This window comes from Ictidomys tridecemlineatus, chromosome 1 (genome assembly GCF_052094955.1).
Source record: "Ictidomys tridecemlineatus isolate mIctTri1 chromosome 1, mIctTri1.hap1, whole genome shotgun sequence".
NCBI classification, from domain to species: domain Eukaryota; kingdom Metazoa; phylum Chordata; class Mammalia; order Rodentia; family Sciuridae; genus Ictidomys; species Ictidomys tridecemlineatus.
Genome location: NC_135477.1, coordinates 164,121,748 through 164,265,926, shown reverse-complemented (window position 1 = coordinate 164,265,926; position 144,179 = coordinate 164,121,748). Strand labels below are relative to the sequence as shown.

The following is a 144,179-nucleotide window of genomic DNA, read 5'->3' as shown; positions in this document are numbered from 1 at the left end:
TAGATACATAACTAAAGCAAAGAGCCAGGATTGCAATATTTCTTTGTTTGTTCTTTCTAGTTATATTTTGACATATTTACACAAACAGAGAGTATATCTTATTCTAATTAGGATCCCAGTCTTGTGGGTATACACCATATTGAGATTCACTGTGGTATATTCATATATTGGAATATTTTTATAAAATATCCTGGATTCCAGGAGCTGGGGATGTGGCTCAGTAGTAGAGTGCTTGCCTAATGTGGATGACTCACTAGGTTCTATCCTCAGTGCCACATAAAAATAAATAAACAAAAATAAAGGCATTATGTTCACCTACAACTAAAAAATTTTTTTTTAAAATCCTGGATTCTGATGTAGAAGCTCAGCAAATTAAAATGTCCATGCTGCACACTATCACATGTAATTTATTTCAAATAAATAGATCTTGTGGGAAAAATGTGAACTTCATTACCAAGAAAGCACATTTCTTAAATGGTTGAGGAATACAGCATGACTTTTTTGAAACAAAATGAGAAGTCAAAATCCTAAGAGCTGAAATGTCAAGTCTCCAAGTTAAATACCCATTTCCATTAATAAGATGCCCCTGGCAATGTCACAGTCCTAAATAATAGATTGTGGTCATGCCTAAGTCGAGGTGGAAATGTTTCATCTTGCATCAGTATCCTCTCTCTGCACAACCATAGCTCCTCAACACCGTCTTTGCCAACACTGGCCACACTGGCAGAGGTGGCAGCCACTTCTACAACCCCCAATGGCCTTCCTTTTCCTTCCTCGTAATACCCAGGTCTTTGAAACTCCATCCTTCTCTGAGATTTAGAGAATATAACTAGGCACAGTGAGTGGTGCACTCCTATAATCCCAGCTACTCGGGAGACTGGGGCAGGAACATTAAAAATTCAAGATCACCCTGGGCAACTTGGCAAGACACAGTCCCCAAAAATAAATTAAAAGTCTCACGGGTAAAAGCACTAGCCTAGCAGGTGTGAGGTTCTAGGTTCAATCCCCATGATGACGACAAATAACAACAACAACCAAAAAAAAAAAAAAAAAAAACCCTTAAGATATGTGAGTCTCCACCAATCAGATAAAATTCTTCCGGACTCACTTTTGTTTTCAGCCAAACAGAAGGCTTAGGAAGTCAAAGTTATGCTTTTTACTATACTATTTTATATTCATAACAGTTTTGGAAAACCACCGAGAAAGATTATTTAGCAAACATACCTTGGGAACCTGCTATTGATCTAATAACTCCTATTCCAACCATTCTCAATCTTGGCTACTTTAAATGTATCTTTTTACCCACATACATACATATTTAGATAAATATGGTAGACAGGGAGGGAGCACATAAGAATAGAGGGACTCTATTCCCAGAGATTCAGATAAAATTTAAAATTCCTGGGATGTGCCCTGGAGTGAAATTCCCACAGTTTTCCACACACTGCTCTCTCCCTGGTAAAATCCAGTCTTGTAGAGGAGAGAGGTGGCCAGGAGTAAGCACTACTCAGATGTACCCAGTAGTTTTGATTCTCAGAACTCATTTGAAGATTTCAGGTGGAAATGACAAAGAATTTTAGGGCAGCAGCCACAGAATGAACAGGAAGATGCACTCAAATGAGACTACGAATCTTAGAGCCACAGCACGAGGTATGAGTAAAAGCACAGATATAAGACTCAAGTCCCACACAATAACCAGGAAATAAAATGATTTCCCCAAGGGCAAGAATAAATGGCAGACATAGAATCCAGACCCGGAAGTCCTAATTCCTACCCTGTCTCCATAGTGTCTCTCATTTCCTTTATTATAAATACCCTATGGTATTGCATTCAAACTGAGAGCAACTGTAAGGCAGGCCCAAGATGGCTATTGTTAAGGCTCCCTCATTGAGGCTTATGGCAGGCTGCTTCTAATATGTAGCCAAGGTCATGAATACCCTGGTTCAGCATATGTACTCAAGGTAATAAACATCTGCTGTGAGAATGTGCCCACTTATATAACCTGTTGGCCATGTGCCTTCTTTGTCTGGCCTGAACATAAAAGAGGCCTATGGAAAGACTCAGGGAGCTGAGGTTGTGGGCTGTTGTCATCTCCAGATGAAGCATGTTTACTATCCAACTGCACCTGGCGTCTTCCTTTACCTGCTGGGATACCAAATCCTTTTCCCCAGGTCTGAGCCTCGACCAACAGCCACTTTACATATGGGCCATGGGCTTTCTGCTGAGAAGACAGTGATTCAAAAAGGAGAGACCTGCACTGCTGCCCCTCATTTAATAAAGAGAGTTTATTGTATGAAAGGCCCTTGCCAGGCTGGGCTGTCCTCATTAGAAGGTGAGAATATGCAGCCCCTGCCCATTCTATGCCTCACACAGATAAAGGAGAGAAAGCTGCAAAGTTACCAGGGTAGGCCTCCTTAGAAGAGGGTAAACTTGTGCATATGCTATTTTAAGACCTTTAAACCAAATTGCCATGTGCATGCTATACATTAAAACTTGCTCCAGCAGCTGGGGTTGTGGCTCAGTGGTAGAGTACTTGCCTCACATGTGCAGGGCCCTGGGTTCAATCCTCAGCACCATATAAAAATAAATAAATGAAATAGAGGTATTGTGTCCAACTACAACTAAAAAATAAATATATATATTAAAAAAACTTGCTCCAAATAGCAATTTGTTAAGAACAAAGGTCAGAGAAAAATTTATACCAGTCTTTGAACTCTATCCCATATTTTTCATCTTTGAATTTTTAATTCCAAGTTTAATTTTTTAACTTGGCATTGTTTTTAGTTTGATGTCATCTACTTAGGGGCACAGTTGCTGAGAGCAAACAAGCAAACTGCTTGCTAGTTCCAGAAACATTCTAAAAACACAAAGACCCCAGCCTTGGTCTGTCATCTTCATCAATCGAGCCTCAAGTTAAATTGGGATTTGTTCTATCCAGCACACTTGTAGAAACAGTTTTGTTGCAATTAACATATTATTTTCTATGGTTTCATGTTGTTTTCTCTTTTCCTGGGTGGTTAGGGAGAGCTATTAGGTTACAAGGTGCCCAGATGAAGACTTAAATGTTGCCTGGATTTAGTAGTAATTAATACAGGGTTTCTCTTCCCTTCAACTATGTCACTAATGATAATTCATCCAGTTAAATCTTTCCAGAGTTCAGGGAACAGACATGCCTATAGTGATCTCCTCCTTAAAAGGCTTTATTTTCTATTGGGACAGCACATGAACAAGCTTACTATTTTGATCTTACAGTATATGTGCCTACCCTATGGATCAAACAACAGGAACAACAACAACAACACAGTCCTCCTCTGCTGGATTATGCCCTACAATGAACACCCACTCCCCAAAACAACCATTGCTTCATGATTGATTCTCCATGCAAATGACCCCTTTGCCCCTCATCCAAAGATGGAGGGAAAAGGTATTGTAATGTGCTGTACCAAGTTAGGAAAAGAGAACCCAGAGAACTTAGGAGTAGAGATTCAAGTAGTCTGTTGGCTAATAAGCTTGTGATTCCCATAGAAAGAAAAAAAAAGTATACAGCCTGATTATTACCTGCTTACCTGCTTCTCAAATTTCCATAAACAACCCAACCCTCACCACTTTTCTAATCACCTTCTGCTGAATGTCCCCATGTGGACATCTCCTGGAGTAGCAGTTCACAGTGGTGAAGTTTACAGCAGCAAATTCATCATTGTAGTCATTGACAAGCACTCCTTACCCCCCTCCAAAACACACACACACACACACACACACACACACACACACACACACACGTCTCCCATCTCTACTACAACCAAGGACTGAGAGAAGGGCCTTCCACATTCTCCCTTCCCTTCCTAGGGACAGGAGAGTGAGCCACATAACATCTGTTTCTCTCAGTCACTTGTGCCATTTAGCGCAGTTCTGCTTGGAATACAGCCATGGCTCCTCTCCAGCTTTTCACTCCCTAGGACCATGCACACCTGCAAGGACACGCCCAGTGCTCCCCTCCTCACACCTGCAGAGCCAGCCTCTCCCCTTCCACCAACTTTCTTCGCAGTGCCCCAATAATCTTCCCTCTGGTGTACGGTTGGTTTATTACTTTCCCCAAATCCACCCCTAAGCTGCCCCCCTCCTGTGCTCCTCTTCACACTTGAACTCTCGCCTCCTTCCTTTCCATCAGCCTCAGCTCCTTTGTCTTTGGAGACCTCTGGCTCCACTGCCAGCTGCTCTTTGGTCCTCTCCACCCAGCTCATCTCCAACATTTTGGAAGCTTTGTTCCCTGCCCACCTCAGGTCACGCTGCAGACATGACCAGGCCTTCTGCCACCCAGAAGAGAATCCCATGGGCCTCAGCTGTTCCTTGGTTGAGAGATGACAGTGGTCCCCCACCGAGTCACCGAGTCAGCAAGAACCTGCACACAGTCAGCAAGAACCTGCGCACTAGCCCTGAACTCAGGGGCTTTTCACTCGAATCTCACATCAAGCTCCTTGGCAAAGGTTTCCTCTATCACAGCCAAAACAGATAACATTTCATACATTCTAAAGCTTGTAATTTATAGGAAAATTAAGACAAAAAATCATCTCAATTGAGGATACATCAAAACAGTCACCACTGGACCCATGGCGACTCTCTTTGTTTTCTCTTCCCTGTGAGTTTGCACTGACAGTGGGAAAGCAGCACCTGATCCTACAGCACCCACAACCCCCCCCCCAGTTAACCCCGTTCTCTTCCTGTGTGGACCATCAGCCCTTAGCCTGCTTCAAAGCTACAATGACATACAATCCTCTTGCCAGTGGGACCTGACAGCAAAGTACCATGTGCTGGCTGAATGACCTCGAGATAAAGCTGAGATTTCAGTACTCAGCTCTCATGCTGTCAGGCATCTGCCTCAAGGGAAGGAGGGTTCCATGGAACACAGTCAACTACTAAACCATCCAAGTGTCACCATCTTCTCAACCCCTACACTGACAACAGATGTCCCCAATCAATCAAAATTTCAACATGTAACAGCATGAGGCTCAAAAAAAAAATCTGATTCCAGATAATTCCAAACATATGAATACTTCACTGTCTCAGAGACCTCCAAGAGACAGCCCTTGTTGCTGACTGACGAGCTGTTCAAATTAGAAGCATGCCCACAATGACTCCAATTCCTATAATTATGTTCACTTAAGGAGACTCCCCATTGCAGATTCAGTCTGTGCCCTAAGATCTTCTGCATGTCCTTCACCTGTCTGCCCAAGCAGGTGGGTTATCTTAGCAAGACCTCTGTATCAGAGCCAGGAACAGGACAGGCCACTGCTTACCTCAAACAAAGGAAGGAGACTCTAGCCTCCAGCCCAGAAGACCTTGGTCTCAGAAGTCATCCCCGTCCTGAATGTAAGGGGAGAAGGTGGGCTGCAAATTTCCTGGTGACTTACATCAGGTGTGCGGAGACTGGGACACCTCAAAGAATTCCCTTGCCTCCAGAGTGAGCAACACAGATTGCAGGGTAGTTTTCAAAACCCCAGAGTATAAGCATCGCCTGAGTTAATCACCTGTGGATTTATAAGCTTCTCCAAGAAGATTCTACTCAATGAGGAACACCTGGGTGACTCCAGGGCATGTGATTGGAATTTTCCAGCACTAAGGAGTAGATCTAGAGTGACAAGGAACCCCAGAGGGCAGGCCTTTCCACCTCATGGGAGGCGTCTGTTCCCATCTGGAGAGCATCCTCACCTCCTGGCTGCCTCAGTGACAATAGCAATAAACAGCTGACATCTTCAGAGTCCTTGCTCTGCCAGGTGCCCTGACAGGGGATTGACAGGAAATATTTAGTTTATTTTCACCCATAAATGCAGATATTGTCTCTGTTTTATAAAAAGAGGTCTATGGGGATTTTCATAAGCCCAGGGTCAATCAAGTGTAAGTAAAACCAGACAGCCTCTGACTCAAGTCCTGATAGGAAGTGATTCCCACATTCTAGTAACGCTGTGTTCCTGAAACTAAAAAGTATGAAGCATGTCATAGTCACCCAGTGGCTTGCAAACACTCTCCCTAAAATCTTGCTGACCTGTGCTCTTGGAGATGTCCAGACCCTTGGTGGGACCCTGTGAGGACTTTGCCTTTTTATTTTTTTTTCCTGGTAACAAACTGGAAATATAAATATCAATTTATGCAACAATCATCCCCAGGCAACTAGGATTTAATAGCTGAGAGCTTCCAAATCTCTGTCCCCATTTTCAATTTAGGGTGCATATTTTACTTTGCCATCCCCCAGGAGGTCCCTTTTCTTGTCAGCCTGACGCAGCTTCCTGCACCAACATCTCCAGCCAGGCCTCCTGTGTCCTCCACTGCAGGGCACTCCTATGCCCGTCTGCCTTTTGAGGCTGCCAGACACTAGTGATGATGGTTAAATCATACACAGCCAGCTCTCAGTGAAAAGCCGTTGCTTGTTCTCATTGGTTGGTCTCCGTCTCCTCAGTGGCTTAAGACAGCCTGTCAGGGGAAGATCTGGGACTCAGCCACAAGCTCTGGGGCCCCAGATTCCATTCTCTCAGCTCTGACTGAGAATGCACAGCCTGCTCCAGAACCTTCAGCTGGACTCTCAAGGTAACCAGCTGCTTCTGCCAAGCCTTTACGGGTGGCTGGCTCCCAGACTAATCTACCAATTTGGTTACAAAAAATCTAGCCCTGGGGGTTCTCAGCATGACCACTGTTGAATAAAATCACTTTATTGACTTGCTAGTCTTTTGTCCTAGGCTGGGGGGGTCTGTCTTGCACATTGTAGGATACTAGCACATCTCTGGCTTCTAGCTCCCCAGGTTTCATTACCATCCTCCAAGTTATGACAACCAAAGCAGTCTCCAAACCATGGCACGGGTTGGGTTGGGGGGGAGCAAAAGGTACCCTGACTGAGGACCATAGATCTAGAGTGCTGCTTCAAAAACCTTTAAGTGTAAATAAACACTGGAGGACCTTGTTAAACATATAGAGCCCCATTTGATTCAAATGTATGAATTGTCAAGATCATTGTACTGTCATGTGTAACTAATAAAAAAAAAAAGTAGAGCGACTCACTAGGCTTGGGTGGGGCCTGAAAGTCTGCATTTTCAATAGCTCCCAGGTGATACCCATGTTTATGATTGGAGGACAGCACGTTAGAGGCAAAAGTCTACATTAGAGTGCTTTCCTTAACATGTAGATGCCTCCAGCCATCCCAGAAGATGCTGGTTCTGAGGACCTGGACTGGGGCTTAGGCACCTATATCTTTTTTAATTGATTTTTTTAAAAAAATAAATGTCGGTAGAATGCATTACAATTCATATTACACATATAGAACACAGTTTTTCATATCTCTGGTTGTATACAAAGTATACCAATCCGTGTCTTCATACATGTACTTTGAATAATGATGTCCATCACATTCTACCATCATTGCTAACCCCCTGCCCTCTTTCTTTCTCTCCCACCCCTCTGCTCTATCTAGAGTTCTTCTATTCCTCCCAAGCTCCCCTTCCCTTCTCCATTCTGAGTCAGTCACCTTATATCAGAGAAAACATTCAGCATTTGTTTTTTGGGGATTGGCTAACTTCATTTAGCATTATCTTCTCCAACTCCATCCATTTACCTGCAAATACAATGATTTTATTCTCTTTTATTGCTGAGCAATATTCCATTATGGATATATGCCACATTTTTTTTATCCATTCATCTACTGAAGGGCATCTAGGTTGGTTTCACAGTTTAGCTATTGTCAATTGTGCTGCTATAAACATTGATGTGGCTGTGTCCCTGTAGTATGCTGTTTTTAAGTCCTTTGGGTATAGACTGAGGAGAGAGAGAGCTGGTTGAATGGTGGTTCCATTCCCAATTTTACAAGGAATCTCCATACTGCTTTCCATATTGGCTGAACCAATTTGCAGTCCCACCAGCAATGTATGAGTGTACCTGTTTCCCCACATCCTCACCAACACTTATTATTGTTTGTCCTCACAATAGTTGCCGTTCTGACTGAAGTGAGATGATATCTTAGAATAGTTTTGATTTGTATTTCTCTAATTGCTGGCAATGATGAACATTTTTCATATATTTGATGTTTGATTATATATCCTCTTCTGAGAATTATCTGTTCAGGTCTTTGACCCATTTATTGATTGTATTATAAATTTTTTGGTGTTTAGGTTTTTGAATTCTTTATATACCCTAGAGATTAGTGCCCTATCTGATATGTGAGGGATAAAAATTTCTTTTGCTGAGAAGAAACTTTTTAGTTTGAATCCATCCCATTTATTGATCCTTGATTTTAATTCTTGTGCTATAGAAGTCTTATTAAGGAAGTTGGATCCTAATCCAACATGATGAAGATTAGGGCCTACTTTTACTTCTAATAGGTGCAGTATCTCTGGTTTAATTCCTAGGTCCTTGATCTTCTTTGAGTTGAGTTTTGTGAATGGTGAGAGATAGGGGTTTAATTTTGTTTTGTTGCAAATGGATTTCCAGTTTCCCCAGCATCATTTGTTGAAGAGGCTATCTTTTCTACAATGTATGTTTTTGGCACCTCTGTATAATATAAGATAATTGTAATTTTATAAGTTAGTCTCTGTGTCTTCTATTCTGTACCATTGGTCTACCAGTCTCTTTTGGTTAGGCACCTGTATTTTAACAAGCACAGTTAAGTGTGATAACCCCCCTCATGTTCTAGAAACCATGGTGCCAGTGCTCAGGATTCGGGTATTCATAGCAGATCCAAGAGTCCCATGGAAATGACATCCTAAACACAGTGTGCGGTTGTGACAGGAGACATTGTCCCAGCAGTGGTAAGTGGGCTTGGCTTTCTGTCTCAAGGGGAGGCTCTTGGTTGACACAACTGGAGAGAGGCCCAGCAGGAGATGGTATCCCAGGACTCTGACTGGAGGTAGGAAGAACTGATTCTGGCTTCCTGGGGCAGACATGGGCTGTGCTCAGGGTAAAGGGGACTTCACAGAGGCTCAAGGAGGAGGTAGGGCAGGGGATGCCTTAGCAAGGCCAGTCAGGAAGGCTCCTTGAATTACCCATTTCCAGTTTTTCTTCTCTCCCTGTGCCATCAGCTTAAGACTCGGAGAGAAACAGGGAGACCAATGCACACATACCCCAAAGAATATTAGCCTGATTTGGTATCTGGTATAGATTGGTCATCAATTATTGTGCATCTTTCACTTAATAGCATGGGTTTTCTATCGAAAGAAATAATATAATGATTCACTGTATTAACATCCTTGAGTTAAAGTTGAGTTTATTCACATGCACTATAATAATCCAAGAAATTGGAGCAGGAAAACAGAGAGGTTGGGTCATAGACAGAAAACCTAATTTTCTCTATGGTTAATCTGATTCTCCAGTAGGAATACAACTTAAATCCTCCTGCAAACAGAAGTCCAGAGGAATTACCCTTTAAAGATATCCCTGTATTAGATACTTTATTTACTTTATCTAATTTAACTTTCAACCATCCTTGTGTGGTAGATTTTATTGCCTTCATTTTTCAGACCAGGAGAGCAAAGCCTGAAGAATTTAAGCAATCCTTTCAGATCCCATGTCCAGTGAGACTGAACCTGAGGGTCTGCCTTAATATCTCTCTCCACTACATTCATTCAATTAACAACCTGTCATTGCTGTTCTACTTATGGCTCGGATGTCCACAGGTGCAGCAGCAGGCCAGGCACCACAGCTGAGAGCCTCCTAGTTGATCTTCTGTCTACTGGTTTTGCTGTCCAGCAGTCTGCTCTCCCCAGAGCCACCGGAGTGACATTTCTAAACTGCAAACGTGATCATGTGACACAGGTCCATTCTCCCTGCCCCCTTCATGCTCAAATGCTTTCTACTATCCTTGATATAAACCTGAGCTGCTTATTTGCTTGCTAGGCTAGGATTTGCCCCCTACCTTACATCTTCTGCCAACAGCCCCCTTCCTCCCTTGTTCCCTGTTCTCACATGCTGTCTTCAGACTGCTCTACTTCTTTCCTTTCAGCCACTTTAGGCTCTGTGTCTTTCATGCCATTTTCTGTGCCTGAAATGCTCTCCCTGGTTTGTCTCCTCCCCTGGGTAAGTCTGACTATCACCCCAAGCATCCCTTCCTCAGGGCCACCTGTGGCCATCGCTCTATGTTCCCCTAGAACCCTGAGCTTTCCAGTCACAACACACAACACACTTTGTCATGGTGGCCATGCAAATCACCTCTGGGATCCCTGAAGGAGGAGTGTGAGATTCAGTGAAGGAGCACTGTAGACACCTGCCCACCAGCTGCCCCCCAGCCCAGCACAGAGCCCTACATAGCAGCCCTTCCTGGTGGGTGCAGGATGCCTCTGACTGCTGACCTGGCTGCAGGACTCAGCAGCTTTACCAACACTTCATGAAGACCATGCAGAGACTTTTCTATACATGCTCCTGTCCTCTACTTCTCTCACTCAAGCATTGGGTGTGTAGTGTCTGTTGACCTTCCATGCTCTCCCTGCCACCCCTTACTCTGTTTCCTTCACAATCATGCTGTCCAATAAGTCTCCAGATGCCTGTTTATCAGAGGACCAGGTCTCACACACCACCTTAATTCTCTCTCTTCAATATGAGGCCCAGAAAAGAAGCAGCTGGCTAAGCCTGTCCTGTTTCTCACTGTGACTTCTGTACCTAGCACAGAATACCCACTCAATGTGTCCGCCGAGAACTAAGAAATAAATATTAAAAATGCTCTCTCTCTCTCTCTCTCTCTCCTCTCTCATTCTCTCTTTAAAAAAAAGAAATAGTTAATAAGTAATTTTCATTAAATGAAGGTTATATCTAATGCTACTTTCTATTGACTCCAAAACCGGTTTTCTTTTTAAATCCCCATAGTTCTTTCCAATTGTTGTGGACCTTCACAATACACTGAGCTAGGCATGATAAGATAATCAGATATAGAAAACAATGATCTTTATGCCCCCCAAAGCTACTTTTACAGTGGCATTTAATAGGATCAGCAAAAAGCTTTTGGGATGTGAGAATTAGGAACAAGAAGAAAAAGACAAATATACAGATTTTGTTTTAAATATACCTAAATCACCAAGACTCTTCAGTTTATTGCTGTACTCCTAATGCTTATAATAATGCTTGACACATTTATTAGGCATTGGATAAATTTTTGCAAAACTGAATGAATTAATTGAACTATTCACTTCTATGGATTTTCCCCCTATCTTTCCATAGACTTCAATGCCCTTTAGACAAAAGCTATAGAACTGACACAGTACAGATATAATAGATGAGCCTAAAACTTAACTTGTATTTTTCATTTTGTTGATGACATTTCTTCACATTTTGTTCTGGAAGAGTTACAGCAAAATGTCACAAGAGGAAACACAATGACAAAATGTCTCTAAAGCCCTTGGAGTGTCTCTCGTGACACATTAGAATCTTGTTCTTGAAAGTCTAGGGGATATGCTTCAGACATTTCTAAGTAATAAATTAGAAAGTAAGCTATTACCAGTTTGTCCTCAAGAAATTAATGAATCTTGCTAAGTCAAAACATCCCCATCAAAGCACCATCAGCACACATCATGTCTAAGGCCCGTGTCAAGAATACAGAGCCATGAGAAGAGGAAAATGTGGTTCCTGTCACTGATGCCTGTGGTATGGACTTGGAGGTGAGAATGTGCACACAGATACCTGATACTCACAGAGGAGACCTCACAGATGTGCAAAGTCCCAGTCCTCTTTGAAGATGCAAATGTGTTGTCATCATCTCCATTATGATTTAGATAGGAGGTGTCACCCCAAAGCTCCTGGGTTAATGAAGGAATGTTCAGAGTTGCAATGACAAGATTATGAGAGCTGTCACCTCATCAGTGGAATAATCCATGTGATAAATTATTAATTTGGAAAGAAGACTGAGTGGTAACTTTAGGCAGGTAGAGTGTGGTTGGAGGAAGCAGGTCAGTGGCAGGCATGGCCTTGGGGATTTTCTTGTCCCCATGGCAGAGCTCTCTCTGATTCCTGAATGCAATGAGCTGATAGCTTTCTTCCACCACGCCTCCCCACCATGATGCTGGGTCTCCCCCAGACCCAGAGCAACGGAGTCAGCTGACTACAGACCAAAACCTCTGAAACTGGGGCCTCCAAATAAACTTCTACTCCTCCAAATTGTTGTTGGTAGTCATTTTGGTCACAGCTACACAAAGCTGGCACCACAGGTATGAGTAAGTCCTTTTACATGCCTAACTTTAGAATCAATCCTTTTCTTCTGATTCTCTTTGTTCTTTGTTCACACTCTACCTTGATACAGAGTTAATTAGTCTCATAATTTTTATTTATCCCCACTGCTCATATAAATTCATATTTGAGTATATGTCATGTGCCAGGTACAGGATTAACACCTAATAACTCTGGAGCAGAGAATGATGGAAAATAAAAACTACCTCCAATCTCAATTTTATTTTCTCCTCATTTCTGACAAAAGCACTGTAAGGCAACAAAAACTTTATAGCAAGCACTTTGCAGAAGAGGATGTTGAAACTAGAAGAGGTTAGATTTGTACGCCCCTCGATTTGAATTATAGCTCCGCTATTTACTAGCTGTCTAAATGCTCATTTTATTGACCCTCAGTTTTCTGCAAAATGTTCAATAATCCTAAATCCTACTTAATGTATTTATGAAGAGCAATGCTTATTTATGTTAAGGTCTCATCATAGAGTGCCTGGTATATCATAAATAAGTATTTAATAAACAACAGCAATAAATGCATAAATAAAGGTGTATCACATGTCTAGTTAAGAGATATGCTGAACCCAGATATCAATTCCGAGTCTAAGGTTCTCTTGAATACACACAGCATTGACTAGATTATGTCATAGTTTCTTTATGAAAAAAAGAAATGTTAGGTCATTTTCATAGCTGCAGAAGTCTAGCACAATATTTTTCAATTAATGAGGACTCAACATGGTTAATTTCATAAAATAGTGATTTCATTGAATTACTAATCATCATCAGACACTTCTCGAACATCCCTGGGACCCCTGTATGTAGCACCACTGCAGTGTGCCTCTGTTAGGATTGAGTCTGGTGATTAACAGCAGTAAACATCACCACAGCAGCTGAAATACAAGCTGTGCAAGCATCTCATGTAAGCAAGATCATAGCAAATCCAGAGGTTGTGCTATAATACAACAGATCCACAGGGAATGAGGCTCCTCCTATTTGCTCAACCTGTTATGTTCACAGTCTCCTAATGGACACTGAGCCTTGATCAAAATGAACATCAGCATGTCTGTATTCCAGGCAGGAAGAAAGAGAAAGGGAGATGTATGAAGTAGTCGCAGGCAAGAACTGGGCTACTGGCCACAGCTAGCTGTGAGGGAGGGAGGTGCAGCCTCCACTACTATGAGGAAGACTAAGAACAGGAATTGAGATTGGGAGACATAAGATAAATTCTGTGAGCCAGAATATAGTATCTGCCTCAGGGAGTCTGAGAAATTTGTTCTATATTAAAGTGAATCAAACATTATATTATTTTTATTATTCATTAATCCAGCAAAATTAAAATATGGCTTAAAACCTTCACTTGCTCAAGACTGATTAAAAATCAGTCTCACTTTGGAATACCTCTCTAAAGTCATATATTTAATGAAATCCTGGGTGGGAGAGGGAGTAGATTTACATTGTACTATTAAAAAAAAAAAGTTTAAAAAGTCTTCCATCCTTTGTGGCTGACATTAAATTTCTCATTGACTCATTCAAATTCTGGAAAAAATTAAAGGCATTTTGCTAAGTAAATGATTCCAGAATCAAATGGTGCATATTGGAGAACTACATTCACACATCAGCCTGAAATTTGTACAACCACAGGGATAAAAAATAGATCAATATTTTCCAGGGGAGGGTGGATATAGGAGTAGATGGGTAAAAAAAAAAAAGTTGAAATAGGGAGGAACTGGGTAGAAAGAGAGTTAACCAATATATTGTTTCTGCCTTAGGAAGATCTGCAAATTTGTTCTATTAAAGTTACATTAAATATTAAATGACTGTATTCTTTAGAGGGAATTGTAGAGTGATGGAACTGTTTGATATAGTATCTGAGTGGTGGATATAGGATTTCGTGCACTTGTCAAAATGCAGAGATTTCACATTATAAAGAAGGAACATTAATGTATGTAAATTTTGAAATAATAATAATAAATCAGAAAGTTGGGGGGATTCCACAATGAAATGTAGATGGTTAAAAATGAAACTAATCCTATCATAAATGTAAGACATAACTGTACTAGAAAGAGTAGGGAGAGAAGGGAGATGACCTAAGTAAGATACTTTGAAATTGTTTTTTAGAATAAAAAATGATAAGGAAAGGGGGAAGGGAACTATACACTTATACAATAAACCCAATGTTTTAGTTGGTAAAGCTGTTTACCATGAGGGTACAGGTCAACAATTCTGAAACTATTTCACATGTATACTAGGGTTGGAAAAATAGGTAAATAGTTGATATTGGTAAATATCAAGTTTCCTACCACTGAAGAAGAGAGTTATGGATAAGCAAGAACAGAAGACTACAAGAAACTTGTGCTACTGGATTAGTGACATTAGTATGAATCCATATTTATCTTAATGTGCATATAGAGATGGACAGGTACAGGAACAATAGTAGGTAAGGGTAAATGCCTGGCTTAGTGTACATACCTGTGTTCCCTGGTTCCGTCTCCTGAAAGAGCCTGGAGCCATGGTGTTCCAGCAGCAAGTATCACTCCCAGCACCCAGACCTTGGTTTCAAAATACCATCCTCCAATCACAGGAATCTGGGCTCCTGAGAGAAATGGATGACTCAAGGCGATGGTAGGGGAAATGCAAGTTGAACCTGGAACATTAGGTATCGCCAGGAGATAGGAAGTGCTCAAAACATAAAATGATGGAGCATCTCAACGGGACACAAGATCTGTGACAGTTTCCAATGCTCAAGCCTGGATAAATTCATGAGACAAAATGAATAATAGCACATGGGATCATAGCACAACGTATAAACTAAATACAAATGAGTATATACTCAAATGAATGAATGAATAAAGGGAGAGAAGAGACACATCTTCCATACAAAAGTATTCCAAATACATTCCAAATTCATATAGAACTACCCCTGCCATACACACAGCACAGCTTCATCTCCCCACCTTTTAAGAGTGGACAAAACAGGCCGACACTACATCAGCAGGTGGTCGAGGGCATTGTCAGTGATGCCATATAACTTGATGGTGTATTAGGAAGGGCGCTTCATCCCTGTGGTATTTCCAAAGACTAGATCCCTTGTCTATTCAGGGTAAAGAGCAGAAAAACATCATTGGAAAATCATTTTTTCAAACCTGCCTAGTACTCCTCAAAACTATCAACATCATGAAAAATAAAACAGAGAAACTGTCACAGATCTAGAGACTAAGGAGATGACTTAACTGTGGCATCTGGATTTGCTACAGAATCATAAAACGACATTAATGGGAAAACTGGTGGATGTCAGATAAAATATAGAATATCTTACAGAAGTGGTTAACAAACATATCACAATAGGGTAGGTGAATCTGGTACACGGTAAGTCATTAGTGAACATTTGCCAAATGTACAAATGTGGCATTCATAGCTCCAAGACTGCAGTGTCTTGATTTGACTTTATGAACAGAGCCATATGTTAGAGACATTTGACAAATTTAGTGACTTTCATGTTACCATTAATGTAAAAACCATTTGTGTTTCTGCAAGTAACAGGGTAGCAATGTGCTGAGGTCCCTTCTATTTTTATGCACGACACTGGCTTTGACACCAGCAATGCTGACTTCATCAGGACCCAGGGATATTGATGTTCTTTTGTACAGACAGTTCTCACCCTCCTGCTCATCCCAGCATTATACTTCTATTCTTTTAAATATATATGCATTAGTCACTTTATAAGAGTCATCCCACTAACTGGTACCAAGAGTTCTCTCTACAAACCTCCTAGTGCCAACCAGGAGTTTCCTATCGAAAGCCATATTGCACCTGACAAAAACAACCAGCTCTATGCCTGAGGTTTCTCACTGGTGGGCCTGAAGTATGACTTGGAAAAGAAAAATCGCTGGAGCCTGCTAATCTCTCTGTAGCCAGCAGCTAAGATTTTCAAATTTAACACTAAGTTTAATATAATTTAGTATATTGGCTCAGTGTGCCATTTTACCCCTGGGTTGACATGGGAAAATGAGGAAGGAAGCTAATTGCTCTATTATCACTTCCACATAATGGACCAGTGCCCCAGAGCAGCTCTGTTCTTATTAGATGGTGTCACCAAGGGAAACAACATCTCCTCTTTCCTGAGGTGCAACTTTTGTTCAGGAGCTGTGTTTATGAGACACACTTGTCTAGTTGGCCCTGATGTGGGATGCTTATAGTTCTACCCTCCCATTAGCTTTCCTTCTGCCTCACCCTCAACATCCAGGGCACAGCTCTAGAAAGACCACTGTGCTTTTGAAGGTAATGCATCTCTGGAACTCATTGATAAGGTGGTGAAAAGTGAAGCTCAAACAGATCCCAAGCTTCATTCCTCCCTTTTATAAGCTGCAGGTATCTGGGCCAATTACATAATTTTGCCTAAACCTTTGTTTCCTCGTGTGTAAAGTGGGGATAATGATACATAAGCCACTTCTGAAGGTCGTGGGAGGTGTAAATGAAGTTAAGCCAATGAAGTGCTTAGCCCTGTGTCTAGTACATGGTCAATACTCAAAGGCCACTTATTATAATGAGTATCAACTTTAAATATGTTTAATAAGTCATCCAAAATGATTTCAAAAAAAGGCAAAAGGTAATTACAAAATAATAAGTGCCCTAGTAGCATGCTCTAAGTGAAGAAATCCAAAGAGAAGTAGCAAGGTATCAGGTGAGCTCTTTATTTCCTTTTTCATTTCTATTGTGGAATATTAAGCTGTTGTTGACTTTGCTCTGTGAGGATCTATATAGGGACAAAAACAAGCAAGAAAAATGAGGACCTCTGGCTAAAGGAAATTACCATCATCTAGATAGTGCATCAGAGTTCTCAATTGTTTACTCAAATAATTTACAGAGAAGCAGAATAATATAGGAGCAGAAGATGATGTGTGGGCTTAAAAGAGGTACTTTCATACCCAGCTCTGCCCTTTGCCAGTGGTGAAAAGTGAGGAGAAGTGAGGAGAGGAAAGGACCTCTTCTAATCTGAGGCTCCTTCAGTCGTAACAGGAGCGTGATGTGCCTTCAATTACTCCAGCCTCAAATGCTCTGAAAAGCAAGTTGAAAATATGATTCAAAAATGCCTCAGAAACTAAAGAGCCGCACAGAAACCTGTTCATGAATATTTAATGAAATTGTATTCGTGATCTCCCGAACTGGAAGCCACTATAATGTCCTTTTATAAGTGAATGGATAAAAACCTGGTACATTCATATAATGGAATATTACTCAGTAATAAAAATAAATGAGCTATTCAGGCACACAAAAACAGGGGTGAGTCTCCATGCACATTGCTGAGTGAAGGAATCAGAATGCAGAGCTGTGTACTGTATGACTGTCTTCATAAGGCATTCTGCTAAAGGTAAAAATAGAGAGACAACAAAAAATTCTGTGTTTAAAAAGGGTTCAGGGCTAAATAGAAAATTAAATAGATGACAGGCAAATGATTTGGGGAGGGAAGTGAAATTATTCTGCCTGACACTGCCATTGCAGATGCAGGACACTAGGCAACTGTCAAAACCCAGTGAACGTCACAGCACAGAGTGCACCTTAATGGATACACATTAAAAAGTCATTTAAGAAGTTGGAGGAATCCCAGGATGGAATACAGAGTTTTGCAATCTATGTTACAAAAGAATGTTAAATATCCTCAGTGAAGAATGTAATGGAAAAAGGTACCATTTACATAACCTCAGAAGAGGAGGAGGGAGGGAGGGAGGGAGGGAGGGAGGGAAGAGGGAGGGAGTACAAGTGGGGGAAGAAGGAAGGAAACAGACTCTCATAATGACTGAATTGTGCCAAAGGAACACAGCAGTTAGCCACTGATCAAAGCTCCGACAGCTAAGCAACAAAATAAAACAGTCTTAGATAATGAAGTTTTAAGGATAAAATAAATATACATGAGTTTATATGGCTACAAATAAATGAGCACATAAATCAATGGCAGACGAGAGACAAATTTCCTATGCAAAAACATAAAATAAAATTCTAAATAATTTCTGTAGATCCCTGCTGCAGAGAGGTAGAGCGTGATCCCCAGTCCTCCATGCACGGAGCACATAGTGACTTCCTTCGATCTTCAATAGTGTAGAACAGCAGGTGGGGAGAAGAGAGGGAGTCAACTTTATGGCAAAGAAACCTGACAAACTCTCCCTTGGCTAGGTGAACAAAGGCAGCATTGACAACCATATATCACATTGATAGCACAGAGCCAGAATATGGTGTGATAAACAAGGTAGTTTACATCTGTGATCTTCCTTCAAACTCCCCTCAATCCCAGTCTAATCAGAACACATCAGACAAATTTCAACAGAGCAGCATCCTATAATATGCTTCAATAACATTCCTGAACACCCTCAAGGTCAGAAGAAGAGCAGAGGAAGAGGGTCAGGGGAAGAAGGAGGGAGGTATGGAGAATGAAACAGAGACACCTCTGATATGCACTTCTGAATATATCAAAATGAATCCCACTATTATATGTAACTATAAGGCACTAGAACAATCAGTGGCTGATAAGAGTTGGAGGACAGAGGATTTTTAGGGCAGTGAAAATATCCACGACACTCTAATGATAGGTACATAAAATTATAAATTTACCCAAATCCATAGAACACAGGGCACCAAGAGTTAATCCTTAAGTTAACTGTGGACACATTAATGCAGGTTCATCCATTTAACCAATGTGCCTACCTGGTAGGAGATACTGATAATGGGTGTTCTGCTGGTGTAGAGGGGGCATATGGGATGTCTCTGTACCTACCTCTACTCTGTTGTGAACCACACATTGCTCTAAAAAAAATAAAGCCTTTTAAAAAAGTAATGTAAACTATCTCATAACTTGTTATATTGATTACATGGTAAAAATATAACATTCTGAATATATTGAGTTAAATAAAATATATTTTTTAAAAATCACCAAGGTTATTAAAACACACGGAGAGGAAGTCTGAGAAATACACACAGCAAGAGGAGTCTCAGGAAGTGTGACAACTAAACATGATGTCACATCCTGAAGGGTTCTGCAACAGCAGAAGGATGGCAGTAAACGCTGAGGGAAAAGAATGAAGCATGAACTTCAGTTGATAATGTATCAATAGTGGTTCATTAATGAGAACAAATCTACCACACTAGAATAGGAAGTTAATAATAAGGATAATCATGGTCACCATCTCTTGGGAACTCTGTGCTGGCAAGTAAATAATATTAAATATTAAACTTATCTAAAAATAAAACAAATATAAAGTGCTATAAGGAATAATTTCCCTTGTAATCACCCTGAGAGGAAGGCAGAGGGTTGTTTGTGTCTCTGTTGAGCTGATGGGGAACTTCATAGTAAGAGATGCTAAGGGAAATACAGAACCCAGACCTCAAGTCCAGCCTTCTTCTCCCTTGTGTATTCCACACTCTTTCTCTTCGACAGGACACTACGAGCAATGCATGAGAATTCTGTGTGTGAAGCTCATCACCCCTGAATCCCTATCACCTGGTTCAGAGGTTGGCCCATGAGGGCTACTTCATGTATACTTTATTCCAGATTGAAAGATCACTCCCATGAAAAGTGAGAAAATGCTCAAGAGGAGCTTGCCCCCCGGATGAACCCCACGGGCACATGAGTGGTGTCCTATCTGCCCTATGGTACACGTGAGCCTGATGTGAAGGGTGGAGAGTATATCAATCAGCATGAAGTGACTGATGAGATCTGCATCTGTTGAGCATCTTGTAACAGGTCTTGTGTCAGGAAGAGAGGGAAAGATGACCCATGATTCTTATGCTGGGCCACAGAGGATCACAAAGTCCTGTGTGCAGTGACTAAAGAAAATTAAAGATCTAAGGTCCCAGGGTAGTCACATGTGGAGAGAGATGGGGAAATCATTGCCTGAAACCCAGAGCCAACAGAAACTCTATGTATGCGGTTAAGAACTTGCTAGCAACAGGCAGATGGGCCAAAGCCAAGTTGTTCCCCCAAATTTGATGTCAAGTAGAAGAAGAGAAAAGATATAAGTATTGTGGTAAAGGCAGTGTGGTGCCGTTTAGGTACCTTTGCTTTCTACATTGAAAGGATTTGCAGAGTGGGAAGAGCCTGTTTTCTCACATCACATGACTCACTGCTTAAAATGCTCCAGAAGCTTTGGATTCTACTGAATGTAAAACCCAACTTCTTCTTTTTTTCATTGAGCTTTACAACAGATTTTTTGCAGGGGTTGGGGGCAGATACTGGGAATTGAATTCCCCCTTTTAACATTTTTTTTCTTTTTTTGGTCTTTCCACTTTTTTGAAAGGTGGGCGGTGAGTGCCAGGGCTTGAACTCAGGAGCACTGGACCACTGAGCCACATCCCCAGGCCTATTTTGTATTTTACTTAGAGACAGGGTCTCACTGAGTTGCTTAGCACCTCAGCAAAGAGAAGTAAATTGGGCAGAAGAGAATGTCCACACTAACTCACTCAGTGAATGGGAAGAGACAGTATGTTTGGATCAAGTAGAATCTGAGATTATTCCCCCAGAGGTTCAGCCTGAGTCAATGCAGCATGTCTTTGTAAGGTCAGAAAATGAGTTTGAAAGCAAAATCCATTGTCCGACCCATTTCTGTTTGGGGTATTTTTTTAACTTTCTTGATTCCCATTTGACTCCCACTTTCTGACACCAAACTGATGGTACAATTCTAACTTTCTGAGCATCTACTCTTTTGTGCTAAGAGGTACCTACATTGACCATTAAATGGTATGTGAGCTTCCTAGCAAATTCTAGACATCAGCATTTCCTGATGAGGCTCAGGGAAATCTCATTGATTTCTCTTTGTGAAGGAAATTTACTTGTTTTTAGATGATGGGAATAATTTAGTATTCAGAATTTTTAAAAGCCATGTGGGCAGTAATACAACTCTTCAGTTAACTCCCATTTCTACATATTTTCTGTAGAGAAATGTTCAACTAAAAATGAATTCAGAATTTGGGCATGGTGGCACATACCTGTAATCCCAGTAACTTGGGAGGTTCAGCAGGAGGGTCAGAAGTTTGAGATGAGTCTCAGCAAATTAGCAAGACTTTGCCTCAAAACATAACAGGGATGGGGATGTACTTCAGTGATAAAGCACCCTGGGTTCAATCCCTCATAGTGCCAAATATTTAAGAAATCAATAAATAATTAAATCAATAGTATCATAAAACTGCTTATAATATTCATCTGTAGTCACTATTATAAATGCATATCCTATTTCTTTCAGGTAGTACAGCTAATATGTCACCAACTGATTAACCTAACCACTCTTCACTGAAGAAGTCTGATGAATATTGCACACTCCTTTGTACGATACCATGGTACCTACAGAGGACAGGTTAGCTATGTGCCCTTGTTTTAGTGATAAAACTTCTGTGATAAAAAGACCTCACAAGAAAAATTTTAGAGAAGAAAAGTTTGTTTGGCACTCAGTTTCATAGATCTCATGAATCTATTCATGAGATGGATGATTCCATTGCTCCGTGATGGAGGTAAGGGAGAATATCAAGGCAGAAGTGTGTGATGGAGGAAAGTAACTCAGAACATGACAATCAGGAAGTACAGAAACCATTTCATTCACCAAGGACAAAATACATACCCCAAAGTCATGCCCCCAGTGACCTAGCTATCTCTTCTTGGGAGCTCTCCAAATGCTCCACAGACACCAATGTCAGACAGGATATCTGAACCTCTATTTAAACCTCCACCCTTGGGTATGTGTCCTCCCAAACAGGTGGACTTGTCAGGCTTGGATCAGACTACAAGTGGGGCTTACACTGCCACTCCAGGTTCTCAGCTGCATGCTAACCATGGCTAATGGATCTCAGATATCTCTTAGATTTCTTTTCAACACCATATTCAAAAGACACTGCTATCAACTGAAATTTGCCCTTCTGATGAAAGTAGACCTCAAAGTTGCCATTCAAGACCTGGCTCTGCTTAGGACAAGAACACACATCATCAAGAAAATCATGTCACTTTCTGGTTTCTATATTGATTCACCCTCAACTTACTATCCCTAGTCATAATAAAAAGTAAAGGTACTTAAAGTTCCATTTAATGTGAAATCTGTTCTGCATGGTCATCAAAATGATGTGACTTAAGAGAGCTTATTTGTGTACACACCTCACTGGAATTTCATGGGAGCCAACAAAATTTGATGGAATAAATGGCCGATGAGAGAACACAGAAAGGAAATGAAGTCTCCTCTTCCCCATCTCATCCCTGATTTGCAACCAAATAACAAGTTTTTGAATGTATTTTCTTCTGGATTGAGGGTATTGCAGATTTCCTAAATACTTACTTAATCCTGGAATCAGGTCAGGGAATATCTGATATATTAAAAATATCTTAGTTGTTGGTTGAGGCATGCATTTAGTTATAGGGATTTTACTTGTGTTCTAGAAAACACTGTTTCAGAAATGATGATCTGGGTCAAACTTCTCCCATTTTATTGATGAGAAAGCTGAGGCCCAAAAGGTTAAAGCTTTGGCCACGATGAGATAAATACATAAGCAGAATCCGTTCCCTCTTAACTACTGTTCTTTTTATACTACAGTTTTGGATCTCCTGAAAGTGTCCTAAAAAGTCACATTAAGGTTTATAAAGAGACCTGAAGTTTGGCTCACTGAGAAAAGAATCAATAAAGTTCTTGGGTAAAGTGGTTAGAAAATTGGAATTTCAATCTATGCCAGGCTTTGTAACAAACATGTTTGATTTTGTTTATCAGCATGCACAGTCTAGGTTTCCAGATTGTTCCTCAAAACTGCAATATCTTTATGCATCCTATTTTGACAGGTACACAGTCTAAATCGAAAGTAAATTCCAAAGGAGCTCTAATAAGAAGACTGCAGTCATTTTAGCATAGATGAGTTGGAAAAAAAAAATCACTTCTGAGATAGGCCATAAATCCAGCTATTTTATACCTTCCCCTGTTCTATGCTGATAGTCATTCAAAGAGAAATCTAATTTTTTTTTAGTGGAAAAAAAAAAAAGAGTGCAAAAGTAGACCTCAAAGATAGAGCCTCCATCAGGACAACCCTGTTTATGGGCTGTCAGAACCCACACTGGTCTTTCTTGAGCTTTCATAGTCTGCGGGCCTGACAGTGTACCAGGTCCTCAAGCAGCACAAACTTTGGCAAATCTTGAGGTCACTTCTTCCCTAAGAGGCAAGCAGTGCTGGTCCAGGGCCTGGGGTGCTCAGCCTCGGTACCTGCTTACTTCTGTCACAGGAGGGGTGTCCCACCTCAACCAAGCCAGCATCCTCTTTCCAGAGTCGTGGGAAGAAGTTCACCTGGGTTCTCCTCCCCCACCAGAGCCACAAACAGACTCAAGGGAGGTCAGGCAGCTGGAGGACCACTGAGGGATGACAGCAACCTAGTCAGGAGATGATGAGGCAGAACATGGTGTCTACTCTCCGTGTGAGCAAACTAGACGTGTTAAACATGACAGCACAGGTCCTGCATCTGCCTGAAACCCTAGCCTCAACTTCTTCTGCTTTTCTCCAGCTCAGGGACTTTTTTCTTGTCCAGCAGTGCGTCTCTGTCTTTCTGTCTGAATCCCCATCGGTTGTTCTATAGACTCAAAGGCATCACAGAATTTTCTGAAAAAGCTAGTGAGTCAAGCTTAAAACAAACCACTGAACTTCTAGTCTCATGGCCATCTCACCTCATCCATGAAGTGTCTTAGCTTAGCCACGTTGCTGTCAAGGATCTTGTGCAGATAGGTTGTTAGGGAGATTTTTGAGGAAAGATAGGTAAAGACCAGGAAAACTTGGGGAGAGGAGGGAATTAAAATTCCGAAAGCATGTTAATATAATTAATGCCTTTTAACAGATATAAAACTATTCCAAATTATTTAGTGGTTCTTCAATGCATCAGAGAATCACTTGGAGAAATAATAGCTCTGAAATCCCACTGTCAGAGATTCTGAATGCAGAGGTTCAGAGCAGGGCCCAGGAATGTACATTTCTACCAGGTACCTGCAGTCTCATGCAGGTGATCTGGCTTAGAAAAACCCTGACTGGTGGCACACAAGCCTAGAAATGGCTGTGCCAGCTGATTGTCACTTTGGGGATGATTTTTGAGGTTTTAGAAGTGAATACATTCACCCTCAGAGAGTCTTAGATATTTGCCCAAGATCTTACATGTCACAGAGAGCCAGTCTTAAAACCAAGGGTCTGATGCCAAATCAAATGCCATCATGTCACAAAGTCTGGTTAATTGAACACAAATTAAAACATGAACATGAAGGAAACGCTGCTGTATTAAAGAAACCATGTGTCTGAATGGGTCTGAAATAAGGAGAAAGAAAAAGACAGAAAGGGAACATTTTCCTTTCACCATCGTGTCTGGTGGTCCCTGCCCAGACTTCCCCATGGAGTCCCACACTCTCTGCTGACTGCATTTCCAGGCCCATCACGACCTGCCAGTCTAGAAATACTGCATCTTCCTATTTTACTGATATGAATAGCAGAGCAGGCGAGGATGTCTATTCTGTTTTTTAACTTTGTACCTTCCTCTCCTAGTTCCTTGAGCCATGGGCAAACTGAAGTTGGACACAGAATGCTAATATTTGATCTAATTTTTATCACTAATGTGTGTCTTGGAGAAATTGCTTGACCTCTCTGAGCACTGCTAATTAAAATTGTTATACTCTATTTCCTCTCAGGGTCTTTTTGATGCTGAAATTCTAAGACTGAGATGATCTAGTGAGCACCGTATGTAGGGGAATGGAAGGAAAGGATGCTCTTATCACCTTTTACCTCTTACTGTAATGGCATCTACTATCATCTACTGCAAATCATCTGTTCCATTGCAGCTCAAGGGATCTTTTCAAAATGTCAGTCTAATAAAAACCCTCATTAAAGTCTGTCAAAGTCTTCCCCTTGAACCTACAATTCAAATTCCTGTTACTGAAAAGGCAAGGTTCATGTTTTATTTTTGTTTTTAATCTATCTCTGGGGCCAAACATATCCTAGGAACTTGAATAAATATTGGCTGAAATAATAAATAAGTGAGTGAGAGGATGAAGGACTGAATGCAGAAGACCCTTGTACCTCGGATGTCCATTACAGGAACAGAGAGAAGACTAGGATGCAGGCTGGAAGGGGAGGGCAGATGACAGGGAACAAGGCAAGGGCTCATCCCCTCTGCAAGACAGAGAATCAGCACAGCAGGTGGGAATGCACGGAAAATCCCCCAGTTCCCCTCTCAAGGAAGAACCACCATGCGGAGCAGGAGGGTGGAAAATACAAGATAGGATCACTCTTCTTTCAAGAGAACTTTAAGTCTGAGAGCTTGCAATGTGATGGACAGCAAGAGGGCATGGGACAGTGAAATGACCAACACTGATAAACAATCCTGCTGTGTCCAGGGCCAACCACTTTTGTGGAAGACCAGGAGTATGGCCCTACGTACACTTCCCACATCTCAAGCTCATTTCCCCCATTAGACTACATGACTGCCTCTTTACCCAGAAATCCCTTTTAGTTTGTCATCTGACAAGTCAGAGCAGGTACGAGCCAGATTTAGGGCTCATCAGAGTAAAAGAATGGATAGTAGTGTCTCAAGCTTCTCTGATGAGACCCCCTAGGAAAAGTGGGACTAATCCCTTCAAACTAACCATAAGCCTAAATTAGCCAGATGAAGACTCCTTTTATGGAGTGCCCTAGTGAGTGTGCTCATACCTTACCCAGAGCTAGTGACAGCCACGTGGCTGGAGACACTGGATGCAGATTCAGATGCTGGGGCTCCTCTCCTGGTCTATGCTGTCTAGCTGGGGGACACTGGACTTGCAATTCAGCTCTGAGGGCCTCCTTTACCACATCTGTAAACTAGGGATGATACTAGTGACTATCTCACACACTGGATTAAAGGAGGTAATACATGCAAGTCCTCAGAACAGTTCTTGGTTCATCGTAAGTGTCACAGTGTTTTTGGATGCTGCTGGTGATCCCGATGGTGGTGGTACTACTTCTACTACTCCTACCACTGCTTACCACTTAACCCTGTTGTAAAACAAACCCATATGTAGGAATTGATATTTCTCAGAAAACTAAGAATTAGTTTAACAGATTTGCATAAGGGCACACAACTAGAAGGTGGCTTGGGTCCTATTGAACTCAAGCACAAGGACCACAAATCCCACAACTACAGAAAGCCAAAGATTTTATTATTCCAAATGTAAAGATGAGTGGAAATGGAATTTCAAAGGGAATCGGGAACTGAAAAAAGAATGGATGAGTATTTGAATGAATGAATTGTTCCCAATCCTCTCTGGTGCTACCAGTGACATTACCCATCTATACAGCTGTCAGTAAAATCACCCAGATTCAGAGTTCTAATCTTTAAAATAAAGGCAAGTGCAGTCTGTAAACTAAATCAAGGCAGTGAGCATATTTGTGAGTTACAATTGTGAATCAATTAATATTTAGAGAAATTATTAAATTAATATTTAGAGGAATCATGCAGCAAAACCATTTTTTTGGCAATTGCTACAAGAGAACAAAGTTGAAAAAAAAACATGGAAAACTCCATTACACTATAAGGAAAAAGAAGTTTGTGCAAAACGTCAGTAGACTACAAATCTCTTGAGGTGAGGAACTGCACCTATCTTATTCACAGAACAGTCACCAGTACCCAGACAATGGGCCGTGGAAGTTTTCAAATGGATGTTATGAGCACAGTGCCAGATGTGACCTTTTCAGACAAGTCCTGGCCCTTACAGAGCTGCTACCTTGAGGGAAATGTGAATATTTAACATACCCTGTACACTTGTTGAAGTACCAAGTGCTGCCAAAGAAAACTCATCGTGCTGCAGACCCATACAACAATGGTGTGTTCTGGGTCATTAGGCAGATTTCCTAAGGAAAAGAAATTTCTTTAGGACCTAAAACCTTAAATAGCAAATTAAGAGATGGCAGACAGACTGAGCAGAGGATGCGGCTTGTAATCGCTGCCTCAAAAAATATATAAAGGCAGTGTACAGACAAGAAAGCATACTTGCTCTCTATCAATAGGAGAAAACAAATCAAGGAAAAGTCAAACTTAAGATAAGCAAGAGCTGGAAAATGCAGACCTGACTATCACCTAAAGGATGTATCAATGTCACAGCCAAGAAGGTGTCAGAGCTGACAAGGGGCAAATAGAGTTGATGAGGTTATGGAGAGAAAGCCTTCACCAGACAAGGGCTAATGGCTGCCCTGTCCACATCCTTTTCCCAGCCCCAGGCCCTCTGTGATTCTAACTGGAATCAGGGCTGCTGTGTTTCCCAGCAGCAGCCTCACATGGGTTGTAAAGCAAATAAGAAAAATGAAAGGACTCTCCAGGGCCCACCAGGGAAGGAGGCTGTCTGAGCCCAGCCTCTCCTTGAAATTGGCTGTAGCCCTACATGGCCACGTTCTTCACTCTGTGCTGACTCCCCCTCTCCTGGGGTCAAGACTAGGAGGAACAAACAAATCCACCTTTATATAACGACTCCATCCTAACTCCTCCAGGCCTATCTATGGGTGACAGAAAAGTTAGGAAACTAATTATAGAATGAGAGCTAACTCCATAGATTTACAGTCCCACCAGTTACAAACTGTAATCTTGGCCATGTGTCTGAGCCTCACGTTCCCATAAGTAAAATGAGAATAATTATTGTAAACATACTGCATATACATGTGATGAGTAAACAGATGATGGACCTAGACTTTTTAAAATCTTGGCATATGACAATACTTGGATCTCAGCAAAATTTTTCTTATGAACAAGAAGTTAATACAAGAAGTATAATGATTTGTTTGAAGAATTTATATCATAATAGTGAAATTCAGACAATGTATCACTGAAACAGAGAGGATGGCAAACTGTAGGGGTCAGGAAATGGATGGCTACTGAATCATAAAGCACAGCCTAGCATGGCAATGATTTCTAGCCCAAAATGTTAGTCACCTACTGATAGCCTGATACAAAGGCACACCAGGGTTAAGCAACTTAAGTTGAACAGGGAATTTGGATATCAGAGCCCATGCACCTGGGACACTTCTCTTAATGCCAACCAGTCCTGATGAAAAACAAACCCAGTAGCTTCAAATGATATATTGTCCCTGTATGAAGTCAGACTACCTGGGATCAAATTCTACTTTTTCCTCTTACTAACTGTCTGAGCTACCTTCTGCAGTTTATCTAACCATAAGCCTTGGTCCTCTCACTTGCACAATGGAAGAGATCTAATAGACCTTGCCTGTTGTATGTTCATAAGAATTAAACACCATTTTTATTTCAGTGTCTAGACCATTATAGTACTTAAAGGTCAGTAAACTTTCAGCAAACATTAAAAAACATCTCTAGGTCTTAGCTTTTTAATGAGATAAATTTGGAAGCCAAAGAAATATAGAGAGGTGCTCAAAGTCATCTAGACCATTGGATGTTACTGTTCTAAGCCCTGGTCCCGTGCCTCTCAGTGCCAGGACTATTATTCCTTTTCTGATCTCTCAAGTACCTGATGTTCTTAGGGAGCCTGGGAAACACAGGAGAGGGAGTGGGATGAATGTAGAGAACAAAAGAGATGAAACCAAAGAGAGGGAAAGAGGCTAACAGGGGATCCCGGGGGATTCAGTGGTCTATTTTGAGAAGCTAGGGTGCCATTGAACTTCCAGCCTCAGTGTTGATATCCTCTCTGACAGCTATTCCCCTTCACCTGTGTCCAGTTTCCTTCCTACTCTTATCTGCTGCTGTTCAATCTCCCAAAGAATTCCATTTAAAATAGGGATATTCAGGCCCTTCACCTGGACATAGGGATATTCTGATGCAGGGACACTCTCAGGGATCTGGACCACAGTAAAGTCCATCATTGCAAAAATCCCTGCTGCATGAAGCACTCCACTTGCTCCCCTTCCCTGCCCTTGCCTGATGTCCAGTGCCGAAGGGGCTGTCCTCTGGGACAGCTGGTGTTCCGTTAGGCTTGCTGGGAAAACACTTGCCCATCCATCCCTACATCAAGGGGATAATTAGCATAATGACAGAGGGTCTTTCTGGCTCTGCTCATTAAGAGGGACAGCAATTTTCCACTTTTCTTCATTTCTTAAGCAAGGTATGTTTTTTATGTTAGATTCAAAAGTGAATCTGAGTATGGGTCCCTTTTACACTTATTTTCTTTAAATCATCAGCTAAGTCCATGTTTTCATAGAATGAGTAATACTCTTTCAGTGACATTTTATCCTCTCTAAATCTGCACTGGGTCACAATTTTTAAGATAAGAACAAGCTGACAAGTATAAAAAGGACACATGTTCTGTGTAGGTCTGTCAGTCACTGTGGTCTCTTGCTTTTCGCTGTCTTAGGAGTCACTTCCCCTCTGATGGCTCAGATCTCACAATATCCACTTTTTTTTTTCCAGTTGAGAACCATATGCTTCTCCTCAGTAGGCAAAAATACTGGCTCTGAATTAAGTTGTCATTTTAGCATTGAGACAGATGTCATGAGTCTAGCTTTCCCATTGCATAATCATCACCCAAGTGAGCCTGACTTTTTGCCCTGGGAATGACACCCGCTATAGGCTGGCTTTGCTTCCTGAGCCTTGGTAGAACTGTGACAGCCTCAATTTCTGGTTTTCCTCTGCATCCGGGTGGCACACCTTATGTATTTTGGTTGCAGTTTGTTCTTCTCAGTTTCTGCCTCTTGTGGTCTGTGACAAGGTCATCCACACAAGGGCACTTTCCTTGGTGTTCTAGTTACACACAAGGCTCGAGCTCAAAGCTGCCTTCCAGTGATCCGCAGTCAACCGCCTCTGGCTGCAGGAGTTCCACACACAGATAGGTCACCTTAGTAAGTCAGGATAAGAGCAAGGCTCGCAATCTTGAGCATCTCAACAAGACAAGCACTGTGCAGAGCATTGGGGAGATTGTCTCCCTGACCTTCACAGCAAGTCTCTGAGACAGACACTATTAAGTCCTGAAGCTAAAACTAAGAGAGGTTAAGTAGGACCAGCAAGACACAGAGGTGGGATTTAAGTTTCCACAGTCTGAATTCGGAATTCAGGCTCTTCACCTTTAGGCTACCCTGTTTATTGAAAAGTGGCAACAGAGGAATAAAGAATCCATGAAACCATTTAAGAATAATGGAAGAAGATCTCCAAGAAGGGAGAAGATCAGTCACTACATTGGAATTTCCATTTAAAATGCAAGAGACTCAAGTTAAGTACCAAATGATCTTGAACTTCTGAACTATTCTTAGCTTCACAGCCAAGTCAGGAATTTATCCACTTGGTTATGATTCTTCCCATCCTTGAACTCCTTCTCCAAGACGTCTCTTGCCTAGGAAACACCTCATATTACTCATATGCTTATCCTTCCCCTAAGAAATCTTCTCTCTTCACCCAAGTCAGAGTTAAAGGTCCCTCAATCTATTCCCAACATACCAGTTTTAGAAATGTGGAAAGACTTGGAAACTATTATTTAATATTCGTGCTCAGGTAGTGGCCATGCCTGTGAATAAGTCCCTGAGATACAGAAAGATGGTCTGTGTCTGCATCTAGATCACATGAAGGAGATGGACTCGGAGAAGCAAAGGCATAGGAAAGGGGCCCAGTATTAGTTGGGACCTGGCCACAAACATAGTGAAGCTAAAATGTCGATCTTGAATACACGTGCTTTTTTTTTTTTCCTGGCCATTTAGACCTAAAATTCTTAGAACACAGGGACTCCTTTGTCTGTTTAACCTCCACTACTACATGTATCACCAGACACTGGTCTCAATAATACCATGATGATGGAAAGAGTTAGAGAGTATATAACAGTCACCAATATTTAGCTCATGTTTACTCCAGGACGTGAATCGAGAAGGACGGAGCAGGAATAGGGTAATTCCTCCTCCAGGGTATGTTCTCTCTCTATCTTGCTCAGAAGTTCAGGAAGAAGACCACAAGCTCAGGTGCCAAATTTTGAGGCTTTTAATCATTCTCCTCCTAGCTAAAATAGAAATGGTAGGATGGCAAATAACAAGGAGTCAGAGAGAAGCTTAGCCCTCTCCTCCAGAGGTTAATGACTTCCCCCACCATACCCAATGGTAGTCCCACACCACTGGGACGGTCACGGGTCTTTGTACAAATGACAGGAATACATCGGGAAAGTAAACAGGAAAGAAAAGGAATGAATGAGAAGGTTACCAGGAGCTATCAGAGAATGGAGAACAGGGTTTTGAGCATGGGAGAGAACCACAGGAGTCCCCCAGGCATGGGCTCTTTACAATATTGATGCTGCCAAAGCCACCTGGGGGCATTTGCTCTGCTGCTGCTAAGTGCCAATTCTGCCACCACCACTGTCATCAACCACCTCACCTGACTCGACCTATCTCTGCTTTACTCTATCAAAACTCTCAAGTTCAAGGCAGGAGCATTAACTAGCAATTCCAGGTCACATGCCTGTACCCAGGGCATGGGGAAAGGATCATCTGCTCTGATTAAAGAGCTTCAGGGAGAAGAGGGTCCTGCTTCCCAGAAATCCCCAGTGGGGACCTGCTCCATAACAGAAAGGCTGAGAAGGCAGAAATCATGAATGTCTGCTTAACTACACGGAAATTGACTTGATGGTGTCTCTGGCCAGATTGTGAGCCCCAGGAGAACAGGAGCCACGGCTGCCTTCCTCCCTGATGAACGCCCAGCCCCATCCTCAGGTGGGCTTCCTAACTGGCTCCCAGTGGATGTGTGTTTAATGGACAGGTGCAGAAATGTCTTGGGCAAAAAGTGGCTTATCAGGATAACCAAAGGGCCGGCCTTTCACACAGGGAAACGACATAAACAGAGGCAGAAGGCAGACACCATCTGGCCTTGCAGAAGGGGGAGTGAAGAAAACAGTCTGGAATAAGTAGAAGGTTCAGTAATCAGCAAGATTCACACTAAGATGGGGGGCCAGATCACAGAGAGCTTTCCATGTTGAGAGGCACAGGGAAGGCAAAGGGAGATGGGTGCCACTGTATGTTCTTTATTTCTTAAGGGTTGCATTGAACTGGGCAGAGTGACATATGCTTATAATCTCAGCAGCTCAGGAGACTGAGACAGGAGGATCACAAGTTCAAAGCCAGCCTCAGCAATTAGTGAGACCCTGTCTCTAAATTAAAAATAAAAAGAATCTGGAGATGTAGCCCAGTGGTTAAGTGCCCCTGGGTTCAATTACTGGCAAAAAAATAAATAAATACATTTGATAAATTTGGACTCATGTATATACCTGTGAAGCCACCACTGGGCACAGTACAATTGTGCTAATGAAAACATCCATTCCTCTGAAAACTCCTGGTAAACTTCTTTCCAGCCTTTCTGGCTCCTGGGGTCAATGACCTGCTTTCTGTCACTCGAGTTTGCATTTTCTACAATTATGGATAGATGGAATCATACAAGCATACTGTTTCTGCCTGGGTTCTCTCACTCAACAAAATTCTTTCCAGATGCACCTGTACTGGTATGTGTGTAAGTAATTAATTTCTTTTATTGCTGAGTAGTTTTTATAGATGGGTAAGCCACAATCTGTTTATCTCTCCAGTGTTGTGGAAAGTTGGATTGTTTCCAGTTTGAGGCTGTTAGACAAGAAGACATGAACATTTGTATATAAAGCACCATAGGGCAGCACACTGTTTCTCTTGGGTAAGTGCCTAGGATAGGAACAAGTGGGACACCTGGAAATGGATTGTGCAGCTCTTAAAGAGAGTGACATTCTTTCTCTGAAGTAGTTCTACAATCTCGTATCCCCAACCACAGTGTGTGAGATGACTCTTGTTCCACATCCCTACCAACACTTGCTATGGAGATAGACATTAGAAGCAGCACTCCTGGTGGTGTGCCACTGTGGCTGGCTGGTTTTTCCCTAACCAATACTGGTGCTGAACATCTTTCCAGATGCTTACTTTCCATCGGTAGCATTTTCTTATTAAGCACCTCTTCTAATCTTTTTGTCCATTCTCATTTTTGCTGTTTAATTTAGATGCTTATTTATAAATTTTGCAAGCAAGTCTTTTAATCCAGATTTTAATGCACTCCTACTAATGATTAAGCCCTTACTTTGGGCTGATGCTGAACACCTGTTTCATACACAAGGTCCGCTATTCTCAACAGTCCTGTAAGGAAGGTCCTATCATCATCCCAATGCTATTGATGAGATGCCTGAAGATGACAGAGATTGAGTAAGTTGGGAAGTATACCACAGTTAAAAAGAGGTGAACCCAGAACTATCACTCCAAAATCCTTGCTTTTCAATCACAAGTCCTGGGAAAATCAATGCAAGAAAAAAAATATTTTTTACTGTCAGAAACCAAAACTCTTTTCAAAAATACATTTCCACATATAGCAACTCACCCAAGACGTCTTTGAAGAAGTTTGACCTGAGTCCCCACAACACATCTTGGAACAGAGTGTTCTGTTCCGAGCAGAATAGATGGGGAGGTAATCACAGCTTGTCTGTGCCTAGCATTCTTCCCTGGGCTAAGTGAACCTGCATGACTCAGCCTCCAATCAACTGCAGAGAGAGAGGTGGGACCTCAAGGGGGAGCAAGTGCAAGAAATGAATGAGGTCACCTTAAAATGGAAACAGAATTAACACTTTAGTGCTTCCAGATAAAATCAACATTACCAAGAATGTATAAACAGCCTTTTAAAAGCACTTTCACTTTTCACTCACCATGTCTCAGGAGTCCATCTATTCTACCCACCTTGTTAAACCAACTCTTTAATTGATATTTATTTTATGCCATTTTCTGAGAGCACTTTATTTTTTTTTAATTTTTTGTAGTCTTAGATGGACAGCATGCCTTTATTTTATTTGTTTATTTTTATGTGGTGCTGAGGATCAAACCCAGTGCCTCACACATGCTAGGCAAGTGCTCTGCCACTGAGCTACAGCCTTCTCTGGTAGCCCTTTATGAAGATGAAAAATTAATAGCAACACTTGTAAAATCTTATATTTATGGGTTTCATTCAGTATTTCATTCCTGATAAGACATGTTTACTGGGGCTGGGGATGTGGCTCAAGCGGTAGTGTGCTTGCCTGGCATGCCTGCGGCCCGGGGTTCGATCCTCAGCACCACATACAAACAAAGATGTTGTGTCCGCCAAGAACTAAAAAATAAATATTAAAAATTCTCTCTCTCTATCTCTCTCTCTCCTCTCTCACTCTCTCTTTAAAAAAAAAAAAAAAAAGACATGTTTACTGATCAATAAGAGCATGCACCAGCCTGTACACCTTGCTGGTATGTTCCAGAGAAATGCTATCCCTATAATATCCATCATCTTGTTATTACATTGTTTTTCAGTTTTCAAGACACCTTTATATCAAGTATCTCATTTGAATCTCATTACACTCACATCTAGGCATGATTACTCCCACCTCACACATAAAAATGATCAGAAAGGAAATTATTTTTTCTACTGCTTTCCATAACCGGTTAATGGTAGAATGGGAATTGAAATTAGGTCTTATGACTCAGGTTGTAAAAATGTTCCACTTTTGGCTATATTTCTGGCTCTAAGCAACAAATGATCCTGTTGGAATAATAGGTACACACCAATGGAACAAAAATGGCATACTTATTGGAAGAAATATACACTAAATATGCATGTTTCAGGTTCAGAGATGGAAAGATGAGGGATAGAGGAATAAAATTGAGGTTCAAAAAATGTTGGTTCAAGAGAACTAAATATTCCTGTATAAATGTGTCTATGGTACCCCTCCCCAAGTCCCAGCCCTCACACTACTACTACTCATGGTCCAAGTTTAAAAAACTTTGCTCCTCAGAGAACACCCAGACTTCAGCATCAATTGGAAGTTGGTTTCCTTGGGCAGAATCTCAGCATCCCCACAACCCATCCAAAAGACCTATTGAATCTGAATGGTCACAAGATTCCAAAGGGGTTTGCATATCCATAAGGATTAAGAAGCATGGCTCTAGATCACCTATGACCCAGAGAGATTTGCACCTACTATGATGTGATGTCACAGCTACTATTAAACAGTCCCTATCCCAGTTGTTCAGTAGGTGCTTTTTGTTGTCTAGTAAGAGAACAAAACTAGAGAGAAACCTATTTCTTCCAACTCCATTTAGCTTCTCCATCGGTGGTGTGTCACTGTGAATCCTTGTTCCTTCCTTGGAAACTGCTCCCTTATAGTCCTCTTAAGTGAGAGCTGTTTCTTCTTCCATATCCCATGGAGCCTGGAGGTGAGGCTAGGTGGCCTCCAAGTTCCTCACAGTCACATAGCTTCATCATTTCCTCCTTCCTTCCAATATCCCTACCTCCTGGGAAGCTTGTGCTGTCAGTCAATCTCTGTCACCTACTATCCCACCTTGTGGCAGTTATTAGCCTACCTCATGGGCTTCCTCAATCACTGAAGATGAAGTCTGGTAGTCACTGCCTGACTCTCCAGCTCTCCTCCACGACTCACCTGTCCTCTATCACTGGTCTCCACCTCCTTTACCCTGTACTGTGTCAGCATTCTAGATGTTTCCATACCAATGACATAGTCGACATTTTGATTCTCATTCTTTAACTCACTGACCTCCAGTTGTCTCCTTCCCCTACCCCTCAGTTACCCTCCACCTTGGTCAACCACTACACACTGTGGTTGTTAATGACTCAGACCTTCTGAAACCTTTACAAAACACAGGCTCTTACTTTCATAATTCTATCAACTTTACCATCTCCCCTACACACTCATCAAGACTTCCACCCACAGGTCCCACCACTTTGCATTGTTTGCTACCTGCCTCGGGTCTTCACTCCCTTTCTTCCTCTGAGATCCCATGCTCAATCTCCTTAGCCACTCCTTTTATAAGTTTCCAACTACCTGCTTCTTTCTCTTCCTTTAGTCTATTTGGCAAAACCCCAACTTCACCTAAATCTTTCATTCATTCTTCAGCTCCACTCAGACAGCTGAAGAAGATGTAGGGAAAGAAATCACTACAGGTCTAACTAGCCTCTTAAATATTTGACTATGGAACTCAAGTAGACCTTCAGTAGTGTGGAGAAATTTTACCATATTTCCCTAAGCGTTTCCTCTTTCATTCTGAGATGAATGTCCACACTTTATCTTCGGAGATCACCGATATTTTTTCTCTACTTATTCTCAGATGTTGTCTCACTTTTTATTTCATTAAGAAAATCAAACCAAAGAAAATACAACCATTGTATCTTTCCACTATCTCAAGCTATTTGCCAAAAAGCTCTTTTATTTCAACTCTACAAAGTCAAACCCTCTATATGCACTGGGCCAGGGCACCAACTCAAGATATTGCTCCTGTGATCAACATTTCCTTATCATTATCATCAATTTCTCTCTGGATATTGGATCATTTCCAACAGCATGCAAATATGCTATAAATCATCTTTTTTTTAATCTAACTATTGGCTTCACATCTCTCTCTAGCTATTTCATTTGTCTATTTCCTTTTAGCAAAAAACTCCAGGAAATATAAGCATCTTTTCCCTTCCCCATATGCTGATTACTTTTTTAACCCACTTTAGGCTCCTCATCACTGCATGGAAGCCACCATATCAAGGTTACCAACAAAGCCCACTATGCCCAATCCAGTGTCATTCAGCATAGCAATCTATATGCTCCACTTCCTCATATCTTTTCTGGACCCTCTGCCCAGGGCATTTTTCTTACTCTTGTTCTGCCCCCACTAACAACTGATTGTCAACTAACCTGAATAAAGTATTAGTAACTACCAATTTAGTATACCCCCTATACTACAGAAATGAAAATTTCATGCAATTCTCTTATTAAAAACAACAAAAGCAAACAATAAAAACAGTGAGACTCCAAGGAGTGGATCATGTAATAATAGTTCACCTATTATTCCAGAAAGCTTGTCATGTTTTAGCTGAAAGGGTGTCCACTGAGTCATACAATCTCTCAGGATCTCTATTTCTTCATCCACAAAATGAGGGGGTCACAGTTGGGAATCTGAGATCATTTACTATAGAGCCTACAAGAAACTCTAGGCTCCTAGAGAATGAAATGGATTATTAGTCAGTGGCTGAAGCCAGAAGCACAAGTGTGTAAAGATTAAATAACTAGCCACCTCACTGATATGAAAGAGGAATCATGATTCTCTGATCTGCCAACTGAGAGAGATCATAGCAGCTGCCAGTATGTCAGCATATCAGGGCACTAGTCGGCATGACACTTTCACAGAGAGTGGGTGAAATATACCTCTTGCCTGCTTCTCAGAGCATGAAATTTATTTTAGGGGAAACATGAGCTTGCATTTAATAGATAGACATAAGGCATATAATTGAGTAATTCTGATAAGCAGAGGGAGGATATCCTAGACCACGGGAGAAAAAGCTAGGATGCTCAAGAGTCATCCCAGGAGAGGGGACCCCTGGAGACACCCAGAGTTCCTACGTCAGAATGCTGCCGCACACTCATTTTCTGAATTCTGTGATAATACTGAGAAAGCCCTAGCTACTTTTACATAATATGCTTCGATCAAGAGATTTTAGACCACTTAGAAAAAACTAGATGCCTACAGTTTATCCTCTTATAATGCCAAATATATTCTAATGTATTCATTTTAAAGAACCGAGTCCAAATGTCAACTTTTCAAATAATGACACGGAAGATCAACATATTGAATAGAACTAATACAAACCAGAATCTCTCACTCTATGTCAGAATTTAGATTTTGCTCAAGTTATAGAAGAAACACAAACAAAAAACAATGCTTATTGAATGATGACCACGGGCTAGGGAAGTGCTAAATATTTTAAGTGATTATTTCATTTAAGTCCATCAGTAACTTGGATTTTTTTTATTATAAAGCTTCTATCCTAGATAAAGGAACTCAGAATGGTCAAGTATTATCCCAGGTCACATCAGATTCAAATCCAGACTCCAGATTCCACAGTGTCATCTTTGAACTGCATGCCCATTCACCCGCTGTTCTGTCTTTGGGTACAAGGTAATGGATGATGAGAAAGCTGTGCCTATCAAACACTGCACTCTAAAAATCTGGCTGTACATGCAGACTTTTCTGCCAGGGTGGAGTTGTGTGTAATCTGGGGTGAAATGAGAAATTTGCAGAAGCCGTGCTGGGAAAATCCTGGCAGACCCTAGGAGCAGATGGAGAGCCACAGGAGGATATAATTCTGTTCCCTTCTGTTTTTCATGGCTCCCAGGCCACTCTAGAAAGCACAGGCACACAGCAAGGACACAGAATATTTGCTCAGTGGCAGGGCATTTGGAAGCTTGACTTTTCCTCTGAGATTATATAAGTTCTGCAACATAAACTAATTCATCAGATTCCTATTTTTAGTGAATATACCCAAACATGAATCTAGATGGTCACTGCTATTTCAAAAGTAGAAGTCTTACGAAGCTGTCTATATTAATGGATAGAAGGTAAACAAACAACTCAACTTGGGCAATATTCTATTATAAAAATAGAAGAAACAGATCTTCTAGGCATCTAACTTTTCCTAGATCACACTATGAACTGCAAACATATATCTATGTCTAATACTCAAGTCTTTTCCTTCCAATTTATTGTTCCCATCACTACAACTTAAAGTTTAGTAAGCGCTTCATGCCAGATTGGACTTTAACTCAGGCAGACAGAGGAAAATGTGAGAAAAAAAAGAGAGAGAGAAAGAAAGAAGAGCGCTGGGAAATGACAACCACAGAAGGGAAGAATCACGTGTCCTCCTGCTTTGAGGTTCAGAGAAGGAGCAGGGTAGATAGTGTCATAGCATATTTTCATCTAAGATGAACTAAGACTTGAAAACAGAATAACTTCTCCATTCAGTCATTTGTTGTATTAGCAAATGTTACGTGCTTACCAGGTGCCAGTCATTGTAATTGGATGCTGGAGGGATAGTCATAAATAAAATAGATACAGCCCCTACTTCCGTAAATTTCAAAAGCGTAGACAGACCAAATAAGATAAATCAACCAAATACAATAAAAAAAAACATTCATTCAAAAGTGCAAATTCAGACAGCTGTGAAAGCAAAACACCAAAGCTGGACAGATGATGCTATAGCCCACCTGCTTTAGGGGAGGTGTCAGGCAAAGTCTCTGAACAAGAGACATTTGAGCAGAGAACTGAAATAGGGAAAGTAGGCAGTTTTCAAGGGACCCAGGGGACAGAGCATCAGAGGCTGTATATTCAAAGACTCAGAGGCAGCAAAAGAAGCCAGAGTAGAGGCACTGAAGGAAGTGCTATGCTGCAGAAATGCATCCGGTGGAAGGGAGAAAGGAAGAGAATGAGTAGGTGATATGGGCCAGGGCCATATGGTGTGGGACCTTGCAGACATGTGGAAGATATTGGAACTTATTCTACCAGCAAAAAGACACAAATGAGGGATATTAAATTGGGGAATAACATGATTCTTTTTGCATCTTTTGAAGATCACTTTTCCAGGATCAGATAGGGATACATGGAAACCCAGCAAGACTAAACCTCTAACATCCCAATTCTGGCATGATGGTCCTGAACAAATCAGTTTTCTCTTCCATGTTCACCTTTCATCCTCCTTGGGGATGTCAAGTGAATTGTCAAATACAAAAATCCCTTTGAAGAAGCAATCAGAGCTCAATTGCACCCAAGAGTAAGGAGGAAGCACCCTATATCTTTCTTAGTTATCCCCCCACTCATAAGGTACTCAGTAAAGACTGGAAAAGGTGACGCTCTGTACCCAGTTCTCTAGCATTATCCCATGACTTCCATTTAATAAAATCCTCAAAAGATGTGCAATTCCAAACTAGGCGAAAATATCATAAGAGTTCATAACCCACTTGAATCTAATGTATGAAATATGATATGTCAAGAGCTTTGTAATGATGTGAACAACCAATAAAAAAAATACCCATTCTTTAACTTGTACACAACTAGGGACGTTTTGGCCCCCTATCTTTTCTGCTTATGATCTTAGATCTCAAGATGTTTGTTTATGGTTTTGAATCATAGCAATAGCCACTTATATTTTAATATGATTTTGGACTATAAAAGATGTACTCAAACCATGGGACGGGGTTGAAGGATGTAGACTTGCAACCTACCTCTGACCACCAACTGGTGAATAAAGTTTCTGTCTCCTGTTTTAAAATATATATCATAAAACAGAGACTGAGAGAGGCTAAAAGAACTTCTCTGTCAACAGGGAGTCCGTATTCTTTTTTTTGGGGGGGGATCAAGGATGGAACCCAGGGATGCTCAACCACTGAGCCACATCCCCAGCCCTTTTTAGAATTTATTTATTTATTTATTTATTGTTTATTTGTTTATTTATTTATTTGAGATAGGGTCTCACTAAACTCTACAGGGCCTTGCTAAATTGCTAATGTTGACTTTGAACTTGCAATCCTCTTGACTCAGTCTATTGAATTCCTGGGATTACATGCATGTGTCACCACACCCATCTCCATATTCATTTATGTACTCTTGGTGCACTTCAAATCTCAATTATAATTTTAATTTCTTTTCACACAAGAAGACTTGGATCTTCCGCTTGTGACAGGAGTAGAGAAAGTAGACAGTTTTGAAATAGGGAAAGTAAGCAGTTTTGAAAGGACCCAGGGGAAAGAGTATCAGAGGTTGAAGGAGGTGTATATTCATCTCTACCAACAAAACAAATATACAGTTCTCCCCAGATTCACTGTTGCTCCATTTAATTATAACTAGTGCAATGTCACAATAACATTCCAATGTCATCGTATGGACGTGAAGTCACCAAGACTCATTGTAAACAACACTTGAGCTCTAGAAGGAAAGGAGAGAAATATATTAAAGGGTGCCTTGTGCCAGTGGGTTTGAGAGACATGAAGTAGAAGGAAAGGAACAGGTCCTGCTGAGGAGCCAACCCCCAACATTGACGCTGCCCACCTCCTGGGGGCTTCAGGTCCATCAGTAAGTAGCACCTTCCACCAGACTGAGGCTTCATTCGGAAGCTCGGGTCAGTGACTTCAAATGACAGAAACAAGTTAATGTTTTCAATGGAAGAGGACCCCAGACTCATCTACATTTCCATCAATTGCTTTCTTATCGAAGAAGATAAGTCTGGATCTCTGCAAGTCTTTGGTTAAAAGCAGAAGTTTGGAAGATCTTGTTAGACAAAAAGAGAGAAGGAAGAACAGCTTCTCATTCCAGCTCACCTAACCTGCTACTTGGTGAGCTCCTCCCATCTTTAGGCTTTGTTTTCTCATCTCTCAGGGAAGAAGCCAGTGTCTCCTAAGGGTTCTTCTGCTCTAGCAGCTTATGATTCTGTATATACTCCACTTTCAGATGCCATGAGCCATTCTAGGTGGCTCAGAGGACTACAGGAAGCCATGGGTGGCCCTCTCAGTTCTGTGACCCAGGGTGCACATGTGTGATGCTCAGAGGGCAGCCTAGGAGGGCAACAGAATACAGCCAACAAGACTGTCAGCTCTTCAAGGAAGTGGGCCACGGATTTGTTCACCTGGGACCTTCATGAATATGATCACACACACACCAAAAAAGGCCACTTCCAATGAACTGAAATGGCCACGTGGGGACTTGCATCCACACCAGTTTCTGCTAAGGGCTCATCCCCATTAAACCCAGAACCATGTCATTGAAAAGCCTAAGTATGAAGAAAATAGGGAAGGGTCTGTGACTCCTGTCACTGTCTCCTTTCTGCTCCACTGCCCTGAACACAGGACAAGCTCATGCTGCTCCATCTTGAGGTCTGTATTCCAGCTTCACTGTGGCTACATGTTCCCATCAGTGAAGAATGAGATGGTGATGAAGATAGCTACTGTGTAATGAGCTGGCACGGAGGGCAGAGCCTCTGAGCAAGCAAGCTGGGAGCCCTCAGCCCCCAAGGCCCGTGAGCGTGAGGCACCATGTGATGTGTCTCTTTTTTCCCTTCTCAAGCTCGAGTGCTATTTACAATGAGTCCCCGTGACTTCATATCCATAGAGTGAAGCCCTTGGGAGTATCCACAGGTAAAGGGAAAAGAGTAAGTGCTTATACCCTGGCCTGAGCAGAAGTGTTTCCCAAGAGGAGATAAACATGTTTATCAACACAAGATCAACACATGAGCATATGTTCTCATGTCAAAACTTCAAGACAAATGTGAAAGATGTGCTTACTACTGACTGATGACATTCTCGTCAGGTTTGGACCCTGTGGTTTACACTTGATGGCATCTTGATCATCTGTATGCATTTGTCATCCATATTAAAATATGCCAATATTTGCATACTCATTTGGTGGTTGTGGATCTCCAACTATGAAGCTTTATTTCTCTCTGGGGTACAAGATTATCCTTTCTCCACAAAGGGAAAGGATTGAGAAAGTTGAACACACTCTGAGAATAGAGAGCTAACAGTGGCCGGGAGACCCAGCGGTCTTACTTCATCTTCCTATTCCCAGGATGCTGCACACGGTCTTGCACCTGGCAAGCACTGGTCAACGTTCATCAAATAGACTGAAGAACAGACAGAAAGACAAATGGCAGACATGCATATTGGTAGACAGTAATGATGAAGTTCTTCCTACTGCCACTCTTATTGTGCCTTTAAGCCCCAGTTCCAGTAAGTTCATGGTATCAGGTTTCTCTGTGGCTGGCTCCTGTGACTAGGTAAATTGCCCGGTGCTACAGGACCCCTGGGAGTGGGATGCAGCATGGCAGCGAGGCTCACATGATAAGAGTATTGCCAGTGCTCCTCTCAGCTGATTGACTGATTTATTGCTGCCTCTCTGCCTGAACCACAAGAACCACTGCTCCAGGATTTCCCTGGCTGGGCACAACTTGCTTCTTCCAGAAACTAACACCACTGCTGGATGGCACCTCACCCTGCCACCACCCTCTTCCAGCACTTGAATTTTCCAGAGCACCTCCAGAGCCTGTTTCTCTCCAATAAGCAGAGTGCTATCCAGTCCTCTGAAGCTGTACACCTAAAACTGCTATTTAGGAGCCTCTGGTAGTAACAAAGAGCTTCCATTTCCCCAGATCATCTCTTTGCAAGGTATATTCTGTACAAACTGGCTTAAAATGTTAACTGTGGAGATCCCCACCCTGAAGATCCAGGGCTGTAGGAGAGAGTTAAAAAAATGACTACTTGCTAACTTAAAAAAAACATAAAAACTATAAGCTGAGTTTTCAAAAATTCCTAGAAAGCAGGCCTGTGTTCCTGTCCCAGTTCTGCTGGCTCTGTAGCCTCGGGTGATAAAGTCTGTGAGCATCACTTTCACTCCCTGAAAGGCAGGATGGCAGTAATGGAAGAATCTTGAAGAATTATATATAAAGTGCTTAGAAGCCAGGCATCCACACCACAAGCGGCTATCACAAAATTATATTAAAAATTATATGCAAGCCAGAACCTCCAGAATTAAACTCTCAGCTCTCCCACGGGCTTGGCTACTTCTGGTATTCATCTGTGTGAGGACTCACCAAACATTCTTGCACCAGCCCAAACCCCAAGATCATGGCCGTCACTCTGCTTTCCCATGCTCTCTATATCTGATCCACCACTACAGTTATCTGTTATCTTTCCTTAGATATTCCCCCACTGCTTTTCACCTATTCTGCTATCCTATTGCAAGACCCCATCATTGGCTCATAGATCATAAAATTGTCTCCTAACGCTCCCACCCACTACTCCTAACCTCTCAGATGTGTCCATATTTCATGTTTTGCTTCTGGATGTCAATCTGGCTATTTCACTCACATGCTTATAGCTGCACAATGCTCTTAGGTTAAACACCTGAATATGAAGATTGACAAGATCCTACATGGTTGAACCCCACTCTCTAGACCCATTTCATACCCAACTCATTCCACTGGGCCTTCCATTTGGTCTCTAAAATGAGTCTTGCATCTGCTAGACATGAACCTCTTTAAACGTATTTCTTGTCCTAAAATGTTCTTCCCAGACTCTCTTCCCATAACGAGCTCCCACATGATCACTAATACATCTTCTTCACTCCTTCCTAGGGATATCTTCTCTGCCTGTCAGACTAGGCAATGTCTTCTTGTACAGGTTCTCTAAGACTTTCTGCATCTCTCTTCTATCACAGTTACTGCAATTGTGATCACATATCAATTTAGTACCTAAATGCGATTATACAAATGTTTCCACCATATTCTAACCTTATCAGGGAACTAATGTACTAAGCATAGTTTCTGAAAAATATCTCTAATGTTATTAAAAGACTAGACAGAAGGTGGTCTTCACCAACTGTAATAGTAATATGCCAACATGCTGCAGACTAGCAAACCCAGGGAGAGAATGTAATTTGAACTTAAACCCAGACATCTTATGCAGTTGACCATGTTCCCATTTTTCTTCATCCTAATTACCCTCAGGGCTTAGTTTGACAGATCAGAGAGAAACATGGAGATGGGGATATAGCAATGTGAACTTCACAAGAAAGCAGAGAATCTCTGCCATTTTTGCCTATCTGGTCACTTCCTCTCTTCTACTAGTGGGGAACAGTTTCTCTTTTGCCAATCACAGAATTACACTAAGATAATATTCTTCTTTCTTTGGAGAATTGAACTGTTATGAAGAAATCCAAAGGGAGAGAATACAGTCAGAATTCCATCTCAAAGATGCCGCCATTTGGCCAGTAGAGCTCTCTGGAATCATTTCCCACCTAAAACCCGGCTCTTTCTTTATGTCATCCTTTAAATCTGAAACTCACACAGTATGCTATGACTATATAAGTGGTGTTTATTTATCTGCTTACTTCTACAGCAGTATTAGTTCTTTCCCCCATAGAAAATTAACTGATGCAATCTGGAAAATGAAATTACCTGAGGAGAGCTCAGATTTTATTTCACACAAAAATATATCACATTCCTTCCACATTTTCATACAACACTTAACAAAAAAATGGATCACAGATTAGAATAAAGGGAAATTTTCAATAACTTTAAAAGGTAAGAATTAATCAACATTTTCAAATAAATGAAAATTCCTAAAATTTAATCATGCCGATAAAAAATGACAGACTTTGGCCTTTAACTAAAATGTGATTGAAGACCAAAGCCAATACTGCATGTATGCCTTCCTTGCACTTCAAAAGATTTGTTGAATGCCAACGATGTAGCACTGTACTAGCCACTGATCAAACCACTTCATGAGTAGATTGACGTCCTTGAATGGTCAGCATAGGGAAATAGCACTTATTGAATGCTTACTGTATACCAAACACTATGCTAAACTTGTACTCATTTTACCATTTAATCCTCACAACAACCTCAATGAGATAGGAATTGTTAATTTCATTTTATGGATAATAAAACTGATACTCAGAGTAGGTAAAGGTCACAGAGTTTCAAGAAGAAAATTGAAACCCAAATTTGCTTGTCAGCATAGTCTCACTATGCTGTATAGTTCTCACTATACTGTTAACTAGTTTAATGTCATCTCTAAGAAGCAAAAGCTACAAAGGAAACATCAGATCAGCCCCAGAAAGAGTTGGTGGGAAATCTGATTGTCAGGAGTCAGATTCAAATGTCACATGGGCAGCAAACCTGTCTTTCTTCTTCCTCCTTCAGCTCCTCCTATCCTCCTGTCCTCCATGTATATATATCCATCCACTCATCCAAACTTTATTCAGTCCTCTTTATGTTCTTCATGCAGTAGAACTGGGCGGCAGAGCACAGAGCACATCTGACAGGCTCTGCCTTTATAAATCTAATCCTGTCTGTCCTAGGAAGACTGATGATTTAAACAAGAGACTGCAACACACTCCTGGGAGCCACAAGGCATTTTCCTAAACTATCAATGGAACTCATAACAACCTCATGAATGACAGTCTTAAGAATAATCCATCCTGGGTGGGAGTTGTAACTCAGTGGTAGAGCACTTGCCTCACATGCATGAGGTCCTGGGTTCAATTCTCAGTACTGAAAAATATGTGAATATATAAGATAAACCATTCTTTTTATTCATAAGGATAAAGAAGGACACACACACATAACTTGGCCATGCACCTATCAAGCCAAACAGCCCCCTTCAATGAATGGAGCAACTGCAATTTCTATTTAGGTTTCCAATGCTATTCTCCATTTTCTTCTCCAGCCTCAATCATGACCCTAGATTCTTTCCTGCAGCCATCAATGAAAGCATCAGCTCAAGAGCCTGAAGCTAATGAGGACCACACACCACTCTGGAAATTGTTGTATTTCTTTGACTTCAACTCCTGTCACACTGCTCTCAGACTGCTTTGCTAAGCCTGGAAAGACTCCCACTGCAGCCTCACACCTGCTCTGGCCTCCCTTTTGCTATCTCTCTGAGGACAGCCACCAGATCAATTGAAAAAGATTATTTAAACTGAGGAGCAGGAGAAGGGCATGTGTGAGAGGGAGCGGAAAACAAAAATTCTAACAGAGAATAAGCTAGAAAAAAGGAAAACATGGCTAGAGATGAAAGCATAAAGAAATTATCAATTTTTTTCTTTAACCTGGGATAAGTCACTATCCTCTTAGCTCTTCAGTTAGCTCGTATTGTATGAAATAAAAGCTGATTAAGAGCTTTTATTCAGATAGTCCCTGAATTTCTTCCAGAATGGAAAGTCAACAGTTGAAGATTGATTCTGTAGGAAACAATACCAGCTTCTTTTGTAATCTTCCAGGTGCTATTGAGAACCTGATGCGGCAGTAAGTAGAGGAGTTTGAATAATGCTGAAAGCCTCCCCAGCTAATAGGATTTCCTACCCCTCTTCAAATCAAGCCCCATGTCGCCTCCATCAGAGATCACGCCTAGGTCCCGGGATCACAGGAGTTCAGAAAGAACTACAGAAGTCACAGAGTCCAGTGCTCCACACATTCATGAGCAAACGGATCTTCTGAGAGCTGTGTAGAAATACACACTATGATTCAGGAGGCTCGACTGGGCACATGTTATGCTTTTCTAATAGGCTCCCACATGATACCCTGCACAGGTCTGCAGAGGACTCAGGATGGAGATGCCATTGGCCCTTACTGGAGTTGGAACCTTGTCCAGCTGCCCTGATTCTGAACAATCTCCCATCTCCCTTAAATATCTCCCTGCTAGGGAAGTCCCTGCCTCTCACAGAACAGCTTTTATTTGTATTCAGAGAACTCAGAATGTCATTAGAAACCTCTTTCTTATTTCCATTCAATATTCACCTTTTTCTCGAGTTTTTATTTGGGCCAAGAAGAGTCAGAGAAAACCTTTGATTCATCTTCCAGATGACAAGTCTTTTAGAAATGAGCAAATCATTCCCCAAATTACACCCTACCCAAACACTCTCTCCTCCTTGTTAAATCCTCCCAGGGTTTTTAATTCTCCCTTTTATAATTTTTTATCTCCTTATCATCTTGGTAGTCAATACCCAGCTTGTTTCAAATTTTCAAGTACTTACTGAAAAGTTTTCTTACTGAAATTTTAGTCTGTTTCTATGCTGTTTTCAAAAGCCTGGTTTTCTACTTATTGTGAAAAATTACATGGAAAACCACTTCAAAAAAAAACTGGAAAATGATCATTAAATTTTAAATAAATAAAAATATTATATCCCCCCCAAAGAAACATTAGATGTACCCAATGTTAGCAATATTTCAGGGGCATGTGTGCCAGTCACTTTTGTGGAACTGAAAATTTGAACATCCTCTTATGAAGATTGATTGAACTTTTAAAACATCTAATAAAATATATTACAAAAAAGTAGATTGAATTTAACTTTTTTAGTCCTAACTTTCTGACCCAGGAATTTACATGAATCTAGTTACCAGAAATATTTTCTTCCCAATTTTCTCTTTTAACTTGACAACGCAACTATTACTATTATGATGACTTCTATTAAGACCAAGATCGTTAACACTTATTGAGCACTTTCTTTGTGTCACGTTGTTATGTTTATTTATAATGACCTTGATGGAGAAAGTATTAATGTTATAATTCTTACAGAACAGAAAAGTGGCTCAGAGAGAGGTTAAGTACATTCTCAAGGTCACACAACCAGGAAGTAGGGCTTAGAGACACGAAGCAGTTCTGTAGGTGTTTGTACTTCTTCTTCTAGACTGCCACCATCTACATCCTAGTGACTGTCCTCCTTCATTTTAACAAGTGGGATGACATTAAGTGCTCTTATCTGCCTAACTTTACCTATTTCCTTACTGTATCCAAAGAGATCTCTTTGAAGATTATGATTTTCCTGGTTAAGATTGCTCATTGGCTTCTGTAATAACAACCAAAGCAAAACCAAAGTCCTTGGCATGACCTACATGTTCCTGTGTGGCCTTCATCTCATAGACACCCAGGACATTTGCACATGCTCTTTACTTTTCCTGGAAGGTTATTCTTCCAACCTGTATCCCAATATTTAATACTTTTAGTTTTAGCTAAACTCTGAGATCTCAGCTTCAGAATCTATCTTAGAGCACTATGTTATGGTCTTAATGTACCCACCAAAACCCATGCTGAGATTTAAGGCCCATTGTGGGATATTCAGAGTGCAGACACTTAACCTGACTATAATATTTAGAGGTGGGACCTTTGGAATATCATCAAGGTTAACTGAGGCCATAAAGGGGTGACACTAATCTAATGAGACTGTGACTCAATAAGGACAGGAGACCTGAGCTAGGACACTTTGTCTTACTATGTAATATATGACATCACTTCAGGACTCTGCAGAGTCTCCACCAGCCAGAACAACCTCACCAGATGCAGCCTCTCAATCTTAGATCTCCGAAACTGTCAGCCAAATGAACCTTTACTCTTTATAAATTATCCAGTCTATGGTATTTGATTATAGGAACAAAAAAAATGGACTAAAAGTTCACACTATAATAAAGTACCTCTCAGTTGTGACCCTGTTATACTTTTACATTACTATGTGATTAGCTGACTATTCCATCTCTCTCACTGGGCTGCAAAATTCCTCTATTTTTATTCAAAATATCTTCCATAGTACCAGGCATACTGAGTGGTATTTATAGGCAAAGTTATTATGTAAATAACGCTAACATAGCTAATGGCCCCTTCCTTTATACAATGAATCAATTTATAACAGAATAATCTAAGAATGCTTTCATATAAAAGTATTTTAACAAGTCCTATTAACTTGGGGGCATAACATTTTACTTTTTAATTTAAATAAAGAAGTCAGCTACGGACTGGCTCAGGTGAGTGTGATATGTCTATTTAATGTAGGTATCCCTGAAATTCATGGCTCAGCCATTTATATGAAAATAAAATAACTCTGTTGCATGGAAACTGAGTTGTAACTGGGTGCAAAGGCCTTGCCCTCAGACATCAGAGGGGCAGGTCTTGTGCAGGTCCTGGCACTGACGACAGTTATCTATGTGAGCTCATGAAGCATTTCATCTTTCTGAATTTTACCTTTTCTTTTCTGTAAAACAAGAGTAATGAAAAGATTTCCACCTGAGGTTGTTTCAAGGATTTAAACAGATAATTAGCTCAGTGCCAGGCACATGGAACATTCCCTTAGGGAAGGAGGAGCTGCTGGTGTGGATGCTGGTGATTAAGATGAAGGAGGAGGAGGGAGAGGAGGAGGAGGAGGAAGAGGAGGAGGAGGAGGAGGAAGAAGAGGAGGAGGAAGAGGAGGAGGAGAAGAAAGAGGAGGAGGAAGAGGAGGAGAAGGAGAAGGAAGAGGAGGAGGAAGAGGAGGAGAAGGAAGAGGAGGAGGAGGAGGAGGAGGAAGAGGAGGAGGAGGAGGAGGAGAAGGAGGAAGAGGAGGAGGAGGGGAAAGAGAGAAGAAGAAGGAGAAGGAGGAGGAAGAGAAAAGGAGGAGGAGGAGGGAAAGAATTAGAAGAATAGGAGGAGGGGGAGAAGGAGGGGAGGAAAAACAAGAAGAGGAGGAGGAGGAGGAGGAGGAGGAGGAGGAGGAAAGATAATTCCCTCAGAGAGATGAGATGCTTAAATGAATAGAAAGATTTTAAACATTACTGGGTCAGAAACTTAGGGGCTTTTATGTCCTTTGAAATCATATCACAAACCCGGGTGAGGGCTTCACTGAGTCATATTCTGATCTGCAGGGAACACTGCACATTGTGGATGCAGCTCAGGTATCCACTCTTATTAAGACACAGTTACTGAAGTCTCCATCTGCTGGAGTTTAAACACCCTGCATCATTCTGTTTCTAATCAATCCAAGTCATTCAGACTGGAGCTGAGATGCATTGTGATGCTTTGGATTCAAGGAGTCCCCCTTAAGCTCCTGTTCATGCAGGAATATTCAGAGGTGAAACCATTGGATTTGAGAGCTGTAACCTAATCCTAGTCCAAATGGACTGGCTGGGTGGTAACTGTGGGCTGACGGGGCGTGGGTGAAAGAAGTGGGTCACTGGGAGCATTCCCTGGGAAAGGTTCATAAGCCCTACAGCCCCTTCCCCCAACACCATTCTCTTTGGCTTCCTGGAAGCCATGAGCTGAGCAGCGCTCTTCTACCATGCCCTTCTGCCATGATGTTCTGCCTCAACTGGGGCTCAGAGCAATGGAGTCAGTCAATCCTGGACTGAACTTCTGAAGCCATGAGTCAGAATGAACTCTTCCTCCTCTGTGTTGTCCTCTTCAGGTATTTCGGTCACTGTGTTGAAAAGCTGACTATCACACTGATGTTGTTTCCTTCAGAGAATTCATAAAGAAACCAATAGCCACCCCCAACTCTAATCCTGGACGTGCAACATTTCTTGCCACCTAAATTTTCCCTGGCTTTTGTGAATCTAGAGATGTGCCTGTGAAAATTGATCTAAATCAAGGACACTTCTCCTTTCTTTCCTATAAATCTTCTGGAATGCAGACTCACCAGAGTTCACAAACAGAGGAGGACAGGATTGGTCATCAAATATGGAATAATTATCATAATTAAACCAAATGTCATGGACATTATGGAATATAATAAGGGAACTTAGCCATCATCAACAGTTCTGTCAATTTAATGATAAAGAAACTCATTTAACAAACTGGCCAAAATTGAACCGATTTTTTTGTTTTGTTTTGTTTTGTTTTGTTTTGTTTCCAAAGAAGAGATTCAAATGAGCAATAGGTACATGAAAGGTGCTCAGTGTCACTATTCATCAGGGAAATGCAAATCAAAACCACAATGAGATATTACCTCACATCTGTTAGGATACTATTGTCAAAAAGGCAAGAGACAATGAGGGTTTTTGAAGATGTGGTTATAAGGGAAACTGTGTATAACTGTGGTGGAAAAGTAAATCATATAATTTTATGAAAAACAGCATGGAGATTCCTCAAAAAACAGAACTATGATCATGCAATTCCATTTGAATACATTTCCAAAAGAATTGAAATCAGGATCTCAAAGAGTCATCTGCATTCCCATATTCATTACAGAACCATTCATCATAGGCAAATGATAAAATCAGCCAAATGTCTATGCACAGATGACTGAGTAACGAAATTGTGGCATATTCTTACAACAAGATATTATTCAGTCTTAAAAAATCCTGGTTTACCAAAACAAAAACAAAAACAGATGAACCTGGAAAGTATTGTGCTAAGTTAAATAAGCCAGGCATAGAAAGAGATGGATAGAAAATTGTAAGTGGTTTTAAATATAGATATATTTTTGAGATATAATGTACAGATTTGAATATTGATCAATGTCAGTCCATTGGGGCTACTTTAACATTTAATATTCTGGGTGAATTATAATAGCAACAATAGTTTATTTCTCATAGATTTGGAGGCTGGGAAGACCAAGACCAAGGTGGGGCAGATCAAATGTATGGTGAGGGCTCACTTGCTGGTGCAGAGGTAGGTGACATTGTTCTGCTGTGTCACCAAGGGCAAGGGTCTGTTCCAGGCCTCTTTCATAGACACACTAATTTGATCCATGAGTGCTGCGCCCCTCCCCTGACTCAGGCAATGGCAAGGCCCTACTGAGGTGGATGGCACAAGGGGTCCATCCTCTGGAGGAGCACACTATGTTTCTGGGAATGGGCTGGTTTGTTTTCGTATTCCTTAAATAAGTATAGTTGCGATTTCTCATATGACCATTAAGTATGAAGGAAAAAACATGACTTTCCCAATTAATGCAACTACTTCTAAAGAATAAATCTGTTTGCTCTAAATGCAATGATTCAGCTGTGGAATGTAAATTGTTATTGTTTAATGAAAACCCCCCTGTAGGAAAAACAGTCAAGGAAGTTTTTGAGAAATTAAATTAGAATCTAGAGAAGAAGAATTAATGTTAAGAAGACAGATTAGCGCTTAGTACTGGGCAACTTGTTCTTGTTCCTGTGCACAATGGTTTGTGCTCTTACACTTGTTTGATTAAAATTAGTAGCCTCTCTTTTCAAGTTAACCACTTGCCATAACCGTGGCGCCGATTCTAGTCAGTAAGTCAAGAAAGAATAGTCAAGGTACAGACCAATAGTCTGGGACATTTCTAACAATTATTAAAATCTAACTAAGCAGAAACAGCTCAAAGCAAAATGTGAAATGAAAGTAAAAATGCATGCTTATGCATAAGCCAAGATACATTCTTCTTATCTAATTGTAGCTACGTAATATTCTGTTTCTTTGAATAATGATTCCTGTTTTGTAACCACAAAGTACTGTGAGCCTGCCAAAATGAAAAGTATATATGATTAACTTCACAAGTAAAGATTGGGATTCAGCACCTTCACTTTGGTGTCTGTGTTGTTTCTCCATCCCCTTTCGCCAACTCCTCACCATGTCTCCTGAGACCCCCTGTTGGAGCTGGACTCCTACCATGAGGGCTTTGCTCCCATGAGCCAGTCACTCCCTGCAGCCCCTCCTCCTGATACCATATCACATTGGGGGGGGTGAGGATTTCAACATATGAATTTTGAGAAGACAAAATATTCAGATTCATAAGATTCACTTGATGTGAATAAAGGAGAAAGCAAAGTCATAAAAAGACACAGTTTTCTAGCTGGGACAACTAGCACACAGTAATGCTAGTCACTGAACAGGGAACACAGGAGGTCAGCTGTAACAGACTCAATCTCAGACATGCCAAATTTGAGATACCTATGGAACACCATGAGAAGACACTGAGTAATCAGTAGGATATATGCAACAAGAATAGTATTGCCAGCAGGATCGGTAAAGGCCAACCAACCTAAGTCACCATAACCTGGTGCCTCAAATAGGTGGCCAGCATCATGAGACCCATTTCTATTTCGTGTGCTCCAAATGCTTAGTCTTCACCCTGAGACCTGCCATCCATTGTTCTTGGTTCTGTTCTAGGAAATTAATTAGGATAAATAAAGTTTTTTCTTTAGTTAAAAATGAATACTTCCAGTATACTTTTTACTGAAGTATATTGCAACTACCCTCCATATGCCTATGGACTATTGACTGATACCCAAGAAAGTCAAAACTTCCTATAATTCAATATTCAATTCTTTACTACTTGTACTAAGAAAAAAAATAATAACCAGCAAATAATTTTACATGTTAAGAAAAAAATAACAGTTAAAAAAATAGGATGAGATGAAATATTCTGCTTGTTAAAATGTTTCCAGAGCTACTAAAAAAAAAAATAGAGCATACTAATCGTTAATTTAAAGTCACTATTATGAACTTAGTATGACTTGAACATTTTAAATTACTTCTATTCCCATGTTGTCTTTAGAACTATTTAAAAAAAAATTCCCTGATCATTGCCCTGTCAGAACTGGGTATACTCTGACATTTTTGGTCGTGGTAGCATACTTTTCTTAATGTGCTGTGAAAAATTAAAACTTTGAGTTTGTGATATATATGGCATGCAATTATGAATTGTTGGGACAGCATATCAGCATTTGAAAATACTGGCCCTTGGTTATCTCTTCAGAAAAATGTGCCTTCAAATTCAAAGCTGGAAAATCACTGAAATAACTGTTTTGAAAAGAATCAAACATGGGCTGTAGATGTGGCTCTGTCGAGTGCTTGCCTATTATGTGTGAGACCCTGGATTTGATCCCCAGTGCAAAAGAAAAAGAAAAAAAAAAGATTCACAGTACATGATTTTTTAAGAGTCTTGGTATACATGTTAAGAATCATATACAAACTGAAATGTCTCTGTACTGATCCTGAACACAACCAAAAGAAATTTCAATTATGAAAAAAAATGTATATTTTAAACCCTTGAATCAGTGAAAAGTATCTATTTTTACCTACTTGAAAGCAGCTAAAAACATATGTAACCCAAGTTTTCTCTGTATTAGGATAAATGACTCCAACTCCATCTACCATCCCAGGAATCTTCACTAGATTATGCCACCTTTACCACATCCTTCTCTAAGTGCAGAACTCAAAAACGGAGCTACTACTCTTGGTCTGGCCTTACTTGTGCATGATAGGACTGAAGAAAGCCCTCCTTATTCTGGATACACTACTCTCATTGATGTTACCAAGGTCACCTGAGCGTTTCCCACCCTCCAGAGTTGAGAACTGGGAACGCTATGCCTTTGAACTAAGGTTCTATTCCCAGAGTTCTCTGAAAAATATGTTCACAATCTATAAAATAAACATTTTCTTGTATGTGGTAATGATTTTTCTTATCATGCCTCCCACAAATGTGGTTGCTTTATAGCCAAGCTAATTGCTATTACATCTCTCCATTTACGATCCATTTATTGAGTAATTGCTCATTGAATAGAAAGGTACGAGGTGCAAACAGATGGGGAAGAATTCCTCAGAAAGATGAGAGTGAAGAAGGAACACTTCCACAGTCACGTCTCCCAGCAGTGTTATTACTGTTCTGCAGGTTGGTAGTTGTCTGTTACTTCAGGAAAATCTATTCCAATTTACTGAGTCAAAACGAAATGGAAATAGAGAATTGCCATAAAAAAGGTTCTAAAAATACATGGCATTAGTCTAGAGGCCAGATGTTAAGCAACCAGAGAACTGTTATTAAAGGCCGGAAGTGTCCACCTGGGAAGCTGATAACTTGTCCTTTGAATTTATATAGGTCTCTGCAACAAGAGGACCCACATGCAGAACTGGGGAGAAAATGCTGCTCTCTTTTCTGTCGCAGAGAAAAGCTTGTGCCACCCAGAGATCCTGGAGTTTTAAATCACAGAAGTAACTAGGTAGAATGTTACAGTGTCTCCAGTGCATCAGGGAGAAAGTTATTTGGCCTGCAAGAAAAAATTTAAGCTAAATTTTGCTTATGAATGTTGCATCCAGAGGAGTAGAAGGTGTAATCATGAATTCCATTTATCAAGGTGTTTTGGTTTTCTCCTGTCAAGCAGGTAATAAGATGGCTCTTCAAATAACACTGTATAGGATCAGGAATGGCTATATAAATTGATTTAGCCCACGAAATGTGAACAAAATAAAAGTAAGTCATCTCCATGCAGAAAATTTAGGAGTCAAAATCCCTATAGGAATCCTGCCTTAGCACTTGTGAAAATACATGTTGGCACCTATGTTCCAATGTGTGAGCAATAGAGAATAGAAGCTACCAGGCAATCCTTGTTGGACATGTTAAATGAGCAAGAAACACCACTCGGCTTATGTTAACCCACTGTAACTTGTGAATTTTTTTTTTTTTGTATGTGAGACCTAACCTGAAGAAAATAACTGACACACCACCTGAGCATCAGCAAGCCCCATAGCTTTGTGTGCATCAAACTCCTTACTTACAATGGCAGGAATAAAAAAGAGCCTACCTCATGGGTGATATTATTGTAAAGATCACATGTACTAATACATATGAGAATCTTACAGTGGTACCTGAGCAAACAAGCACTCAACCAACATAACTAATATATTCCTTTATTTGATAGATGTAGTAAATGCTACTGAAATTCTCATATCATATCCTCTCGTCCCCTATCTCAGCCATAGTTACAAAGGGCAGTCCTGTGCAAGCTCAGACTCACTAGTGCTGATAAGCTTGCACATCACTTCATGCTGCATTTCTATTTTTCTACCCATAACTTTCTCTAGATGATCAAAAACAGTTCAGGTACTTAGCAGAGTTACTGCTCCCAGGAACAACCTTCAATCAACAGAGGACAGAAATCAATAGGTGAATATCCCAGCTTCAGGTCAAGATGAACAATTCCAAGAGGTTCTCTGCTATATTATCAGGAAATCCCAGTAGCACTGACTCCCTATTGCTGGTCCCTGAGACTTGTCACACACGAGTCCCCCTGCAGCCTCAGTGTTAATTAAAATCTACTGTCAAGTGTTGGAAATGACCTCATACTCCTCTCTCCCTAAGAATTCTTCAGGGAAAACACCACCACCTTCACCCCACATTTCCTACAGAGTGTTGACCACCTTGTCCTCACCAGCTGCACAGAGGGGTTGCAGGTCCAGCCATTGGGGATCCGGGGATGGAGGTCCACGGACTTCCTTAGCAGCTTCTCTGACTGGCATTCTTGTTCAAATGTTAATCAAAACTGGGAGGTCCTTTCATGTTAACCACTCCAAGCACACTCCCAATTTTTAAATCATGAATTAATTGTTTTTACCTTAATAAAGACATTCTCAATATTCATTTATCATCATTAATATCACATTACTGATTTAACATAATATACCATTACACATTACTTATATTGAACATATTACCTCTTCTAGCAAACCTATAAAACAAAACTTTTATTTTACTCATTTAGTTGATGGAGTAACTGAGACTCGAGATATGAAATATGATTCTTATAGTCACACAACTAGGAGGAGGCAGAGCCAGGATTCAAAGCCCAAGGCTACCCAAGAGTCCATGTCTTAGTCTCTTCCCACATCATCTCCAGGCACTTAAACTGTTACTTTATCCCTTATTAAACATCCTTCTACTTATTAGCTCCTCTACGTCATCATGTGAAGATGTCTTTCAATCTTTAATCTGTGGCTCTATGTATTATGAAGTCCCTTCCACAATCCTATGTTTGAAATCTGCTGTTATCTACCCTCATAATTATTTTTTATTTTAATTCCTTATGTCTTGATTGGAATTCTTCATCTCAGGTTTAAACTTTTTTCTGTTTCATCAGAAATATACATTCAAGGGCTAGGGTTGTGGCCCAGAGGCAGATCACTCGCCTACCATGTGTGAGGTACTGGGTTCAATCCTCAGCACCACATAAAAATAAAGATATTGTGTCCACCTACAACTAAAAAATAAACATTTTTAAAAAATATACATTCAAGGTTGTAAATATTAAATCAAACGTATCATTAATATAAGGGCTCCAGTTCTGGTTCTATACTGGCTTTTCTATATTTGTGGTCACTTAGTGCTATTCAACAAATTTTCCTGTCCCTGATTTCTGTGCATGTGATAAGACAGCACCTCCTTCCCCTGTTATGGTTTAGTCACTACATATGACCAGCCCTAGTTCATAGACTGTGAGCAAAAGCAACATATGTTTCTATCCTTTGGCCTTAGGCATGCAATTACCTAGGTAGGGCTTCTAAATCTGCCTTACCCTCTGCACAAGGACCAGCAAAAATCCAGATAGTGACCACTGCAATATCCAGGATTCTGAGGGCATGTAACCAAGAGCTCAGATAAATATCAAAATGTGTTCCAGCTGACACTTGATTGATTTGTAGTGTAAGTAAAAAATAAGTCTTGTTTTAAACCACTGAGATAGGGAGATAATTTATTACAGTAAGCAAACCATCCCATCTCGACCGATTATTCCTGAACAAGTCATCTTTAAGTTTCATCATCCAATTTAGCAAATAAAAGGAAAGGAGAAATAATATTTAGTGAGTGTCTCCTAAGTTCAAGGAGCTTTGACATATGCAATTAAAAAAAAAACAGACAATGTACTGTCCCTTGTTAAAAAAAAAAAAAAAACCAAATAGCCTAAATCCGAAGACCTCTCTCAGCTTCGCTGCTTTCGTAGTAATCTAATCCACTCTCACCAGCCTCTCCTTGTTTAATTCTCCTATTCAAACTCCTCCAAAGAATTCTCCCTGTAGCTTGATTTAAATTCAAAGAAACTTCAGTTTGAATAGATTCAAACTTTTTATGACCTGCCAGTCATGTCAATCTGATCATACTCTCCTGACCACTCGTGAAGTTCCTGAAACATGGCTTCTGTCTGCATCACGACCTTTGCACTTGCTGTTGGTTTTACTGGGAATATACTTCCTTAGCTGTTTTATGGCTGACATTATGATTCAGAGTTCAGCCCAAATGACATATCCTGAAATAAGCCTTCTTTGGCCATCCTTGAAAACTATGAATTTTTTTTTAAATCTCAAATCATATTATTAATTTATTAGTTCACTGGTATGCTTTCAGAATTCCCAACTCAAAAACAAAAACAAAAAAAGCCTCATGAAGGCAGAGACCTGCATTTCTTGTTTACTAATATTTCCTCGAAGTCTAGAACGGTGCCTGGCACAAAATGAATTCTCTGGGAACATTTGTTAAACAAAATAAAATTAATGATGCAGACAAGGAAGTGAGCACTGGGAGTGTAGATCTCCCAGCCATCCTAAATCTCAATGATTGTGTCTGATTCTGAAACCCAGTTGCTTTTTTGAGCAGGCAAAAGTGATAGAAATGTCAGGTAGCTTGCAGGGCTAGAGGACGGGTCAATGTCTTTATAGGCTTGGGATTCTGTGGTGCATGTAATCAAAACCAATGCCACATTGATCAGGCTTTCCCCCAGAGAGCCAGGACTGTCCAATGCAACAAGGTAACTTGAGAAATCTATCGATCTCTCATTTTTGTCTGGTTGTACAAATGACAAGGATCACTGGAGACCCGTATTCTGTTCCCCGGGACTGGGGAACTTGCATTTGTATTTCCCACAGTCTTGCAACCTGCTCTGCTGGGACTGCCTGCCCACTCTTTATTCTTGTTCCAGTGTCTCAGTCTGTGTAAGCTATTTTCTCAGCTTCTTCCAGTTCTCAGAAAGGTCTCCTCCTCCCCCCCTGCTCCCTGCACGCAAAGCCAGCTGTGCTCTCAAGCAGTGCAGTCTGACACAAGCTCATTGGCCCACAGCCTGTGGAGGGGCGGGGCTTCTGTCTCAGGGGCTCTTCAAAAAGGCTCACAGTGAGAGCAGCCCAAACTGGAGGCTGAAGCACTCACTCTCTCCCAGCCTTCTTCCCTGAGCCTGTGCCTCTGAACTGCTTCCTCTTCCCTGTCTGGCTCAGCTGGGGATTGAGCCACATACCAGGGGACTCTGGGATCTGCGATTTAATGTCAGTGATGGAAAAACTTAAAAATGCTTCCTGGATCCACCAGCAGGAATTGGAAGATCCACTCAAGAAGTACTTGAACAGCACCGAGGACTACCTGGCCTACCTGTGCGGACCTCCCCGCAGCCACCTCTTCCTCCCGGTGTCTGTGGTGTATGCTCTGATTTTTGTGGTGGGGGTGGTGGGCAATCTTCTGGTGTGCTTGGTGATTCTCCGGCACCAGACAATGAAGACACCCACCAATTACTACCTGTTCAGCTTGGCTGTGTCTGACCTCCTGGTCCTGCTCCTGGGAATGCCCCTGGAAGTCTACGAGATGTGGCGCAACTACCCCTTCCTATTCGGGCCTGTGGGCTGCTACTTTAAGACTGCCCTCTTTGAGACCGTGTGTTTCGCCTCCATCCTCAGCGTGACCACGGTCAGCGTGGAGCGCTATGTGGCCATCCTCCACCCCTTCCGTGCTAAGCTGGAGAGCACCCGCCGGAGGGCCCTCAGGATCCTGGGCATCGTCTGGGGCTTCTCCCTCATCTTCTCTCTGCCCAACACCAGCATCCATGGCATCAAGTTCCACTATTTCCCCAATGGGACCTCGGTTCCTGGCTCTGCCACCTGTACGGTCATCAAGCCCATGTGGATCTACAATTTCATCATCCAGGTCACCTCCTTCCTCTTCTACGTCCTCCCCATGACGCTCATCAGTGTCCTCTACTACCTGATGGGGCTCAGGGTGAGTAGCCAGGATAACGGGCTTGGGCAGCATTGCTTCATTTTCATTGCCTCAAAGTTCAGAGAAAAACTTAACAATTTGAGAACGTCAGAATCAGAAAGGAGCATAGAGGAAAATAGGATGAGTTCAGATGGAAAATAAAAAGTTAAAAAATATGCCCAAAAAACACAACTATATGTCATTTCCTTTAGCTTATCTTGCATTATTCTTTCCTCTAGACTTTTTTTTCTCATATCTTAGTGTTTCTAAGAATCAGCTCGAAAACTTACTACGGGTCCCAATATGCACACTTTACCCATAGGAAAATCTGCTTTAGGAGGTCTGACAAGGAGCCTCACTTTAAATTAACACATTAGGTCATCTGGGCTTGGTGGACACACTTTGAAGCACCCTTCCACACTTTACTGTCTCTTTCCTGTCCCCACATCTAATGCTTACATGGACATTTTCCTCTGTACTAACTTGATCTCAGTAAGATACAAACTATCCCTATTTTATAGTCCAAGAGAGACATACTTTTTAAAGTCAAATACTTTCTTGTGGCTTCTTTATGCTTGTAATCAAATTAAAATTATATATATGCATATAAATATATATGCATATAAATATATATATGCATATAAATATATACATACATATAAATAAATATTTATATATCATGAGCTGAGTGATACCAGCTTGGTCTCCTCTTGAGTAAGTAGGGATTGACAGGTAGGCAGGTCAATAGTCACTTGAGATAAAGCAGAAGAAAGTTAAGAGATCTCTGGGATTAAGATAAAGCAGCACTTAGTTTGCAACATATCTTAAAACTAGAAGTTACCTTCCTATGCTCATGTTGGTAAAGTGGTGTCCTTTTTTAAATCTTTTATTTTCTCTGGCACTAAATTAGCTGGGAGAAATCATATTTGACAAGGGAAGAAATGAGACTGTAAAATTCCTAGTATATCCTGTGCCAAGTTCATAGAGGTACAAGTCTTGACTGTGACACCTCTACACTCATGTAAGAGGGTAGCTTGTGTAACAGTTCTAAAGCCATTTAAACTCCCAGGTCTTCAGCTGACATAGAAATTGCCTTAAGGCAAGCCACATAGTTCTCCTGGAGTGACTTCTCCATTCATAAAATGGAAAAGCCACATCAGATCATGTCTAAGGCTCTTTCTAGCTTTAAAGGTCTGTGATTCTTTTTAAAAAGAGAAAAATAAAACTGTGAGGGGAACAAAACGTGAATTACAAATTAAAGGAGAAATAAAAAGCATTCACTCACAAAATGTGCTTCAAGAGGGCTTTGACAGTATACATTATGTAATAAGCAGCGTCCTCCCATCTCAGTCCATCTCTGAGAAAGGACACTCAAAACTGAGTGTTCCATGGGGCAACCTTTGGGGTATCTATTTTCCCTAAGATGACTATCAAGATCTAAGGAAGAAGAACAAATTTTAAGTGTCACAGACATCTGAGCACTGAAATATATCTAAACATGCAGGGAGCTGTGCTAGTTTTCCCTTGAGTTTCTGACATTTATTCCTATGTTACCCCAAAAGCAGTTCAAAGCCATGTCTGTGAATGCCTTTCGCATCAATTTTATTAGGAAGAAGAGACGACACACATTACCAAGTATCATAAGTCCCGTGAGAAATCCACACCCAAAACTAATAAATATCATCTCGCCCAACACCAAACAATCACTTATCTTGGCTCCATTTGGGGAAAATATTTAAATTCGAATAGGAAACATTGCCAGTTACATTTTTGTTTTTGTTACATTTTTGTTTCACTGTCATGAATCTACAGCTAGGTTGCATCAGGAGCTGACTGACAGCTCAGAAAGAAGTTAGAAACCACCTAAGTTTGCTTACTCTGAGTAATGCAACTTAATGACATCTTATTCTCAGAAAAGATGAGGCATCATCCAGGGTACTAGAGGATACCAGGAAATCTATAAAAGACATTCCTACAGTAATTTAAACACCTGTAGACTGGAAGCTTGGAAAGTCAGCCATATTCTGTGGCAATGATTTGAGAGATTTTCTACTTTTTGCCTGAAATGTCCCTGCTGCCCACCACTACAACTCCATTGTCTTTCTTAACTCTCAGTTAACCTCTAAGTCATACTTAGTCACACTTCCTTAAAAAAGCTCTCCAAATCCCCTAGTTATATCAGGTCCCTATTGTAGGTGCTCATGGCTTTTAGTAATTTTCCTTCATTACAATTTATAATTCCATACTTGTAGAATTCCTTAATTAACTTATTTCTCCCAGGAGCTCAGTGAGTGCATGAGGACTAAATGACTTCTCTATTACTAGACTTTTAACTTCTGTACCTTTAAAAGGAAAGACTTGGAACCATTTGTCTCAAAGGGCATTTTTTTATCTCTGAGATTTAAAGAGACCCAAGCAATCCTAAAAATAGTTACGTATTGACCCTCTTGGCAAGTTTAAAGGTGTAAACAACTCTGGATGCCCTAGCCTCCCAGAGGCAGCAAGCCCAGAACTGACAACATCACAGGCCCAGGGAGGAAGAGAAAGCACTCAGCAATGGCCCATCATTCCAGGGATTGATCCTCCACAGAGCTCTCTCCAGGGGCACATGTTATAGGTATAGAAGGCAAGTCCCTTCCCACCTAGGAGAGGGTATGCTGATCTCATCCTTGTGTTTCCTACAAGCCACTTTAGTGTTAGCACTAAAAGGATGCAGGTATGGACTGCAGCAGAATCCAACCATGCCAAACAGGGTTGTGCTCATACATACACAGATGACAGATATGCTCATACACAGACACACACTCACCAGTCAATGTTTGGTAAATAGATTTTGTTAAGATTACAGAGATATACACAAAATCTATTCTATCTTGTTATTCTGAAGCCACATCTCCAGAAACTATACATGGGGCCATGTGGTTGGATGCTTTCAATCACTATAAACAAATAATCAGGACAAAATGTCAACCTGAAGGATAATTGAGTCCATGAACCACCCTCCACTTGGATACTCTATAGTTGGAGGGGGTGGGGCAGGAAAGCTCTGGAACATCTTATTACAGTGACCACAACTTTTTTTATTCCTCTTTTTGCTGAGCTTTGAAATAAAACTTTGGAGTAAAGCAGAAATCGTTAATGATTATAAAGAATATCTACTTTGTTAAACATCTACAAGGAAATGAATTATTCAATAATAAAGTAGCATTTAATATTGGTTAGACAAATTGTTTGGATTCTATTCTGTCAACCACATCAATTCTGTTGGAACGATGAACAACATGCATAAAAATTTGTTTTTTCACTTTTCCTCCAATTAGTTAGCTATGTCACTATAGCCTAAGGAAGATGCAAAGTAAGTAGCAATTAATCGGCACGTGATTTTTCTTTCACTGAAAACTACACTTGTATGGGAGGCCTGTTCAGGGGAAAAAAACAAAAACAAAAACTGTTTTGACTATTTTCTTGATGTTTGATTTAAGGAAATTATCCCTGGGGGTGGACGTATTTCCACTGAGACTTGTTAAAGCCAAGCAAGAAGTGACTAATAGATCTCAACATCCTTTCATTATTCTTAATTATGGACTGAAATTAAGTAATGAAAGAAGCATATCTCATAATAAGTAATTTTCAAGGGCAGGAAATAATTAAAACCTTCAGTAGATTTGACTGACCATGTACTGATAAAGTGTATGGGCTGGTGTGCGGCTCCCCTTGCTCATGTTTTCCTCCTCAGTGCATCTGGCTGCTGCTTTGTATCAGGAAAGCATTATTTTTTTTTTTTTTTGAGCAAGTGGTAGCAAGATAGAGAGAAGACCTCAAAAAGGAAGTCAGTAATCCACTTCATTCTAATGTAAATAAGTAACTCCGCTCAAAATAAATTCAGTTTTCATTGCATCCCATGAGTGGACTTGGAACAGCCACCTGAATCACAATAACAGCCATTAGGTGTCACTTTGCTAAGTATCACATGCCAGGCACTGAGATACACACTCTGCCAGCCTTATTTTACTACTGTATTAAAAACATCCCATCCCACCACCTTCCATTTCCTCTTCTATTCCTAAATGGCTGCACCTGCAACTCCCTTGTTTCTTTTCAAATTCTAGGTGACTCCAACGGGTTCAGTCCCTCATTTTATGAAAGCATAGGCACATGCATAGAGCCCCAGCACAGTCACAAGACAGATGGCCACACCTATTAGCCATATAGGCAGATGCTCAGGCCCAAGCGTCCTGAGAGCTACCCAACTTCCAGCAGCTGATACATTTGTTAGGGAGACAGACTATTGATTTGTTGAACCTTAAAGGCAATTTTTAATGATCCACCGTTCCAGGTCTTATCTCATTTTAAATACTTCTTCTAAAATATTCCTTTGAAATGCCTTCTAGCTCAGGAAGCTCATTGCTTCTTAGAGCAGTGTGTTCCTTTGTCGCACATAATCACACCAACTTCTAATTTACCTTGAATTTCAATCTATCTTGTTGGAAGTCAGACTGATGCTGATATAAGAAGGGCTAAAGGGTACCCCCCTTAGTAGAGAGAAAGGAAATAAATACTAGTATTGGACTATATAGAATAATTTGAAATTTTCTTCCACACGTTGGCCCTTATTCAACCAGCCAGGACTGCTTTATTATGGTGAGGGAACACTCTACACAGTCTGGCAAAACACCAGGAAGCAGGAGATCTAAAAAGTCCAGATGTGGCACTGGCTCCTGGCAAAGACAAATCCAGTAAAACACACAACGTCAAAGACCTGGTTTGTTTCTCTTTCTTTTCTCTTCTTTCTATGACATTGATTTTAATCTTAAACTCCATGTGGCGGTCCACTGGTTGCTCCAGGCTCTCTTTTCAATGTGGGGAAAAAAAAGGTAACTGTTATAATCCCAGACCTCACATTCAGAGACGAAGGGCTCCCTCTGGCAGTCCCCATAAAAAGAAATTGAATTCCCTTCCCCAGAAATGCAAGCCAACATCTGAAATCTCATTGACTCCAATTTTCAAGTCATCATGACTGTAGGATAGGAGGTCCGATTGAATAAGTAATTTTAGGACAATACCAGGGTCATTCCCAGCCAAACTAATGACTAGGCACAGGCAAGGAGTAAATTGCCTAAGAGAAAGTTAGGGTATTATTAGTAAGAGAAAAAGGAAATAAATGCCAACCAACAGGCAGATGGATACTGTACTAACCTCCAGATATCTGATGGTCATTTATCATGGATCCTTAAAATTTCATTTGTCTGATTAGACATCCCTACAAACCAAGGTAGATATAAATTAGAAAGAAAAATATTTAACGACTAGATAAATCATAAAGACATTCAATGCTAGGGGAATTTAGAGGAAGAAGAGGACAATGGACTAACGTTACCAGGAATAGACGGGATTTGAACTAATCGAGCAAGTATGCGTCTACAGGCAGTGTTGAAAATTTCAGAGGTTTCAGAGTCTAAATAGATGAATATATTTTAACTCAATTCAGGAAGACATGCATTTTTATCAATAATGTCAGTAAAATAGCATTTTCCAAATTGTGCATGTGAAGATGGGACAAGGGACTTCACTGAAGAGAGTTTGGGGAAGGTGCTTAGTCAAAGAAATATTATTTCCCTTTGGCTGGGACCTGGGACTGGATGGGAGATGTGGGTGTGGAAAGTAGGGAGAGATGGTATCCCATCACCCTTGAGAATCCTAATGCCTGTTAGCATATCAAGGACTCTGAGGAGACCCATAATGGAACCTATAACCTTCATAAAGCAGGAAAAGTGCTTGCCCTTGTTTTCTGCTGCCTGGCTGCCACCTGCAGAGGAACTTCACTCTGATAGATATCTAACAATTATTGAATGAATAAATGGCTGAATAAATGAGTGAATGAAAGAGCCTAGATTATATATATTTTTTAACTTCAGAATCTAACACTTTTCACAAAACACCTATAAATGTACTACATAACTAGGGTTCTTGCATATCAAAAATGCTTGTAGGGGAAATTTGGCCTTAATCATCTATCCAGTTGAGTGAAGAGACCTGGATCCAATTACTGTTAGATTACTTAGAGACAAATCCCAAGCTTACTGTTAAATATTTAACATATTCTTATATTTTTCTAAGTCATGGGAGTATATATAATGTTTTGTAATCCATTTCATTTTTGTCTTTTTGGCTGCGCTTTTATTTATTTATTTATTTATTTAGGGTGGTGGTGGGGTTTTTTGTGTTTTTTGTTTGTTTTCGTTTTTTTGTCTTCAAAATGAGTATTCGAGTTATACATCTCAGATCTTCAAAGGAAGAAAATAAAAATGCTTCCCTTTCTTAACATCTCTTTCCATCTCTCCTTCAGCTGAAGAAAGATGAATCCCTTGAGGCGGATGAAGTGACTGCTAATATCCACAGACCTTCCAGAAAATCAGTGACCAAGATGCTATGTAAGTCCCACTTTGGTTTTGTGCTTTGTTTTCTTTTGTTTGCAAAAGCAAAGGATTTGCATTTGGTTCTTAGGAAGCGCTGCTGGCTTCAGGCTCAAAACTGCCCTGAACTATAACAGCAGGTCAAACTTTCTTGGATCACTCAAGCTTCTGGGACACATCTGGATGTTTTCCTTTTGGTTCTGAACCTTCAGAAGGACATGATAAATCACCTTGACGGCAACACACTCCACGTGATTCGTGGTAAATTGCATCCTCTCTTGAGCCTTTGAGCATCATTTCCCGCCTCTGCAAAATTGGTTGGTGTTTCTACTGTTTGTGTTAATGAGTTTCACTATACACATGATAAAAGCTCTTGATTCTACTTCAAAAGTGTACTAATGAGCTTACACAAAAAATGTTTTATAATCCATTTCAGGGTATCATGAACCCCCTGATGCCCACGCATGAACTCCTTAGGATCTTTTAAATCCAAATTAAGAACATTGGGCCAGGAGCACCTCCAAGTAGTCATCCCACCTATGATATTCTAAAACTTTGTGTCTAACCATGTACTTTTTTTTGTAGCTAAAAATTTTAAAAATCATACTCTCAAAAGAATGTTATAAAAATATATAATTCATTACTAGTCTACAAGAATTACTGAAAAGGGAGAGATTTATCATAGACTTTCCAAATCAAAACTCAAGATTAGAAAGAAGTAATTCCTCAGCCATCTAAGGCACTCAAGGTAACTGGCATGCAAATAACTGAAAAGTCACTGATATTGACCTTTTGATTCTGATAATCCTGTCCTGGGGAATCTTTCTGCTCCTAATATAAGCTCTTGATTTTTTTTCTTTTTTGCTGTTAAGAGTCCTACTGTCTTCATTATCTCTTTGATCATAATCTATTCACTCACTAATGTGTAAAGTTCACTCACATTAAAGTCACAGTGAGGTATTTACCTTGGGAGAGGGTTCATTTTATCAAGTAATAAATTAGTTTCTAGTGGGGAGACAGAAACAAGCAGATTGAGGGCTTCTACTTGGGGGATAAGCTCAGGAGCTTCCATATCCCTGAAACCACAGCAAGGCAGATGACTTACTCTGAGTGGGTTTTTTTTTTTTTTGCCAGCAAGAAATACCTAGGCTATTTACTATGACAACTTTAAAAGTGCTCACAAGTACAGAGCACTGTAAAATGAATGCCATGTGCCATCACTCAGCTCTAGAAATTATCAACTCCTAGCTAACGTTGTCTCATCTCTACTCTGATCTCTCCCCCAGTCCCTGTTAGATTACTTAGAGACAAATCCCAAGCGGCATGTATCAGCAAAGAAAATATATTCCCTAACTTCATAAGAGAAAAAAATATGCATATTTATCTTTGTGAAGTTAAAACACCCCAAAGAGAAACTGTAGTTGTGCCAATCTCTGTCTGGAGGGTTGAAAATAAGAAATTGGGAGGATTCTGTGCTCTAGCAATTTATAATATGGATTCATCCCCCCTCCCAATCAAAAGATGCTCGGAAAGTGATATTACACTTGGGATTGTTCAATCTTCCTCCCTCTCCTCCCCGAACACATCACTGGATTTTAAATGATCAATTTCAGAGAACCTTCTAATTATTTCTAGAGTAACAAGAAGAATCCATATATACTTTTAAGTTCGTTATTACTCCATGGATTTAAAAGAACACCAACTGCTTAAGCACAATAATTTACTTATGTAACCCGTTTATATGACTCCAATCATCTACCTACAGCATACTTTATATTTCACAACAAAATGCTTTTGAAAGTTTGAAATAAATCCAGAACTATTTTCAATATTCTAAAGGGAAACTCACATTATATAAGAAATCTTCTCTGGGTATTTAGAAAGCAGATCCTAGATTGGATACAATTCGTTCTTACCTTTGAACATTCTGCACTGGGGCTCCTTGGGATCTAGATTGCCTGTAACCATGATAGCTTAGCCAGGGTGGAAGGAAAGACGGCCAGAGGAATGGATGACTTGGTGAGCAACCTGCGCCTATCCCTGCCTACACTGCCGTTTGCTCTCCCATTCATCATCTTTTTCCAGTTGTTTTGGTCTTAGTATTTGCCATCTGCTGGACCCCATTCCACATTGATCGCCTCTTCTTCAGCTTCGTGGAGGAGTGGACTGAGTCCTTGGCTGCCGTGTTCAACCTCATCCATGTGGTGTCAGGTAAAGGCTTAGCTGGTCTACAGGCAGTCTTGCTTAGCTGCGGAAACAGAACAAAATATCATGGGGTTGTGCCTTCCTAGAGGGAAGACGCTTGCTTTCAATGTTATGCAGAGATCAATTAGACTTACTGCTGGTCCAAAAGAAATAGCATTCTGTTGTCAGGGCTGCCTTGTGGAATAGCTGGACTCTAAGTGTGACGATTGCAGCAGGAAAATAGGGGTGCTTTCTTTGCTTTCCCCTCCAGGGGCCATGGGATTGATTTTGGTCTTATTTAGTAGATGCTTTGACCCTATCATCTCCTATGGCCTCATGAAAACGCCAAAGGATATTCCTGGGCATCAAGATCTGATTTTAGGCTACTGTAACTCTCCTTGTCAAGGATACCTCAGAATATGAGAGAAATCATGGTGGAAAGTCACTAAGAGCACCTGGCTTGTCACCCCAATTCCACATTTAATAAATGCTAAAGAGGGCTGGAGTCCCAAGCTGCCTTCATGCCAAAGTATCTTGCCTGTCAAATGGCAATAGCATCTGCTCTCGACACCAGGGGCAGCAAATCGGTGAGTATTACAGAGCTTTTAAGCTGTCAATGCTACCTTTCTGTAATCATCACAAATTGTTAAGTGAATATTATCATAAACCATTTTCTTGTCAAAGAAACACTCTCACAGGAAGAAGTACCTCGTCCAAAGGCATTAGCTGGCCGATTGTGCACATAGGGCTAAGCCCCAGTTGTTGAGTTTCAAACTCAGGTTCTTCCCACTAAAACATAGTGCAGAATTGCCACCAAGGACCTTTCTACTCAGGCAGTGCAGCTGATGGCCTTAGGCTTTCCCCAATTCTTCCCCCTCCCCTCTGCAAGTCACTGGCTGATTCCATGGGGTCTTCTGATTATCTAACACATAGCAGGATAGATACATGAGATGAGCTCCAGATGTGCACAGAACTAAAACAATAGCATAACATGTACCCTGAAGAACCTTTGCATTATTTCCTTTGTCACCCTTGTTTTGTATTCAGTAGGCTGTGAACAGCTTATACCCAGGCATTAGTAGTTTCATGTTTCCCCATTTACAAACTAGCCAGGGCAAAACTGCAAAAAATATTTACAGCTCTTTTCTTATCCTTGTGGTAAATATGAGGAGGATGGGAGTGTCTAAGTAAACTGGAAAACACAGCAAGTCAATATGAAACTCGACTAGTTGACTAGTCACCATTTAAATTTCTAAACTGTGGCTTCTCTGATGACATTATCCTGTCAAGGTACCATCTCCTCCTCTGCCACAAAGCAAACCTGATGAAGTCTAAACTGCTTAATGGTACAGAAAAAAAAAAAAAACTGACTAGTATTTTCATCCTAAATATATAGCATTTCCATTAGTAGACTATATTCTGATCAAATTAGTTAGTAGAGAGTATTAACCAAGATTCCTGCACAATATAACCATTCCCAACTCTCTCTTCACATTTTGTCTGTCAAGCCTTCTTCCCTCATAACCTACCCAACCCATCTTCAGTTATCTCCCAGTCATTTTAAGGTCTGGCTACAAGCCCACGTCCCACTAATTTGTTCATGAGCATCACAGTCCTTGGGTTTATGCCATTATATGAATTTCCATAGTTTGACAGTATCTCGTATCTTGCTCTTAACAGATATTGTTTGGAATTGCTGTATTGTTAATTATTGAGTTTAGCGCAGATCTTGCCTCTACAACAAGATCTGTGCTAAACTCAATATTTGCGCTATCCTAAGTCTCAGAAACTCTTTTTTTTTTTAAAGAGAGACAGAGAGAGAGAAGAGAGAGAGAGAATTTTTTAATATTTATTTTTCAGTTTTCGGTGGACACAACATCTTTATTTTATTTTTATGTGGTGCTGAGGATCGAACCCAGTGTCCCGCGTATGCACACTACCGCTTGAGCCACATCCCCAGCCCTCTCAGAAACTCTTAATTCATTACTTTAGAATGTACCTTGAAGTTCCTAGAATGCAGTAAGGATTCAATCACTTTTTCTTTCTTGAATGAACAACTAGCAAACAGCAATGGTCTCTGTCATAATTCTCCCTGCACATCCCGTGCACATGGTGCATGGTACTCTCACTGCCTAAATTATGTTAATGAAGTTAAGAAGGAACATGTTGCCTATGGTAGCTATGGGTGGTTGTGTAGTCTCAGCCCTTCTGTGGATGGAATCTCAACTAGAGCCTCACAATAATGTAAGGAAATGGATTAGGCTAGAATTTTTATTTCCCATTTTACAAAAGTAGGGGGAAATTGACGTATCAGTGTTTGTCTAAATTTATGGATCAAGACAAGGCCAGAATAGGAAATTAGTTCCTGTCATTTCCAGCCTTAGACTCATTTTGGCCTTGGAGAAATAAAAGGGAGCATGGTAATAAGGAAGAGAGTATAAACAAGAAAATGACAGTGTACAAGGCATCTCATGGAGAAAAAAAGTGACAAAACACAATTATTCAATAATGCGGAAGAGCCATCAAGGGAAAAAGAAAGGTAGAGAAAAGATGTGGGAGAATATTTCTTCGAAAAGCTTTTTAACATGATGAGGAATCTCAGCAGGGACTATGCCTTGACTGATTTTTTCTATTCCTCCATCACTTACGGTTTCAAATTATAGATTTAAGCAAAGTTCCAGTGAGGATAAAGAAATCTCCTTCTTCTGATACCTAAACATTTTTCATTAATGCTATGGGAACATTTTTTTTCTTTAATTAAACAAGTAGGGATCAAAGGAAGTTTCCAGATTTATCAGAGATCCTATACCAGCCTACATGTTGCCAAGACTCTTTAATCTTTCTGTGTTTGATTCCTAAGTCACAAGTGATAGATCTGTTCAGAGCATTTTGTATTCTCAATTAAAGCCTTGCATATGTCATTGCTTCCAAAAGAGGCCACACCAGGGATTCCAGGCTTCTGTTAAATATTTATGCTTCACCCTTTCGTGTCTCCTGTTCAGTTTCTCCTTGACACGTTTATTTTAATCCCCCGTAATCCAGGGGTCTTCTTCTATCTGAGCTCAGCAGTCAACCCAATTATCTACAACCTACTGTCTCGCCGCTTCCGGGCAGCATTTCGGAATGTCATCTCTCCTTCCTGCAAAAGGTGGCCCTCCCAGGATCACTCACAGGGACCACCTGCCCAGAGGAACATCTTCCTGACAGAATGCCACCTTGTGGAGCTGACAGAAGACACAAGTCCCCAGCCTCCCTGTCAGTCACCCATCTGCACCTCTCAGCTCTCCACGGCCTTCTGCCCTCAACGGCCACCGTGAAGAGAACTCTCAGAGGAGCCACCTTTGATTTTTTTGAGTTGGATTTCTCCATGCCTCAGCACTGCAGGGAGGGACATTCTGAAATCTATACCTCCTTATGTGAAATTAGGGAGATAAAATGGCTCTTAAAACTCATGTACCTATTTCCAGTTATTTTTTTTTAACAAATGTGAAAACACAGATATAAGTCTAAAATAAAACAGATGCCAAACTTCCTGATTTTTAGTTATCTTTATAGTATCCTAAGTGGCTCATGCCCCTTCTCTAATTCATGAAGACAACATACATGGCAAAGCATGACTATACTTGTAACCAATGGCAACTGGAAGCCCCAGATGGAAGACAAGTCATTTCACAATCTTTGAGTTGAGAAGCCCATAACAATGTTCCTTCACGTTGATCTGTTTATCCCCCTGCCCCATACAGGGCGATTATAACATGCTTCCATAGAGTGCTGAAACCTTTCCATTTAAGAGCTCACGGATGACCTGGGAATGTCCTTGGAGCTATTAGTCGTGGCACCCCAGTCTCCAAGTCATTATCCTTCCACTCCTAATTGAGAATCGGATCAAGATATAAGTTCAACTTTGAGAAGAACAGAATGGGAAGAGGGAGGAAGCAGGTGGAAAAAGACTGAAATTACACTAAACCAAATCCTGGTCATTTTCAAAATTTGATCCAAGCTTGGATTTCTAATGTCTTATTTCATGTATAGTCAGAGGTAGGATATATTATCTTGGAACAAAGACAAGTTAAATGGCAAATACTGGTCTCCAATTCATGAGTCTTACCTACTCAATCCTTTATCATCCACATAATGCTCTGCACATATAATATGGGCAAAATGTACTTCCCAAACTCACCTTCCGCTAAACCACCATGAGTACTCCATTTAAACTGGATCATTTGCTCTTCTTATGCAACTATAGTAGTTTTCCCTACCTGAACATCTTTGCATGTAGAATGACTTCTTTGTCTACTGCCTATTCTTCAGTGTTCATCTCAATATGGTACCTCCTCCACAAGGCTGTGTTTAATTTATTCAAATAGATGTGGCATCTGAGGGTGTTTTTTGGTTTATTCATTTATTTATTTATTTATTTTTGGTCAATTTATCTCTCTTAAGCTTTTTCTACACTTCTGCTTTGTATTACAATGATTTATTGCTTTGCCAGAGTGTAAATTTGTCAAAGGCATGAAGTATCTTGTGTTCATTTTTTTCTGTAACTAGAACCCTAGAAATGTATCTGTTGCAATGGTAGATGTTCAATAAATATGTGGTAAAGTGAATTGGCTTCACATTCCAGTCATTTAGTCTCTGAATTTTCTACAAATTGGATGAATAATCTCTTTTATAAATGGGAGTAGTGGTGTCTGACTTCATCATTTACTAACTTAATAGTGATAGTCAAAATGATTCAGCATTAAAAATTTCTTTTGCTAATTAGAACCCAACCTTAATAAATTAGAATTTCCCCAGTGATGGTTTACATTGGTGAACATAATTATCTGGTCATTTGATGATTAAGCTGAAAAGATTCACTGAAACCAAATTTCAGAAATGGAGGACAAGTGAGTTTCCTTCCTCCCTTTTACAATGGAAACATTCTGAAAGAACCTAGTAGGGTCATTATCCTTAACATCAATGACCAAGACTAAAAGGACTGTGCCATCAGGGCATGGATAGAAAAATAAATAACACTCAAGCTGAAGCTAGTAATTTGGTTGCTGGATTAAAATTGGCGGGGGCGGGGGTATTATTGCTTGTTTTTTTCCTCACCTTTTCCTCTTAAACATTTACATTGGGAAATTGTCATTTGCTCATTAATTCTTTCATTCAACAGTCTTCACTTAGTGACCACCAGGTGATAATGCATCATGATGGGTTCTGAATCTTCTGGCCTTGGAAGTTTACTTCGAATAGACAAGATCATCACTTTGGAAAGCCTTACTCAGTTATTTAAGTCTAGTTGTGAAGTGTGCTAGAAAGTAAATACTGTACTTGGGACTGCATTTAAAAGGGGTCTGACCTAGACAGGGTATTTTAAACTTTAATCAAGCCTAGTTTGACCTATTCAGGGGAAAATCAGTTTCAAAAAGGAAAAAAATGTTATCCACATACATACATACATACATACATATGTGTACATGTAGCTATATAAGAAGCATATACTTCAAAATGAAAATTGACAGGTCATAAAACATAGTTGTACAACATTTTACACAAAATTAGAAGTAAAAAACATTCTTTTTTAAAAAATTGTTTAATGTTATTTTTATATTGGTTTTATTTTTTAAACACATGACAGCAGAATGCATCACAATTCTTATTACACATATAGAACAATTTTTCATACCTCTATTTGCATATAAAATATGTTGACCCCAATTCATGTCTTCATACATGTACTTTGGATAATGATGTCTATCACATTCAACCATCCTTGTTAATCCCCTGCCACCTGCCTTTTCCTCCCATCCCTCTGCCCTATCTAGAGTTTGTCCATTTCTCCCACGCTCCTCCAGTCCCTACCCCACTATGAGTCAGCCTCCTTATATCAGAGAAAACATTCAAGCATTTGTTTTTTGAGATTGGCTAACTTCACTTAGCATTATCTTCTCCAACACCATCCATTTACCTGAAAATGCCATGATTTTATTCTCTTTTATTGCTGAGTAAAATCCCATTGTGTATATATGCCACATTTTTTTATCCATTTATCCACTGAAGGCTTTCTAGGGTGGGTTTTCTTCATGGGTGTGTCCTGGTTAAAGTCTGTGCTATTTCTGCAAGTAGGAATAATTAATTTGGCAAGCAACATTGTGAACATCATTGCTTCAGTTGGCTCAGTTTGTAGATAACTGGAGAGCTCAAAAATCAGCATCTCATTATAGAAGAGTTGGATTACCAGTGTTTTATTAATCATGTTCACTATCTTGTTTCTTCTGTCACTAGTCTAAAATTCAGAGACCACAGTTTAGCTATTGTGAATTGTGCTGCTATAAACATTGATGTGGCTGTGTCCCTGTAGTATGTGGTTTTAAGTCCTTTGGGTGTAGATAGAGGAGAGGGACAGCTGGGTCAAATGGTCCCAGATTTCCAAGGAATCTTTCCATATTGGCTGCACCAATTTGCAGTCCCACCAGCAATGTAAGAGTGTACCTTTTTCCCCACATCCTCACCAACACTTGTTGTTTGTCTTCATAATAGCTGCCATTCTGACTGGAGTGAGATGATATCTTAAAGCAGTTTTGATTTGCATTTCTCTGATTGCTAGAGATGATGAGCATTTTTTCCTATATTTGTTGATTGATTGAATATCCTCTTCTGAGAAGTGTCTGCTCATGTCCTAGGCCCTTTTATTGATTGGGTTATTTGTTTAATGTTATTAATGATTGACTTCATGATCTTTTCATGAACTCCTTCTGATCTCTGAATTTTAGACTAGTGACAGAAGAAACAAGATAGTGAACATGACTAATAAAACACTGGTAATCCAACTCTTCTATAATGAGATGCTGATTTTTGAGCTCTCTAGTTATCTACAAACTTAGCCAACTGAAGCAATGACGTTCACAATGTTGCTTGCCAAATTAATTATTCCTACTTGCAGAAATAGCACAGACTTTAACCATGACCCGCCCCCATGAAAAAATGACAGGAAGCCAAAGAATACATTGATATTTTATTCAAAATTCTTAATGTGTCCTTTTCTCCCCTTGAAGAGAAGGTCTACACCTTTGATGAGTTCTTCAAAGTTGTCAGTAACTCAAATTATTCTAACCACTATTGGAAAGTGGCTTGAAATCTTACATAATCTTTTGATAGATGAGTTTTAATGGCATTGTAGGATAATTAACAAGTACCATGATTCCAATATAAAAATCCAGCATGGTTAAGTATCAGCTGTTCAGTGGAATACTGGTGACTATCTTGGACTGTCTGAAAAAAAAACTTATTATTAAAATATTTAGGAATTTTTTCAAGTCTGTCAAATGAGTAATAGGTTGAAATCAGTCACAGAGGAAATATTTATACCACAGAAATTAACAAGCACTCTTGGGTCTTTTCTTCCCTCAGAGTTGGCTTATCAGCACCTCACTAGCTATTAATATGCTGGCTTGCTGCCAACCTGCTGTTATATGTGTGGTTTGTTTTTAGAATAAATTCTCAGTAGCTATTATAATTGTGGAACACTTTAGGTTGTGGTTTACTTATCAGAAAAAAAAAAGTCAATAGACCAGATTTTTGACCTAGAGATACCAGATAAAGTAGGTTAAAGCAGACTAATGATGTCATGAAAGGCTTATCAGCATTTTATAAAGAACTTAGAGTGAAAGTATTACTTTTAGATGCTAATATTAATTATCAGCTCTGAAAATAGCAATAGATCTGCTTGCTATCATCCCTATAGATCTGTTTTTAAATATCACAAGATTCATCACAGAAGATGTACATTTTCCATATTCTTCTCTCATTGGCTGTTGGCTTATTTTAATAAATCCAATGTGCCATAAGAACATTAAAAGAAGGTTAAGATTACCCTAGCTTATGGAAAACAAGGCAAGCAAACATGGAGTGCCTATTTATCCAATCCATCCCCTTTATCTTCCCTACCTGCTTTAGATCATTAAATGACATCCAGACTCAAATTTAGAAACACATATATGTTATACTTTAGAACTTGCTTATTGGAATATTTTCCCAACAGAAGGGATATCATCATAATTTCATTATTTTCTTTGAAACTATTGAAAATTTTAATGTAGATCCTGACACTATTATCAATTCCTTAATAACGGAACTGGATAAAGGTTTACTTCGTGATGTTACGGCTGAGTCCTCACAGCTTCACCAATAAACAAGGGCTATCATTCTTCTCCTCTTACAGATAAGAGAGTGTGGCTTGTCCTTGCTTTAATTTTGGAAATTAGACGGAACTTCAAAGACACAACAGAAAGTGCTGATATCTCACTGAGGTATCTGTAAGTCTGTAAGGGTAGTTTACAGATGACGACTCACAGGAGACTCGGTGGCTGCCTGGGGCATACCTTCTCAGGCTGAGCACATCACGTGGCCAATCCCATAGGCAGGGGTCTAGAAAAGTATAGTGCAATCACCTCGACACTAGAGCACACACAAGCTGGAATGTATGATATTACTAGAAGTGGGTGAAGAATCAGGACTAAAGACCACCTAGTAAGTGGCAGAGTTAGAAATCCAGAGCTGTCTGACCCCAAGTTTAGGCTCTGCATTATTCTACACAGACTCTACAAGTCTGTTTCATTGACATCACCCGCACAGCCTCACAATTTAATGTCATCCCTAAATATTGTCATTTCCCTACCAAATCATGAATATAGAACATACAGCAATCAGAACAGGTAAGAACATGAACACAGAGCCAGAAGCCTAGGTTCAATACTGGCTGAGACAATAATTAACTCTGTGTGATTTTGTACAAATTACCTAGCTTTTCTGTAGCCCCATTTCCACACCTACAAAATTGAGAAGATGACAATACCTACGATGGTGTTCCTGTGAATTTTAAATTAGTTAATACACTATTTGCAATACTCTTAGGACAGTGGCTGACACTTAGGAAGTACTTAGATAAATGTTTGCAAAAAATGACAAACAGGAATGAATATTGTTTCATGAAGATATATTTTTAGGCCACAATTCACTTTTAGACAATGTTACCCTCTGGGACAGCCTTCAAATGCAAAATTCAAGTGAGCTCAACACTAGGAAATCTGTCAGGCATTTTTTGCATTCATTTCAAACAAATAAACAAGCTGCCTAAGATTTCATCACCAAGAGCTAGGACTTCATTAGTAACGAAGGCACGGATGTATATTAAAGAGTGCTTCTCTGTTACATAAAAGATTAATCAATATTATGGTAGAGTCACCAACAAAACGACAAGCACAGGCTGCTATGTACAGCTAAGCACATTAATTGTTTTTTAAGACCTTCAGCCTTCTGTCATCTGGAAAATATGTGCCTGAAATTTGGCTCTCATTATTAGAAGACAGAGGGTTAAGGACGCAGCTCCCATGATTGTTCTTGCACAGATACCAAATTCAGAAATGAAAACACAGACAAGCCCTAGGGCTGTTCACCGGCACACTACTTTCAATAGAGGGAGATATTTCGGTATGCCATGTCTTTGAACTTCAATGTCAAACCTATGTCGCATATCTCTATTCCCGGAGCAATTACTCTGAGGCAGATTTGGGGCCATGCGTTTTACATTTTTTATCAAGTCAGCTTTGTAATCATTCCCACTTTACAGATGAGAGAACAGAGACTTGAAGTGACTCGAGTTACCACCTGCACAAGTCAGTAAGTGCAGGGGCCAGGACTGAGAGGCAACAAGCCTGATCTGGAACCTGCTTATAACTGGTCTGCAGACCATTTTCCCTCCACCCCATCTCACCCCAGCAAATACCAGAGACATGCCAAGTCGCAGTCACTGAGCTTGATATAAAACCACAGAGAAGAATAAATAAGCCCTTGTTCTTGGTCTGCTTCCTCTACTGATTCTATCAGAATTAAGCTTCACTGGCCAAAAGGGAATTGACCCCCATCCTTCCATCATCTGTCCTTACTCTGGCCCTGATTCATTACGGCCTACAGCTTCTTCGGAACTCACGTATAACTTAGGAAACGTACAGAAGTTTAGAAAGTAAAGAAGCCTTCAAAATTGTCTAGCCTAACGGTCCTTTTGCATATCAGCAATAGTTATTTAGATTTCCAAATTACTGTACTAGAAGCTTTTATTCAGCATCTATTTTAACCTTCCTAATTATCCTAAGAGATGGGCACCTTTGTGACCTCTGCAACACTGGAGAAACTACACTGAAACAGAAAAGTTAAGTGAGTTTCCTAAGGTCACACAGTTCATATTCACTGAAGTTAATATGTACTGAAGATGGGATTTAAGTCAGTTGGTTCTGAGACTATAACTCCAGATTTTTACTACAAATCAACACCTCTTGCTTAATGCACGGAAAGGAAAGGGGGCTGATCCAGTATAAGACAGTGAGTGGCAGGTTGATATCAGGACTGACTTCTCAGACCTCAAGATCATGGCTCTTTTCATGCTTGGCTCCTTTGAGCAAATAAAGAGCACCTATACCCTGTATAATTGGCATAATGAACAGCATAATCCTCCAATGTATAACAGCGATCTTTGAATCCCATCAAAGAAAATTTTATTAACAAGTTTTCTTTCTAATTTGATTGCCTTTAAAATTTGTTTGTAGCCTCAACATAGATATCAATTCTGTACAGCAGAAATATGTAGCTTTAAAAGATGCCTAGGCTGGGCGTGGTGGACCAAGCCTGTAATCCCAGTGGCTCAGGGGGCTGAGGCAGGAGGATCATGAGTTCAATGCCAACCTCAGCAAATTAGCAAGGCCCTAAGCCCAACTCAGCAAGACCCTGTCTCTAAATATAAAAAGAGCTGGGGATGTTGCCCAGTGGTTAAGTACCCCTGGGTTCCATCCCTGGTACCAAAAAAAAAACAAAAAAAATATGCCTAGGTAATGAGGCATGAACCAGAAGCAGACAAAGACTCAGTCTGAGATTTTAAAAAAATCTAAAAATCATACTTTGCCTCAAATTGAAAATTTAAGAATTCAGTCTTAACCTGTTCCCTACAGTTTTCACTCCCTAGAGCCGTCATCTCATAATGGTGTAAAAGAACAAAATTATACTGGACTCTTCAAAACGCCAAGGAATACTGTATTCAACGTGATGGGAATAAGGGAGAAAGACTAAACTCAACTCTGAAAGTGATCTGGACAGGTGACGATGTTCCCCAAAGCTGGCCCTTGTCTCCATGCCAATCCAATAATGAGGTCACAGTTTTGAGTAGGAGTAAAAGGAAGTTTTAGTGCTTTGCTAGCACAGGAGAAACATCGGGGACTCCTGTCCCAGAAGCTGTAATTCTCCACATCAAGAGAAACAAGAGAGCTTTTAAAGAGGCTTAAAGAGGTAATTCAAAGGCAACGTCCCATGTGTTCTCTGTCTGGGGTTGTAATTCACCTGGTAAATGGGGAGAAAGTCATTTCTGAGAACTTCTGGTGCCATCCCCAAATCTAAATTACTTTATTCCCATGGTAGGTGTGTGCTCAAGGACAAGTAACTCAGCCTAGGATGAGGAGGAAAGGCAATCCTGTTTCCCCTGAGACTAGGGAGATTAGGAAAGAGAGATTAGGAAGGGAAGGGGGAGAAGAAGAGAGAGAAACGTATCCTTTTAAAAAAATAATAAGTTGCAGTGGCAAAGTATTAAGGGCTATATTCAAAGAATAAAGTGAACCATTGCCACAAGGATTTATAGCCGACAGGCTGAGGGAGAGGCTGGAAAATTACTAAGGGGAACTTGGTTAAATATATGAGGAGAGAAACTTGATGAGATAAAGGATGGAGGGAAAGATATTTGGGTATCAATCAGTTTATGCTTTGAATATAGCCCTTACTTCTCTGCCAGTGCATCTTATTATTTTTTAATATCTTTATTTTTATGTGGTGCTGAGATCTCTCTCTCTCTCTCTCTCTCTCCTCCTAATCTCAGGGGAAATAGGATTACCTTTCTTCCCAAATTAGGCTGTTATCTGTCCCTGAGTACACACCCACCATAGGAACAAACTCATCCAGACTTTGGGGATGGCACCAGAAGACCTCTGGAAATGACTATCTTCCAAAATAACAAATGAATTACAACTCCAACAGAGAACACATGTAACGTCGCCTCTGCATCCCTCTTTAAAAGCCCCCTGTTTCTGCTGACGGGCAGAATCACAGCCTCTGGGACAGGAGTCCCCCGTGTTTCTCTTTTGCTAGCAAAATAATAAATCTTCTTTTTCCTTTTTCTCAAAACCGTGTCCTCATCATTGGATTGGCATTGGGAACAAGGACTGAGCTTTCAGCAACACTATCTTAGGTTTCTCTACTAAAACTGGATGCATCCAGCCAAAGACCCAAAGAGAGACTTAAATGAAATGAGGGCTCCAAGGAGCCTGACTCAAGTTTGGTGAAGAGGTCCCTCATCTTTGGTGTCTGAAGGAGTTGAGGATGGCCACAGGGGAACCCCCGGCAGGCACGGAAACTTCCCAAGTGTAACGAAGTGCCCGTCCCTGGAATATGATGCCTAGACAAGTTGTAGCTTACCTGAAATTCCCCTATCCCTCCTCTTCTTTCTCCTAGAAGTCTGCCATGACCATTTTTTATCTTAGAAGTCTCTTCAGGATTTATATTAGGCATGGCTCTCCAGAGAAACAGAACAGGAAGGGAGGGAGGGAGGGAGGGAGGAAGGAAGGAAGGAAGGAAGGAAGGAAGGAAGGAAGGAAGGAAGGAAGGAAGGAAGGAAGGAAGGAAATTTATCATAAGGAATTTATCCACACAGTGATGGAAACTGAGAAGTCTCAAGATCTGCAGCCTATAGCCCAAGAGAGCTGGTACTGTAATTCCAATACAAATGTGGCCTGGGAACTAGAGAAGTTGATGGTGGAACTTCCGATCCCAGGGCATAAGACCAGCATGGCAGCTCAAGCAGTCAGAAGGGAGAAGTTCCCTGTCGTCAGGCTTGCTGTTCTAATCTAGACTTCATCTAATTAGATGAGGCCCATCCATATTAACCACAGCAATCTGTTTTATTTACTCTATCTACCTAAGGGGATTCAAATGTTATTGTCATTCAAGAATAGCTTCATAGGCATACCCAGAATGATATCTGAACAAATGTCTGGGTACCCTGTGGCACAGTCAAGTTGACACATAAAATGAACAACCCAGGACTCATGCATTTTCTATAGTCCTGGAATTTTTTCTCTAGAAGTTTCAGGGATTTTTTTTCCCCCTGTGGGATCTGTATGATACATAGTATGACTAGTGCTCCTTCTCCACCCCTCAGCCCTGACACAATCTCTAGAAACATATTTTCACCTTTAGGGTATGAATGTCCACCTAAAAAGTCAGGTCTATTTTAAATTAAAAATATAGATACTCCTCAACTAAAGGTGGATTTACTTCCCAATAAGCCCACTAACACTGTTTTTTTTTTGGGGGGGGGATTGGCTAACTTCTCTTAGCATTATCTTCTCTAACTCTATCATTTACCTGCAAATGCCATGTTTTTTTTCTCTTTTATTGCCGAGTAATATTTCATTGCATATGTATATATATATATGCACATATATGCTACATTTCTTTTTTTAAGAGAAAGAAAAGACAGAGAGAGAGAGAGAATTTTAATATTTATTTTTTAGTTTTCGGCAGACACAACATCTTTGTTTGTATGTAGTGCTGAGGATCGAACCCTGGGCCGCAAGCATGCCAGGCAAGCGCGCTACCACTTGAGCCACATCCCCAGCCCAATGCTACATTTCTTTTAATGCATTCATCTATTGAAGGACATCTAGGTTGGTTCCAGAGTTTAGCTTTTGTGAATTGTGCTGCTATAAACATTGATGTATCTGTGTCCCTGTAGTATGCTGTTTTTAAGTCCTTTGTGTATAGACTGAGGAGTGGGATAGCTGGGTCAAATGGTGGTTCCATTCCCAATTTTCCAAGAATTCTCCATACTGCTTTCCATATTGACTGCACCAATTTTCAGTCTCTCCAGCAGTTTATGAGTGTACCTTTCTCCCCACATCCTCACCAACACTTATTGTTGTTGTCTTCATAATAGCTGCCATTCTGACTGGAGTGAGCTGAAATATTAGTTTTGTTTTGCATTTGCATTAGCAATTTGCAATTGCTAGCAATGCTGAACATTTTTTCATATATTTGTTGATTGATTATATATCATCTTCTGAGAAGTGTCTGTTCAGGTCCTTGGCCCATTTGTTGATTGGGTTATTTGTTTTTCTGCTGCTTAGCTTTTTGAATTCTTTATATACCCTAGAAATTAGTGCTCTATCTGATGTGTGAGGGGTAAAGATTTGCTACCAAGATGTAGGCTCTCTATTCACCTCACAGATTGCTTCTTTTGCTGACAAGAAACATTTTAATTTGAATCCATCACGTTTATTGATTCTTGATTTTAATCCTTACATCAAAGAAGTCTTATTAAGGAATTGGGGCCTAATTCCACATGATGGAGATTAGGGCCTACATTTTCTTCTATTAGATACAGGGTCTCAAGTTTTATTCCTAAGTCCTTGATCCATTTTGAGTTGAGTTTTGTGCATGGTGTGAGATAGGGGTTTAATTTCATTTGTTGCATATGGATTTCCAGTTTTCCCAGCACCATTTGTGGAAAAGGTTATCTTTTTATCCAATGCATGTATTTGATATCTTTGTGTAATATAAGATAATTGTAATTTTGTAGGTTAGTCTCTGTGTCCTCTATTCTGTATCATTGGTCTAACAGTCTGTTTTTCTGCCAATAACATGCTGTTTTTGTTACTATTTCTCTGTAGTATAGTTTAAGTTCTGGTATAGTGATTCACAGGTGGTGATTCACAGGTATAGCCACCTGCTTCATTCTTCCTGCTAAGGATTGCTTTAGCTATTCTGGGTATCTTATTTTTTCAGATAAATTTTATGATTGTTTTTTCTATTTCTATGAGAAATGTCATTGGGATTTTGATTGGAGTTGCATTAAATCTGTATAGTGCTTTTGGTAGTATGGTCATTTTGATAATATTAATTCTGCCTATCCAAGAGCAAGGTAGATATTTACATCTTCTAAGGTCATCTTTGATTTCTTTCTTTAGGATTCTGTAATTTTCATTATATAGATCTTTCACCTCTTTCATTAAGTTGATTCCCAAGTATTTTAATTTTTTTGAGGCTATTGTAAATGGGGTAGTTTTCCTCATTTCCCTTTCTGAGGATTTGTCACTGATACATAGAAATGCATTTTATTTATTGGGGTTTATTTTATATCCTGATACATTGCTAAATTCATTTACTAGTTCTAGAAGTTTTCTGGTGGAACTTTTTGGGTCTTCTTGTTATAGAATTATATTATCAGCAAATAGTGCCAATTTGAGTTCTTCTTTTCCTATGTGTATCCCTTTAATTTCTTTCATCTGTCTAATTGCTCTGGCCAGTTTTTCAAGAACTATGTTAAATAGAAGTGGTAAAAGAGGGCATCCCTGTCTTGTTCCAGTTTCTAGAGGGAATGCCTTCAATTCTTCTCCATTTAGAATGATGTTGGCCTGAGTCTTAGTGTAGATAGCCTTTATGATGTAAGATATGTTCCTGTTATCCCTAATTTTTCTAGTGTTTTGAACATGAAGAAGTGCTGTATTTTGTCAAATGCTTTTTCTGTGACTATTGAGATGATCATATGATTCTTATCTTTAATTACATTTATTGATTTCTCTATGTTGAACCAAACTTCCATTCCTGGGATGAATCTCACTTGATCATGGTGCACTATCTTTTTGTATTCGATTTGCTAGAACTTTATTGAGAATTTTTTCACCTATGTCCATTAGAGATATTGGTCTGAAGTTTTCTTTTTTTATGTGTCTTTGCCTGGTTTTGGAATCAGGGTGATATTGGCCTCATAGAATGAGCTTGGAAGTGCTGCCTCTTTTTCTATTTCCTGAAATAAATTGAAGAGTACTGGTATTAGTTCTTCTTTAAATGTCTTGTAGAACTTGGTTGTATATCCATCCTGTCTTGGGTTTTTCTTGGTTAGTAGACTTCTGATAACATCTTCTATTTTTATCACTTGAAATTGATCTGTTTAAATTGTGTATAGCATCCTGATTCAATTTGGGCAAATCATATGACTCTAGAAATTTGTCGATGCCTTTAATATTTTCTATCTTATTGGAGTACAAGTTTTTAAAATAATTTCTAATTATCTTCTGTATTTCTCTATTGTCTGTTGTGATATTTCCTTTTTCATCACATATGTTAGCAATTTGAGTTTTCTCTCTCCTTGTCTTCGTGGTCTGTCAATTTTATTTATTTATTCAAAGAACCAACTTTTTGTCCTGTCAGTTTTTTCAGTTGTTTCTTTTGTTTTAATTTCATTGATTTCAACTCTGATTTTAATTATTTCCTATTTTCTACTGCTTTTGGTGTAGATTTATTCTTCTTTTCCTAGGGCTTTGAGATGTAATTTTAAGTCATTTGTTTGTTGACTTTTCCTTCTATTAAGGAATGAACTCCATGCAATGAACTTTCCTCTTAGAACTGCTTTTCATAGTGTCCCAGATATTTTTATATGTTATATATGTTATATATGTGTTCTTATTTAATTTTTTTTTAATCTCCTCCTTGGTGACTTCTGCAACCCATTGTTCATTCAGTAACATTATTTCGTCTCTGGGTGTTGGAGTAGCTTTTATTTCTGATTTTATCATTGATTTCTAATTTCATTACATTATGATGTGATAGAATGCAGGGTAGTATCTCTATTTTTTTTATATTTGCTAAGAGTTGTTTTGTGGCATAACATAGGGTCAGTTTTAGAGAGGAATCCATGTGCTGCTGAGAAGAAAGTGTATTCTCTCATCGAAGGATGGAATATATATGTCAGCTATGTCTAAGTTATTGATTGTATTATTGAGTTCTATAGTTTCTTTGTTCAGCTTTTGTTTGGAAGATCTATCTAGCGATAAAAGAGGTGTGTTAAAGTCACCAAAAAATATTGTGTTGTGGTCTATTTGACTCTTGAACTTGAGAAGAGTTTGTTTGATGAATGTAGACACTCCATTGTTTGGGCATATTTATTTATAATTTTTACGTCTTGTTAGTATTTTGTTCCCTTGAACAGTATGTAGTGTCTTTCTTTATCCCTTTCAATTGACTTTAGCTTGAAATCTACTTTATTTGATATGAGGATGGAAACCCCTGCTTGCTTCCACAGTCCATGTGAGTGGTATGATTTTTCCCAACCTTCAGTCTATGGATGTCTTTTCCTATGAGATGAATCTCTTGAAGGCAGCATATTGTTGGGTCTTTTTTTTTTAATACAAGAAGCTAATCTATGTCTTTTCATTGGAGAGTTTAGGCCATTAACATTCAGTGTTATTATTGAGACATGATTTATATTCCCAGTAATTTTTGTTTATTTTTGGTATTTAATGTGACTTGGTTTCTCCTCCGATTAGATTTTCCTTTAGTGTAATCCCTCCCTGATTTTCATGATTGTTTTTCATTTCCTCTTCTTGGAATATTTTGCTGAGGACGTTCTGTAGTGCAGGCTTTCTCGTTGTAAATTTTTTTAACTTTTGTTTATCGTGGAAGGTCTTTATTTCATCATTAAATCTAAACCTTAGTTTTGCTGGATATAAAATTCTTGGTTGGCATCCATTTTATTTCAGAGCTTGGTATATGTTGTTCCACGATCTCCTGCTGAGATACAAATTGGTTTCCCCCTTTATGTGATCTGATTCCTCTCTCTTGTGGCTTTAAGAGTCTATCCTTATTGTATATGCTAGGCATTTTCATTATAATGTGCCTTGGTGTAGATCTGTTGTAATTTTGTTCATTTGGTGTCCTGTAAGCCTCTTGTATTTGGCTTTCCAATTCATTCTTCATGCTTGGGAAATTTTCTGATATTATCTCATTGAAGAGTTTATTTATTTCTTGAGTTTGAAACTCCGTGCCTTCCTCTATCCCAATAACTCTTAGATTTGATGCTGTCCCATAATTCTGGGATGTTCTGTTCATGGTTTCTTACTATCTTCACTGTGTGATCAACTTTATTTTCCAGATTATATACTTTGACTTCATTATTGGACATTTTTTCTTCCAAGTGATCTAGTCTGTTGGTTATGCTTTCTATTGAGTTTTTTTATTTGTTTACTATATCCTTCATTTCAATGATTTCTGACTTTTTTTTTTCAGAGTCTCTCTTTCTTGAAGTAATCTTTTGCTACCTGTATTTGCTCTCTTGTCTCTTTGTTGGAGTGATCAATTTTTACCTGTATTTGCTCATTTAGGTCATTCTTTAATTCACAGATCATTTTAGTTATGAACTTTCTGAACTCCTTCTCTGACGTTTCAATAACTTCACTGTCCATGGGTTCTGTTATTATAGTATCTTGGTTTGTTTGGGTCACTTTCTTCCCTTGTCTATGTGTCTTCTTTTCTTGTAGTGTGGATCTGGGATATTATACTTTCTACCCTATATTCTTCTAGTATCCATGCAGATTGACTATACCTCACCTTGATGTTGGGCTTCCAGACCCTGCTGGTGTCCCTCAATGTATGCTACTGCGACTAAAGGTGGTGGCAGCAATACCGAAGTAATTCAAGATAATAGTGAAGGTGCCCCAAGTTGGATGCAATGTCTTACAGAGATGGGGCTGAAAGGGTGGGCCTCATACTCACTTTGGGATGCCTGCTCTGAGATACAGCTGCTTCTAGGCCCTGTCTGTTATGAAAAAGGTAGGGGCCACTGCATGGGAGGGCTATGGTGATGACTGCAGTGTTTCAAGATGGAAATGGGTTAGGCTTGGACTCCCAGGTGGAGTGGGGGGTCAAACTCAGACCTACCCTGGACCTGGGTCCCATGCAAGTCAGTGTGGGTGGTTCTGGGCTAGGCCTGACCTCCTGCAGTAGTCTTCTGGTGGGAAGGGGCGGTCCTGTGCTGCAGGCGGGGCCCCAGTGGGTGCCTGTGGAGGGATGGATCCAGGCCTACTGTCTACAAGTGCTCTTAAAGACAACAACCTAACTATCTCTTTGTGGAAACAGGAATCAAGATTCAGGACTTCCACAGTGATCCTGAGGTCACTGGCCAATACAGAGGAAGATCTGGGACCCAAATCTACTGCTGTTGTGATTTGGAATTGGAGGAGTTTCCAAAGGCTTGTGATCCTCAGTGCACAAAAGCTCTTAAAAGGTAGAGATTTGAGGAAAATATTGGATTATTAGGACTCTGGTCTCCTCTGTGGATTAATCTACCAAGGTTCATAACTAAATGAATTATTGGGAGGTGATGGAAACTTTAAAGAAGTAGGGCCTACACGGAGAAATTGGGTCACTGGGAGAGGGCCTGGGAAGGCTTTATGGTGTCCCTGGCCCTGTTTATCTTTCTCTGTCTCTATCAACCTATCTACTTCTCTTTTCTTTTTTTCTTTCTCTCTCTCCTTCCTGGCCACCATAAGGTGAGCAGCTTGCTCCACCACCACGTCGTGCCCCACTGTAGGCCCATGGCAACTGGACCAAGTGACCATGGGCTGAACCCTCTTCGACCATAAGCCAAAAAAAACTTTCCTCCTTCAAGTTTATTTTTATCAGATATTATGTCAGCACTGAAAAGCAAACTAACACAACTGACTGTGCAACACACATTCTAGATACTTGGCCCATAACATAGAAATATGATAAGTTGAATGTTGAACTATGAATATGAAATATGAATATGAACATTGCCTTAGTCATTTCTCAAGTGAGGACTTATTTTAAATAATATAACTGTAAAATCTATACCAGTGTTAAGTAGCCTGTAACATGGTCCCCTGCAATGACCCCTGCCTCTTGATATCCATGTCCTCACGTAATCTCTTCTCCTAGAATGTGAGCTGGACTTATTAACTTGCTTCTAACATATAGAATATAGCAGAAATGATGGGAAATTGCTTGCAAGATTTCATTACAGAATGACTGGCTTCTTTCCTGAGCATTTTTTCCCTCTTTCTCTTCCACTCCCAGAGGAAGAAATTTCTCTCTCTGGAGAAATCAGCCACCAGAGAGCTTGGCAGCAGAACCTTCCCTGTCAAGCCCCAGGTGACAGCAACACCTGTGAGGACCTTACAGAACCTCACAAGAGACCCTGAGCCAGCATGCTCTACAAAGCCATGTTTTCTTCTTGATCCAGAGAGACTATAATATAATGTAGATGTGCAGTTTTAAGCCACTAAGTACTGGCATAATTTGTAAAATTACTGCTATTATGGGGAAAATGTAACAATCTTGAAATAGTTTAAGGGAAGTAAAATAATTCAAGTATTAGCATAGCTTTATAACCTAGAAACTTTCAAACCATCTAGAGACCATCTTATTGAATTGAATTTAATTGAATATAATTGGGCCATCATTACAGAATTAACTCAAATGTCATTCAGGCTCGACCTACTCTGAGCATATTTACTGCTGATAAAATCATTTTAATTTATATGTTTTAAACTCTCCAGGCATTACAGAAAAAAATAAAAAAGGAAGTAGCACATGGTTGTTCATAATTGCTATTGCATTTATTTATGCACTAGAAGAAACTGTCATTTACAAAGAAAAAGAAATTACAAAACATCTGTTTGATACAGTTTTTATTCCTATCTAATATACATGCAGAGAAAAATACTGAAGACTCCCTAGAGATACTGAAAAAAATACTTTACCACCCCCAAGTGGACACACAGATTATTTTTACAGAAATAAAATTTTATGTTTGCATTGTCATAAAAAAATAGTAATAATAACCCATCAGATTCAAAATCTCAAAAGGGTGAGGACTTGAATCTGTAGAAATTTCAAATTTAGAACCCTATAACTAGTGACATAATTAAGTTCTCTCTACCATTTAGCTTGTGCTTATTTTTTAGTTATGTTAGTTAACTGCTTACCAAGGCACCTCATTCTCTTCTGACAACTCCACTTGATTTGTCCTAGAAAGTCTTGTGAAATAGCAAACTATACAACAGTTCTAATGTCATCTACACTATTTTAAAAAATATTTTTTAGGGGCTGGGGATGTGGCTCAAGCGGTAGCGCGCTCGCCTGGCATGCGTGTGGCCCGGGTTTGATTCTCAGCACCACATACAAACAAAGATGTTGTGTCTGCTGAAAACTAAAAAATAAACATTAAAAAATTCTCTCTCTCTCTCTTAAAAAAATATTTTTTAGTTGTAGATGAACACAATACCTTTATTTTATTTATTTTTTATGTGGTACTGAGGATCCAACCCAGTGCTCCATATGTGCTAGGTAAGCGCTCCACCACTGAACCACAGCCCCAGCCCAGCCCTCATCTATACCACTCTTAATGTCAGTGATTTTCAAAACCAGAGAAACTGCCACTTTCTAGAGAGCATATTTGGATAACCCAGAAAGCTAGGTCTAATCCCCAAATTCCCCCAATTGTCATTTTCCTTGTGGATTCTGATATACAAAGCGCCCCTGTCAGCCTTAAGACTCGCGAGTTTCCTAGGTCTGATCTGTGAGTCATGACTCTGAGAATTCAGTGTTAAAATTTCAAACTAAAAGTCTAAATCAACTCCTTTTTTAAAATTATTGTTAAATATGTATTATTTAAGTCTTCACACCTAAGAAAATGAATGAAGCACAAAACAATATAACGAATATGCAAGATCTCACCAACCAACCAAAGAAATGAAACGTTACAGATAGAGTTGAAGCTCCCATGACAACTCCTTATCTGCATCAGTTTTACAAAGAAGTCTTGTAACATGATTTCAGAACAAGACTCGAGCTTATATCCCAGCCTAGAGTTTTACCCCTGCCTCTCTGTTGGGTGGGGCAGAACTATGTATGCATCTGCTTTAGGATTCTTTTTGCTTCTCCAACTAATGTCAAGACCCGTGTTTCTCAAAGTATGACCAGTGGGCTGCCTGCTTTGGGACCACTTGGGAGTTTAGTAGAACAATGCACCTGAATTTACTGAAATGGAACCTCTCTGGTGGTATGAACTAGGATTAAGAATTACCATGCAATTCTTAATGCCCACTAAAGACTGAGGACTACTGGTTTAGGCCAGTATATCCCAGGAGGTTTCCCCAAAAGGTTGTTCTGCTCGTGAGTTCTATGAAAAATCATCAGGTGTTTAAGTCAGAGCAGCCAGGGAGAAGTTCAGAATTCTAGGGAAAGAACCCACTGTAGCATCCTGTGACTATGCCAGGGAACTTTTGCCCCTGCCTTTAATTATCCTCATCACCAGCAAAGGAGGAGGAGTTGTACATCAGATTGGCCAGAACACTGGAATATTGACTGGGCTATTTTAATTGGATTCTATCACTGCACTTTAAAAGCATAGATATGGATTAGAGTACCACCCCCACATGCTTTCATTTGGAGACTGCTGCTTTTCTAAGTGTGCAAATATGGCTGGATTATTCTCTCTTCTTCCCATTCTCTCCAAACCCAAAGAGATAATGATCTGCTCTACAGATCTGGAATTGCTCTCCAACCGTCACCTCCAATTCCCTTTATCCACAATCCTTGCATAAGATGGTAATGTTCAAGACTTACATAAGGCCAGGAGAGAAGGAAGCCCCTTCTATGTTTAAGGTGGTAATGTTTCAAGACTTACATAATGGTGGAGGCGGGGTTGAGAAGAAAGCCCCTTCTGTGCTTTAAGTTGTACATTGTATTTCAACATGGTCATTTTCTGAGAGCCCTACATTGGGGTACTGACACTCGAGCAGCTCTTAATAAAGTGATATTTCTAGTCTCGCTGCATTTTTTCCTTTTTGGGTATCACATGTCCAGAGGAAAAAAAAAGATGTCCTTCAATCTAGGATTTGGACATATTTTAGGAATCAGAACCATAATTCCCTTCCTGTTCCCCTATGATTTCATCCTTAAATCTGCAAAGCATATTCTATCACCCTTTTAAGGACTCATAATTCATAATGGTGCATTAAAGTCTCTGCACAGTCTGACAGTGAACAAATTTGCTTAACCTCATTTAATTTGAACTTTTTCATATCTGTGTGCTCATGGCATCCCATTGAAATAATGTCACTGACAACACATTTTGGGGAATATTAGTGCAGACTAGGGGGTGAGCAAACTTTTATTGCAAAAGGGCTAGAGAGTAAATATTTTAGGGTTTTCCAGCCATACACTGTCACAACTATTCAACACTGTCATTTTAGAAGGAAAACAGGTGTCAAAATAAATGAGCCTGCTGCATTTCAATAAAACTTCATCTACAAGAACAGGTGGCAGGTTACTCAACCCTGGTGGAGACTAAAAGTAGACAAATGATTTGTTGTTATGGTAGCAGTTTTTCTTCTAAGGTCACAACCTGATCTTATATCATTCATAAGAAAAAATATTAGAGGAAAATAACAGAAATTATTGATTCATTTTTCTTTATATATATATATATATATATATATATATATAAATTAGAGTTAAATTAGAGTTTTTGCTTTGCTTTTTACTATTTTGATACCTCTCTTACTGTCCACTCTATCTACATGCAATGAAGCATTCTAACTCAGATAACTGGTTTTCTGGAGAGTTAAATTCAAAAGCACAGAGCAGAAACCTAGGATGGGAGGGGAAAAAAGTGTCATGGCCAAGAAAGCTCAGGGGAGAGACACAGAGGATCCTAAAGGGACAAGGGAGCCATTGCCGCAGTGCATTTCTGCCACTTCTTGCTTTACACATTCCTTGGAAACCTTTGCCAAGGTGGCCTGACTGGTCCTTGGAGTTTATTTTGTCCCTCATCCACAGGGAAGTTCTTCTCCTCTCTGGGATGGAGAGAAGTTCAGGGAGCACACAGAGAAGCCACTCAAGTTTCCATTCATAGTGAGAGTGAATGGCCAGAAATTCTGTATTACTCTACTACTTTCTACCTATGTTTCTGTGTCTTGTTCTTGAAAATAAAAAATGTCATCCATTAGATCAGCATTTGTTCACACACCACTACTCCCTCACCCATTTCTATGTTTCCTTTTTAGAGAAAAATTCCATCCAGGTCTGAATTCTCTGCCTCTGTTTCCACTTTTTCTTGGAATCACTCCCTTTTCTTTCGACTACTGCAGGGAAAACACAACATACCAAGCTCACCAGTGACCTCCAGGTGTCAGCCGTAAATCCTCTTTTTGCTAAACCTCTTAGCAGCGTTAATTTATTTGATCCTCTTCCCTTTTGAAACACTTTCTTTCTTGGATCCCTGGACACCATACTCACCTTCCAGACATTTCTCAAACATTTCTTCACTACCGCTTTAAAACAAGCTACCTTCCCCTGTTTTCTTCACGGCACTTTGACCCCCAACCCAAACCATTCTCCAAACAGGAGAGACAGAGGATGGTGGATTTGGTGCTTCATACTTAGAATGAAACCTGAACCCACTCCACTGAGGCTTTCTCACATACACCCCATCTCCCTCCACCCCATCTCACCTCTATTCCATCTCCTTCCCCCACCTCCCATTCCCCCTCCACCCTGTCTCCCTCCATATTGAACTGCAACATCTTCTTCTAGCTCATTCTCATCTCAGCCTCTATACCTACGGTCCAGTCTACCAGTAACTCACTTCTCCCAGATGTTGGATGGCTTGCATCTTTACTTTGTACAAATCTCTACTCAAACATTACATCCCAGATAAGACTTTTTCTGACCCACATTTTTCAGTTAATTTCTCCCTCTTCACTACCTATCCCTATTACACTGTTTTAATTTTCTACAAGGCACTAATCACATTTTAATTAATATATATTGATATAATACTTTGTCATACTGATTTGCTTATTTTTTTGTCTTCCCCAATAGAAAATAAATGCCATGGGGAATGTTAACTACAAAATATTGTAAATATTCAATAGATATTGGTTGAGTTGGCTGGCTACTAGGTATAAAACAATTATAGGGCATAATACTTGGTATGAAGGCACATAAACCTAATTCTGAGTACGGAGTAAGAAACAATAGAAAGCCAAGCATGTAACTACAGAGACATAAGGCAGTCTCTGGTATAAAGAATGGGGGGAAAAAAAGAACGAACTAAGCAAAATTTTACGAGAGCCTGGTTGAGTTAGAAATTACCTTCAGTAGGAGAAGAATTTATAGAGCAGATGACCTTAGAAAATGCACAGTATTTTGATTAAAAAAACAGTTTGAAAAAAATGCTAAAGAGGTAAGAAAGCATGATCATTCATTCATTTAATGAATATTTATTGATTTTACTATTATGAGCCTGCTAGGCATTGCTCTAAATGCTGGGGATTCAAGAGTGAATAAGACAGAGGAGAATACAAATTACAGCCTCAAAAAGTTTATCTTCTTCATGGGAAGAGTTTGACAGTAAGAAAACAAGCAAAGAGACATCTCAACTTCAGATAATGAAATCAGCAGGGTTAGAACAACACTCTGGGGGACGGGTGTTATGGTTTAGGTATGAGGTACCCCCCTGAAGCTCACATGTAAGAAAATGCAAGAAAGTTTAGAGGTGAAATGATTGTCATATGAGAATTTTAACCTAATCAGATATTAATACCCAGATAGGGATTAACTGGATGGTAACTGTAGGCTGGTAGGGTGTGTTTAGATAAGGTGGGTCACTGGTGACGTGACTTTGGGGTATATATTTTGTCCCTTGCCTGCTCCCGCCCGCCACTTCCTGGTGCCACATTCACAACTGCTTCCCTCTGCCACACTTCTGCCATGACGTTCTGCCTCCCCTCTGGCCCAAAGCAATGGCGTTGGCCACCTAAGGATTGAGATCTCTGAAACCATGAGCCTCAAAATAAATTTTTCCTCTTAAAATTGTCCTTTTCAGGTCTTTGGTCATGGCAATGAAAAAAAAATGACTAAAACAATAGATAAAGAGCCCAAAAGCACTGGAGAATAAATGGAGTCACTTCCTGGGACGGACTTGATAGAGATGTTCTCTTGGGGAACTCCTCGACTGGGAAGCAACCAGCTCTGCAGAGAGATGAAGATAATCCTAGCAAGCCAAGGGGACCTTGGGGGTACCCACCCTAAGCTGGGGCAGCGAGTTGTCATTATTGCTGATGGCTGTGGTCTCTGATGTCCACATCCAAGGCAGCTGCAGGACTGCTCTTCATTGCTCTTGTATTAGAAAGGGCCTTGTGATTAATTCTGGCCTCCACATTGTAGTAGAATAATGTGTTATCACTTAATTGTTGATATATGATCTGCCTGTTTCGCTTTCCCTCTGGAATAACAGCTAACATTTGATAGTAGGAATGGAGAATGCTTCACTACCCTAGGTCCTGAAATAAGCAGAGCCCTGTGTGACCCACAGTGGACCAATAATAACACCTGGGTACATTTTTGGGGGGAGAGGGGATATGCTTTTCTTTGTATTGGGTAGATATCTAGGAATGGGATTGCTGGGTCATGTTGTAACTTTATACTTAACATTATAAAACAAAACAAAACAAAACTTCGAAGCTATTTTCCAAAGGCAATTTAGTCATTTGAAATTCTACCAGCATGTATGAAGGTTTCAATTTATCCACATCCTCACCAACACTTGTTCTTGTTTGTGTGGGTATGGTTTGTTGTTGTTTTGTTGTTGTTGTTGTTGTTGTTGTTTGGTGCTATGGTCAAACCCAGGGCCTATGCATGCAAGGCAATCACTCTACCAACTGAGCTATATCCCCAGTCTCTTCTTTGTGTTTTTGATCATTGACATTCCAACAAATCTGAAAGGATATGCCACTGCGGTTTTGATTAAGGAGCACCATGATTTTACGTAACTGCATAAGCATAGTTGCAAGAAGTGCACTAAAGAGGGGCTTTCAGGGACTGGGGCTGTGGCTCAGTGGTAAAGCACTTGCTTAACACATTTGAGGCACTGGGTTTGATCCTCAGCACCACATAAAAATAAATAAAATAAAGGTTAAAAAAAATGGTGCTTTCCAAAGTTCAGATGATTGATAAATGATAGACAAGGAAGTCAGGGTAGAAAGGGTGTGGACTACAAATTCCCACATAATATGAAGAACTTGCTAAACACTGTGCTAAAAGACCTGACCAAATTTTACTCTGGCCACCACCTGCAGCAGGCCATGTCCCTCAAGGTGACATGTGATGCCAAATCAAGCACTGTACGCTGTTCCAGTCCATATTACCAAACCACTTTTAGTATACCTCCACTTACCACCTTTTGCAATCTTCCATTTCTTCATAGCCCCCAATCCTGTTTGGTTTCCCCTTTTCCACTTTCTTACAGCTCCATTATTTGCTGTCTGTTTTCTCTTTAAAAATCTCTGTTACCTTCTTCTTAGTTGCAGTGGTCACAGTAAACACTGGAGTCTCTCTCCTCTGCTGGAGTAATCAGAATAATATCTCACGAATACCTGATGCTTTTCCTCTTTAACAAGGAAAAGAAGACATATTCCAGAAAGAGATTGAAATATCTTGTGGAAGGATTATATGTCGGGAATAAAAGTGTTCTTGGTTTTAGTAGCTGGGTGGGTAAGGGTGCCATTTATTGAGATGAAAAAAATCTTGAGGAGAAATATGAAAAAAAATAAGGAGAAATTTTAAAACTGTCTTGAAAGTTCAAATTTTGGTCCAGTGACACACACCAGTAACCCTAGTGACTCCAGAGGTTGAGGCGGGAAGATTCCAAGTTCAAGTGCAGCCTGGGCAACTTTGGAAGACCTTGTCTCAAAATTAAAAAAAAAAAAATTAATAGGGCTGGGGATGTGGCTCAGTGGTAGAAGATCCTGGTGTTCAGGTCCCAGTATTGAAAAGAAAGAGAAGGAAGGGAAGAGAATAGAAGAGAGAAATAAATTATGACAATGCAGATTTGATAGACTTATAACATATCTAATTAGAAATAGTAAGAGGTAGTGGAAAGCATAAATATGGGATACAGGAAATAATGCAGTAGGTGGTTATAAATTTGGGAGCCTCTTTATCTACATGGTATTTAAAGCCATGGGGTGGATGAGATCAGTACATGAAAATGTGCAGACAAAGGAAATGGTCCAGGACCAACAGGTAGGGAAGTCTAACAATTAAAGGTAAGACTGAGAAGGAAGAATCCACAAACAAAAAGAGAAGGGGGATATAAAGAGGCAAGAGGAAGATTGGGAAAGGGTGATAGTCTAGACACCAGGAGAATAGTTTCATGCAGAGGGAGGCCAATGACAAATGGTTAGTGAGGGAGTTCAAAGAAGTATCCATCAGTTTTAGCAGCATGATGACCATCTGCAAGAATGGTTTAGAGAGGTCGTGACGGTAGAAGAAAGATCAGAGATTAGAATGGATCAAATAAAGTAGAAGAGACAAGGAACCTGGTGCAGGTCCTCTAGACTAGCCCTTCAAGACTGACTGGAAGGAAAAGAGAAACATGATAAAGAAGTAGAATTTGGATCATGGAAGGGAAATGTAAAATGTGCAAAATTGTAGTATATTTACATGCGATGGGGATGATTTGTTTGAATGAAAGAAACTGTGATGCAGGAGATGGAGGGAAACTACAGAAGTGGCATCCTTGAGAAAGTCACAGACACTAGCATAAAGGACACCAGAGGATACTGGCTCTTGATAAAAGCAGTGGGAAGATGAAGAACGTAGATACAGGCCTAGATTAAAACACACTATGGATTTGGTAATGTGTGTCTGAGTGAGTCCTCTCTGCTTCTATTTTTTTTCTGGCAAGGCTAACAAATAAGAGTGAGGGGAGTGGGGTGGGGTGTTAAAGTATCTGAGAGGTAGACAAGAATTACCTTCAAGAGGAGAACACAGATTACCAGGATGAGAATTCTAGGCAATGTGAGTGCCCATATGGAGTCTGTGCTCTTGAAATTAAACTGCAATGGATTAGTCACCATATTGCTATGTGTGTGTTTCATTTAGGGGCAGATGTTCATCTGTTTAGGTTTCAAAGGTAAGGTAAATAATTAATTCAATCTGCTCTGGGTTGAGCCAGACAATCACAGGGCTGGAACAGCAGGGTTGATGAGGGGTTTACATGGGCAGAGTGACCATCAGGGACCAGAGAGTTCCAATTGGGTAAATGTGAGAAAAGTGCTCACACCTGTTCAAACCCAAAGAATGGACTGACAGACACAATGTACAGAGAGTGAGGCTTTTAAGACAGTATTGCAAGATCAGGTATCTGGGTGGGCAGGTGCACCCAGGGCAGGTACATTAACACTTGACTCACTACTGCTCAAGGTCCCTCCCCGAATTGCTTGTTGGCTAAGCCCTGTGGAGTGTACAGTCTTCCAATGTCACCTGGGTTTTATTGTCTCTTATTATTTAAAGAATTGTACCTTTAGTTATCTCCATGTCATTTTGCTCTCTTGGGGCAGGGGGGCCTTCTTGAGCTGAGCTGCTTCATGCATTTATCTCTGTTAGTCACGCCAGCCCCTTCCCCTTCCCCAACCTCCTGTTTGTCAAGGGGCTGTGAATCTATCACACTCTGGTGTTAACTGCTTTTTTTTTTATTGGTTGTTCAAAACATTACAAAGCTCATGACATATCATCTTTCATACATTTGATTCAAGTGGGTTATGAACTCCCATTTTTACCCCAAATACAGATTGCAGAATCACATCAGTTACACATCCACATTTTTACATAATGCCCTATTAGTGACTGTTGTATTCTGCTGCCTTTCCTATCCCCTACTATCCCCCCTCCCCTCCCCTCCCATCTTCCCTCTCTACCTCATCTGCTGTTGTTCAGTTCTCTCCTTTGTTTTTCCCCCCCTTTCCCCTCACAACCTCTTATATGTGATTTTGTATAACATTGAGGGTTTCCTTCCGTTTCCATGCAATTTCCCCCTCTCTCTCCCTTTCCCTCCCACCACTCGTCTCTGTTTAATGTTAATCTTTTCCTCATGCTCTTCCTCCCTGCTCCAATTTGTTCTCCCTTCCAACTGCTTTTGTTTTTTTTTAAGACCCCAAGTCATTTTATCTTTAAGGCTAAATACTAAATTGTAAAAGAGACCAAGGGACTTTTCCTCTCTCACAGTAAGTAGGCAAATATGGGCAAGAGCAGGCAGGGTGCAAAGTGGTGAGGTGAATGCTGTGGAGAGTCAGCGGGGGTGAAAACGTGGCTGTAGCAGGAAGGCTACATTAATCAAGTTAGAAGCAAAGGGGTTGGTGATCAGAGAGCAAAGATGACTGAGAATAAGGGAGTAGCAGAATAAGACGATTGAAATGAAGAGTTCAGGAGTGACACAGCTACTGGAGATGATCAGGTCTAGGGTGAGAGGAGCTGAACATTGGAAGATGGAGGCAATCCCAGTGGAAGATCTTCCTGATATTTGAAATTACCAGATATTCTGGTAGCTTCTGCAAAGTCTTTACATCGTATTTAAATGGAGAGGGAGACATTCTTAGTCTGCAAATTTTCAGTATCAAAGGCCAAAGTCTTGGATTGCAGACTTTATCAATATCTGCAATAAACTGCCACAGATATTTTTTAAGTCTCTGAGAAGGACCATCTATGGAATTGTCAGTTCAAAACTTGCTTCACTACATAGTGTTGCACCATTGGTCACGCTTAACCTGACCAAGAGTCTAATCCAGTAGTTCTCAACTAGAGATGATTTTTATCCCACAGGGACACATTTGGCAATATCTAGAGACATTTTTGATTGCTCTAACTTGTGAGGAGGAGAAACAGTGCTGCTGACATTTAGTTCAGAGTGTCCAGGGATGAGGCTAAGCATCCTGCAATACATATGACAGCCCCCGCAATAAAGAATGATCTGGAGTAAAATGTCAGTAGTGCTTAAATTAAGAAATTCTGGTCATGTTCTAGAAGCTGTTTGGGGAACTATCTTTCTCTTTTACCAGGTAGATGCACTTCTGAGACATAAAAGGCTACAGTGAGTTTTGTGTGACAATATGGCATGTGTAGACTCCTATCAGGATCCATTTCCTAGTCTCTCCTCCTCCACACACCTATGTTTCTGATGCAACTTGTTTTCATTTCCAGTTGGAGCTACAGAAAGCATCTGTAATCACTAAGTCATTCAATTAATTACCCGATGCATAAAATTAAGGTAATTAAAGAGGAAGAATTAGGTCAGTCCTTCCCAATTGGCCACACTCTAGTTACCTGGTAAGTAAGCTGTTAATCTAATTGTGGAGCCTCCCTGGGCTCAGAGAAATGCCCCAAGGTATTTCCTGTCTTTTCTAAGACATTTGCAATTTGCCAAAGGGCTCGCAATGGGAATTCTATGTTGAGTATCCAATACCTGAGAGCCTAATTCTGAATAATGTGATGCTTGTCCTAGACCTTTCCTTAAAGTTTAGTGTCATGGTAGGTATTTATTTCAAATACTCATTCCTAGTCCCAGCTCTGTCACTAATTTATGGTGTCACTCTGGTGAGGACACTATCTCTCTCTAGATTCAATTCACTGCCTATAGCATGAGAGAAATAGGTAAACAGGTCATTTTGAAAACCAAAATATTAATAATACCAGAATCATTTTGACAGGTGCCAGGTGACTCAACAAAAAAGAGATCTGATATCAACCTTTAGGATTCGCTCTAAAATAAGGGAAAGACAGATACCGAACACATATGTGACCATACATACAAAGGCACAATATTGTCAAGGCCCTCCTACTTAAAATATGGTTCTTGGACCAGTTTTGTCAGCTTTACTGAGAACTTATAAAATCAGGAGCCTGGGTTCCCACTTTAGGCCTAATCAGCATCTATGTTTAGCAAGATTCTACAGGTGTCTAGTAGGTACATTACATTGGAGAAGCACTGGTCTAGGAGCTAAGAGGGCTTTTATGGACTTTTTTTTTTTTTTTTGGTATTAGGGATTGAACCCAGAGGTGCTTTACCATTGTGCTACATCCCCAGTCATTTTTATGTTTTATTTTGAGACAGAGTCTCACTAAATTGCTGAGGCTGGACTCAAAATTTCAATCCTCCGACCTCAGCCTCCCAAGTCAGGGGATCACAGAAGTGTGCCACCTTGCCCAACTCTATGAACTTTTAACAAGGTTAGGGTGAGAATAAAAGGGGAAAAGATTGAATAAAACAAGGGCAACAGTTTAGGTCCCTTTGGCAGACATTTGAAGATGACAGTGTAAAGCATTTAAGTAGAAGAACATAATCTAAAAGCTATGAAGATTGAATTGTCCATATGTGAACAGACTGTAGAAAGTAAACTAGAAAAGGTAAGACAATTACTATGCTGTTGCAAAATTGCAGGATAATGGTATTATGAAGATAGATATAATAATAATTAAGACAATGCTTTTTTGTATTTCAACAGCAAGCTTGCAAAAATTACAAGATCTTGTGATTTCAAAATCTTCTTTATACCTTTGAGAAATTTAAGATCAGCAAAGAGACCTTAAATCTCATTCTAAAGTGCTAGGTATAAAATTTTAAGTAATGATCATATGTAAAATAACATATACTTTTTTTGTAAATAAGACTTGTCATCAGCCTTCTATAAAAATATTTTTATGATAAATTATTGCTCTCCACTAACAAAATGAACAAGTAAAAACAGTCACTCCCCCTTGTGTCACTTTTTCTTCTCATCAGCCAATTGTGATGTTGAAATTAGTTTCTTAAGGACCCTTAATCTCTGGTATCTTTTTTTGTTTTGTTTTGTTTTTTTGAGACGGAACCCAGGGGTGCTTAACCACTAAGCTACATTCCCAGCCCATTTTATTTTTTTATTTTGAGGTAAGGTCTTGTTAAGTTGCTCAAGGTCTCCCTAAGTTGCTGGAACTTGCAATCCTCCTGACTCAGCCTCTTGAGCTGCTGGGATTACAGGCATGCACCATTGTACCTGGCCTGGTATCTACTTCTGGGTAACAAATTGTAGTACATTTCATGTAATGGGACATTATCTATAATGAAAGCAAATAAATATTATATGTAATTATATGTTGTAATGATATTACTAAGAAACAAACAGTACAAATTCATTTAAATAGAGTTAACTGCATTGTTTAGGGATGCAGCACCTGTGGCAATAGTATAAGGAACATCGAGGAAAGGCTGGGGTGTGGCTCAGTGGTAGAGCACTTGTCTCACATGCACAAGGCCCTGGGTTCCAGCCTACAACATTTTTTCTAATCATGGAAATGAATTACATAAAAGTCAGAATAGTGGTTACCTTCAGGGTGGAGGGGAGAAGGACATTTCTGAAACATGCAGCAGAACTTAGGGGTGCCAGTGGTTGGCACAACCTAGGGAGTGGTTACTACACTAGTGTTCATTTTATATAATTAGCCATATTCTAAGCACTGATGTTGTATGTTCATTTGTGTGTTATGTTTCTTGGTAGATAGATTTTATAAATCTAGCTTTCTCCTTTGAATCTTGGGAAGGCACACTTCCCCCTTGACTTGGTAGGAATTATTTGTACATGGTTTCAGTTTATGTTGGGAGAATCTTGAGTTTACAAAACATGTCTTCAGTGAGTGTGGAAGTTTCCAAAGGAAGGCCAGTGTTGTGGTCGCCAGGCTAAAATACCGTCCTCTTAGTATTTTAGAAATAGTGTCTAGCATGGGAATTCACCACCCTTTAACTATTATAAATCTAGCTTTAGCTTTATGATAAATTTAGTTTTAAATCTATCTTGAACTATTCCATGATATAATTCATCCAACAAATATTTACAGAGCAGCTATAATTACATCAAAGGCCACCAAGGCATGAGGACATGTCGGTGAATTAAAGCAGACCTGGTTGTTTCCCTTACAGTGCTCGTAGTGTCTCCTTACGATCCCTCTGGGTAGTCAAACCTAAAATTGAAGACAGATGCTCTGAATTTGTTAAAACTTAAGTAGGAAAACATGGGAGGAAAGATATATTAGCTCCCTGTGACTGCCTCACTTAAACAAATTTCTTCTCTCAGAGATCAAGAGGCCAGAAGTTCAAAATCAAGGTATTGCACAACTATGCCCCTTCCAAAGACTTTAAGGGAGAATTCTCTCTTACCTTTTCCAGGATCTGTTTATTCCATTTATTCTTTAGCTTGTGGCTTATAACTACTTTCTGCCTCCATCTCCACAGTCTTCTCCTCTCCTTCTCCTCCTCCTCCTCTCCTCCCTGTATCTTCTTATTCCCACTTATAAGGATTTAGAAGCTACCCTGCTGATACAGTATGATCTCATGTTAAAATCCTTAACTTGACAGATGTGGTGGCACACACCTATGATTCCAGCCAAGTTCAAGGCAGCCTCAATCACTTAACAAGGCCCTAAGCAATTTAGTGAGACCCTGTCTCAAAATAAAAAATAAAAAGGGCTGGTATGGTGATATGGCTTAGTGGTTAAGAGCCCACGAAATCCCGAGTATCCCACCCCCAATAAAAAGATCCTTAATTGCAAAGATCTTTTTCCCAATGAAGGTTGCATTCAAAGTAACAGAATGTTAAACTTGGATGTATCTTTTTGGTAACCATTATTCAACTCCTACAGAAGACAGCCTTCTGATAATCCTGCACTGTCAATCTGGATATACAAATGAACCTACAAACCCATCAACAAAAGCAACTGTAGTGTCCCTGTTTTAACAAAAAGACATAAACTGAGTAGATGGCCAAGGTGTTGGAGTCACACACCTGTCCTCTGTATGAGCTACTTAGCCCGGGGACCTCAAGGGTGACTTCAGTGACCTTACACAAGTTCAGAAGAATTGAGGAGCCTATTACATAAACACATCTAGAGAAAGTGTTTCACAACCACTCATCAGCCGAGCTCTGTTTAAGTGAATAGGACAACAAAACATAGTCCCATGGCCCTTAGAAGAGTGAAGAGTCAGGAAAATGAATTTCAAAGGAAATAAAAGCTCAGAGAGGTCGATAGGCTTCAATTTTCAAATCACTGCCATTTAGAATTCTCAACAAGCAGACCTCACTTCATTATGTGTATTGGGTAAATGCTGATGGGCATTGAAGGTATGGGATAACAAGAATTATGTTATTATTATCCTCGGTATTAAATTGTATATTGTTTCATCATCAGAATATGAAGAAAATTGTTACATATATATACAATGAATTACTATTAATCACTGACAATTATGTAAAAGACTAAGTTAAATGAAAAACCATTCATCTACCATGAATACTAAAATCTTTTAATCCAGATATATATCTGCATTGTGCTTTTATGAGCTTTTACACCAAGTGTAAGATTATCTGAGATACATGTGGAGATATATGTCAGTTACAGATGTGACCAAAATGTAATCTGAATTTGTCACAAAATTCTAAAAACTTTTAGTCCAAGCTTGGATCCTAATCAAACTATTAATACAGCCAAATAACCTTTTCCTCTGTAGGGTTCACTGCTTTATTTTGTCAAATGAAGGGTATTATCTCTGGGATCATAAAATTTAGGCTCAGGGAAAAAATAAGATATTAAAGGCAAAAAGTTTAGATCCCAGCTACTCATGAAGTGAAAGCAGGAGGATCACAAATTCAAGGCCAGCCTGGGCAACTTAGTGAGAACTTGTCTCAAAACAAAACATAAAAAGTGGCTGGGAATGGATCTCAATGGTAAAGCACCCTGAGGTCCAATCCATAATACTGAAAGAGAAAAAAAAAAGGTTTGGGAAAACACCATAAAATATATACCCTTCTTAGATATTCACAATTTACATTTATATACTAATAGTTTTAAGAAACACAGATCAATGTAACATAATTGAAAGCACAGAAACAGACCCACACAAATGTTGTCAACTGAAGTCAACTCAACAGAGTAAGAATAGTCTTTTCAACCAATGGGGCTAGCACAATTGGACATCCATATGCCAAAAAGTCATCTATGCAGAGGCCTTCCATCTTATATAAGAGTTAACTCAAATTTAATTGTATGCACATAAAAACAAAATTGGAAAACCTCTAGAAAGAAAAAGAGGAATAAATATAGGAGACTGCAAGATTGGTAATGAGTTGCAGATACAACACCATGAGCACATTTTATGAAATAAAAACAGTTGGCAAGGTGGACTTTATTAAAATTCAAAATTTTTCCATTAAGAAAATAAAAAGGCAAGCCACACACTAGGAAATATATTTGCAAATTATACATGTGGTAATGAATTTGTAGCCAAAATACACAAAGAACTTCTAAAGCTCAACAATTAAAAAAAAATGGACTAATTTTAAAAATGAACAAACTAGGTGAATAGATTCCCTGCCAAGCAAGAAAAGATGTTCAAAATATTTGTTATTAAGGAAATGAAATTAACCACCAAGTAACTATTAGGATGGTTAAATTCAAGAAAGGAAAACTGGCAATACCAATTGCTGGCAAGAGGGCTGGGCTATAGCTCAGTTGGTAGAGTGCTTGCCTCAAATGCACAGGGCCCTGGGTTCAATCCCCAGCACCACCACCAAAAAAAAAAAAAAAAGCCAATTACTGACAGGAATGAGGAGAAACAGGAACTTATACCCATTGCAGTTAGGGATGCAAAATAGCATGCCCAGTTTCTTACAAAGATAACTATACTCATAACACACAACCAAGTGATCACACTCCTGAATTCAAAATTCATATCCATTCATACACCTTCACAAAAATGTTTTGAGGTGTCTCCCAAAAGCTCAAGTGTGAGACAACATAGAAATGTTCAGAGGTAAATTGATTAGGTTGTGAGAGCTGTAGTCTAATCAGATTATCTATTTAATGGGTTACTAACTTAAAGGGATTAGTAGGTGGTAATGGTAGGCAGGTAAAATGTGACTGTAGGAAGTAGGTCACTTGTGGCATGCCCTTGGGGATTATATTTTCTCTGGCTCTTTGGACTCAAATTCTCTCTGCTTCTTGGTTGTCATGAACTGAGTAGTTTTTCTCCTCCATGCCCTGCTGCCATGATATTCTACCATACCTAAGGCCCAGATCAATGGACTCAGCCAACCATGGATTGAACCTCTGAAACTATGAGCCAAAAAACACTTTTCTTCCTCTAAATCATTTTTGTCAGGTCTTTTTGTCACAGCAACAAAAAACTAAAACAATGTCCTAACTATATTCAAATTCTAAAAGATAATAATTTAGGAAGTAAAGGCATCCCAGGATGGAATGAAGAATATGTCAAAAAAAAAAAAAAAACCTACCTGTAGCACAAATGTATGAAGCAACTTCATTGAAGACAGTGGGATAAACCTGATGTTGGAAATTAGTGGAATCCATGAGATCAAAGGCCAAAGGACCCAGATATAAATACGGTACTCTAATTAGTGAAGTCTCTTCCTGCAAGGAAACAAGTAGTCATATATACTGGCACTGAACAACTAAACCATTGGATGACAGATAATAGGAACCAGGTTTTTCATTGTTGAAGAGGGGAACTCCAGATAAGCAAGGGGAGGAAACTAGAATGATGTACTCGTTAATGGATTAGAGCAGAAGACACCAGTGTGAAATTAATAAATAGGTACATGTGTATACATATGGATCATTAGTTAGTATATACACATATATTTCCTTGCTCTATCAGCTCAGAGTTTCTAGAAGCAATGGCACCCTAGTTGCAAAAGGCATATCTAGCTCCCAGATCTTAGTTTCTATTATAATTCAGAAAATATGGTTTTCTTGGAAAATAAATGGTTCTAGGACTAGGGTAGGAAATAGAAAAATGAGCCTGAAAGCCTGAAACACATTGTGTCAGAAAGTAAATATGTGCTGAAACAAAACAGAAAAACAACAACAATAAGGAAAAAAACACCAACCAGCAAAAACAATCAACCAAACAAAAACTAAAATGATGAAATTGTATTAAAAGAAACCAGGAGGGTCTGGACTTGTGGCTCAGTGGTAGAGCGCTTGTCTGGCATGCATTAGGCCCTGGGTTCGGTCCTCATCACTGCATATAAATAAATAAAATGACAAATCCATTGACAACTAAAAAATATGTTTTTTAGTTTTATTGATTTTTTTTAAATATACGACAGCAGAATGCATTACAATTCTTATTACACATTTAGAGTACAATTTTTCATATCTTTGTATATAGAGTATGTTCACACCAATTCATGCCTTTATACATGTACTTTGTTGTTGTTTTTTTGCATTACAATTCTTATTACACATGTACAGCACAATTTTTCATATCTCTGTTTGTATATAAAGTATGTTGACACCCAATTCGTGTCTTCATACATGTACTTTGGATAATGATGTCCATCACATTCCACCATCCTTGCTAAAAAAAGAAAGAAAGAAACAAACAAACAAACAAACCAGGAGGCAATGCAAAAAGCTTCCAATGGCTAAAGATGAAACAATTTGAACATTAAAAAAATTATATTCAATTATCACCCAAAGTGAAATATCTGTGAGTGGGGAAATTTCAAGTAATTCGTGTAGAAACTCTGCCTCAAGGAGATGGAGCATAACTCCTTACAAATTAAGTATAAGATGCATATAATGACTTTCTTCCACCAACTACAGGATTACAGAAAAACAAGCATATCTAAATAGGGAGAATCTGACAAGCACTCCCAAAGCCATGTCACCAAGGTTAACAGCTACACACTGCTATGTCATCTTCATAGCATGTACCTTTGATCAGGATGGAATGAGAAAAGCACTAGTTTACCTACCTCATTTTCTTTCAAAAAAAAAACTCACAATGTCATTCTAGCCATGAGAAAAAATACCAGTCACATTCTGTTGGAGGGGCATTCTACAAAACACATGACCAGTACTCTTCACAAATCTCAAGGTCACCTGAAATAGGAAAGCCAGGTGAAATGCAACAGCCAAGAAGAGCCAAAAGATAAAGCATCCTAAAATAATGGGCTGTAGTACATGGGACTCTGAAACAAAGCAGACACTGGGCAAAAACTAAGGATATTTAAATAAATCATGGATTTCAGTTACTAGTTAATATACCAATATTAGTTCATTAAAAGTGGCAAGTTATACCACACTAATGCAAAATGTTAACAATAGGGAAAACTGGGTATAAGATGTATGGGAACTATCTGTACTCTTTTTCAAATTTTTTTCTGTAAAACTAAAACTATCCTTAAAAATGTATTTAAAAACTATTTATATCTGTCTACCAGCATTTCCAAGAGCTAAATTGGTCCTAGAATTTTTTTATTATTTATATATTACCTATTAACATCCAATAGAATTCACATTTTGTAGAACACTCTTTCAAAAATATTGGATGAGGTGGTTGCTTATAGTTCTTCTTACTTTAAAGCTAAGTCTCTCAGAAGTTTGTACCAAAAAAAAAAAAAAATGGATTTGTAATACATCCATCCCCAATGGCTGCATGGAAGGTAATTGCTTCCCAAGAGTAAAAGAATGAAGGTCTCCTCTCTCTCAATGGTGTTGATTAGTTCAGTGCCCTTGAAGAGTCCTCTAAAACTCCTGCTCTGCTATCCTAACTTCAGGTTTTGCCCTCTAGGATACAAAGTGCAAGAACAACCGGCTTCTATTACTAACAGTTCTCCTTTGAAGGAGATGTTTTGGTCTAGGTCATTCTGTGAGCAAAACAGCCTGACTTTTCAATTTGGGTCTAGAGTCACACTACCTTGTTTAAACCCTGGTTCTTCTCTTTTCAAAGTGGGGAGCTTGGAAGCTTTATGTTACCCAAGAGATCATGCAATTTACCACATGCGTCTCATAAGAACAGGGTCACAGTCAACAGAGAGCACACATGGTAATAAACACTGTGAACTACAGACTCTTATCAACCTGTGAAAGTAAAGGATGACTCATGCCTGACTCTCTTCCAAGCATTGGCTAATGATTTGATCCTCCTAACAAAGGAGGAACATGACCGATTCTCCCTTATGAAAACATGCCCATTCAACACTGGTCTCAGAAGCCATTTCTTCCTCCTCATTTCCAGCTAAAGCCCCCAGAGTTTTCCATATTGTTTTATCCTGCTAATTGTCCCTTCCCTTGCTTTTAATGTTCTGTGTATCTGTCCTGCTATGCTTATATCATTTAAGAAATATGTGAATACAATTCTTGATAACTCCTGTCTTCCTCACTTCGTGCTTCCAAACAATAATTATTTCTATTCTGTTGGCCTCCTTTCATCCCCTTCTTCCCAACATCATTCCTAATGCCTGCATCACTGTCATCTGTCATTTTTATAACTGCAACAGCAATCGGAACACATCCCCCAAGCGCCAATCTCACCGTGCTCCTGAACGCCCCAATGTACTACGAGAACAATCCTTCTAAAACACAATATAATTCAAATGAACAGCCACTGTCCATATCTTTGATAGCTCCCCATTGTCCTCAGATAAAATTCAAATTCCTTAACATAGCATGAAATGTTAGTCAGCTTTCTGTCACTGTGACCAAAGTACCTGACAAGAACAACTTACAGAAGGAAAAGTTTATTTGGGGATCACCATTTCAGAGATTCAGTTCAAGGTCTGCTGACTCCATTGCTCTGGGCCCGAGGTGAGGCAGAACATCATGGAAGAAAGGCACAGGCAGAGGAAACCTGCTCAGCTTACAGCATCGAGAGAGAGAGAGAGAGAGAGAGAGAGAGAGAGAGAGAGAGAGAGAGAGAGCGCAAGAGAGAAAGGAGTCAGGGACGAATATAGTCCAGGCCACTCCCCCAGTGACCTACTTGCTCTAGTCACACTCCACCTGCCTACAGTTATCAGCCGGTATTCTTTTCAAATTATTAATCCATTGAATGGATTAATCCACAACAAGATTACAGTTCTCATAGTCTAACCATTTCAGCTCTGAACATTGCTGCCCTGCCTAACACATGGGCTTTTGGGGTGTCATTAAAAATTCAGACCAAAACACATGACCTTGTCATTTTTTGACACACTAGCATCATTTCTCACCACTCTGATCCAGGTATCCAGAACTTTGTAAATTTTTCAGAATGAACCAAGTATTCTCATGGCTCTGCCCCTCTTCTGCCTAAGTTATCCCACTCAGAGCTTCCCCACCCCCTTTATCTGAATAACCTCTAACCATTCCTCAAGAATCACCTAGACACTATTGCCATAGTCTGGCTGGGCATAATTCACCACAAGCCACTTTTCAAGCAAAAATGAACTTTATTTTTAGAACACATGCTGCACCACACCACACTAGCTTTTCAGGAATTCCCTCAGAGCCCAAATGCCACCACCAGCTTCCCACAAGCCTCTCAACCACCCCACTCCTCCTGCTCTTGAGGCCCATTGGCTGGATCGCGTGGGCGGAGCCAAAATAGTCCCCCAATGAGCAGCTCTGTGGTCTGCAAGGGCAGGAAAACAGCCCAGTGAGCATCACCGCCCAATCAGCTGGCAGCTGGAAGTTTTCTGGGGCCCCTTCGGCTGTGGCTCTCAACACACTATCTCCTCCAGGAAGCTTTCTTTGGTCTCCCTGAAAGCCGAACTGTATGCCTTTTCCTTATGTTTTACAGTACTCTAGACATGATTCTATGCCTATAAAAACTAAATGTATATTCCATATAGTTGTTGTTTTATTTTTTTTTCTGTCTCTCCCTTAGATTGTTCTTGTTGAATAAATGAACAAAAGAATGAAGTCCATACCGTATTCCAGGATGTTCTATCATTTTTGTGCTTTACGCTAGCAAAGTCTGCTCCTAAACCTACTATTTTCCTTCTGAAGTCCATGGCGTCATTTCTGGGGAATTTGTCTAGTTTATTAGGCCAAGAGCTAATCTTCCCCTGGTAATTGGTGACCTGCCACAGATCAATTTCACACTAATCTGCTACTCAAGGATTTTATCTATGCTCGACATTCAGTTAGAGGGAGGATAATTTAATTCAGTGAAACAATCTATCAGCCACAGTCTCTGTGTTTTGAAATCAAACAATTGTTTCAGCCAAATAGAAAATTGTCCAACTTCAGAACCAGATTCTCAGCCAGCTGGCCCCACGCCTCTGCATTTTTCTCAAGAGGTCAAATACAGGTCCTCTTATTCCTGGGTGGAGGGAGTGGGAAACTATCCAGTGAGAGATAAGGAATACAGAGAAGACCTCTGAGGAACATCCCTCCAGGTCCCCATCCAGGAAAATATTTTTCCCCTAAAGAATACTTTATTTTAAGCTTGCTAGTCATTCATTTTACTGTAATAAATTAAAGCCTTTCAACTGGTCTAGAAAAAGGGCCAGCAAAATTTTATAGGGCCAGATGATATTTTAAGATTTGTGATCTAAGAGACAAAATAGAGGTTATTATACAGGAACTACTCTCATGGTTTAGGAACTGCTATGGTGGTCAAGCATTCCAACCAGCTCTCCTCAGCTCCAGAGACTTCTTCAAGAAAAGAATTGTTGGAGAGACATGGGTTTTCCCTTTCCTTACTTTTGTAATTGTCTGGAAATTAAACTTACTGTGATACCCTTCATGCTATGGTTTGGATAGGATTTGTCCTCCCAAGGAGTATAGTGGTGACAAGGCAGTAGAACTTTTAAGATGCAATGTTTGGGCTGGGTAAGAGAATTGGCCTGGCATGGCCTATGGCCCTGGGTTTCATCCCCAGAACCACCCCCCCCCCGACACATACACACACAAAAGCTAAGACTTAGGTCATTGATCTCCAGGCCTTAGAAGGAATTAATATAATTCTCTTTGGATCCAGGTTAATTCCTACAGGAGTGAACTATTTTTTTTTTTTTAAAAAGAAGCAAGCCTGACCTCTGAATCACTGTGGCTTTCTACTTAGCAATGTGACTTCATCTGCACATTCTCCTGCCCTTGTGATGCCACCCTCAGTGAAGCCCTCACCAGAGGGTGAACTGATGGGGCTACTCAATCTTGAACTTTCAGCCTCCAAAACTGTGAGCTAAATAAACCTCTTTTCTTCCTACATTAAAAAATAAATAAATAAAATAAAATGGAATCATACAAGAAATGTTTTTAAACAATACTCCTTAGATTACACACTATGTGGCTGAATTTGGCCCTTGGGCTGGAGTTTAGCAATCCACACTCTCGGGAGTATCCTACCCTCTCTGTAGCAGTTCTTTGGTTATTTGCAGGTAGCACTCATGCAAGCATACCCCTGAAATCTGTCAGATTCAAGCCCCAGCACAGTCTTGAGCTCTTTATTTCATATTCCCTTTTAAGGTCACCATATGCTTACCAGTCAGTAGATTTTATATATATAAATATATATATATATATATTATATATATTTTATATATATATATATATATATATATACACACACATATACATACATACATACATGCTGGTAAAATGATTAAAGTTATTAACTTTAAAAACATGGCATTCAGAGGGAATGCAGCATCTCTTACTTATGCAGCATAAATTTCAGCAAGAGGCACCTATTTGGAATCCATACTTCTATAAAATGTTCTCTACGCCCACCTACCCACCTCTGTTTCACATAAGCAAGAACCTCCACTGTAAATGTGAACAAGATGATATATAAAATGATACTGCTGGGCACAGTAGCACACACCAGTAATCCCAGTGCTTGAGAGGTTGAGGCAGGAGGATCACAAATTCGAAGCCAGCCTTTGCAAATGCAAGGTGCTAAGCAACTCAGTGAGATCCTGTCTCTGAATAAAATATAAAATAGGGCTGGGGATGTGACTCAGTGATAGAGCACCCCTGGATTTAAGCCCCAGTCCAATAAAATAAAATGAAAAAATAAAATGATACTTTCATAAATTGGACAATGACTGACACAGAGCTATGAACCTTGAAAAGAAGAAAGCACATGAGGTAAGATACTTTGCATTAGGTCTTTTAAGAGAAACAGAACCAACAGGAAGGATGGAAGGACCAATGGATGAGACAATGAATGGAAGGATGAATGAATGGATGAATAACTGCATAGAGATACTTGCTATGGGAATTGTCTCTTGTAATTATGGAGGATGAGAAGTCCAAGATCTACCATCTAAACCTGGAAAACTTGGGACATAATTGAATCTGCATGCAAGGCCTGAGAACCAAGAGAGCTGGTGGATTACATACCACTCTAAAGACCCAAGACCCAAGAACACCAATGTCTGAGAACAGGAGAAGATGGATAGTTGAGCTCAGATACAGTGAATTTTTTCTTCCTCCTCCTTTTTGTTTTATTCAGGCCTTCAATAGATTTGATGATGCTGAAATCATAAATCCAATAATATTCCACCAGCTATCTGGACATCCATTTAGCCTGATCAAGTGGACATAAAAAATTAATTATTACACCCTCCCATTCAGACCTGCTTTCATCTTGAGGGACTTTTTGAAACTGAGATAGAGAGAAGTAGATAGAGTCAAGTAGACAACATTGGTATTGCTAAGTTGAGAAAAGAGATCAGAATTCATAACTAGTAAAATGATTGAGATTTGAGAAGCAAAGAAAAGGGAGATCAGCAGAGAAGGAGCCCTAAGCATCTATGTAAGAACATTCTTTGGAGCTTGAGAGTGATTATTGGCCATCATGATGAGAAAAATTCTTTGCCAACATATAATTTCTTGAACTTTGTAAATTACTTATACCCACCTCACCTCACTGACCCTCACCATGATTTCTGAAGAGGAGGCAGAACAAGGAAATTAAGATTCAGAAATGGTCTCAACTAATAATGGAAGATATGTCTGAGGTCAATGCAAAACCCAAAGCAAGAATCCCATAAGGAAGTGATGAGATTCCCATTACTGACCACCTGCGCTATGCAGATACTGTGCTAAGCCCTTTCCATAAGCCCCTTAATTTATTCTGCAAAGCTGTTCTAAGAATTTAGTACTATCCTGTGTCTCACTTTGCAGTCTGCCTCATTGTAAAAGCCTTGGTCTGAAACACCCTGATCCACTCTTCCCCAGAGCTCTGCCTGTCTGCTTCTTTATCATGGTAACACTACTTCTGTAATAGTGCTTCCTTGGAAGTGAGATTGTCAGTAACTAGACTCATTAACACCATTTCTTTATTTGTCTGGATGTGAGAAGTAAATCCGTTTCCTAGCAACCCTGTCCCCCTGCTCCCTCAATTTTCCCTACTCATTATCTTCCCCATGATCAACTACAAATTAGCCAAATTATGGGCAGGTTTTAGATTTCCCAGAAATGAAAAGGGGCACTTGCAAACATTTGTTCTCTTGGCATGAAGTGGCTCTGAGAACTCATGCTAATTGAGAACAAAGCAGGGAGATGGAAGTGGCCATTAGTCTCAATGTGTTTACAGATTTGGGACCCATTTCTCCCTGGACAACCACTTAAATGCCATATTTTGGCCATTTCATGGAAGAACCAATGTTAACCCCAGAGAAGCTATACTTTTGGGTAAAAGAAGTTCCCCATGACATCCATCTGCAAAATCAGTGGTCAGTGTGGGAGTTTTACTCTTAGCTCTATTGTGAAGGCCCAAAATGACTCCTACACTTCCTCTTCACTTTTTAATATCCTGAGAATCAGTTGTTCAAACTGACCTGCCAATCACCCTCTGGGAAAACATGGGAAATGCCCTCTGTGCCAATATAAAAATGCAACGTGGGTCTCGTGTCTCCCAGATTTATGGTGTCTTCTCAAGCTATGGGCTTTCCAAAATTAATCTGTATGAAAGACCATTTTCCCAAACCCAATCCTTTTTGTGGTTATTTCCTAAAACATTCCAACAAAGAACATTTCAGAACTGTGTAAAGGAACCCAGGTAAAATATTATTATTTTAATATATTGTTTTTTTCATTTGTTTACTCATCACATTTTTAAGTGTCTACCATGTGTCTGACATTGCTCTAAATACCTGGAATGCATAGAAAACAAGCCAAGGCTTTAAGAATGGGCCTTTTTTTTTTCAAGTCCATAGTAATATTTCATATCCCTGCCTACATAAGTGCTTGACTTGGCCAAGAAAACATGAACTGTCCCAATGCATGTCATCTTGGGGTAGAAGCTCTGAGAGCCAGTATATGCTCTGCCATTCTCTCTCTCTCTCTCTCTCTCTCTCTCTCTCTCTCTCTCTCTCTCTCTCTCCATTTTGTTTTAGCAAATAGTCTGGGCTCTGGAGCTAGGTAAGTCTGTATGAGAGCCCCCCCCACCCCCCGGCAAAGATCCAACAAATACATAAAATGTCAACAACAAACAAACCTCTGTTGCTCTGTGGCACTGGAGGAAAAAATATATCTAAATTTTTCTGATTGATAGAACTCGATTGTTAAAGACACATAGGTGCAAATGTTGAGATTGAACTTTGAATCTAAGTCCAGCCTATCCTGTCCATCTGGTCTCTATGCTAATAGTCAAAAGAACCCCAATTTCTCTGACATAAAAGCATCACGTGATGGCCTTCGTCAACTACAAGCAGCAGGAACTCGTAAAGGAAAGAGCCCCACAATAGAAGCAGGACAACTAAGGTCTTAGTATCTGTAGGTTGGCTGAGAATCTGTGTGTGAAGACAGCTGAGGGCCTAAGAAGTCAGAGGATTCCAAATCTGAGACTGTGTCATATTGATTTTGTGCTGATGTCCAAAGAATTCACTCACAGCTCACTAGATCTGGATGGGTGCCCTAAAGTTAAGCTTCTCAGATAATTTTTGTGTATCACATACAACTTCCAATTCATTTTTCCCAATTTCTACCCTATTCTGAGATTAGGGTCTTGTTTTGAACCTTGTTTTCTTGGACTGAAACTTTGACTGTATACACACTAGTCTCTTTGTTCTGAGACCTAAATCATGCCTGCTGAACTTCCAGCCACTGGCCTGAGTTCTGCTTAAAACAGATGACAGAGGGTGTCATGTGACACCCCTGTGGTTTTTCAGAGGAGAGCCACAGTTTGATGAGGACCTGCAGGGACTCCCTGTGGAACATGATTGTGAGATACTGGTAAGTCCAGCACCCGATTTTCTCAGAGAAATGTGTGGTATCCTTGTAGCTTCTGTTGAGGGGGAGAAGCAAGGTGTTGAACATGTGATCCAGTACAAGTCCCAGCAAATTGTACAAACTACCTGAAAAAGAGCCATGTCAAGAAAAGTCATCCCACTATTTGGCTATCAAACAATCAGTACTCTACCTTTATGGTTTGAACAAAGGAAGACAAAGAAAAAAGGAAAAAGAGAAAGTTTAATTTGAAAGTTCACATGGAGTCAGGGATGAGCTGGCCATTTTCAACCACATTCTTTCTGGAAAATTGTCTTAGAAAACTGCTTTTCAGAGAGAAACTGATTCACTTTTTTTTTTTAATTCAGCCAGAAAGAAAAAACAGGCAGAAGGGGAAATTCAATCTTCAGTATCTCCTAAGCTAAGCATGTGCACATCTGAAGCAAAGTGTAAAGTTGGGTTTCATTTCTGCAAAATGCACTAAAAATGTTCAAAACCCTCCTTTTCTTGAACCAACCTGAATGAGTTTGGTTCCTTGCAAATAAAAGGATTTTTTTGGCATTGGATTTCCTTAAATGGTGAACACTGATATTATTTTAGCTGGAAGCTGTCGCATGGATGTGGCAATTTGGACTATCAATGAGCTCAGGCTAGCCTTTCCCACCAGCCTGGGTCATAAAAGTCCCAAGCTGCTTTTGAGTTGAGTTAATCTTAAGTATGACAATATTTCAAGAAGACTATTTGCTTCTTTTTACTTTCCCCTACATCACTTAGATTTAAGTTGAAAAATAACTCAATTGAAATATACCTTTATTATTCTCTCAATAGTTTAAAAAAATATTAAAATAATCAGCCAGTATCTATGTTTACAAATTATCAAACAATTGCATAAATGGTGTATTAAAATGTATCTCATCATCTTAATTGAGAATTTCTCCCACATTTTCTTATAAATCCAGATGTGCCCTGATTTAAGGAAATTTGTAATGAAAACATGTCAATTTGTATTAAACTATGCAGCAAATTTGCTTTTCCAAAGCGTTATGGTTTGAATTTGAGTTGTGAGTGTCTTAACCCAATCAGTGAATTAATCCCCTGTGGAGTGGTAACTGAAGTGGTAGGGTGTGGCTGGAGGAAAAGATGGGAATTTGGGCATGGCTTTGGGCATATATTTGTATCTGGAGAGTGGAATCTCTCTCTGCTTCTTGATCATAGTGATATGAGCTGCTTTTCTCTGCCACTTTCTCCCACTATGATGTTCAGCCTCATCTCAAACCCTGAGGAATGGAGCCAGCCTTCTCTGGAATAAGACATCTGAAACTGTGAGCCCTCTAATAAACTTTTCCTTCTCTACAATTATTCTGATCAGGTCCTTTAGTCACAGCATTGAAAAAGCTGACTAAAACACAAAGCAGCTCTTTAATTCAGAGCATGCACCTCCAATATGTAATTTATTTCAAAGATAAAAACTACTTAGGAAAACTGAGTGGTAGAGATAGAAAATACAGTAATGCCACTGGATATCTCGGAGAATCATGAAAATCAATAAGAGAGCAGGATTACTCTATAGTAACCATCAACCCAGACTGTAACTGCTGAAACCCTACAGTGAGACTGGCTGACTCTAACCTCATTCAAATACACTCAAGGCAATGCTCAGGAAATGACTTAACAGCATTATTCATTCCAAGAATCAAGTGTCTCCTTTCACAACACAAGTTTCCTAGTGTTCAGAGTCCTTATGCCTCTACACCTTAACGGACTGATTTCCTTCTTCCCAAAATGCAACTGGCATGACCTAGAACAGTGACTGAGAAAGGGAAACTGATTCTCTATCAAGTTCACCAATTTCTGCTGAGCAACACTCTCCTCACAGTATCTAGATTTTTCTCCTTCAGAATCAAGAAAGAGTTCTAAGGCTTGGACTTATTGGAGGGTAGATGTTAAATGTAAACAATACTTTCATTTATTCATTCTGTATGTATTAATGGATGCCTAAAACAATATTTATCATTAGTGACTTTTTGCTGAATTTTCATAAGAGAGGTCAACTTTAGAACATTCCTTATCACATAGTGGTCAAGGATCTGACCCCCTGAGTCAGTTGCTTGGGTTCAAATCTGAGCCTCATGGATTCCTAGCTATTTCTACATGCACATGACCTAAACCTTCTAAGGCTTAGTTTCTTCATCTTTAAAACAGGAATTAAAACAAAAATAGCCTTTCAAAATCATTACATAAGTTATTTAATCCTTCTGTAGTGACTAAGCTTAGTTCAGCTGGACAAGATCATGGAGTACTCAAATGTCTGCTCAAACATTATTCTGGATTTGTCTATGAGGATGTTTCTAGATGAGGTTAACGTTTGAATCAGTAGATCAAGGGTGGACCTGGTCAGACAGTTGAAGGCCTGAATGGAACAAAAAAGCTAACCTTCCCGTGAATAAGAGGGAGTTCCCCCTGCTTAGCTGTGTGGGCTGGAATTTTGGTCTTTTCCATGAGACCTAGGACTCAAACATTGGCTCTGCCTGGGTCTCAGGTCTGGCCACTTCTGGACTAGAATTGAGGCCACTGGCTCTCCTGGGTCTCAGCCTGCAGATGTGGACTGAAAATATGCACAGGCTCCCCTGAATCTAGAGCTTTTCAATTGCAGATCTTGGGATTCCTTTGCCTCTATAAGTATGTATGTCATATTTTGTAATACACACCTAGCTATTACCTTCTCTCTATGTGTGAGTGTGAGAGGCTGTATCCATGTATTTAATCATATTCAGATAAAAAATACTGAGAAAAAAATTTTTCAAAAAATTCCAAATAAGCAAAATTTGAATTTGCCTGGTGCTGACCACTATGCTGAATCCACACAAATGAAGTGATTTGCAGGCTCTTTCACAGGTCCTCAATCTCTCTGAGCACTGAATCAGCATTATCCACCTCACTTATCATTTATGTGCAGTGCTGTCAGGCTTACAAAGGTTATGTCTGTACTGCACATGTGCAGCTTTTTGTCATTATTCCCTAAACAATACAATAGAACCTATTGACATAGTATTGACATTGTTTTAGGTATTATAAATAATCTAGAGATAATTTAAAATACAAGGGAGGAACTTTATAGGTCATATATAGTACTACACTATTTTAAATAAAAAATTTGAGCATCCACAGATTTAGGTGTCTACAAACAATTGTGAAACCAATCCCCATTGATATTGAGGGAGAGTTGTGTGTGTGTGTGTGCATACTCACACACACACACACACACACACACACACACACACACACACACTTCCTACTGGTATTGTTCCTCTGAAGAACCATAACTGATAGGCAATGTAAAACATTTAGCACAATGCCAAGTTCAAAGAAAGCACTCAGTGAACTATTAGCATTCTTAAAAATAAAGGACTCTACTGGTCATCAGCAGAGATAATCATCAAGGTGACTCAAATCAAACACCTGCTTTCAGAGAACCCACAAAAGCACATCCCCTTTAGCACATTTCCTTCGCCTTTAAAGCACACTGCACAACATATCACTGACTCTCAGTTTGCAAATTCTACAGAGGACCCAACAGGAGTCTAAATCACCACCTCCTCTAGGGAATTCTAGAGGAGAATTCAGGAGTAAAGGACTCAGGAAGAACCTAACCTCAAAGGAGATGAAGTCAGACAGATGTACCTGGCCCAAGAACAAGGGCCCAGGCCCAAACAGGAGGGGATCTATAACCAGTTAACCGAAAATATAACAAAGCCCTCACTCAAGAGGTGTCCTCTCATTTCCCTTTAAATGCAAGTGTCTATTCTATTTGTGCTTTCTCAGCCCAGGCTTCCTTCTTTTAATTTGCAGAAACATGGAACAGAATTAATTTGCATGGTCAATTCATCCCCTGCAAGGTTTCGATTTATCTCATTGAAACCAGTCTGCGGCTGATTATCTCTGCAGTTGGGAGGCTACACCATGGATCCAGGCTCCATGCAGACCAAAATGGCCACAACCTGAGATGTGTTTAATGCTAGCTTGTGGGACAGGACAGGACAGGGTATGTGAGCTTCTTTTGGCAAAGAAAGTATAATATGCTGCAGCTTGGGATGGTGCAGATGCCCTGCTGGCTGCCTTGTGTCCTGGTCTCTCCCCATAGTTTTCTCATACCCCCCCCCCGTGTTGCTGGTCAGGAGCCCATTCAGTTCCAGGCACACTCTGGAAGCCTAACACCCAAATTCTTATCAGAGGTAATCCTTAATAACGGTCTTCATTATTCTATTTAATTACACATTCAGTGTGAAAATATTGAAAATTATAGAAAAGCCTCAAAAAGCTTTTCAAAAAGCATGAAACTAAAATTGTGTTTAATTTAATCAGAGCAAAAGATAATATAAATCCTTCTAATGTTAGGCACATACACAAAGCATTATTATATAAAAATACTGTTGGAAAAAACTTGCTTTTTCTCCCACTAACTACATAATTTGGACATTTTCTTATGTTATTAAACAGTCTTCATTATTTTATGTCTTTGCAACACTCTATTGAATGGAAGCAATGTTATATAGCTAACTAATCCCTTTTGTCGGATAGGGAATTATTTCCACTGCTTTTGCTATTCTAAATAATGTTATAATTAATGTTCTTGAGCTATAATCTTTCTGAGCCTTTAAGTATTCCTTAGGTAAAATACTTAAAAGCAGAACTACAGGATGAAAAGATGTGGACATTTTTTTTTCTTCTTCAGAATTTCAAGGCAGATTTCCAAGTGGTCTCATAGAAGTGAGTCTTGGGAATAGATTCCTCCAATAGCACATGAAACTGACTCAGAGAAATTGAATGAGTCCTAAAGGTAGTGGGTAGGAAACAGTGTCCATCCATGCAATGGAAATTTATAGAGTGTATACTCTATGCCATGTCAGGAACACAGCAGTGAAAAGCACAGATAAGACACCTGCCCTCTCCATAATCATGGTCTAGTAGGAAAACCACACAAACAGCCTCGACTCTGATCAGTTTAGCCTTGTTACTGCTTCTGTTCTAACAATATGTCCCATTTTAAGACAACACCCATCTCATTGCTGCAATTAAGTGTCCTGTGTTGGAACTGGGTCTCCTTCTTATGCATCGGGGCCATGTCTTGCTTTCATGGAGTCTCCTGAAGATGCTGCAGAATTCTGACAGTGTTTCTCTCTGTTTGTACAAGAGACCCACCAGCCATGCCAGACTCCAATGCACATGACCCCTTTTCTGGAAAAGTAATGAAACATGTCCACCTTGAGCTTCATTCTACTCATTCTCTGCCAGGTTTATTACCAAGCACTTAATACAAATTATTCAGTGTAATTTTTAAAAATGCTATTAAACTTATTCTGTTGTTATTCCATTTTATGAATGAGGAACAAGAGAAATCAAGCTTAAGTAACTTGCCCTGAGTCAGAGAGCAGAGTTGAAATGCAAATGCAGTTCTCTCTTACTTGCCTTTCTCTGGACTTCCTAGGTCTCTATGTCATGATACAATGCTTAACCTACCTGGCTGGGTGTCCTTTGGTCATCCACTGTTGGGTCCATCTCCAAAGGCCAGTCATACCCAGTGGGCAGATGGAACTTTGCACAATCCAGAATTTGCTCATACAAAACATCCAGCTACCTGGGTGCAACCACATCTCCACTGTCAGTGATTCCCAAAGCTTGTACCAAAGACTGGCAGCTGCAGGCACAAGTGAAGTCCTTCTCTAAATGAAAAAAAAAAGTGTAGTGTATGTTAAAAATGAAATATTATTCAGCCACAAAAAGGAAGGCTGCAACATGGAAAAACATTGAAACATGCTAAATGAAATAAGCCAGATGCAAAAGGACTCATATTATAGGATTCCATAGGCAGATCCACAAAGAAAAAAAAAAAAGCAGATTAGTGATTGACAAATCCTAGGAAGGAGAGAGGAATGGTAAATGCCTATTTCCTGGATGCAGAGTCTCCCCAGGGGCAATAAAAATGTTTTGAAACGAGACCGAAGTGATTGTTACACAGGTTGTACTAATGTACAAGTCGTCACTGAACTGTTCCTCTTAAGATGGTTCATTTGATGTTATGTGAAGTTTACCTCAATTAAAGTAAGAAGCAACAACCTATTGAGTTAAAATATTTGGGCCCAGGAAAGTTTTTCCATAGAAGTTCCCAGGTGACTCTATTGCATACTAAAATTTGAAAAATATTCCTTTAAAAACTCCCAGGACAGCTCTACAGGAAAAATCATCCCAGAGAACATAAAAATGGAAAGTTCTTTATTTTCAGAGTTTCTTTTAAGAAAACAAATCCTAAAGCAAAAAAGCAGGGTTAAAACCAGCACAAAGAGCCCTATGGTGAGGTAGCACCATGCACCTGCTAGGTGTCAGCACTGCCAATCACCCGACATCCAGAGAGTCTGCCCAGGACCATCGGCACAAGTTTCTAGTCCAGTCACTGGGTGGGGAGAAATGAGAACAGAAAATTGGGCAAGAAAGACATAGTAAAATGCATGAAGAACAAACTCTAGGCCAGAGGAGGAGCGATATTGGGTAATTGATATGACCAGGCAAAGTAATGGCACGGCTTCTGCATAGACCTGAATTAAAGTAAACGGGAATCAATGAGCTAAAAACCGAGGATTCAATAAAGCCATTAAGTCACAGTGATTCCTTTTGAGGCAAATTAATTCCTTTGTGGCTCTCTCTCCTGTTGCTCCCAAGATTCAATACTCTCCTGGCAAGGGATCTGGCAATAACAAAGACTTGGTTACTATGTACCCCACCTATTTTCTCTCTGGGAGTGGGACTTCTTTGCTTTTGGTCTTCTCCTATCAGTATATTTGGTTTTGTTTCAATGTCTAAATCAATTGCTATAAGCTTCAAGGAAACAACCTGATGATCTTGCCTGTTAACACCTAAAACAGAGCCAGGTCTGTTCATGGTTACTGCTGTTGCTACTAACCTTCCTAAAAAATATGTCAAGCTGCTATATGCTCCTAACTCTCATTAGCATGTAACAGGGCTTTTCGAGTGATCATTCTATGGTCAAAGAAAGTGAGTCTTTCATGGTTTGGTAACTGTGTCCCATACCTCCGGACTACAAATCCTGCCTCATGAGCACTATACTGGGTCCTGATGCCTTTGTGACACTAAGAGTCCAGGAAATGACTGAGTCACCAGAGATCCTCCAAAAGCAGCTCCCACCCCACTCATAGATAATGGATTTCTGAGAGTATCAAATGCACAAAAAGATGTAGCTTCTTCCAATCTATAAAATCTTATGTTGAGGAGGACCCTTGGCCAATAGGCTTCCACAGTCCCTGGGCTCTTATCAACCAAAACTCTCCTAAGCACATAGCCAGGTCAGCAGAGAAGAAAAGAGTATTTCAGGTGAGCAAGCACTGAGGACCAACAATATAGATTTTCTCCAAGGAGGATACACATGAATATACTAAGGTCCATTAAAGCAAGTGCTTTGAATTCAAACAACTTGGGTCCTATATCCAGCCCTTTCACTCAAGCTGTGTGACCTCTGGCAGTTTTGATCTTGCAAAGATTGAATCCTTATTTGTAAACTAGGGACTGAAGGGGGTTATCTTACATGGTAACTGGAGAATTCGTGGTATATTCCACATAAGAGCATTTAGTACATGTGTGGCACAGAGAGAATTCCTAAATGTGAGCTACTTTTAGTATTTTCCAGGAACATACCACTGCCATTCCTGGCAAAAAAAATAGACCTGTTTCCATACAAACTTCAGTATTCTTTTCTGCTAACCAAACTGTGACCTCTTTACTTAACCTTTCTAGCCTCAGTTTACCTAGTAGTCAAACAATATTGCCTACCTTATAGATTTGTGGTCAGGAATGTTAAGAGAGACCTTAGTGACGGTATGACCTTCAACTATACATAATATTTTCTTTGTCCACAGTTTTAGGTGTTGTTTTTTTTTTTTCCTTCCTGACCCCAACTGCAAAATACTTTGAGTGCAATAGAACTCTGTAGAGACCGCAAGACAGCAAAAGGCCAAGGCATAGGCTCCTGGCGCTTGGAGCCTCTGGCCACTAGGGGCCGCTGGTAAGCCACAGGGAGCTGGAAAGATGCTTACCTGTCAGGTTTTTATAAACTGTGTTCTTATTTAAAAAGCTTCATGGACTCTCAGAAATCCAGCTCTGGGCCCTTAGCAAGGAAGGCTGGCTTTATTTCTGTAAATACATTAGCCTCATTTTCTACTGAGATTGCAGTGAAGGCAGACGGGCTTTAAACAACTCCAAATGAGTCCGTGAGACCAATAATTGGTTGGGGACTGGGGTGGCATTTGTGTGGCAGTAATTGCAAAAATCGAGGAGATACTTCTCCTGCAAAAATTTCTCCAACACTCAGGGACAGAAATATCTTTAACTTTTTTAAACACTATTAATTTCTAAAACCCACTGGTAAGTGCAGATATCTAGAAAGGGATCATGTCATCTAATCAGGTCATACCATGATTAAATGCCGTGAGGCAGAAAATGAAGTCAGTGCACAAGAAAGTAAGTATATAAGGTTGGAACCCCCATGTGTGGGTTTAAATTTTAGCTTAGTCACTTATTAGCTGTGTTACCTCTTATTAGCAAATTACTTAACCTCTCTGAGCTTCAGTTTCCTTTGAAACCCCCTACATCATAGCCTTTTGATGGATTTGGTTAAACTGGGTTATTTTTGCGATGTTTCATGCACAGAGAAAGTGAAGGTAATACCTATTAGTTATTATTCCTCGTTTGTTGAGTCAAAGCAAAAGCTTTACCTGAAACCTGACCAGTGGACATGCTAGCAGGGTCAGCTAGAAATTGAAGTATCGTGGGGATACAAGGAGCGTGTGCACACAGCAGAAAACCAAAGAAGATGCGTCTAGTTCACAGAAGTCGAGAAGAAGGAAGGAAAGAAACCCCAAGGTCTGTATTCTGATATTCAAAATCCTTTTCCTGCTTGAAGGGCATGTACTGGGGTGCATGCGATGTTAGGGATGTTGAAACTATAGTTTTATACCCCGGATGCTGGAGAACTTGAATGCCCCATGGAGGTAGGATGCCAGGAGCAAAATAGGATTAGGAAAAAAATATGAATCAACTGGAAGAGAGATTGGGAGATGTGGGAAGAAGGATGATTCGACTATAGAACTCTACATTTCACACTGTGAGAAACAGAAAACTGGAGCACACCCATAGGGCAGTCAGTGGCTTGGGAGGGGTTCACAAAAAGTCCCTGAAGAAGGGTTGAAAAAATGTGGGAGATTCTCCTGGAAAAACATAAAACACTAAGGGATTTTGCTCCCTATCTTGGGAGCCCTGGAAGACTGTACAGGCCACTGAGACTGCCTAATGGATCTCTATGTGGCCCTGTAGAGTAAGAACGGATGGATGTCCAAGACTGCATGGGTCCCCTGATAATATGTGGGTGGGGAATACACACTGCACATCTTTTAGGAACAAAGGATTCATAGCTTGCTTTAATGGGCTCTCATGATTTCACAAGACTTTAGAAACTGATATAAAAATGACAGCTAGTATTGTTCAAGTCATTACTAAGCACACATACTGTGCCCGGCTCCTTATATAAGCTACCGAGTCCTCACAAGGCCTCCGAGGGCAGCAGAGCTGACTGTAATGCAGACTGGGAAGCGAGCCTGCCTGACTTTGTGTCACAATTCTGTCATTACCAGCTACAGAACCTCTGGTGCCTCCCTTTCTCCGTCTCCTCATTGTCAAATGGAAATGATAATGTTACATTCAAAAGGCTGACACAACGCTCTTACAACAGCCTCTGACGCACAGCATGCCTTCTAACTGTGGGGCCCCTGGGGGGTGTAATGGAGAAGGTTTAGAAATCAGTACCCTCAGAAAAATGAGAAATTATATCCTATCTGATTCAAATGTATGATATATCAAAGTCATTGTACTGTCATGTGTAACTAATTAAAATAAATTTAAAAAAAAAAAGAAGGGGAAAAAAGAAAAGGAAACAGAAGCTCTGGTGTATAACATGTGATAATTCCTGTGGTATAAATACCCCCACCTTGGCCAATTTCAGACCGCCAGAGTGAAGTCAACAAGCTCACAAAATCCCTAAAAAAATTAACAATCACCTGTCATGAGGTGGTACCAGGCAGCTACAGGATACTACAATACTGACGTTCTCTTTCCAATCATTTTCTCTCTTTCCCTCCCTCCCTCTTCCCTTCCCTCCCCTCCTCCCCACTGACTGGAGATGGCCAATACACTCCTCCCTGGTTCCCTGAAGGAGAGGAGTTTATGTAGAATTGAGAGAAGCAACATTCACATTCTGATGGGAGACAGCGGTTAGAAAGTGAATTGAAGAGAGTCTAGAAGAGAACAGAATCCTGTTAGGCTCAAGGAATGTTTCTGCAAATGATGGGAATAGAGCCCCCTTGGGGTAAGGGGGAAATAAACAGCTCGCATACACTGGGCGCTCATTACACATGATATGCAGCTGCACATGTGCTATTTCATTTAACCCTCACAAGAGCCTTTTGAGGTTGGAGGTGGTACCAAGTGGCACATGCTCCATGTTCACAGAGAGGAAAAGGCAGCTCTCAGACATTGTGAAACCTGCTTGAGGACAGAGGGCAGCAGGGGCAAGAGATGAGGGGCGAGTTTAGCGAAGAGCCCACTCTCTCCCCAGGGCCTGCGCTCCTACATAAGCAACAGAGAAGTTTCCAGGGGAGGCATCCCTGAAGCTCTCTTTGGGTAAATTCTACTGGTAGATTCTTAACTTTTGCATCTCTCCACTAGTGCTGCTCCGGAAAGCCCCTTCGTGGAAGGATCCTCCAAGTTGTTCCATGAACAGAAGTCTCCTTCGGCCACCCAAATCTTCAGGACCTTTCAGCTGCTGCCACTGAGGATGCAACCCCACATGCTGGTTATCTGGTCCAACCCTGCCCTCATCCAGCAAGATCCTGTCCCAGTGAGTCAGCTCAGGTCATTTGGGAGAGTTGCATCCCTAGGGTCACAGTCAGGTGACATAGGAAGACATGCAAAAATGCTAGACCTTCCCCCACCCCTGATACACCCTTTCCTTTAAAAAAAAAACTCATAGAGTATATAAATGGGATAGCCGATTCTGGAGTTAGAGTGCTTAGTTCTGATCATGGCTCTGCCATTTGCTAATCATGTGACTTCGGGCAATATTCATGACTACCAGATGTATACTTCTGTATCCCCAACCATAAGAGATAATAGAGTCTCCTTCAACCCACTGTTGTGAGGGTTGAATATAATAATGCTGAAGGTGGTCTTAAATTAATATTATAAATGTTTTATAATCAATAAATGTTAACTACTATAGCTTGCCCATAGTTCTACCTTCCAAATCCAATTTTGAAAATTTTATTCCCACCACCCCACCCATTATGGTACCAAGACTCTTTGACTTGTTTTTATTTATCCCCAATCAGTGGCTCTTAATCTTTGAAATTACTGCTTCTTTTTTTAAAAAATAAAAGCTATGCATCCTCTCTCTACTGAAATTGAAATATGTGTCTTAAAATTTTGCATATATTTTCAGAGGGAAACCTCACTCCTAAAGCCCACCTTCAAGTGGGCTCACCAAACTAAAATCCCTAATTTAGTCTTTTTTTTTCTTTTCTTTTTTATTTATTTATTTATTTATTTATTTATTTATTTATTTATTTTGCTGCTGTAACTATAAAAGGGCCAAACCAGAATAATGGTAGGGGAGGTAAAGTTTATTCAGGTGCTCTAGAAAGCAGGGTCTAATCCTCAGGGCTCAAAGTGAGGCAGAACATCATGGTGGAAGAGTGTGGCAGAGGGAAACAGTTTATATGATGATCAGAAAGCAGAGAGAGAGATCGCCACTTGCCAGATACAAAAACATATCCCAAAGACCCCAATTCTCACCTCCTCCAGCCACACACCCTACCACTTCAGTTACCATTCAGTTAATCCCATCAAGAATTAACTTACTGATTTAGTTAAGGCTATGATCCAATCATTTCTCCTCTAAACCTTCTTGCATTGTCTCACACATGAGCTTTTGGGGGACACCTCATATCCAAACCTTAACACCCCTGCCCCGCCTTCCATTTGGCTCTGGTTTATCTTCCGGAATCATGCCTCTTTCTGCCCTTTTCCTTTTTCTGTTTTCTCTGATTCTTTCTACGTGCAAAGGTCATATAGCCCTCTCCATTTCTTCCTGCCTTTAGCCCTTCATTAACTAACACAGCTCATCCAAGGGCAACCTCCATAACCACTAAGAATCAAAATAATTGGGTCCATAATTTCAGGTAAACATTGGCAGGGCTGAAGAAAATTGCAATATTGTGCAAGGAAGATTCCAAATTATCTTCCCTTCTAACAATTACAATTCTTCAGACTCCAGTTTATAAACCATCACTATCCTCTTTTGCCATATCTAAAGCCACCTCTCGGTTCATAATAATGATTCCAGTACAGGGCAAACTTGATAGTATATCATCTCATTTGCTGTCAAGTTCAAAACACATTTTCCAAACACTGCACTTCACTGGGATCTGTGCTGAAATTTAGCAAATCCCTAGAGATAAGATGCTGCACCTTGAAGTAGGCAGTATGTTTAATCAGTAGAAAGAGCATGGGTGTCTTCATGTTATGCAGCCCTGTGCATATTAAAATGTGAGACTTAGTCAAGTCCCTTGAGCTTTGTCTTGGTCACCTATAAAATAGGGATAGGCTGGAAGTGAAGATGGTGAAAGCAGTGAATGAGGAAGCCTGTTTAGCAGCCAGCAATCATCCACTGAACACCTCCTTTCGGAGAACTTGCTATGAGCTGACCATCACACCAAGACTGCAGCTATGATAAAGGTACAGTACCTGCCCTCAAGTTGCTCACAGTGCTTTTGAGAAAACGGTCTTGGAGTCTCTGGGCTAGAAGGATACACAGGAGAAGAAAATCCAGAGAGGACACCTAGGAAAAAAAAAATGCTTATCCTACAGTAAGTACTCAGCAAATACAAGTTATCTCCTCTTTGCTGACAGGTGGACCCTCCAGTAACCAAATCAATATAATCCTTTTGCAGATACGGATTTAGGGCAAGTTCTTGGTACTTCTCACATATGAGCAGGTGTTGTCTCCCTCATCCATCCAAAATGGCATTGGGGGAGAAATCCCCAAAGCTTCATTAGGCAGAGAAGAGAAAGCCATTTAGACCAAATGAGTCGAGCCCAACTGTTCACTTCATTCATTAGAGTACTCGCTGTCCTTATCTTGTGGCTGGGAGAGCAGTAAGAAAGAAAAAAGTCAGGAAAATTAATCAGGACCCAGAGAATTTTAATAAAGCGTTATTAGAAGTCAGAGAAAACTGTAGGGAGAACAGGAGGTGCAGCCTCTGGGGCACCTGTTTCTGTTTTAATTGGATGACTCAGATCTAACTGGTCCAAAAAAAAAAACGCCCCACTGATTCCCAAACTTTGCTTGCAGAGCTCCTTTGCCTACAGTAAACTCGACTTTCTTAGTTCTTTCCTCTACCCCCACGTTGCCTGGCATCTCCATTTCCACCAGTAACTCCCTGCTCTGCATTCCAGGGGCCCCTACCTAAAGCATATTTATGGTATATCTGTGTTCAGACAAATGCTTAGTTAAGATACCAAAGAATCAGGCTTCTGCTACTCACCTACTGTGAAATGTTGGTTAAATTTACTCTCCTCACTAGGTCTCGGTTTTTCCACCTGTTGAATAGGGACATCAGGACAGACCTTTCATCATCTCAGTTATCTTTTAACTGTTCTTTGATTCTACAAAGTACAACATACCTCATGATTCAATAAAAGCTGGTCTTGATACCAGTTGGTGAACAGGTATTACCTAAACCTTAGAGGTCAGTTTAACCTTGTTTTGGGTTCCCAGTGAAGATTCAAGCCCAAATAAAGAAGGTGACTTTGTTGCCAGCTCTCTGAAATGAACTAGCTTTCCCTTTGGAGTGGCCTGCTCATCCTTCCACGAGGCTCAGCATTACCAACATCATGGCCTCCCCTGACCTGTGTTGCTGGACTAGTTTAGCTGACTAAATGTATACAGTGACTTGTTCTTACAAAGACTGACTCATCCATTAGAAAGAAACCAAGGCTGAAGGAGTTTAACTGAACTGCTATGTATAGGCATCAATTAAATGACAGCCTAGACTCATTCTTCTGATCATTGTTCTTTTCTCTATATTACAAAACTCCTTAGACGTCACAAAGGCATCCAAAACTAACACCAACAGTCTAGCATGGTGAGAATGGTGATCCTAATTTCAAAATCACTAATGGATACAAACTTAAAGAAATAATGGAGTCAGGGATAAATGTATAGGAAAGTCAAAGATCAGGTAGGAAAACAAATAATTTTTCTTGGGTTTTACCAAAGAGTGACACCAACTATAACAAAGCTGGATCAGCTTCTTGGCAATTGGAAAAAAAATATTGCAAACACAGCTTTGAGATTAAGTATTTTGGAAAGAGCAATGTAAGGATTTTTTACCTCTTATTTTGGTTTTTTATTTGCTCTTTTATTAATATTCTATATTTCATAGATAACAAAAAAAGTCATCAACTGCATAGTGAAAATGAATTGGTAATGTCAGCACTTTCTCTTCACAGCTGGGCCCCAGGTTGGTAATGTTTTTCTCCCATAAAACCATAATCCCATAAAATTTAAGGTTATTAAGTTGCAGGTGAATAATTCATGAGGCAATTATGAAACATTTATGATGGAATACTATGAGCTTCCAAATAAAAGAAAACATTTGGGGTCGCCAAATTGACAAACTTTGGTAAAACTGTGCTTAGCTCTCTCTTGTGGGATCTAGATGAGCATTCTCTGCTCTTAGCTGCCTTGGACATTCAGAGATGGCCGAGGTCCCTCCAAGAGGCATTTAAAAGACAACTCAGACATCTGGTGTCACAATCTATTGCAAGAGAGATAAATGCTTCCCTGACGACGATGGTGATGGGGAGGATGACAAAGGCTTGCAGGGAGCATCTTCTGCACCAGGCCACATGAAAATTATTTTGTATACTTAAGGTTCTAATCCTTGCAATGCAAGTCTGAAATCAATATTATCCTGATGACTCCCTTTATTGAGACTGGTAAACTGAGGCTCAATAAATTTAGTATCCTGCCAAAGATCACATACCCATGGGTTAGCAGAATTGGCACTCAAGCAGTCTAACTTTTGAGTCTCCAACTTTCATCACCAAGATGAAGACAGGTGAGAGGACAGCTGGGGCTTGGAGTCATGAGGCTTGGGTTTGAGCCTGCCTTCCTTACTGGGCCTCAGCTTCCTACTAGAGGAGAGTGTTGGGATAAGGAGTCATTTTAAGCATTATTCTATCCTCACAGGCTTCTCCAGTCTTACTATTAAGAGGATTCTGTTGGACAGGTATGATTGTCTCCATTTTGCAGATGAGTAAACTGAAATTCAGAAAAGTTAAATGATGCAGTCAAGTTCACATGGCAAGATAGCAGAGGAACCACAACTTGAACTTGGGGGGTTTCACCCTAACAATGCATCCACCATAGCCTAACAGGACTGGGGAGAGTTTCCTTGCTAAACCTCCCACTCAGTATGGCATCTCTGAAGATAGACCTCCCAGTTTCTACTTGAGCACCCAGAGTGATAAGGGATCATTGCTTTCTGCAAAAAGGCTTCCCACTGTTGTGCAATTCTGAAAGATCTCCCTATCCCAGTGTTTGTCTCAACTGACCATTGTTAGATGTGGAAGGACATACATCTTCCCCTTCTCCTTTTAGCAGTCACATGATAATTCCTTATTACCAGGTCTCCCTCCAAACCCTTTAGCTTAATACCCATCACCCCAGAAAACTCTATTTATACCACCTATGTTTTTAACCCATTACCCTTCTTAGTCACCTCTCTGCATGTCCCCCACTATGTTGATACTTCCTTCCAAGTAAAACTGAACCCCACATCCAGGGTTTCATGTTGGTCACAGCTCCCTCCCTCCTTCATGGACATATAGCCAACCCTACCCCTACTGATATGAGTAAATCAAGATAAAATTCCCTTAATTATTGTCCCAACTCACCCTGATGGACCATGAACTTGTCACTCCATCCCAAACCTTTCTCATCGCAGTGCTATTGAAATAAGTTGCCATCATTTTAACTTCCTTCTGTACATACTTCCTTCATCTCTTGCAGAATGTGGTAGTTTCAAAACATCCTTCAGTGTAGGCAAAAATAGTATTCCCAATGCCATTCCACGTGTCTGCATTTGCTCTTCAATACTCAATAGCATGGCCTGAACCTCTGAGAATGCCGGAAGTGGTCCAAGGAGATGGAGGAGAGAGTGTCCACCAGGAGAAGCATCCTCTGAAGCTAACTCTGTTCCCAGGGCCTCTGTCAGTGTGTTACAGGGGCCACAATGTGACCACTGCCTGCCTGCTAGATGGGTCTTCAAAACTGAGAGGGATCATAAAGACTCCTTATCCCAACATTCTCCTCTAGTAGGAAGCTGAGGCCCAGAGAAGAGAAAGGACTCACCTAATCAGTAAGGAAGGCAGGCTCAAACCCAAGCCTCATGACTCCAAGCCCCTTTTCACCTCATTGAAATCTTAGAAACCATCTGGCCTCACTTCTGATCTACAGTTGAGCAAATGGGAGCCCAAAGAGGGAGGGCCACCCTGTTCAGAAGTGCTCAGAATAAGGACCTGATCCAGATTTTATTATCATTGCATTTCTCCCCAAAGAAAAAAGGAAACATTCCCTTCTGTATCTCTGTGCTGAGTGAGGGCACCCAGCCCATAGCACTGACGATGACACCCACATTTTTTTAGTTGCTTCTTTGAGTACCACAGACATTGAGCTGAGAGAGTTGGATCTCATCTTGACCACTATGTCACTGTAATGTGTTCTCCAATAAAAGGACATTTGATTCTCTAAGCCACTTTGTTATTAAATGAGGATATCAAGGAGCAGAATTGCAACTCAAGGTAGAAATGACAGGGAAATCTAGATGCATCTGAGGCAAATTTTGCCTTCCTATCAATAATTTGGTCTAAGAATTCACCCAAGTGAAAGTTTTAAAAGAAAATCTCAGAGATGAGAATCTCTAAACAATTGTTATTGAAACCTCATGGTCAATATTCTGTGACTAATACTTGGTTGCCAATATCCTACAAGCAAAATTCTATTATCTGTTCAGTGAGGACTGCACACTGTTACCAATTTTCTATCGAAGATACTCATTTTTCTACCTGTTTTATGCCTGGATTTGAGAACAATCCATATCTCCAGACAGAGCTGTACCCCCTTCCCCATGCTAAGAAGTTAGCCATAGGATACTATTAATAAGAAAACAAGATGAACAGGTATTAGTGAGGGAAATTATACTGGAAAGATTTAGGGTAGAAATCTGCCCAAGTACTTGTCTCAAACTATCTTCTTCTGATCTAGATAGTGCATTATGTCAGTTAGCTTTTCCTTGCTGTAATAAAATACCTGAGAGAAATCAATTTTAAAAAGATTTATTTTGGTTCACTGTTTCAGAGGTTTCAGCCCATGGTCATTTGGCTCTGCTCTTTCTGTGCCTGTGGTGAGGCAGAACATCATGGTTGGAGGCATGTGGTGAAGCAAAGCTGCTCACCTGTGCCAGCCAGAAGCAAAGAGAAAGACAAAGGAACTGAGACAAAATATACCCTTCAAATGAGCCCCACTTCCTAAAATTTTCACTACCTCCAAATAGCCCACTAAGGTATGAATCCATAAATGGATTAATCCATTTATGTGGTCAGAGCCCTCATGATCCATTCACCTCCTAAAGGCTGCACATCTGATCAATGCCACAATAGTGACCAAGCCTTCAATGCGTAAACTTTTAGAGGACATTTAAGATCCAAATTATAATATGCATGAGTAATGCTTTTTAAATAGTGAAGTTTTAGAAAAGATGTTCTCTTTCACATTTTTAAGATTGAAAAACTATCTCAGTTCACATTAAATTAGTATTATTTATTATCCAATAAATAATTATCTAATAAAATATTATTATTGTAATTGGTCATGACTTACTTGGGGGTGATGAAGGAAGAAGCAGTGGACACCTACCTCCACTTCCCTTGCTGCTACTCATCAGTGCAAGCTACTAAAGCCACCCACACAAAGGAAAAAGAAAAGAAAGGAGGGAGGGAGGGAAGGAAGGAAGGAAGACCAGATGGCTAACTAACCAACAAACCTGTCCTGAAACCTCCTGTGAAGGTTCCCAGTTTTGTATTTTAAGGCAGCCTCTTGCACAACACAGAGGCATTGCAATTCCCCACACGCAGCTCCAACAGGACGTGATATATGGATTTCAGGCAGGTAAGTTTGTCTCCCAGAGCTTTGGCAGTTAAGCTTGGGTTAAACAAAGCCACCTGCAGCCTGCAGCTTGCACCATGAGGGTTTGATTACCCAAGCAGCACCCCTGAGGAAGGATTAAAAGGACTCTATCATGGGGATAGCAGAATCCTAATTGAAATCCATGTTGCTATATTTATATCTCCAGAGAAAACCTGCTGGCTGCAAGTTTCCCAAATGCCGAGGAACTATCATTCCAGGATTTCAGCTCACCTTACCAGTTCTGACCACAGGGACACTGCAAGCATCCCTTCTCCCTCCCACTATACCGAACAGGTCAGGAGAGTGGAATCTCACATTAGTGTAGAAGTTACACCACACCCACTCATTTGCTTCTGATTTTCAATTACATTGGTATAATGTACTTAAAATCTGTCTTTTATTTGGAAAGATAAACACAGCCATTTGGTAATGTGATTGCTATGTCAATTTGTACAGAAAATTCTATTTAAACTCAGTAACTGGCCCACTGCCACCATCCCAATCAGCAGCAAGTTGTCGTCTAAAGGGACAAGGGCGGTGCCAGTTGAATCTCTTGGGTGGATGATGCAGCTGCCAGGAGACCTCCACTCATCCCTTCAACTGTCCCCTAGGATGCTTCAGGAGTTTTCTGTTCAAACCCAGAATTAGAAACAAAGATTAAATTTCCTTATGTTTTCCATCTTATTTGTTTATAGCTGATATTAATTAGAGATATCTCCAGAATGAATCCAAGTATTTTCTACCCTCTAACTCATTTGATGCTCACAGCCATACTATGCAAAGGCTTGTCATCATCCCCCAGTGGATGGCTGAGAAAGCGGAAATTTAGAGAAATTAAGCAATGAGAATAAACACTCACATTTCATGGCCTGGCTGCAACCCCACAGTTGTCTGTTCACAGCTGACTGGTTTAACCACAATGCAAAACTGGCTTTTACTCCCTTCCCTTTGCCCAGTCTAAGTTGCCTCTCACATAGTAGAAACTCAAGAAAGTGTCTGCGAAAGAAATTAATGATTGAGGGCTGGGGTTGTGGCTCAGTGGTAAAGTGCTCACCTAGCATGCATAAGGCGCTGGGTTTGATCCTCTAGACCATATACAAATAAAATAGATATCGTGTCCACCTAAAACTAAAAAATAAATATTTTTTAAAAAATAAATTAATGATTGTTCTCAAACTTGCTTATAAATGCTGGCCACAGACTAAGCCCTTTCCAGAGCATAGACTAAGACCAAATTCAGGTCACAAACTTAACATGAAGTCAAGTTCATACACACTGATCCCTGATTGCAATCAGAGAGTGACTTTTCACTACCATAATGCACAACTTAGCCTGTCTCTGTCCAGCTGAAAATGCCACTTCAGCTTCTCCAACTCACCAGATTCATGACTCCTAGGGGGTCTGTGTAAATACTGCCCCTTCTGCTGGAACCATGTCCCTGCTCCAGTGCATGCAGCAGCTCTTACTTCTCTTTCCTATATCGGCTCAGTCACCATTGCCTTGTGAGTGATGAACCTCTGGCCTAAGTTTGAGGTTCTGACTGTGTGTCTGCTACACACGCTTACAGAGCTGAACTCCATCTTCACAACCCTCCCCATGTCCATGATCATTCAGCAACTTGTTGCTAGTTTGAGCAATGCCCATCTCCCCTGCCAGACTGCGCATGCCAACAGGGCAGAAAGTGTGTCTTGCGAGACAGTAAGGAACCCCAGCATGAAGGACGGCACCCAGCTCATATCAGTAAACCCCTGTCAATCAATGTCTACACCATGTCCTCATCATACCCACTGATTTTTTAAAAAATACTTTTTAGTTGTTTATGGACCTTTATTTATTTATTAATTTATATGTGGTGAATTGAACCCAGTGCCTCACACATGCTAGGCAAGCACTCTACTACTAAGCCACAACCTCAGCCCCCCACTGACTTTTAATCCAGATTGTGAACTGGGAATTTCTATGGTCCAAGAGCTATCAAATGAGTATGTTAGAACTGATAGGTAAGAAGTTATGAAAGCATAATTCAAGGTATAGGATCTGATAATATCAAATGATCTTTCTAAATGAAAGATAACATCATTAAGTTAGGAAGTCTAGAACTTTAGCTCGATCTAAATGATACACATCAGTGACATTATCACTGGTTTAGAATATTTCCGGTCCTTTACGTTTCTTTCCTAATTTTTTTTTACACACTGTTAAAAATAAAAATAAAAACAAAACAAAAAACATTAGGGTTAATAAAGATATAATTAAGCTGGTGGTATAGCTCAGTGGTAGAATACTTGCCTAGTATGCATGAGGTCCTGGGTTCAATCACCAGCACTGAAAAATAAAGAAAAAAAATAGAGGTAATAAGGATATGATCAGTATAAGTACTTATCTTAAGGAAATTCTGGTATATTAAATTCTATAAAGAGTAAATTTGCAGAAAATATTCTAAGGCATAGTACAAGTTATTTTTCCCACCAACATTTTGTAGTAGAAAAACATAAGTTAGAGATATCACTATGCCAGTCACTAAGGCTAAAAATAGAAACATTAAACAGACATTTTCACTGCAGGCAAATCTTTTGAAAAAAGATTTAATGTGTAAATCACTTTGGGAAAAAATAAACTAGGGGAAATGACATAATGTTTATGCTTGCACTGCTTAATTAATTCATTTCTTCCAGTATTTACCAGACATCCACTTTGTGCTTAGTACTAGGCTATGGCATTGAAAAACAATCCCATTCTTCTCATTGCTCTTTGGTCTGGGGATGCGCACTGTGTCTAAGGGAAGGAAATAAGTGCCCAGAGGTTTTAGCAGCTTGCTTGGGATCACACATGCAGGACTAATGCCCAAGCCCGAAGTCTGGTTCCCAGTAAGTCTCCAGATGACAAGAGGCTTCACTTGAACTTGAGGTAAAGTGAGAGTGTATCTACAGCTTGGGCTGGACTTGAAGCTACAGCTTAAATCCAGGGTCACCAGCTCTAGGAAGTCTCCATTGAGAGAACAGGAATACTCTCTAGCTTATTAAAAAATCAAACCATTGGGTACCATTTTATTTTCTACAAGATAAAATAAAAACACGGGGACAGGGCTTTCCAATGGTTCAATAAAGAGAAACAAATCTGTACAGTAGAAGGAGCACAGATGGGCAGTAAGGAACCCGGGTACTCATCCTGTCTGAGCCACTGACTCTCTTGGGTTTTTAAGAGCCCAAGGGACAGTACCTCAGCACGCCACATTGTTCCCAACTTGAAAACTGATGGTTTAGACTGCTGCAGTGATTCCCAACTTGGTTGTAGGTTGTAATCAACTGGGGAGCTTTAAAGCAATACTGACAGCCTGGTCCCAAAGCCAGAGACATCATGTGGGGTAAGGCCTCCAGCACTGATAGCTTTAAAAGCTCTTCTGGTGATTCGGATGTAAGTTTGAACACCACTGGACTGGAAGGCTTCTAGGGCTTCTTTTAGCCTCTGTAGACTATTATTTTACCATATAAGACAGTAGTTTCCCAAATATTAATATGCATAAGAATCACCTGGGAGACTTGTTTTTGAAAATTGCATTGCTGTGGTGCAATTCAGTATGTTCAAGACAGGACCCAGGAATCTGTATGTTTAAAGCACCCTGGGTTCCAGGATGGCACTGCAAAACACACTAAGGATCAGCTGACCACCAGAACTCCATTCCTCATCATTATCATAATCACCAAATAGGCTTAGAGACTCAAAGCTCACAGCTGGGAGGGGTGGCTGTTGAGACAGAGCTGTCCAACCCCTCCATGCAGGCTCATCCCTCAGCCTCTCCTGGACCTGACAGATGGCAGAGGGAGGGCCCTGGAATTTCTGGAGAGAGAACATGGTGCTGCAGTATGCTGCTGTGGAAGCTGAGACAGGTCTAAGATTGATAACCCACAATGCTGCTGAAGTCCACCATCAGCTGCGCATTTTGTGACATCAGCAATGATGCCAAGAGCCATTATCAAATCACCCAGGGTGCCCAAGATTGATTTCCAGCTATAGAAACAATGCCTACCATCTCCGGGTACATAGGCAGGAAACAAGCAGACTGTAATTTAACATTCATTTGCATTTTTAAATTAGTTAGGCTGTGGACCATTGCAGAGCAATGACAGAGAATTTTTATAATAATTAGCCTTGTGGGATGGAGAGAGGGTGTGCAGGGAATGGCTCTGCCTCCTGATTTCAGTGTTAGAAAAATACCCAATTCAGCATTTTGGATCACTGGATCTGGTTATGATTTCCTGGTCCCCTTGGATCCTATAGACCATGGAAGCTTTTTCAAAATCTCAGCTGAACATTCAGGTCCATATGTCCTCCTTTTCTGAGGTTAACTCTAACACCCTCCCTCCTTTTCCCCTATGCAACCCAACTAGCAATTCATTATGTGCACTGAACATCACCACATTCTCTTTTGTTCACTTTCTTTAGGGCTGCATTCAGCTCCACTTTGTACAGATACCCAGTATGTGTCAACATCATGACGTGTTTGCTAAAAATACTTGACATTGATAGAGCTCTTTAGAGTTTGCAAACAATATTCCCATCCATTATCTCAAATGAGTCCTGCATCATTCTCTGAGGGGGAACCAGAGTAGGAATGATGGTCCCATGTGTTAAAAGGAGAAAATGGAAGCTTGAGGATAGCTAGGGACTTTCCCAAGGTCATGTAGCTTGTAAATGGCTGTGCTAAAATGGGAATGAAATCTTTGAACTCAAAAATTTATACTGAGTTATTTCAACACAAAAATGCATTTAAAAGAGTATAAGCATCACATTTACAAAGGGTATAAGTTCAACTGCACGGTTTACATCATTCAAGCAAAGCTCTTTAGCACTCCAATCCCAGTCCGAATACCGTGCTTGGAAATGAGCTTTGGGAAGAAAACTGATAACTGGAAAAGAAAAATTTTAATCCTTGTCATGCAAGGCATGACAGAAACTAGCAATGTTTAATCTGGAGAATGCTAAGAAGGCTGATCAAAGCTATCTTCAAACAACTACAAGGCTTTCATCAGAAAGGGACAGCAAGCTTGTACTGTATGGCCACAAAGAATGTATAAGGAGATAAATTTTAACTCAATGGCAGAGAATCAGCACTGCACAGTGGTTAAGGGCTTTGGAGTCGAATGGCCTGGCTTCAAAACTCAGTTCTGTTACTTATAACTAGATGATGTGAAGCAGGTTGGTAATTTCCAATCTCCAGGGTACACATGTATATGAAAGAAATACTGACAGCTACTTTATAGGATTGTCAGTACCATTAAATAAGTGAATGCAAACAAAGTCAATAAATAAATATTCAACAGATAATGAATATTCAATAGACACTAGTTATTATTTAATGATGTTTTATATATCCAGGAAAGAGCTATATACTCACTTTACCCAGCAAATCTCATGAGTAGATTTTGATCCTCCACAAAATAGTTGAAGAATTCCAAAAAATCAAAATGAGAGATACACATATGTTTCTTTCCAGCCATAAAAGACCCTGGCAAACAGTTACTATCCCATTAATTCCTTTTATTCAGGTGGAGACCAAATCAATGAGATAAGTCATGTATGGTTGAATGCCACCCCAAGCTCAAGAGAAAGGAACTACACATCATCACTACTCATATCAAGGTTGGATTTTTTCCTAGTTGGGTAACAGAGCAAGAAAAGAAATAGAAGACGTAAGGAGAGAAAAATAAATAGCAGAAGTAAAACTGTCATTTTAATAAACAACATGACTGAACCTTTAAAAGAATCCCTAGATAAACTATTTGAATTTTTAAGTAAGCAATTTGACTAGATATAAGGGCAGGCTATAAAAACTAGTTGTATTTTCATATACTAATAACATTAGAAATTAGAAAAGTTAAATTTGAGTCTAATGTTTATAATAGCATCAAAACCCATCCAGTTCTTAGGAATAAATGTTACAATGTTAAATATCAATAAACCTCCACACTAAAAATTTCAAAACTATTGATCAAACCAGAAGATTATCTAAATAAAACAGAGGTAAATGTTTATGAATTAGAAATCTTGGCATATTAAAATATGCCAATTCTTCCCAGACTCACCTATGATTTCTAAGATTTTTCCAGTTGAAAGCCCATAAGATTTTTTTATGCAAACTGAAAACATAATCATAAAATTTGCATGAGAAATTAAAATGCCAAGGCTACCTAGCTATTTGGAAACTGAGGAAGGATGATCTTTGAGCCAAGGAGTTTGAGGCCAGGCTGGGCAACATAGTCAGACCTCATCTCAAAAACAAACAAGAAGTGGTAAAACTAGCCAAGGTCGTCTTGATAAAGAATATATGCTGCCATATTTCAAGACCTGTTATAAAGAAATGGAAAATTATATACACATACACAAAAACACACACATACATACACAACACACCTGTACATTACAGTATATACTCTGTACTACATATAAACTATGGCCTATTCATTTGCATATGCATGTGTATGTATATACACACACATACACACTCATATATATTATAATTTTACCTTCTGTTTTTCTTGGTAATATTTTATAGATTTTTGTGTAGAGGGTTATATAACTTTTATATTTATTCCTAGTAATTTTGAAGTTTTTTTAATTTATTGATTCTTTAATAGTTATACATGACAGAAGAATCCACTGTGATATAATTATACAAGCATGGAATACATCTTATTCTAGTTAGAGTTCCAATCTTATGGATGTACATGGTGGTGTGATTCACTATGTTGTTTTCATATGTGTAATTGGGCAAATTATGTCAGATTCATTCCACTGTCTTTCCTTTTTGTTATTCTTCCTCCCTTTCCTCCATTTCCCATTGTCTAATCCAGTGAACTTCTATTCTTCTCCCATAATTGTGGGTTAGCTTCCACCTATCAGAAAAAACATTCAACCTTTGTTTTTCGGGGACTGGCTTTCTTCACTTAGCAGGATACTACTGTAAATATTATGCTCTTTTAATATAGTGATTTTCTTGCACAATATTTGTACAATTTGAGAAAATAATGGTGACATAGCAATTTAGTGAGGAAAGGACTTTTTAATTTAAAAAGGTTGTTTCAATTAAATAGGTGTTTGAGTATTTTTTTTCTAAACTAGGATTTATCAAACTTTTAAAATTATTATAAATAATCTAGGCTTTGCAAACCATACATTCTCTGCAACAACCACTCATCTCTGTGTGTGCTGCATAAAAACAGTAGGCAATATGTAAATGAATAAGTACAGTTGTGTTACAATAAAACTTTATTTATAAAAAACAGGAAGTGGGCCAGACTGCTGCCCACTCCAGCTCGGCACAGTGAGAACCACAGAGTGTTTTGGAGCACGTGGGCACATGATAAGAGTCGTGCTTGGGGAAAATTATTCTGACAGTGAATATAGAAGAGACTGTTGGGGTGAAACCCTGCATCCATCCAGAAAGACGGAATTGGGACAGCAGTCTGTGAAGATGCTTCACATGGGGAGGAAGAGACGATAGGAGTGTCAGGAATATTTGCCCCTGTGAGTCTCCGAGGTGCCTCCATGACTCCATTCAAGGACGAATTAGGGCCGGGAGCAGTGGCAAATGCCTGTAATCCCAGCGTCTCAGGAGGTTGAGGCAGGAGGATCCCAAGTTTAAAGCCAACTTCGGGAAAAGCGAGGCACAAAGCAACTCAGTGAGACCCTGTCTCTAAATAAAATACAAAATAGGGCTGGGGATGTGGCTCAGTGGTCGAGTGCCCCTGAGTTCAATCTCTGGTACTCCCCACCAAAAAAAAAAAAAAAAGGCGAATTAGGATGGAAAACAGGAGCCCCTCTACAAAAACACACACCTACCCACCCCATCTGGTTGGTCAGAGAGTCCTGATCTACTGATCAGGCTGCTTTGCCTAGGGCTGGTGTTCTTAAGGAGACACATAGACTTTGCAACACTTCCTGGGGCAACTGCCCAGCCATCTCCACAGCCCTGAATGTTTTGTCTTACTCTGACCTTGCAGCCAGGTCTGAGCTTTGTCCTGCCTGAAATCCCTGAGAAGACAGGAGGAGAAGGGTGCCACCTTCCCATCCCTCTCTTCTCTGCTCCTTTCTCTATAAACAGGGTAAGTTTTTCTAGCATTGAACTGACAGGTGCATAAATTTGGAGGGGAAAAAAAGGACCATTTGGACTCCTTTCACTTTCCCCCTGGATGGCCTCTGGCCTGAATTAGAGGAAACACCTGGTCCAGTCCCTCCATGTTGTAGGGACAGACGAGGAAAGGCACTGAAGACAGCAGGAAACAGTTTTATTTGGTTGCAACCAGGTTCAGAGGGCACAGCTTTTGCTGTAATCAATTAATCCCTTGAACCCCGAGTTTAGGTAGTTTCAGAATTTTATTCCCAGGATGTAAGGGGAGAGGCTCAGAAGTTCACAATACTTTGAGATGTAAAGTCAAACCCATCTAATAATAATGTTTTGTATGTATCTTTTCCATAAAGCTTATGGAAAGGGGAATAACTGGGCAAAAGCAGGGTTTGTGTACTCTTGAGCCCTCTGGCCATATATAATCACAGTCACCACCCCCTGCCAATGGCACCCCAGGATCCTATATCTAGCATGGCTCCACTTGCCAAGTTAGCCCAACAGGTCAATATTGACTTAAACTAGACCATCTACAAAATAGATCCAGCAAACCCATTTCTGAATTTATTCTTGCTTCTCCTCTGTTCTTGTTCCATCCCCTCCGCCACAAATACACTGAATGAGTTGGTGTGACAGCAAAAGACAGGAAGGAGAACCAACCAACCAAGCTGAAACTCACTGGGCTCCTGAAAAGGAAGAAGCAAAGGCCCACAGTCCCCCAGCCTGAGCCATTTTCCCACAGGCAGCTCCCCTCTGCCCCTCCTCCCTCCAGGCAGATATTTTCACCTTGTTAATCATTCTACCTGCGTCAGAAAACATTCCCTCCATGACCGCCAAATAGCAGCCTCATTACTGGAACCACAGCCTGCAGTCAGATGGATTTCCCCAAAGGCCCCCAAACCTTTCCATTTTATTACCATGTCACTCCTCATTTTAGCACATATTAATCACAAAGATACATTTTTCTTGGGCTATGGATTTAAGTGGTCCTTTCCAAACACTCGGTAAAGATTGGTTCGGGGGAGGAAGAGATGATTAAATATGTGAATCGGGGTGTCTATCCCTATTTATACATGCAGGGGAAAAAAGGAGGTGGCTTATTGAAGATTTCAAAAATGTGTTAGGGGCATATTTCTTTGTGGTTAAGAGGCTGTAGTGCATCCTGGGTAAGGGTCTGGAGTTTAGACCACCCAACTTATGGCATGGCTCCACTACTTACTAGTTGTGTGACCATGGACAAATGGACTCACCTTTCTGACCCTCAAATTCCCCCTCTATAAAATGGTAGCACAAATGCTGGTCACTGTGGCACACACCTGTAATCCCAGTGGCTTAGGAGGCTGAGGCAGGAGGATTGCAAATTCAAAACCAGCCTCAGCAACAGGGAGGCACTAAGCAACTCAGGGAGACCCTGTCTTTAAATAAAATACAAGATAGGGCTGGGGATGTGGCTCAGTGGTTGAATGCTCCTGGGTTTAGTCCCCAGTATACATAAAAAAAAAAAAAGATAGCACATGCTTCCTAAAGGGACTGTGGAGCTTCAATCACATAGAAACCAGTGTCTAACCCACAGAAAATTCTCAGCATGCCTTAGCCAGTTCTTTGGTTTCTTTTCCTTGGTTAAAGGTACAAACCTATAAATACCCCAGCTCAATTCATTAGAATAAGACCAGCCAGGCTATTTTCTTTCCTCTTTCCTGCAACTCAAAAAAAAAAAAAAAAAAGACTATGGTTTGCCCTTATGCTTTTGGGTTTTATTTTGTTGCATAATTCTGTGGAGTCTATAAAGAGAAAAGCAAACTGTTTTCTCTATTTCTCTTAGTGTTAAGTGAATTTCTCTCCCAGTTTTTGTATTTCAGCAGGGGAACCCTCTGCCTTTCTATGGTATAGAAGTTATTGATTGAGGTCAGAAGATCCAGAGTGACAGAAAAAAAAATCAAAATGTGTGTCTCTCATGCAAAGGGGGATTTGGGGTCTGGGCGGGATGGGGGGTGAATGAGATCTATTCTTGTGTGGTGGATTTGAGCTATAGAGAGTCAAACCCTGTCTCATGCTGTCCCCCATCCCCTCTCTCAACCAACACCCTGAAATGTCAGATCTGGTCAAGGGCACAGATGTGTACTATGATGCTAGGGAAAAAAAATCTTCTTTTTTCCCTATGGATGAAAATAATTATCTTGGTCTTGCAGGGGCTGAGCTCAAAACATTAGGACTATAAGCATATATTAAGGATTGCAAGGGGCAGAGCAGTATTAAGTTAAATGTCAGGTGATCTTAATTCTAAACTCAGGTCTGCCAGCAAGTGACCAAAAGATCAAGTCACTCCAAAGAAGAAAGCCTAAAACCTGGGAAGGAACCTCAGAAACAAGTGATATTTAAGATCCTACATTTTACTAACAAGGTTCATATCTCCT

At 40.1% G+C, this 144,179-nt stretch overlaps 1 protein-coding gene and 1 long non-coding RNA gene across 2 annotated transcripts; one reads left to right on the top strand and one right to left on the bottom strand.

Moving 5' to 3' along the window:
* The first annotated feature begins 59,123 nt into the window (after nucleotides 1-59,123).
* LOC101966422 (neuromedin-U receptor 2) lies at nucleotides 59,124-73,149 on the top strand. Its single transcript, XM_005325490.3, has 4 exons — nucleotides 59,124-59,984; nucleotides 66,310-66,394; nucleotides 68,462-68,587; nucleotides 71,603-73,149. The coding sequence occupies exons 1-4, from the start codon at nucleotides 59,259-59,261 to the stop codon at nucleotides 71,875-71,877; spliced, it is 1,212 nt and encodes a 403-aa protein (XP_005325547.2). The 5' UTR covers nucleotides 59,124-59,258; the 3' UTR covers nucleotides 71,878-73,149.
* Nucleotides 68,286-120,992, bottom strand: LOC144378044 (uncharacterized). Its single transcript, XR_013439529.1, has 2 exons — nucleotides 120,794-120,992; nucleotides 68,286-68,624 (listed from the first exon to the last, which is right to left on the bottom strand). It is a non-coding gene; the product is annotated as an uncharacterized LOC144378044 (long non-coding RNA).
* Nucleotides 120,993-144,179: the final 23,187 nt, after the last annotated feature.

Bases quoted from the DNA above. Each gene is read 5' to 3' on its own strand.
- LOC101966422 (XM_005325490.3), top strand. From the start codon at position 59,259: ATGTCAGTGATGGAAAAACTTAAAAATGCTTCCTGGATCCACCAGCAG. The intron at 66,395-68,461 runs GTAAGTCCCACT...ATCTTTTTCCAG, and splicing joins ATCAGTGACCAAGATGCTAT to TTGTTTTGGTCTTAGTATTT. The intron at 68,588-71,602 runs GTAAAGGCTTAG...CCCGTAATCCAG, and splicing joins CCTCATCCATGTGGTGTCAG to GGGTCTTCTTCTATCTGAGC.